The sequence below is a fragment of the Trifolium pratense genome, linkage group LG2 (assembly GCF_020283565.1).
Source record: "Trifolium pratense cultivar HEN17-A07 linkage group LG2, ARS_RC_1.1, whole genome shotgun sequence".
Lineage (NCBI taxonomy): Eukaryota > Viridiplantae > Streptophyta > Magnoliopsida > Fabales > Fabaceae > Trifolium > Trifolium pratense.
This window is the reverse complement of record NC_060060.1, coordinates 70,661,547-70,763,442: the sequence shown is the minus strand read 5'-3', so window position 1 is coordinate 70,763,442 and position 101,896 is coordinate 70,661,547. Positions and strand designations below refer to the sequence as shown.

Genomic DNA, 101,896 nt, shown 5'->3' with positions numbered 1-101,896 from the left:
ACTCATCTTACTATTCATGTGTCCTTTGAAGGACAAGTGAACAGTGGCTACTCTATGCCTTTGATGAAGAGTTTACAGCTGGTTGACAACTTGCAACAACTTGCAACAGCTATATTTTCGTTGGACCTTATCCACACCATCTCAGAGAATGGTCTCCAACGTCCTGGAGAATGATCTCCCAGTTTCTGCACTTAGGTGGCAATCTTATCCAAATGAATTCAAATCTTATTTTCCCACATGGGAAATACATTTGCAACGGATATACACTCAGAGACAACCCATTTACAGTTGGCCAAAGAATATTTCTGACCAACAAGTACAAGTGACTGTCAGAGACCATGAGAAGAACGATCTCCTGAAGCATCTGAAGGACAGAATCACATGGGCTGTTTTGTTTGTCTCTCAACGGCTATTTCTTCACTCACAACGGATATGTGTGATGTCCAAGCAACAAAGGAGCATCTCCATCTATAAATAGCACGTTGGTTTAATTGGAAGAGCAAGAACTTGAAGCATAAAAAGCAATCTAAATACATTCCATCTCAAGCAATCAAGCTCTTCTTTTCACTCATACTCTAAAGCTCTCTAGAAATCTAGGATCATATTTTGTAAGAGTACTTTGAGTGTATCAATTTGTAAGCTTCACATCCGGTTAGGTGTATAAGCTTAGATCCAAAAGAATCATTGTTAAATCTTTAGGATTCTCTCAAGTCAATTGGGTATAATTGATTGAGGTTACCTTGTAAAGGTAGATCAGCTGAATATAGCTGGATACTTTGTGATCTGGATTTAGGTCATAAAGGGTTCTTTGATCTGGGCTTAGATCAAAGGGAAGTTTCTGTAATCTTGGTCTAGATTATAGTGGATAATCTCACGCAAGTGGGGACTGGAGTAGCCCATACTATTAAGGGGTGAACCAGGATAAATTCTTTGTGTGATTCTCTTCTCCCTTACTCTTTTATTTTATGCAAACACTATACACACTAATCACTTGATTATTTGCACTTACATTTTAAGGAGAACGTTCTCCAGTTGATCTAACCATCAAGCTTTTGTAGGCTGTTATTGTCTAACTTTATTTTGCAGTAGAAAATTTTAAAGGGTCACAATTCAAACCCCCCTTCCTTGTGACAAACCTTGTTACTTCACTTATCAATATAAGAAGATGCCTTATAAGAGTACTAACCTTCAAGGACCCAAAAAATTATGGGTACCTAAGAATTTATTAAATTCAAATACAGGAATGTCATCTAGCAATGAAGAAAAAGCCTTGGTACTTGGATAGTGGTTGCTCAAGACATATGACAGGAGATAGACAAAGCTTTCTTTCATTTGACAAGAAGGAAGGAGGAACAGTTACCTTTGGAAATAATGAAAAAGCAAGTATAAAAGGTAAAGGTACTATTGGTAAGAATAATTCTGCAAAAATTGAAAATGTTCACTATGTAGAAGGACTTAAACATAACTTAATTAGCATTAGTCAATTATGTGACAATGGTCTTGAAGTTATTTTTAGATCTCATACATGTGAAATAAAACAATCTGACAAAACTCTCTTCTATGGATCAAGAATAAAGAATGTATATGTCATATACTTAGATGAACTGCCTACTGAATCCTGCTTTGTTTCTCTTGAAAAAGACAAATGGATTTGGCATAAAAGGGCTGGACATATAAGTATGAAGACTATGTCAAAACTCTCTAAACTTGATCTAGTTAGAGGCTTACCTGATATTAGTTTTGACCTAGATAAAGTGTGTGAATCTTGTGCAAAAGGTAAACAAGTTAAAAGTAGTTTTAAACCAAAAGATTTTGTTTCAACAAAAAGACCTCTTGAACTACTTCACATAGATTTATTTGGACCTGTCAAAACTACTAGTCTTGGTGGTAAAAATTATGGTTTTGTCATAGTTGATGACTTTTCAAGGTTCACTTGGGTGTTATTTTTAAAACATAAAGATGAATCTTTTGAAGCTTTTAAAACATTCTGTTTACAAGTTCAAAATGAGAAAGGTACCAATATTGTCTCTATAAGAAGTGATCATGGAGGAGAATTTGAAAACTCTCACTTTGAATCATTCCTAAACAATAATGGTATATCTCATAATTTTTCTTGTCCAAGAACTCCTCAACAAAATGGAGTTGTTGAAAGGAAAAATAGAACTTTACAAGAGATGGCAAGAACTTTGATAAATGAATCAAATGTTGAAAAATATTTTTGGGCTGAAGCCATCAATACGTCTTGCTACATCTTGAACAGGGTTACCATAAGAAAAATTTTGAATAAGACACCCTATGAACTTTGGAAAGGAATTAAACCAAATATTTCCTACTTTCATATTTTTGGATGTTATTGTTACATTTTGAATATCAGAGACAACTTAGGTAAGTTTGATTCCAAATCAGATAAGGGAATATTCTTAGGTTACTCTCTAACCTCAAAAGCTTATAGAATATACAATTTGAAAACACAAGCTCTAGAAGAAAGCATGCATGTCAAGTTCGATGAATATGAAGATATATCATATACCAACACCTTTAATGATGAAGAAGAAGTAAGAAATGAACAAAATAATGATGAGAATCAAGAACCTACAGCTCAAGGACCTCCAAAGACTTGGAGAACTGTTGGTTATCATCCACCAGAACAAATTATAGGAAATACTGAAGATGGTGTAAGAACTAGAAGGGCTTTACTAAACAAGGAGAATAATCTGGCAATGATCTCTCAGATAGAACCAAGATCAATAAATGAAGCTATCACTGATGAATCTTGGACTGAAGCCATGAAAGAAGAACTCCTACAATTTGAAAAGAATGAGGTTTGGAATCTAGTACCACTTCCACAAAATCACTCAATCATTGGAACAAGGTGGGTCTTCAGAAACAAACTTGATGAAAATGGTAAGGTAATAAGAAATAAAGCAAGACTTGTAGCTCAAGGATATAATCAACAAGAAGGTATTGATTATGATGAGACTTTTGCTCCAGTGGCTAGATTAGAAGCCATTAGAATTTTACTTGCATATGCTTCACATAAATGTTTTAAACTTTTTCAAATGGATGTGAAAAGTGCTTTTCTAAATGGTTTTTTAAATGAAGAAGTTTATGTACATCAACCTCCTGGGTTTATTGATCAACATAAACCTAATCATGTTTTTAAATTAACCAAAGCTCTTTATGGACTAAAACAAGCCCCAAGAGCTTGGTATGAAAGATTAAGCTCATTTTTACTTGAAAATGGTTTTTCTAGAGGAAAAATTGATACTACACTTTTTAAAAAAATTGATAAACATGATTTACTTATTGTACAAGTATATGTTGATGATATTATATTTGGTGCTACTAATGAAAAGTTATGTGAAGAATTTTCTGAACTAATGCAAAGTGAATTTGAGATGAGCATGATGGGAGAGCTTAGTTTCTTTCTTGGCTTGCAAATCAAGCAACATGAAGATGGAATTTTCATCCGTCAAGAAAAATACATAAAAGATCTTCTCAAGAAATACAAGATGAATGAGGCCAAGATAATGTCAACTCCAATGCATCCATCAACAAGTTTAGACAAAGATGAAAAAGGGAAAGATGTATCTGAAAAAAAATATAGGGGAAAGATTGGATCACTCCTATATTTAACTGCAAGTAGACCAGACATTGTCTTCTCAGTAGGTCTATGTGCTAGATTTCAAACATCACCAAAGGAATCTCACTTAACTGCAGTAAAAAGGATTTTTAGATATCTAGTTGGTACACCAGATGTTGGTCTTTGGTACCAAAAGAAATCACATTTTGAGTTAAGAGCATTTTGTGATGCTGATTATGCTGGTGACAAAGTTGAGAGGAAAAGCACAAGTGGAGCATGTCAATTTCTTGGGGAAGCTCTTGTAAGTTGGTGTTGCAGAAAACAAAATACCATAGCACTTTCAACAACTGAAGCAGAATATGTATCTGCAGCAACTTGTTGCTCTCAAGTAATATGGATCAAAAATCAACTTGAAGACTTCTCATTAAGGTACACAAAAATCAAAATTTTATGTGATAACACTAGTGCTATTAATCTGTCAAAAAACCCCATTCAACATTCTAGATCAAAACACATTGAAATTAAACATCACTTTATTCGTGATCATGTTAACAAAAATGATGTTGAATTAGTTTTTATTGATACTGAAAACCAGTTAGCTGATATTTTTACTAAGCCTTTAGTTGAGGAACGATTCAATTTTATCAAGGAAAAGTTAAAAATCATCAGAAATCCAAGCCAAACTTGAAATATTAAATTACTTAGCCTTTTTGCAACCTTCTGAGAACGTTCTCAGATCTGCTTTTGAGTAAATTTTTGAATTTACACTCAAACGGCTTTTTCCTTGGTTTTTGCTTTTTAAATTTATGATAAGCATTAAAGAAAGATATGTTCTCCTTCTCCTCATTGGCTTACCACGACCAGTTTCTCTTTCTCCTCTTTTCTTTTCTAAAATCAAGTACAATAACTCACTATTCATCTCTACCATCAAGTACACCTAGCCTACTACACTCTTCCTCCTTCCCAAGCTTCCACCTCTTTTTATACTCACCTAAACTCATCATTTCATCACATCATCTTCAATCAATTATCTTTTCTTCTTTCTTCAAAAATGGCACGAACTAAGAATCCAGGAAGAAGAAGTACACGAGCTTCATTTCCACCTCTACCTTCATCCTCATCAAACTCTTCATCTTCATCAGAAACTTCTGACTCCTCAAACCCTCAAACCTTTGATCAATCCAATTTCTATGATCCAAATGAACCCTTAGATCTGCAACCTCTTTCTCAGATTTTTCCACCCAAATTAATTGAACCTCCTTCACAATCAAATGTTAAACCTCCTGCAGAACAAGCTGATGAACCTTCTGAGAACGATCCCTCAGAAGAAGAAACCATCCAACTTACCCAGAAACCTAACCCTAAAACTGATGGTACCACCACTCCTAAACCTACCATTGTTGTACCAAGTCAAGCTGAAACTCCACCAATCATTTTCAAATCTAAGAAAGCCAAATCTTATGATTCTTCAAAAATCAGAAGATCATCTCGTATTATGTCTGGAATTGGTACAGGAAAGAAACCTGTTGTTGACAACACTGTACACACCATTCATGATTCAGATTCTGACAAAACCATCTCAGATTCTGAACTTGAAAAAATTGTGCTTGAACCTCTCACCTCATCAAAATCTGTACCTGCAAAACATTTGTAACGACCCATTTTTCGTATTCGTATATTTTATTAAATGATATTTTATTTATTAATTGGCTTTTATTATTTTAGTGAGCGACGAATAATTATTTAGCCGAACGTAAGTTATTAGGCGCGAGAACCTTTGTTTTGGGCTTATTAGGCGTGTGAGGCATTGGGCCTAAGCCAATTGGGCTTGGTCCATGACTTTAGGGAATGGTATAAGTAGCAATATCAACCTTGAATAGTATCACAACTTCTTTTTCCTTGAGTGAGCAAGAGCAAGAGAGCCAAATGAGCTAGGGTTTTGGCTTAGGGATTCACGAGAAAGAGAGAAGAGGAAAGGCTAGGAATCATCACCAAACTTAAGGTAAGAGATTAGAATTCATGATTCTTGAGTGATAAGGAGAGGGGAGATTGTCTATGTCTCCGTTCCCGAACTCTCCCACTCAATTTCTTTTAGATTTTTGACTAAGCTTTTGTATGTGAGTGTGATGTTCTTCATCATCACTTTGTATGTGTTAATCACTAGTTTGATTCCATGAAAAATATGTATGTGTTTGGATCATGTTGGAAAAATTATGAAGATTGCTTAGGATCTAAGAAATTGACATGATTTTGATTGTTTGAGGTATTTGGATGTTTGAAAGGGATGATTAATGTTCCTTAATATCATATATGCTTGGAATGGCTGTTTTTAAGAATTTATGACATGTTTGAATGAATTTTTGAGCTGATTTCATGTTAAACCGCCTTAGAAAACTCAAGAACAGATCTGCTTTTCTGGTGTAGTTCGCTGAGCGAACCGGAGTTCGCTGCAAGCGAACGTGTTCGCCACAAGCTCGCCAATGCTCGCCATGAGCAAGCGAAGGCCTCTGTGACAGCAATTATTGTTGATGTTTGTAAGTGTAATTAGGCACTTGTAACATGGTTTAAGGGTATCCTTACATGATTATTGATACATGTTGATACTGTTAATGCTTATTGTTAATCGTTATATGATTGATAAACGTGCATGCAATAAGTTGTAGCTTAAAGTGAGCAATGTGATGTTTAAGCATTAACTTGCAATGTTAAGGAAATGATGTGTGTTTTATGACATAAGTGTAAATGAAACTTTATGTGTATAAAAATGGTTATGCAGATAATTATCATGTGAATAATTATGATTTGAGTGATAGGATATTGTGTTATCCTAATGTGTTAGATGTTGGAATTGTGTTTCCGCATCAGTGAATGAATAGCTTCGAGCTAGATAGCGTCATGTATTTGATGTGTTTAAAAGTAATCATGCATTCATGAATAATTGTGTTATGGGAATCATGTGAATTCCAATAATTGATGAAAATGGACTATGTTTATGAAAAGTGACCGAAGATGGGATTATGCTATCCGAGATCTGGAGCCCATATCCAAACATGATATAAAACTGTGTGACTCCTCTTTATGGGAGAGATGGTTGATGATAACCATATCCTACATGATATAAAACTGTTATTGAGCTTATCCAAGGGAGATAAGGTGGTTCGGTAAGTTCCGACGCATCCAACATGATGTAAAACTGTTAGTTCATCTTAAATGGGGTGACGAGCATCCTGCATGATGTAAAACTGACAGCATCCTGCATGATGTAAAACTGATGTAGAGTCCGTGCATGACTATAATCTGAACAGTCCGTACATGACTATAATCTGAACAGTCCGTACATGACTGAAAACTGAACAGTCCGTCATGACTGAAATCTGAACAATGTAAATTGGTACCACATGCATTAGTCGTGTCTAGGGATGACATGACATTGGATAATTGGCATTAGATGCTGAATTTCCTGGCACACAGTGGACAGGTGTTGCTCAAGGTGTAGCAACACTTGTCTGTTGTAGACAGATGTTGTTACCGGTGCGCCAACACTTGTCTATAAACAGAGCAAATAACATACAACAATACAAACAGTAAAGTAAATAACACACAAGAGTTGTTAACCCAGTTCAGCCTAAAGCCTACTCTGGGGGATACCAATCCAGGAATGAAGTCCACTATCAGCAGTATTACTTCGAAGCTAAACTCACCCGTTTACAACTTCTCACTTAATCACTACCCAATGACACTTCTACCTAGGAACTCCTAGATATGAGACCCCGTCCCAATTCCCACCTTAGCAACACAGACAGCGCTGCTATTCAATTCCACAAACACAACAGGTGGAGACACACTCCTAAGAAACTAGGATTCACTCTTGCTTAAAAGCTTGCGAGTAAACCACACAACACAATAGAACAATCTCCGTACTTCAAAGCTTAGGAGAAGTTCACACTTACAACTCAATAACACTCAGGTCCTAAGCTTGCATCAATGAGACACAAGATAGGCTCACAATTAACACTCTAAAATCCTAAAACACACGCTTTGTAAGACTCGATTTTAGATGCTTGAAACCATATGCTTGCCTTCGTATTTATAGTAGTAGAACGACTTGGGCTTCAAGAAAAATTAGGGCTTCTAGAATTACGGCAGCTGTGATATATTTCTGAAAATAATAGTTATATTTTTGAAACCGCAAAAATATATTTTCCAAAAATATAATTCCTTTGGAAAATAAAACTAGGGTTTAGCTGCCTCATGAAACACATTAAACACGTGCGCCTTCCTTTGTAAGAAACCTTGACATAATTCTTCAAACAGATCTTCAAAAGATTGAGTAGAAAATAATAACATCCAGCTGGCGCGCGCAGAACAGAGTCAGGTGTTGTTCCAAAGTGTCACAACATTTGTCACAACACTTGGGGTCAGCACACTTGTCTCAACACTTGGCTAAAATATGTTTTTGCAAAATGTAGCCAATATACAAAAACCCAACAATCTCCCCCTTTGGCAAATTTTGGCTAAAACAATATTAGACCAGTATATAGAGAGATACAGTATTACCTTTCCTTCGAGTCAACATGATCACACAACTAGGAAAGAAAGTAACACACAATAAACAAAACTTCCATGATAGTCAAGTAGCATCAGAGGCAATGCAACAGCGGAATAAAAACAACTAGCCTCATGGAACAACACAAGGGAGAAATAAACTCCCAATAGTAGATGCTTAGTAGTAGGAGAAATAAACTCCTAATAGTTTAAGGCGCATTTCATCAACATAAGAACAACAGGGAAAAATAAATTCCCATAAACATCTGAGAAAAATAAATTCTCAGTCATAATAGATAGTGGACTCAATAGTCAGGTGCCATAACACTTGGCACAACATTTGTCGTCAAATACATTCAGGCGATCAAGAGATAATTTCACTCACACTCCCCCTGAATTCATGCATACACACACCAGATAGAGAAAGAATATTCACTACTATATTCACTACTCCCCCTCAGTACATGCATATTACTCACACTTCCCCTCAAAACGAGCATACGAACAAAACTCATCAGTCACCAGATGTGAGAACATCTGACCATACACTCGTCACACACACACACACTACTCCCCCTTTTTAGCCACAATTTAGACAAACATCAGGAATAGGAAATCATAGTGTACCAGAGCATAGAGAATATCAGTGTGCAGTTATTACAGACCATAGAGCACACACAGGTGCTAGAAATTCAGGGCCTTGCCCAAAAAGGAACAACAAAAGAAACACCAAAAGTACATCAGAGACAAAATCATAAGCAAAACATCAGAGATCAGATTGAAGAACTTTCATCAGAGTCCTCCATCACATCCTCAGAACCATCCTCAGACTCACTAGCCTCTTTTCCTTCTTGTCCATCTAGCTCACCCTCAGCCATATCAGCAGCTTCCTCAGCCTTAAGTGCATCAATCACACGATCTATTTTCAGCTTCCTGGCCTCAAGAGCTCTGCTGGTCTCAGTCAAGTCTGCAATCATCTGCTTCCTAGAGAATACACCAGTCTGGACAGATGTGCCAACACCTGCTGCAGCATTTGTCCCATCCAGCAGCCTCTGCTCAATCACCAACACCCCTTTCCTTTTACAAGGAACATCAGAACTTCTCAAAATATCTGGGTGTTGTTCAAGTATAATATTACATAGCAGAGTGGGAAAAGCAACTGGTTTCTCAACAGCATATGTTAAAGCATGACTCAAAGTTTCTTGAAAGACATAAGCTCCATAGTAAAAATTGGCCTTGGTACCCACAGCATAAATGAACTTGCCCAATCCTCTTGCAATATCACCTGAGTGAGTAGTTGGTACCCAATTATGGGCAGCAATCCTATTTAAAACAGCATAGAATGGTGAGAGGGAAGTTGCAGCTTTGCCTTGCTTGGCCACACTTTAATTTTTCCACCAGTGAGGACCTTGCAGATTTCATTATCTGTGGCTTTTAGAGGAGCCACTTCATCAGAACTTCTTTGGAGATATTGGTTTATCACAATTGGTGAGAAATTCACACACTTTCCACGTACAAACACTTGCCTGTACTCAGGACTTGCTGGGTCATTACAGTTTACAGCTACATTAATCAAAAATTCCTTGACAAGCCTGTCATAGCACTTGTCCAAACCAACCACTGTTTTCATCAAACCTGCATACTCAAGAGCTTCAACAACAAGAGGACATTCAAGAATATCATTCTTCAAATTCCTTTCTAGAGCCAGCCTCCTGTGATACACAAATTTCCATCTTGCAGAACCATTTTCCAGATGAAATGATATATTGTCTAAAGGAGCATAGGGAACAGTTTGAGGAACCTTCTTCCTTCCTATACTCTTTCTAGATGTGCTGCCAGATGCAGCAACATCTGTCTCAGGTTCAAAATCAGAATCACTTGTTGGAGGAGCTTTTCTTTTCTTGGTCTCTGACCTAGGGACCACTTTACTGACAGGTTTTGGAGGTCCATACACAGGCTTTTTACCAGTAGCCTTTCCAGCCTTAGAGGGTTTGGGTGTTTGGACAGGTGTACTAGCAGTCTCTACACCTTTATTAACCCTACTTCTAGTCCTCCTAGCCACACTAGCTTCAGAATGTGCAGGAATAGCCTTATCACTAACAGTAGTTTCATTTTCATTAACGATTATCACCTCAGGAGTTTCATTCACAACTTTATCAGGAACAGCCTTTGGTGGGGGACTCTCATCAGATTCAGAATAGTCCACAAGGTTTTCTTGTGCCAAAGATGTGGTAACATCTGGCACCACATTTGGCGTAGCGCCATGTGTTGCAACACTTGGCGCAACATGAGTCTCAGGAGCAGTTTTCTTAATGGACTCATCAGCAACATCATTATTGGTCTCAGTAGAAGCACCAATATTATCATCAACAGCAACAGGGGAGTTAGGAACACTTTTCCCAAAATTTTCAGACACAGTAGGTTTCTCTAAACCTAGGTTTTCAACAGAATTTGGAACATCAGAGTTTTGATTAAGTGAGTTCTTACCAGATGTGTCAACATCGTCCTCTGTAGTATCAACGACAGGAGTAGGAACATCTTTTGATGGCAGAGGATCAACATGCAGTTCAGACATTGTAAACGACCTTCTCGATTCAGTTCGCGATTTCTTGCTCTTCTTCTTCGTTTTCTTAATTGAAGAGGAGGGAGATGAAGGATTTATGCTCGTTCGTGATGATTTTTCCTTCTTCGCAACTGATTTTCTCCTCATAGTTGGACTTATGGAAGGTATGGTGGTGAGAGGAACAGCATCGATTACCACCTTTTGTAGTGATGGAGTAGCATCTGACTTTGTTGGTGAAGATTTGGCGGAGTTAGACATGATTTGGATTTGAGATTTTCTGAGAAGAGGAGAAGTCAGAGAAATGTTGATGAGGAAGATAGAGAGTTTTTGAGCGTGAGAGAGAGAATAGATGAAAAGTAATGATTGTGGTTGATGGAGGTTGTGGGAAGTTGAATAAGAACTTCCTTGATTAGCGTGTAACTTAAAGTGATGAGAGGTGGTTACACGCATTGCATGCTGTAACTGCTATTTGTCTTCAAAAAGGCAAATTCCAAGTTTGCCTCTTAAATTTTCAAATTGACTTGCATCCAACGCTTTAGTAAAAATGTCTGCTAATTGTTCTTCCGATGCAATGTGCTCAAGTGTAACAATTTTTTCTTCTACAAGCTCTCTTATAAAATGATGACGTATGTCAATGTGCTTAGTCCTACTATGTTGAATAGGATTTTTAGAAATGTTTATAGCACTAAGATTGTCACAGTAAAGTGTCATCACATCTTGCTCCACACTATACTCTTTCAACATTTGTCTCATCCATAACAATTGAGAGCAACTACTCCCAGCTGCTATATATTCTGCCTCAGCTGTTGATAGAGACACGCTATTTTGCTTCTTACTAAACCAAGATACTAGATTGTTTCCCAAGAAGAAACATGCACCAGAGGTGCTCTTTCTATCATCAGCACTTCCAGCCCAATCTGCATCACAATATCCAATTAAGGTAGAATCATTACCATGAGAGTATAGAATTCCATAGCCACATGTGCCATTGACATATTTGAAGATCCTCTTTACTTGAGTCAGATGACTCATCTTGGGTTCAGATTGGTATCTAGCACAAACTCCAACTGCAAACATGATATCAGGCCTGCTAGCTGTGAGATATAGTAAGCTCCCAATCATACTTCTATAGAGACTTTGATCCACATCAACCCCTTTCTCATCTTTGGTAAGCTTCAAGTGTGTAGGTGCAGGTGTCCTTTTGTGACTACCACCTTCCATACCAAATTTCTTCACAATGTTTCTTGCATATTTTTCTTGAGAGATAAATATGGTGTCTTCCATTTGTTTGACCTGAAGACCTAAAAAATAAGTTAGCTCACCTACAAGACTCATTTCAAATTCAGATTGCATTTGATGCACAAAGTGTTCCACCATTTGTCGCGACATTCCACCAAATACAATATCATCCACATATATCTGAGCTATCATTAGCTTCCCTTTCTCTTCTCTTACAAACAAGGTTTTATCATTTCCACCCTTCTTGTATCCATGGCTGACAAGAAATTCAGTCAATCTTTCATACCATGCTCTAGGGGCTTGTTTCAATCCATAAAGTGCTTTCTTTAGTTTGTAAACATGGTTAGGAAAGCTTGGATCTACAAACCCTTTTGGTTGCTCAACATATACCTCTTCATTTAGATATCCATTTAGGAATGCACTTTTTACATCCATTTGATATAGCTTGAATTTCAAAATGCATGCCACAGCCAAGAGTAATCTTATGGACTCCAAGCGAGCAACTGGAGCAAAAGTCTCATCAAAATCTACTCCTTCTATCTGGGTGTATCCTTGTGCTACAAGTCTGGCTTTATTTCTAGTAATATCACCATTTTCATCAGTTTTGTTCTTGTACACCCACTTTGTACCAATAACATTTATACCATCTGGTCTAGGTACTAGATCCCATACCTCACTTCTTTTGAACTGAGTTAGTTCCTCCTGCATAGCATTGATCCAGTATTCATCAGTCAAAGCTTCTTTAACATTCTTTGGTTCAATCTTTGATATGAAACATGAATTGGAAATTGCTTCTTTTGATCTTCTTGTTGCAATTCCTTGATTTGGATTTCCAATGACAAGTTCCAGAGGATGATTCTTCTGTGTTCTAGTAGATGGTCCCTTGTTTGGTCTAGAAACCTCTGTAGTAGACTCAGAATGTTGATCAGGTTCAGGTTCAGTTTGATCATCATCAGGTGTTGGGACAGGTGTTATGACATCTGTCTCTTCAGCTGGATCTGCACTTGTTGTATCACTGTCATCAACAACAACATTAATTGATTCCATCATAGTTCTTGTTCTGGAGTTAAAAACCCTGTACGCTCTGCTGTTGGTTGAGTAACCTAAAAATATCCCCTCATCACTTTTGGGATCCAATTTTCTCCTAGGTTCTCTATCTGCTAAAATATAACATTTTGACCCAAACACATGGAAGTACTTCACAGTAGGCTTCCTATTCTTCCAAAGTTCATACAATGTTGTAGCAGTACCTTTCCTTAATGTTACTCTATTGTGAATGTAACATGCTGTATTCATGGCTTCAGCCCAGAACTTGTAAGGAACATTTTTGGCATGCAACATTACTCTAGCAGATTCCTGTAAGGTTCTATTCTTTCTTTCAACCACACCATTTTGTTGAGGTGTAATTGGTGAAGAGAATTCATGAATTATTCCTTCAGCAGCACAAAAATCAGCAAATTTAGAGTTTTCAAATTCCTTACCATGGTCACTTCTGATTCTTACAATACCACAGTCTTTCTCTTTTTGAAGTTGTACACAAAGATTTTTGAATTCTTCAAAAGTCTCAGATTTTTCCCTAATGAAATTCACCCAAGTATACCTAGAAAAGTCATCAACAATAACAAGAACATATTTCTTACCTCCAAGACTCTCAACTTGTATGGGCCCCATCAGATCTATATGTAGTAACTCAAGAACTCTAGAGGTGGACAAGTGTTGCAACTTTTGGTGCGACACTTTGGTTTGCTTCCCAATCTGACATTCACCACAGATATTGCCTTCCTGTATCTGTAAGATTGGTAGTCCTCTGACAGCTTCTTCTGATATGACTCTCTTCATGCTCTTTAGGTTAAGGTGTCCTAATTTTTGATGCCACAGCTTAACCTCTTCATTTTTAGTTAAGAGACATGTAGATACATTACCTTCTTCAAAAGGGATCCACAAGTAGCAGTTGTCTTTTGATCTAACACCCCTCATAAGGATGTCTCCTTCATTGTTGCTGACCAGACATTCATTTTTTGTAAAGTTGACTTTCATGCCTTGATCACATAGTTGGCTTATACTGATTAGATTGGCAGTTAGTCCTTTTACAAGGAGAATATTTTCAAGTTTTGGTAGACCATGGTCAATAAGTCTTCCAATACCTTTGATTTCCCCCTTTGCTCCATCTCCAAATGTCACAAAACTTGTGGCATAAGATTTTACTTCCTTTAAATATTTTTCAACACCAGTCATGTGTCTGGAACAGCCACTATCAAAGTACCAATCTTCTTTTGATGATGCTCTGAGAGATGTATGGGCAATCAGACTTTTCCCACTGCTTTCAGCTGTATACTCCTTGGTATTGGTTGCATCATCTTTTTGCTTCCATTCCATCTTTGTTTTAGTGATGGATTGATCAGGTTCTTGTGGAATTTCACTTGGATAACCATATAGTTTGTAGCAATAAGGCCTTATGTGCCCCTTCCTTCCACAGTGATGACATCTCCATGAATGGTACCTGCTTCTTGGTCTAGGTATAAACCTAGGTCTCTGCCATCTTTGCTGATGTGGTGCCACATGTGGCAACACTTGTCTCTGCTGTCTAGGGGACAGGTGTGACGACATCCTGTCATGCATTTTTGGAGACGATTGTTTACTTATCTCAGGCATAAATTTCCCTTCTTTGTTGTAATCCATAATCCTATTAACATTTTTGTATTCATACCCAATGCCTGTTTTGGATCTACTAGGGGCAGGCAAAGTTTCCAGGATTTCATCTAGATCACTTCCTTTGAATAGCCTAAGAACATGCTTCTTTAAATTCTCAAGATGAGAGTTTAATTCAGTTACCTCTTCATTCAGATGGGCTATCTCAGTCAGTTGTTTGATCTTGTCAGCTTCTAAGTTGATGATGGTTCCCTTCTGTTCCTCAATGATCTTTAAGCTATCTTCCCATTTAGTACTAAATTCAGAGATTCTTGACAAATTGGCAGCTTTCTCAGTTTGCAACTTAGTGATTGTCTCTTTTTGCTCTTCAGAGACTCTGCAGACTTCTGCACTCTTCAGACACAGCTTTTTATATGACTCAGCAAGCTCATCAAAGGTTAGTTCTTCTTCACATGATTCAGTGTCAGATGTGCAAACACTTGTCAATACATGTATAGCTTTTGCAGTATCGGCTTCTCCTTCAGAATCTTCATCTGACCAAGTTACAGTTAACCCCTTCTTTTGTTTCTTCAGAAAGGTTCCACATTCACTTCTGATGTGACCAAACCCCTCACATTCATGGCATTGAACACCTTTATTTGGAGCTGATTTCTCATCTGTTACAGGTTTTCTGAAATTCCTGTAAGTGTTGCGACCAATGTCAGCTGCACCTGTCTTAGAGCGTTTGTCCATTCTTTTTAGCACCTTATTAAATTGTTTTCCCAGAAGAACCATTGCATCAGAGATGCTTTGTTCAGATTCTGTGTCACTCAGTTGATCTTCTTCTTCAGCATTTGAAACAAAAGCAATACTTTTGTTTTTCTTATCCATCTTTTCATTTGTGGCTACCTCATAAGTTTGTAGTGAACCAACTAGTTCATCTAGCTTCATATCTGTGATATCCTTTGCTTCTTCTATAGCTGTGACTTTCATGTCAAACTTCTTAGGTAGAGACCTGAGCATTTTTCTTACCAGCTTTTCTTCAGGTATCTTTTCACCCAAGGCATCAAATTGATTGTCAAAATCAAGTATGGTCATGTGAAAATCCTGAATGGTTTCATCATCATTCATTCTTAGATTCTCAAACTTAGTTGTTAGGAGTTGTAGCTTAGACATCTTCACTTTAGAGGTACCTTCATGAACAGTCTCAAGAATTGTCCAAGCTTCCTTAGCACAGACACACTTTTTGATGAGTCTGAATATGTGCTTGTCAACACCATTATATAGCGCATATAATGCTTTTGAGTTTGCAAGAGCAAGCTCATCTTCTTCTTTGGACCATTCTTCAGCAGATTTCAACTCAAGAGTTGGTTTACCATCTTTATCCATCTTCACGGGTGGAGTCCATCCTCTCAGAATTGCCTTCCATGTCTTGCTATCAATTTGTTTTAGGAAGGCCATCATGCGGGACTTCCAATAGTCATAGTTTGAAGCGCCAACCAAGAGAGGTGGTCTGGTAACAAAACCTCCTTCTTTGTCCATCCTTGCCAGAAACGATTTCCCTGGAGCTCACCCTAAAATTCAGAACAGGGTGCCTGCTCTGATACCAATTGAATTTCCTGGCACACAGTGGACAGGTGTTGCTCAAGGTGTAGCAACACTTGTCTGTTGTAGACAGATGTTGTTACCGGTGCGCCAACACTTGTCTATAAACAGAGCAAATAACATACAACAATACAAACAGTAAAGTAAATAACACACAAGAGTTGTTAACCCAGTTCAGCCTAAAGCCTACTCTGGGGGATACCAATCCAGGAATGAAGTCCACTATCAGCAGTATTACTTCGAAGCTAAACTCACCCGTTTACAACTTCTCACTTAATCACTACCCAATGACACTTCTACCTAGGAACTCCTAGATATGAGACCCCGTCCCAATTCCCACCTTAGCAACACAGACAGCGCTGCTATTCAATTCCACAAACACAACAGGTGGAGACACACTCCTAAGAAACTAGGATTCACTCTTGCTTAAAAGCTTGCGAGTAAACCACACAACACAATAGAACAATCTCCGTACTTCAAAGCTTAGGAGAAGTTCACACTTACAACTCAATAACACTCAGGTCCTAAGCTTGCATCAATGAGACACAAGATAGGCTCACAATTAACACTCTAAAATCCTAAAACACACGCTTTGTAAGACTCGATTTTAGATGCTTGAAACCATATGCTTGCCTTCGTATTTATAGTAGTAGAACGACTTGGGCTTCAAGAAAAATTAGGGCTTCTAGAATTACGGCAGCTGTGATATATTTCTGAAAATAATAGTTATATTTTTGAAACCGCAAAAATATATTTTCCAAAAATATAATTCCTTTGGAAAATAAAACTAGGGTTTAGCTGCCTCATGAAACACATTAAACACGTGCGCCTTCCTTTGTAAGAAACCTTGACATAATTCTTCAAACAGATCTTCAAAAGATTGAGTAGAAAATAATAACATCCAGCTGGCGCGCGCAGAACAGAGTCAGGTGTTGTTCCAAAGTGTCACAACATTTGTCACAACACTTGGGGTCAGCACACTTGTCTCAACACTTGGCTAAAATATGTTTTTGCAAAATGTAGCCAATATACAAAAACCCAACAGATGCATTAGGGTAAATGCACATGTATTTGATAATTGTTATGTGACAATATCTGATTGGATTGGAATGTGTTTTCCGTATGTGTTAAGCTTTGGTATTTACTAATTGTTTAATACTGTGATTGTTGCCATGACTTGGTATGTGAGTAGAGTCCGTCATGACTATAAAATGAACAAGTGTAGAGTCCGTCATGACTATAAAATGAACACTTTGGTAGTGTCCGAGAAGACGTGAAACTATATGATTGGTGTGTTTGTAAATGAATGATTAATTGGTAGTCGTATTTGACGATGTATGTGCGTGAGTTAGAAATGTATGATAGCGTGTGAAGTGTGTAGTATACTACTCACACTTATATTTATGTTTATGTTTTCTAACTCTCTGCTATGTGTAATTGCTGGACCTTTGGGGGTCCAGGTTGACAGGTTATGTGTTAGCCTCGTCCGAGTGCAATGGTGAAGCTCTGCTCTGATTGAGACACGGGAAAAAGGGGTTTTTATATGTATATGCATGTAGTCCTCTTAGTATACTCTGTTGGTCTTAAGCTTTCATTTGAAAAGTATCCGTTTTGTATAACTAATAACGCATCGTTCGATGCGAGGTTTTGTTTTTAGTTCATTCGAATATTTTACTAGATAAATGTATTAGTATTATCTTTGAATGAAGTTTGTGATATTCAAACCAGCGCTTTATAAATCAGATTTTCAATTTTCCGCTGCGTATTTTCGAAAAAGATTTTATTAAGACAGAGTTAATTAAATAACGGGTTTGGGTGTTACAACATTCACCTGTTTCAATCAGAAAGGGTTCTGCTACTGCTGTCAAAGTTCCAAAGAAGATGAGCTTACCTAAAAGGAAAAGACCTCAAGGAGAGCTGCTTGAAGTTCCACTCATTCATCCTGAAGAAGAAGCTAAGTTTGATCAATATTGGAAAACCAAACCTGTTGCTTCTGGAAGAATTTATGATTTTGAAGAAATTGCTAAGGGGGGAGTAGACTTGCTAAAGTTTGTGGAACCACAAGGATGGACAAAATTTTTCCAGATGAAAGATACCACAATGCCTCTGTTGGTACAAGCATTCTATTTCAATGCCAAGGTGCATCCTGACAAAGACTTGATCATCTCCAACATCAAAGGAGTCGAAATCCATGTTACAGCAGACTCAATTAGTAAGCTACTTGAAGTGAAGAGAAATGGAGAAACTCTGTATGGAAAAGACTGGTATGCAGCTCAAAACATAAGCAAAGATGCTCTGATTGTTGAAATGTTTACTGATGAAGGAGCTCATAGGGAACAACCACCATCATCTCTGCTTAAGAAGGAGTTTAAAATCTTCCACAACATGTGTCAACATTCCTTCTTTCCTAGGACAGGAAGCAAAGATAAGGTAACTGATAATGATCTACTAGTCATGTATCATCTATCTAAAGGTATTCCACTTGATTTACCTTATTTGATTCTTCAACACATGATAACAATTGCAAATTCTGGAATCAAAAAGATAGCCTTACCTTATGGAATGTTACTCACTAGGATTTTTAGAGATAACCATGTAGATGAGTCTAAACAACTCATTGATAATCAATGGTTTACTTTTGGAACAAAAAATCTGAGTCACATGAAAAAGGAAATCACTCCTGGAAACACCTCTACTGATATTGGAAACAAAAGGAAGAGAATTGATCCTGATAACAACTTGGATATGCTTGCTAAAGCATCTGGAGAACAATCTGAGAATGTTCTCCCAACTGGTGAAAATGTGGATATTCACACCACCATCTCTGATACACAGCCAATCAATTTGAATACATCTTTGAATTTAGGACCAACTTTCTCTAATGAAGTAGAAACTTCATCTCAACAAGCTGGGAAGATTCTCCAAGGGTTTCATTCTATAACTGCTCCATTCAACACCTCTGTGTTTTCACCACTTATGTCATCATCTCATGGAAGCCTGCAATCCATGTTTAGCACTGATTTTGTAAGGAATCTAATGACTTCCAACAGCCCTGATCCATCACAAATACCTGTTCCCATTTTTTCTGCTGGTACACTACCATCTTTACCAAACTCTTTTGCAACTTTGGACTCTTTTTGCTCCTCTGCAAATGCTGCTGCTGCTGCTACTTGGTCTATGCCTGCTGGTTTTGAAGGAAATTTTCAACATGAGGCTGGTACTTCCACTGATCCCAGGCCTCCCAAACGTACCAAGATTGAAAAGAGAGTGTCACAGATGAGAAAGGATTTAACTCAGCTAATGAGAGGAATGTCAATGCAAAATGACATGCTTATGTACATTATGCTTGAGTTTCAGATCATGCGAAATTGGCTAAATGAATGTGTCTGCACTCCTCTTCAGATTGTTCCACCACCTCCCAATCCACCACCACCTGTTGAGCCATTCCCACAACCTGAAAACTCCACATCCTCTGATGATTCCAGCCCCACCATTCCTGAATAACTTCTGCTGCAACCCTCTTTTTTCTACCCTTTTCAATGATGACAAAGGGGGAGAATGATTTGAGAAAATGAGGGGGAGATTGAACTTGTCTTTTAGAATGCTTAATCATGTTTTAATTTACCTGTTTAGAGGATTAGATATTTTGGGAAGTTCCTTTTGCTGCTATAAGAACTTCTCCTATGTTGTTATTTTCTAAACTAGGATTTGTGTTTTAACTTTTGCTTGAATCATTATGTGTTAATCATGAACTAGAAATCATGTTGGATTCTCACTTTGTGAGCTTGATGATTAATGAAATCTATTTTGATTCATATTATGTGTTTTTTGCTCAATTCTTTATGCTTAAAAAATTATGAAAATTAGATGCTTGAATTGAGGGGGAGCTTGAAAATTAAAACACTAAACAATTTATTTGTGTTTACTAAATTGATTATATCAGAATCCCATTTTTAAAACATAATTCAAGAAGTTTGTCATCATCAAAAAGGGGGAGATTGTTGAGGCAAAATGCAAAATCCCAATTTGATGTTTTAAAGATAACAAACATCTTAATTATATTTTAAATGTAATTCTGATCTCATTGTTATCTAACAAGTGCTCTTGAGTGTTTTAATTAGTCAGGAACAATTAAGCTTCTAATATTCATTATGTTTTGGCAAAAAGAGAAGCTTCAGGATCAGTCTGAGAATGATCTCTGGTTTAAGTGCAACATTCTCCTCATGAACAAGAATAAATGCAAAAGCACTTATTTCATTAAGTCAACCATATACAAGACAAAGAAGCACTTTATCTTGGTTTTAACTCACAAGATCACAACAGTTCATGAACATTTAAGGCAAGGAATAAGTTGGAAAGAAAGTGACTTTCCTCTTTGGACAAAGTTAATGATCAAGCATGTGCAACATGATAATTTCTCAAGGCATCATCTAATCAGGTGTATCAAGAGTGTTTGGACAAGAATTACATAGACCAATAAGGATGAGACAACACACATTCAACTCATAGTTGTCATGTACCTTCAATGTCATTATTTAATGAACATTCTCCAAGAGATTAATTCTTAATCAAGAAAAGGAAGTACATGGAAAGGACAAGTGAATAGTTATGCAAGGACATCACAGCTGCATTCCCTTCACACTACAGCTGGCCACAGGTCTGCATCATTCTCCATTTGAAGATCAAGTGTAAAATTCGCCCAGATTGGAGAACGATCTCAGAATGATGCTGAGAATGACTGTCCTTTGCTTTTGAAGTTGCAAGCTCATCTACAGCTAGCCAAAACGTGCCTAAATGGTCTATAACGGTTATACTTGGTGAGGAAGCAATGAACAACTATCTACAGCCCATTGCAAGCTGTCATTTTGGCCCTTTTAAGTGAAAATATGAAGAACAGCAGGGAGAACGTTCTGAGAAAGATCAGTTTGAGCTTATCCACTCAACAATTCAGCATGAGCTGTCTATTTTGAATCAACTAGCCGTTGGAGAACTTCCTTTGGGACCAAGGAACTGAAGACTCAAGGTTCAACTATAAAAGGAAGGCTTTGGCGACATTGAAGAGCAAGAGTTCAATTTACAACAATCAATCTACTTGTCTTTGTGACACAAGTTTTTAAGCTCTTCTTTAAAGATCTCTTTCACTCCATATTTTGTAATTATCATACTAGGATCAGTATCCATTTTGAGTGAACAAAGAGAGATTTTATTGTAACTAGCTTTTCAACTTAGTTTAAGTGAGAAAGCTTTAGATCCAAACCATCATCAAAATTGTAAAGATTGGCTCAATTCAATACGTAACTATTGATTGAGTGACACCTCATAAAGTCTAGGAAAGACTTAGGTAGATCAAGCAAGTGAAGCTTGGAAGATTGTGATCTTGGATTAGATCAAAGAAGAAGTGTATCTTGAGATCGGTAGAATCTCTTAGTGGACAATCTCACAGGAGCGTGGGGACTGGAGTAGCCCATACTATTAAGGGGTGAACCAGGATAAAATTATTGTGTCTCTTCTCTCCCTTAAACTCATATTAATTTTATGCAAACACAAACACACACAAATCACTTATTGTTTTGTTTGCAGCTCAGAGATCGTTCTAAGATCATTCTCCTAACTTATACTATTTATTCTGAGATCATTCTAACGTATGTTTTGATATCTAATTTTTAAAAGGACAATTTTTAAAAGGTTCACAATTCAAACCCCCCTTTCTTGTGAAAAACTTTGCTACTTCAGGTACAACCAATCGAACACACTCCGAAAAGACGTGAAATACTCCACAAATCCTTATAAATCTTTGATTCCCTCATGAGTCACTTAACCGTGTTACATCACTTATTCATATCAGATCTTATTCCAAACATATCACTCGATAATTCAATTCCAACAATCACTTGATGACCAACATTCTCAAATCTTCCTCGACACATCCTAGAAATTATCGTTTCTAACCGTCAAATTCCTTTTCTCACATATCTTCAATCATTGAGTCGAATCCCAACACGACTATTCCGTTCCCAAGTAATCTCTCAACCAACATTTGCATTCCTTAACGCAACATTTTCCAATACCACTTCTCTTTAATCCCTTAGTAATTCGCTACTTCCAAATTAGACCACTGCCTAAAATTGGTTCTCCAAACAATCATAAGTTATATTTCGTTGATTCCAAAACGACATCTTCAATTCACCCATAATCCATCTATCGATATTATCACATAATCAATCATCCACAAAATACACCAAACATATAGTTTCACGTCGTCTCGGACAATACCAAAACATCAACAAATATCACATAACTCAATTACAAATAGGAATATACATAAAGTTCCTAATGTAATCTAACACCACAAATACATTGTTCAGATTATGGTCATGACGGACCTTGCGTTGTTCATTTTATAGTCATGACGGACTCTGCTCCTCACATACGGATTAACAATCAACATTTACCAAGTACGTGTCAAACATCATTTATCATAAAATGCACACATAATCCCTAATGCAATCTAATGCTTCACATTCATGTTATGTCCTCTAGACACCTCTAATGCATGTGGTACCATCTTCTTTATTAGAGTATCTCACCTCTAATATCCTTCTTTATCGGATAAATATAATCCGATATCCTTCTTTATTGGAATATCCAATATCACATATATTCATGAATGCATGTATATGTTTTCATGAATTCACTCACAATCATTTTAATTAGCATTAAGCTCTTCTTTTACTAATGTGGAACACTATCCAACATTACTTCTTTATTAAGATAACACTATACCTTAATATACGTCTTTATTAGAATAACATAATTCTAATATCCTTCTTTATTAAGTTGATTAACACATTAATATACTTCTTTGATATTTAAACAAACATCATCAACAATCAACAACAATTATAATTCACAAATATAATCAACAATTCATCAACACATCATTCTTCATCAACAAGCAATCAATCATGTAAGAATATCATTATCATGAAGAATAAGACACTGATTTGAAACTACATGCTAAGGAAGATATCAGATGAAAATTTGTGAAATCTGCAGTATTTTCGCCTGGGGCGAAACATTTTCGCCTGGGGCGAAATATTTTCGCCTGGGGCGGAAAAATTCCTGAAGTAACTGGTTTGCTCTCTGTTCTGCCGTTTCAGGCGAAATTCTGGCGCCTGGGGCGAAATACTTGCGTTTTCTACACCAAATCGCCCAAAAATCCCATTTTTCATGTTATAAATCCCAAAAGAGTTTGTATTCAAGCATAACAAACATGGATAAACACAAAAGGACAGTTCATTTCTCAGATCTACATCATAAACATCGAAAAAGTAAAGATTGAACACTTTTTCATCAAAACTCTCAAGAACACAAAGTTCTTGAGTTTAATCTTTCATAAACTCATTTTTTAATCATTAAATCCGTTCATTAATCATGTTAAAAGCATGTTAAACATATTAAGAACCTTAGGAACGATTTCCATCAAGAAAATCCGATCTAAGCTAAAACGAAAATAGGGTGGAGGAAGTTCGGGTGAGGAGAAATCGACATTCTCCCCTTCCTCGAGTCACCCACGAATATGAAAATCTACTCTCTTACCTTAGATCGACGAACTCACGAAGATTGCTCATCGAATCTCTCCTCCAAGCTTGCCCTAGCTCTCCTCTTCTCTTCCTTCTCTCTAGCTCTCTCCAAGAACAACCAAAAAGTGAGACTTTCTCTCTCTAATGGGCTATAAGTAGCGCCCCCCACTCATGAGACAAGGCCCATTAGGCCTCAAGCCCACTAACTTGGTCCAACTCGCGTTAACTCTCACTAACTCGCGCGTTAACTAAAACTCTCGATAAATAACTTAAAGTTACTATCTTACTTAAAAACCACATCACCAAATAATTAAACACTTAAATAGTGAATAATAAATTTGGGTCGTTACATTCGGGATGATGGGTAAAACATGGAGTGTTGTTATCCAGTGTCTCGAAGATAAAAAGTTAATGGAAATGGTGAAGAAGACGGTCGGCCTGGAGAGGCGATGGTAATAATACTCGGGTTACTTCTGAAACAACAACTTTATTATGAGGATGCGGAGGTGCTAGTGGAAGTTTGGAACCGGTGGAGTATTGAGTCATTAACTTTGGATGCTCCTATCACATGTGTTCAAAGAATGAATACTTTGAGACTTTAGAGTTAGTTGAAGGTGGGGTTGTTCATCTTGAAAATGGGCAAGCTTGAAGATTCAAGGTATGGGTTCAGTTTGTCTTACGAAGTTTGTCAATCGTGAGTTTCTTTACATGATGTGAGGTATGTTTCTGAACTTAGATGCAAAGATAGTTGGTCATGCATCTATAACTAGTGGTGATTCTCATAATGTGGTTGAGTTGTGGGACTTCGGGTGGACCTGTTAGTGACATATGTTTAGTTGGACTAGTGAACAAGGTTTACTAGGTGTTGAACTGAACTGGAATTGTTGGAGACTAACAATAGCTTGAAGTATGTTTCAGAGGAGTTAGAGAGGTTTTGCGTGTTACAAGGTGGAGATCATGGTGGATATACTTTGGTGGAAACTCAGTTTGAGGTGGAGTCTTCCAATAGTGGTAGACAATCAACATTAGCTCTTGGCTATCTAATCGGAGATAGGGAGGAGAGTGGTATTGTTGAACCAAAGGGGATTACCATGGAGACCTTTTGGATTATGTTTCAATTGTGGTTGAACAAGTGCAAGACCTTGAGAGGATCTTCAGGGAGGTAATTGAAAGCAACAGGTGATCAGACTTGGTAACTTGTGAGACTGCTGGAGGTAGTTGGATACAAGGAGAGTTTGATGTTGCAGCTTGTGGAACCACCTAAAATTCCAAGGTTGGTTTGGAGCCAACCAAAACTTCGAGAGTACGGAAGGCATTCCGGGGTCGAAGAGTGGTGGAGGCTTGTAGGGCTATCGCAAAAATCCATGAATAGTCATAGGCAAGCGATTCTTCAGGAGGAAGAAAAAGGCACAATCCGGGGGCTGAAGAGGGATGGTAGAGCTTGTTGAGCTATCTAAAATGCTGATGGTAGTGGGGAACAAGCGTTTCTTCAAGGAGGTACGAAGTTGACCACTTCGGAGTCTGAAGAGGGTGTGGTGAATCTTGTGGGGCTACCTAAAATCCTATGGTAGTGGGATGCGAGATCTTCATGAGAGCGGAAGGCATTCCGAGGATGAAGATGGAGGTACAAGATGGAGAGAGCAGCACGGTGGTTGATGGGATCACCATCGATTTAAAGGCAAGGTGGAGAATTGTTGAATATGCCTTGAAATCTCAGTTACAAGAAGTCAGAAAAATCTTTGTTGAATCTTTTTGCATCTTTGATGTTTTGAAGATTTTTTGGGAAAAAAATATATTTTCTTGGAAGATACTCTGACTTTGATTTGTTTTATTTTAAAACAGATTTGTTACTAATTTTTTGGCATATATTTTTCTATAAATAGGGAGTGCTTTATTCATAGAAAAATTGAGAGAAAGAGAGCAACTCAAGAGAGCAACAATGTAGGGTTTTCAATTAGGATTTGCCGCCGACACAAGGCTAGAGTTTTAGAGAGAAACAAGAGGGGTTGTCTCTTGGTATAACTCTAGGGTTGGGCAAAGGGGATTGATTACACCTTGGAAAACACTTATCAAATTGAGTCTCCTGGCCACGGGAAGAGATTCGGGTTTTGGGTAGAATTAGGATTAATTCTTGTAACTCAATTGAAACTCTTTATAAAGTTACTCGTTTGATATAGTGGAACGGAGAGGCTGCTCTCTCCCCCAGACTAGGTCATTATTGGACCGAACTGGGTAAACAAATATTGTCTTCTTTCTTCTCCTTTATCTCGTTTATCGGTTATTATTATTATTACTATTATTGCTTATTCCGCTTAATTATTTGGTTGTCGTTCTATTGCTCCACACATCAAGTTATTCATTGGTGTGATTTTAAGACGAATTCACAACACCCATTAAACCCGAAAAATTTCCAAAACTCAGATACATTGATTCCTATGTTTATTTCTCATTAAACCTAACTCTAACATACTCAAATTTACAACAAACAACAATCAATTAAAGAAAAATTCATACTTTCAATTTACTCAAAAACAACAACATCAACAATTCAAGCATAGATTTTTTTATAACAATCAACATGGATTATGAATGAGAGGGCATAAAGACATAATCTCTGCACAAGGGTTTTCTCAAAAACCCTCTACTAAGGAGAATCATAGAATACTTGGGAAAGAGAAGTTTGGCTACTCCTTTATTTTATAACTCAATCCTACTTAATACATAAACTTCTCATACACCTTGACAAAATGGAGAAATAATTCTTCAAGTTCTAAGCTCTTCCTCTCCTCTTCATTCTTCCTTCTCTAAATCCTCTTCTTTGCCTCTTATCTTCGTTTACTCCCCAAAACTCATAAACCCTCACCCACACTTCCTTATATAACCATCCAATTAGGTTTGTGTCAAATTCCCAAAACATCCAACATTTTTAGTGGCTTTCACTACTCATACATAGGGTGCGCAAAAAATCCAAGTATCCTTAACCACATCATTAACCAAATCATATCCAAAATTAATAACCAAATTCATTTAGAAAAAAACCACACTAATCCAATACAAAAAAACCAATTATAAACCATATTCATTTTTTTATAATTGGTTTAAAATTGGTTTCTAAATTGAGGCCCAATAAGAAAAAGGCACAATAGTTTTTTGTTTAAAAAAAACAAATTTTCCAAATTCAATTAATTATATAATTTAATAAATAAATAATTAATAAGGTGGTGGAGGGAATTGGTCAACGCGGCGGTCAACGCCGGACCACCGGCGGCCGGCGCGGCTCCGGTGGATACGGCGGCGGACAGTGATTTTCCGGCAACCGACATCGGACTGCCGATGATTGGCGCAAGGGTTGGCGGTGGCGCTCCGGTGGCCGGCCACCGTCAACCACCCTTTAATATTTAATTATTTTTTTATTTAACAAAATTTATTTATTTTTAAAATAATTATAAAAAACAGATTTTTTATGGTTTTATTCTTAAAAAAAATCTGTATTTTAATTATTTTGGGCTTAGTTTGAAATATATTTGGGCTTAGAAAAAAAAAACTTTTATGGGTTAATTATAAACCAATAATTCATAAAATTAAAGAAAAATTATATTTTTTTAATAAACAATAATTATTAAATATGTTCTTTTAATCAATTAAAAAAAAATTGGCTTAATTATTGTAAAAAAAAAGTTTAAATATATATGAATTAAAGGTTATAATAATGCATTTTTAAAAAAAATAAATTTTAAGATAAATCAGTTATAAATGAGTAACCTAATTTTTATTATAAACCGGTTATAAATTAGTTCCGAACTGGTTATGAACCACGTCCAAATTAGTTTTGCAAAATAACCAATTTTTCATTAAAATGGTTTTGGATCTAAACCAAAATTATAAATATGGTTTGGTGTGGTGTGGTTTTTAAACCATGCACACCCCTACTCATACATGCTTAAGATGTTTTCTCTTCCGACACTGTGTTTCTTTTATACTCCTGAATTTTTAAAAATTGAATTTTTTTCCTTGAAAAAAAAGTATCTTTTGATGGTTTATTATTTTTTGCTCAACTTGTAACTTTTTCATTTGTTTTACTCTTTTCAAAAAAAGGAGTTTACCTCTTTTTTAGAGCACTCCAAAAGTAAATTTAAGAAAATAGCCGAGGTTAATGTGAGACGGTAATAAGTGAAATGTTGAAATGAGTAAGGGGGAAAGATAGTTATATGATTTGGTCTAAAAAAAAGAGTCATAGTAAAATTATGATGATAGAGAAAAAAACGAAGGACGAAAGTACGACTGATGTGATAAGACTAGACAATTGATGTAACAAGACTAGATGCATTAACAGGTTTGACAATTGGTGGATTGTGGACTGATAGGTCGATCAGATAAAAAATTAAACGTCTAAACCTTAACTGACTTGACGCTTGGAGGCCTGTGGACTTATATAGGTCGATCGGATAAAGAATTAAACGTTTACACCTTAACTTACTTGACGCTTGCGGGACGGTAGGTCGACCGGATAAAGAACTAAATGTCTACACCTTAATAAGTTTGACGCTTGGTGGACTGTGGACTGATATGAAGACCATGTCATAGAATAATATTATAGTTTGACCATTCAGGTCATCATGAGCTCCACTCCTACAAGCCCACCTAAACTACACCATGAGCTTTACTCCTATAGGCATAGCTCAACCACGTCATGAGTTCAACTCCTAAAGGCCTAGCAAAACTATATCATGAGCTATGCCTTCACATGTTTCCACCTCCACGTGATCTGCACGGACAAATGATGTGAGCTAGGTGTGTTCCACCTCCACGTGATCTACACGGACAAGTGGCGTGAGCCACACGTGCTATAACTCTATGTGTCATGTACGAACGAGCTGCTTATGGGTCTCAATGTCATACTTGTTGGGCCTGGATACCTCAACCCATAACAAGGCCAATCATGTCAAAGAATATTGGACTATAAAAGGAGATAATTAGGAGGAAAATAGGGGATTCATTCTAGGTCAAAAACAATATATTGTAATAGTCATTCTCTCAAGTACTCTAGAATTCTCTAGGGAAGCTCACCATTTGTACTAAACTATGTGAACATTAACTTTCTTGTACTCTTTTCCCTTTCTCACAATGTTCCTCTCTTTTCACAACTTTTCCCTCAGCCTGTGCTCTAAAAAGCACGTCCATTTGAAGTTGTGGTTTCTCTGATAACTTCTTTCGCAACTGTTGAATCTCTTCGGTCAAGGAATATTAGACTATTAAAGGAGACACTTAGGAGGAAAATAGGGGATTCGTTCTAGTTCAAAAATAGTATATTGTAATAGTCATTTTCTTGAGTGCTCTAGAACTCTCTAGGGCAGCTCACCATTTGTATTAGACCATCTACAATGGTTTAAACACTCAACACCCACTTTTTCAACTCCCAACACTCAACATCATTTTCTCTTTCTTCCACCTAATAATTCAACACTCATTCTACATTTACCCTCTCCAATAGTTTTTCATTCAATACTCTACCCCACCACTTTTTATTTCATATTCTTATTTAAATTTATATTTTGTTTTTATGATTACATAAAATTACAATTATCGATTAAAATTAAATTAAAATAATAAACACTTAACAATTTATTTTTTAGTTTTTAGTTTTTTTAATAAAAACAAAATTTATTTAAATAATTTATATGATACAAATCAAGGAGACAAATAATTTAAAATGCATGCAATGTGTAACACTCAAACCCCTTAACGAGAATTTATTAAATATAAATAAATAAAACACTTAAGAAAATTCAGGCGTCACATGTTATAATACGAAATCATAGCATAAACGCGTCATGCTAGCATAGCGAAAATTAAAAACAAATAATTAAACATAGTGCATATCATACAATCAACATAATTGTTCAGATAATATCCCTAGGCTCTAGGCCATATCAACAACAAGGATATTATGTTTACAACAAAAGATAGGATTAGCAAAGTTAAAGATGCCATCACGGGCTTAATACAATTCAATCGAATAACCCGACCCGGTAAATACCTAATCAGAGCAATTCTATACAACCAGTCAAAAAGATATAAAAAATATATCTAAGGAGTAGTCTAAGCTAAACTCCTCACCAAAAAGCGCACTACCACGAGCACGAGCAATCCTCTAACTCTGATCGGGATCCTCAACCTGAGAATCTGAACCCCCAACGGTCCAGCACATAACACAAAGCATGAGAGTTAGATCACATAATCAAAATATAAGTGTAAGTAAAACGGTACTTAAACACTTCTCAATATTCATGCATATATCATACATCTATACATATTCATCAACATCTATCATTCCATTATAAGTACATAAACACATATAATTGAATACTCACACAATCAATTATCAATTATCAAATACCACAATTAGCCAAACATGTGTCACATATCATTTATCATAAAATGCACACATAGCCTAATGCGACTCTAATGCTTCAACTTCATGAATGTCACCCTAGACATTTCTAATGCATGTGGTACCATCTTCTTTATTAGAGTATCTCACCTCTAATATCCTTCTTTATCGGATAAATATAATCTGATATACTTCTTTATTGGAATATCCAATATCCTATTTAATTCATGAATGCATGTATATGTTTTTCATGAATTCACTCACAATTATATAGCATAAAGCTCTTCATTTACTATGTGGAACACTATCCAACATACTTCATCATTAAGATTTAACAAAACCTTAATATTCTTCATTTATACTTCATACATGATTAACAATCAATTAACGATTAGCAATGAACATTATAAGCATCAACATGCATCAACAATCATGTAAGAATACCATTAAACCATGTTACAAGTGCCTAATTACACTTACAATCATCAACGAAAATTGCAGGTCCAGTACTGTTCGCTAAGCGAAAGGTAGCGAGCATCAGCGAACGCTACCAGAGAAATGCTGACTCATAGCGAGCATCAGCGAACTATTCGTTGAGCGAAGGCTTAGCGAGCCTAAGCGAACAACGCCAGGAAGACACCTGCTCGTGGCGAGCTGCAGCGAGCTGTGGCGAGCTGTTCGCCACACGTTCGCTGAGCGAAGGCCTAGCGAGTGCCTCCTGTCAGGACAGTTCAAAACTTGCGTTTTCTACACCAAATCACCCAAAAATCCCATTTTTCATGTTATAAATCCCAAAAGAGTTTGTATTCAAGCATAACAAACATGGATAAACACAAAAGGACAGTTCATTTCTCAGATCTACATCATAAACATCGAAAAAGTAAAGATTGAACACTTTTTCATCAAAACTCTCAAGAACACAAAGTTCTTGAGTTTAATCTTTCATAAAACTCATTTTTAACCATTATTTTCGTTCATTAATCACGTTAAAAGCATGTTAAACATATTAAGAACCTTAGGAACGATTTCCATCAAGAAAATCCGTTCTAAGCTAAAACGAAAATGGGGTGGAGGAAGTTCGGGTGAGGAGAAATCGACATTCTCCCCTTCCTCGGGTCACCCACGATTATGGAACCTACTCTCATACCTGGATTCGAAGAAAACACGACGAAGATCTTGAATCCCTCCCTTTTCCTCTTGCCTTAGCTCCACTTGAGCTCTCCTTCTCCTCTCAAGAACTCACAAGAACAAAAGAGAATAATGAATTTCTCTTCCTCACTATGCCCATATGGGCGCCCTTCACACACACTCAAGGCCCATTGGGCCTCAAGCCCAATTGACTTGGCCCAATAACATGTTAACCCACTCTACTCGCTTAATAACTAAAGTACTCGATAAATAACTCAAGTTATTAACTTAATTAAAATTCTACGTTAATAAAATATTTTAACACATAAAAATTAATAATTTGAAAATTGGGTCGTTACACAATGCAACACACAAGCAAGATAATTAGTACGATACAAATAATTTAAAATGTAATGCAAAACACAAACAAGGTAATTAGTATGATACAAATAATTTGAAATGATTAGTGTGATCCATTTCACTAAAAAAAGACTAAAACTTCAAAATAAACGCTAATAGAAAGATAATAATAAGATTAAAATAGTGAAAAACTTGATTATTTTTTCTGTGTCCAAATCAAATGAACAAAGTCTCTATCTATAGACAAAAAAAAATCATGAATTTTGGTAAAAAAAATTTAAAATTAATTTACAAGAAATAATTGAGTTCAAAGTATTAATGTGATAAAAATCCAGCCAGCCAATCAAAACGCCACACGTGTCAGGATCATATTTCTCTCTCCGCCCCTGAACAAAGCTAACGTGCCCTGTCTGCGCGTGTTCCGCACGCGCCAGGATGGACGAACAGGAACGCGTCGCGTGTCCATGCTTTCAACATTCAACTATGTTGAACCCTTTCAACACTTCTCTCCTCCACATCATCTTTCAACACCCCCTCCAATGATTTTCAACTTTCAACATCCATTCAACACCAACTTCAACTCTCATTGTATATGGTCTTAATCTTGTATTTATGTATGTGAATAGGTCCAATTCTTAAAACATTGCATAAATTTCAATGACACACATCTTATGAAAATGAAAATGATACTTTAAAATAAGGGAAATGCTAACGATTGTTCGCAGAGTACTATTTAAATATTTTAAATAGTAAGTTTTTATGAAATGTGTAAAGTCAACTTTTTTTTTTAACGGTAATGAGGTGTGTAAAATCAACACATTTAGAATTGAAATATTTAACTTTTTAAATAACTAAAGTGTTTTTATGAAAATGTGTAAATTTGGAATTGAAATGTTTAACTTTTTAAATAAATATATATTTTTAAAATGGAATGCTTTATAAGTGCCACGAGACCTTTAATTTGTTAGCAAAACCCTTAACAGAAGATGTCTAATTAGTTGCTAGCTACTAATAAAAAACATTATTGGAGTGACCGAATTTAAATCTTGATTCTCACTTCACTACATTGAGTACAATGCTACTAGGAAAAATAAAAAAATAAAATGGAAGATTTATCGCAAAACTTCCGCATGATTTATTTATTTATTTTTTATGAATAAACCATCTAATTGGTCTCTCTACAGTCTTGTTACCTTCCACTGAATTCGCAGGAAGCCCCAATAGCCTATCCTCTTTATAGCTTGAGGATGTATGTAAAAGTCGTTCTTGTCCGGCGTCATTTCATTCTCGTAACGGGAGTGAGTGCACCGCAAGATCAGACAAGTGACTCCCTCGCAGAGGTGGCATCTGTCTTTTAAGTTCAGTCATTTCCTAAGACGGCTCGGCTGGTATACCACCATAATTAAACTGCCTTTTATTTTTTTAATTCGGATAGGATTTATGTTGGCTTCGTCGGGAGGCTCGCGTAGTTTGTTACGTCAGCTCCAAAAGGATAAGTTGTGTTGGAATCGAGAAAGTTCCGTGTAGCTCACTCTCAAATAGATCTCCTACTCTTTTAACATATTAAAATAGTCCATGTCTATGTCAAATGTTTTTCAATTTGGTCTATCCGGTAAACCTTTTCATATTTGGTCCTTGTATATCTCAAATTATTATCCCTCCGTCAAATAAGTCATTGTCTTCATCCACTTTCTATCGATGGTGGTGGTGGTAACCTTTCTAGGAACATATACGTAAAAAAAAAAGAACATAGAGTTTTTCTATCGTAAGATTTTTTTTTAAATATTTGGATTCCCAAAAGATATAAATTCTTTTATTAAAATTTATTGATTTTTTTAAAATTTTTCTAATATATAAAGTATTATAAAATCTTAATTGTAAAAAATCTTTTGAAAAAAATCTCTCAAAGTCCATTCAAGTCATGTGTTAAAAATCTTGATCGTAAAAAAATCTTTAAAATCTCACAAAATCAATATAGTCCAACAAAATCTAATACAATTATCAAGACTTTACCAAAATTGTCTTATAAAATTTGAATCCATTACACCCCTTATAATACTATTAGATATCAGAAAAGTCAAGCAGACGGGACTAATTTGGTAGTTTACGATTTATTTTATTTTATTTTATTTTTTATTTTATCAAAGTGAGCCATTTATGTAATTAAGCTGAAATATCTTTCCCCTAAAAAAATACAAAGAAATTTAGCAGGTTACACCGCAGAGGTAGCAAGATCAGTGGTGTTGAGAGTGAGAAAGAAGAAGATGACAGAGGTGGCAAGATCAGTGGTTCATGAGGTTTTAGGAGACGGAATCATCGACGTCGATGAACCAATAGTCAGTTACATAGTCAACGTCCTCGCCGACGAGGATTTCGACTTCGGACTTGACGGCGAAGGCGCTTTCGATGCTCTCGGAGATCTCCTCGTCGCCGCCGGCTGTGTCCCTGATTTCCCCGAGTGTCGCTCCGTTCGTTCATCTTCATCTCTCTTTCCTTTTATCAATTCATCAATCAATCACTCACAGCACCGCCACTAACTCGCAATGATTCGTTTCGTTTTAGGTATGCAGCAAACTTTCCGACAAGTTTGGGAAGCACGGTTTGGTGAAGGCGAAGCCAACGGTACGAAGCCTTGCGGCGCCGTTTCGTATGAATGAGGGATTAGATGATGGTGAAGCTCCGAAGAAGAAACCTGAGCCAGTAGATGGTCCTCTCTTATCGGAACGTGATAAATTGAAGATTGAAAGGAGAAAGAGGAAAGATGAACGCCAGAGAGAGGTTCTAAATTTTAATCCATTCGGGTCAAAAAGTGTTTTTTCTTTGTTAGTATTGAATGTAGTTTTTCAAAGATTGAGTTTTGCCGTCCGAAAAGGTTTAGCGGGGCAGCTTGTTGCCCGTCTACCTTTGTTCATGTGTAATTATTTTTTATATATAATTCTAATTAGTCCTAAAAAAAGTATTGAATTGAAAGTGATTATTGAACAGGCGAAGTACCAATTGCATTTGGCGGAGATGGAAGCGGTGCGAGCAGGGATGCCTGTTGCATGTGTGAAGCATGAGGCTGGTGGTGGACACACTGTGAAGGATATTCATATGGATAATTTCACTATTTCTGTTGGTGGTCATGATCTCATTGTTGATGGTTCTGTTACGCTCTCTTTTGGAAGGCATTATGGTGAAGTTTTACTTCTTATTTATCTCTTTACTTTGTAGTGTGAACTTGGACTTGAATGGAACAATACAAAATGAGTTGCTTGCTGTGTGTGATTTGAAGCAGAGTTTTGGGGATAAAACTCATAAACTCACACAATTAGGCACTGTTGGGAGTTTGGAGGGGAGGGGAGGGGAGTAGAGGAAAAAATAGAGAATTTTTTCACATTACTTGAGGGTGTTTTTGTAGAGAATGATAAATGAATGCTTGTGATTAATATAAACTATTAGTATTACTGTAGGGATATTATGTTGAAGTAGAGTGTTAGGGATAGAACTCATTAGTGTGAACTTGAATGGAATAATGCAAAAATGAATTGCTTGCTGTTTTGTTTGTTGTGTGTGATGTTGAAGTAGAGTGTTAGGATAAAACTCATACACTCACGCACTTTAGGGTCTGTTTGGGAATTTGGAGGGGAGGAAAAAATAGAGAATGTTTTCACATTTCGAGTGTGTGTTTTTGTAGAGAATGATAAATGAATGTTTGTGATTAATATATTTTTAATTGAGAGTATTATAACAACATAGATTGAGTTCGAAAAATTTATCTAAGTCCTGCAAATCCATCCTCCAATACAACTTTTTAGTTCCCATTTTGGAAGGATAAACCTCCGCCTCAAGTTGGGGGACTATCCTTTTATGCTCCCCTTGTAAACTCCCAAACAAACCCTCATTGAATTAGAGAGAAAACGGGTGCATAATGATATTCAACTGGAGAATTTTTTTTATTCATATTACTATGTTTAGACATAAGTTCCTTTGTAGCGCTTCACTTGATTAGTTAATTTGTAACTAATCCTCACTAACTATATTAACAACAAGTCTAACCAACAAAACTAAATCAGTTTGAATTATCTCAACACAGGGCTTGTTGGTAGAAATGGGACGGGTAAAACAACTTTCCTAAGGCACATGGCCATGCATGCCATAGATGGAATTCCCAGGAATTGTCAGATTTTACACGTCGAGCAAGAAGTTGTTGGTGATGATACATCCGCCTTGCAGTGTGTTCTTAATACTGATATTGAGAGAGCTCAGCTTCTGGAGGAAGAAGCTCAACTAATAGCCAAACAGGTTCCATATGTTGTTTTTTAAAGCGTGGTGTGAGGACTTAGTATGGATGAAGTGTGGGGCTGTAATATTAGATCATTGTTTTAGATTGTGCATGAAATACATGCATATGTATGTATAACAAATTATAAGTTGTTAACAACTAACAATGTTCTTGTGGTTGTCTTATAGAGGGAAACTGAGGACAGTACCGAAAAGGGAAGTGATGCAAATGGAGTTGTTAAAGTAGATGCTATTTCACAAAGGCTTGAGCAAATATACAAGAGGCTTGAGTTAATTGATGCTGATGCTGCTGAGTCACGAGCAGCATCCATACTTGCGGTAGATTTCTTAGTGATTTGTTGTATCACAGTTTATTAAAGCTTCTTAGTCGAAGGCCTTCGCAAAATATTTATCTTACTGATCAAGGTTGTTTTCAGGGTCTGAGTTTCTCTCCTGAGATGCAGAAGAAGGCAACAAAAACATTTTCTGGAGGGTGGAGGATGCGGATAGCTCTTGCTCGTGCACTGTTTATAGAGCCTGATATGTTGCTTCTTGATGAGCCTACGGTAACTCATCATTATAAATTTCTTTCATATGTATGATTTATTCAATGTTGTCAAATAACGGCTATTGCTGCGCTATAGTACAACAAAACTTTAACAAACCGTTATTGTTTTGCAATACACAATTTAGTACTGAGTGTTGTCAAATAGTTGCTATAGCATTGTAGCGTGGTGGAATTTGAACAAACTACTATTTTCTGCGATCCACAATTGACATCACTGGATTCATTTATCCCTTAATTTACAGATTTTTGGAACATCACTCTATTTTATTTTGTTGCAGAATCATCTTGATCTTCACGCTGTCTTATGGCTTGAATCGTACTTGGTTAAATGGCCGAAAACATTTATTGTCGTTTCTCATGCTAGAGAATTTTTAAACACGGTAGGTAATATACTGGTTGTTCTTGCTTTGTTTAGGTGTTATGTCGATTAAGTGCACTGTCTAAATGGGTTCCCAACATATTCTTTTCTTAATTATTTCTTAATTATTCTTGTCAACTATATCTCCAGGTGGTTACTGATATAATTCACTTACAAAACCAAAAGCTAACTACTTATAAAGGGAATTATGATACTTTTGAAAGGACTCGGGAAGAACAGATTAAAAACCAACAAAAAGCAGTAGAGGCACATGAGCGTTCAAGAGCTCATATGCAGGTATTACTTTTTGCCGTAAAGTTATCATTTTAATATAGATATTTTTGTGTCTTTCTACCTAATTCTAAACTTTGTTTTCCCATTGTATTATATTACTAAGTAAGTATGGTCACTTCCATTTTGGTTGGAGCTTATATTCTTAGTTTTATCATAATTATTGTGTTTAGCCCATTGTATTTGACTGACTTCTCTTTAGGTTATCGTGCTACTATAGGAGCTATGGGTCAGTAATATTAGCGTACTGGCTTGCAATTTAGAACATTGTACATTAATTTGTGAATCTACACAACAAGAACCACCAAATTATCCCACTAATCGGGGTAAATTTGTCTATATTTTTATATTCACTAATTAGGCCAGTTTGTGCTCTGGCAGTAAACTAACATGGAAGACTAATTACTGCATTGATGGCATGATGTGTGGAACTTGGCTTTCAAAATGTGCTTTTTGATACTAGTTATAAATATATTTTGCAATAAACAAACACTATGATGTAGACCCCTAAACTGGTGAAATTTTCAAATTGTATTTGTATTTGATACTCATACGGCCATATCACACGCCTACATTCATTAGTTTGGCACGTCTTTTTATTTTTTTTGGATATCAGCTACCCTCAAATACTTGCCGCCGACCTCTAAATTATTACACAAGGAGTTAGGAAAGGGAGGACACCTTGAAATGGGAAGAGATAATCACATATAGATAAAAGATAAATTTCATTTTATTTATTTACAAATATAAACATACTCAAATTTGTACCAATGCAGCATTCGTAAAACAAGATTTTGATGTGCGATATACGAGTCAAGAATACTATGAACATTCTGGTTAAGGCTGAATGTGTGTCTAGACTGTCCACTTAAGGTCTTTATGTGTATTAGTGTTAGTACTTAGTATTAATGGCAAAGATGCAATCCTAGTTATGTGCATATACAATCCTAAATTTGTTTTGAAGACTGCTTCTAATTGATTCCATCATATAAACATGATATGTTACCTCAAATGTCTAGGATATTTTAACTCCTCTCTTCAAGTCACCTCAAATATCACACACGTACCACCATGTTGTTACATATCTAGTTGACTCGGTGACCTCTAAGGGACTTGGTGAAAATGATTGCAAAGTGGTCATTAGAGTTCACAAATGCTGTGGCGATCCCAGACTGAATTTTCTCTCAACCAAAATAGCAATAATTTTCAACGTGCTTAGCAAGGTAGTTAAAATCGGGATTTTACGTAAAATCGGAAAGGGGAATTATAATCGTAAATCGTACAATCGTAACATTAATCGTAAGATTATACAAAACTCATATAACTCAAATATATGCATATAAATTCATATATGTGCAGATAAAATTGCATAAGAGAAGGAAAACCTTAAATCACATTTGAATACTATGTAATATTAAACTTATTAGCATGAGAGTTTGAAGCCATTTGGAAATGAAACAGAAGAAGGACAAGGGAGAAGATTTGTTTTGAGCCAGACGCAAGCATAATCGCTAAATTGCTAGAAGATTTATGTGTGTATGTATAATCGTTGAGGCTAAAAGTAATCGCATAATCGTAAGATTTTACTATTCAAATTGGGATTCCACCTGATTCCACAAGAATAGGATTATAGGTGTAATCATAATCGCTGAGGGCAAACATAATCGTAAAATCGTAAGATTTTAGGATTAAAATCGGGATTTTAACTACCATGGTGCTTAGTTCTATAATTCTTTAATGAAATACAAGCCTTGAAGAAATATGTAATACAGCATGACATCAACTTCCCCGACTCTGCTACCATCAGAGAATTTCTAGGTTTTGCAATTTGTAGAACATGTGGTGCATGTGTATCATTATATTCAAGGTTCAATTTGACGTCTGACTCTGACATGTGATGTTTTTCTTTTCTGTCAGACCTTCATTGACAAGTTTCGCTATAATGCCAAGAGGGCATCACTTGTTCAATCTAGAATCAAGGTACTTGTTATTGCTACTTTACCTTCTCATAAATCAAAATGCCCAAAATGTTGTGTGCATGTTATATCATGCTTTCATTGTATTGTCTATTTGCTCACTCATTTGATTATTTTTCATCTTGTGTTTTAATCATTGGAGTAAATATATTTCATGTCCGTAACCTTTTTTTTTTTCTTGAAAAATGTTTCAGGCTCTGGATCGATTGGGCCATGTAGATGCAATTATTAACGATCCCGAGTATGAACTGCTATTTTTTTAATCTTTTATTGCATCAAAAGTTCGGAATGTGTTTATCTATGTTCAAGTGTTTAACTATGTTTTTATGGTGGAGTGTAGCTACAAGTTTGAATTCCCCACTCCAGATGATAGACCAGGTGCACCAATAATAAGTTTCAGGTAGAACATTTCTCTCATAATTGACTTGCTTTGTGAACGATATAGGTTTATAAATACCAATGAATACAAAAATATAATGTTTGTCATACACTAGTTCGGCCTTATCGCTTATCTCATTTGGAAATGTTTTATTGTGTGTGTAGTGATGCATCATTTGGTTATCCTGGAGGGCCCATTCTATTTAGGAATTTGAACTTTGGGATTGATCTTGACAGCCGTATTGCAAGTAAGAATGTTTTTCCTAGTCCTAAGAATGATTTTTCTCTCTTACCTTTTGGTTCAAATTTTATTAGCATTTTCTAGTATTCACTTTATGATGTCACGGTCTTGTTTCTCAACATGTGGTGGGCATGTCATTCCTAGGTTGCATCTTTCGGCAAACTAGTATTAAACCTATGCATATGGGGGATACTGTTGTTAAATTTATGACATGACCCTGCCATATTGATGTGCTTAAAATTTTATCCTCTATGTTTGCAGTGGTTGGACCAAATGGTATCGGTAAATCTACTATACTTAAGTTAATTGCCGGTGAACTACAGCCAAGTTCTGGGACTGTCTTCCGTTCTGCCAAGGTAATCAATCTATATTACAGCAGTAAAATTGTCCTACAACTTTACTGATACAAGCTACTTTTTTTTTTCACCTCCACTATCACATAGGTTTCAATGTTTTCTACTTTATTTTCTGCTTCCTTCCTACATGACTTTGCAATTAATTTTTTGAATGTGTTTATTTTCTTCTAATCCATGACAAGGTCAATAGGTGAAGTCTTAGTCTTTGTATTGTCTTTTGCCATTTATGTGTAATTTGAAATGGTGGTGCTTTATTCAAGAGCTAGAAATTAGCAGAATGGAGACTTGTTCTTTCTTGAAGATATCTTTTTATGCTTTGATATTATTTTGAATCATTGCTCACACATCATCACTGTTTACAGGTTCGTATAGCGGTGTTCAGTCAGCACCATGTTGATGGACTTGACTTATCCTCAAATCCTCTTCTGTATATGATGCGCTGCTATCCTGTGAGTTCCTGTGCTTATAGATAATTAACCATTTTTCTGAGGAGTTATCTTCAATTGAAATTTCTTGGTTGACTATAATTGGAATTTCCTTCATTATAATCACCGATAACCTTTATAGAAAAACTGTAGTTTCAAATTGTGTTTGTTGACTCAGTCATGTTGTAAACCAATGCTGTCTGAAATTGACTGCTAAGGCAGTTATGTCCGACTGGTATGACCTAGTCCTACATATCACGTTTGCATGATGTGATGCAGACTGCAATTAGAAACCTTAGAAAGAATGCAAAGATGAACTGAATACTAGTTACAATTGTGAAAATTTATGATTTTCCCCCCTCTTTTCATTGAAAAATGAACAAGTTCGTGTTTTTGTTGCATATGTTAAGATTTTTGTTTCCAAAGTGATAATTTACGTTTTCTAATGGGAGGAATAAGATCAAAACTGTGGATGTTAGGCTGTAACATTGTGTTTTTTAGAACTTCAGTAACATGTTCATGCAATTATCATTGACTTTGGTTTTTGGAATTTTCTGCAGGGAGTTCCAGAACAGAAACTTCGAGGTCACTTAGGTTCTTTTGGTGTAACTGGAAATCTTGCACTTCAACCTATGTATACTTTGTCAGGTATAGTATTTGTAGTGCATGTTGTGAGTTGTGTGTGTGTGTATACTGACTTTTCTAAATGCTTTACTAGGTGGTCAGAAAAGTAGAGTTGCCTTTGCAAAGATAACTTTTAAGAAGCCACACATAATATTGCTTGATGAACCATCCAATCATCTGGTAGGCTGTCCAGTCTCGAACACTGTTTATCACTTCTTACTGGTTGTTTGCTATCATATTTTGTTGCAGGGAAAGTATGCTGAATCTATCGAGTTTGTGTTTTTTTGCATCATGTTTATTCTTATCTCTTCTCATCTGAAAATGGTATCTGAACTCACGTTCGAGTAAATTGCAAATTGCAATCGATGTATTTATTTATCTCCTAAAATGATGAGCTCAGGTGAAAGCTACAGTGAGAAGATTGAAATCCTGATAGGTCCAGAGCATTTTGATAACTGTTCCTTTTCGGGAAAGGGGTGGGGGGATGTAAAACCAAGTCTTTTGTAAACAAATTGGGTGCAGGTAGAAAATTGAAATTCTACCTAGTTCTAGGGCCGTGGATGCAAATAGGGATGTTGACTGTGTGGCGGTGAGTAGTACTCCCAGATCCTCATCCTCCATACTACCCCTTGTCCCCGTCTCTGACACCCATGGGGAGTTTCTCTCCCTAGTTTCCATCCATGTGAAGACTCTGTAATTCATAAAAAAGTTGAAAATAATCTAAAATCCAATAAAATTAAAAAATTAATAAATCTTGCAAGGATGGAAATTGAATAGTAAAAAAATCACTTTTGTCCATTTTATATGGATGGAAATCATATTTAAACCAATAACTGGTATTATATTGCATTCATTGCGATGGTATGACAACACAGCTGATGACAGTGACACGATAAAATCCTTTCAGATAAAGTGAATTAGTCTCCTGTGGTGATCGAAGTTGATCCTTTTAGTTTGGCTGTTGCAATACATGTACAGTGTCTTGATCTAGTGATTTAAATATAAACCCAAAATTGACTGAGATCGTAATGTTGTAGGATTTGGATGCTGTTGAGGCGCTGATTCAAGGTCTTGTGCTGTTCCAAGGAGGCATTCTCATGGTACGCTGAATACTCAGTTCTGCTGACACTACATTCTTTTAATATTATTTGATCAGAATGCTCATAACAAATTTATGTCTAAATTGACCTCTACTATGTGGCAGGTGAGTCACGATGAGCATCTTATCTCTGGAAGCGTGGAGGAGCTATGGATTGTATCAGAGGGAAGAGTGGCACCATTCCATGGCAGCTTCGGAGAGTATAAGAAGATACTACACTCATCTTAGGAAAGCGAGTCTTGGAGAGTACCCTACCTTCTGTTGCTCATCTTAGCCAAGATGGGAACATCCAGTTTTGCAATTTATCAAAACTATGTATAACTAATATCATTTGAATGATTTTTTTTATTTATTTATTTTTTATCTTTTGACACGGTAGAAGTGGTTAAGGGGCTTGCCTCCCTTCCCCCCCCCCCCAAAAAAAAAGAAAGAAAAAGAGAGTAGATGTGGTTAAATAGTTTGATGAGTTATGTGGTACTGTAGTAACTTAAAGATATATTCTTTAACAGGTTGAAATGTATTAAGACTGTGTATTAATTATTAAGTATACTTTCTGTCAAAAAAAGTTAGTATATACTTAAAAAGAGATTGGATGGTGCAAGACTCTGCAAGTATTATTGGTGTCCGATAAAAATGTAAAGAAAATTCTTTTTTTTTTTTTTTTGAATAAATGAAAATTCATCTTCATCAATACCAGTAACTTCATCTTGATTTTTAGGGATCAAATTATATACACATAAATTACTCCTTTTACCTCATTCTTGCTTGTGTTTTAAACAAGTTCAACCAAAAAATCAAACTTGATACTAAAGATAAGAAATTCAAATTTGATCTCAGCAATATATATCATTATTTTGGCATATACACAAAATGACAATAGTCATTGAAATTTCTTCATATATGAATTAGTTGACTTTTGAACTCCGGTCTTTCACCTAATAATTTCAGTATTTTCTCCGATTAAACTAGAATTTGTGGACTGCTAAAATATCATTTTTCCAACACCATGTGGAACAATTAACAAATAATTAAGTCTCATGAGCATGCAATTATGAGTTTGATTTCTAGTTGGTGCATACGAAAATTCACTTATTTTCGGTCTCTTAAATGAATATTTGTACCTTAAAGGGTTAGTGCATGACTTTTGGTCGTGGCAACCAAAAACTAAATTAAAACAAAATAATAGGAGAACAATAAAAAATAGAAAAAAAATTTCCAATGAAGGGATAGTTTAGAAAAAACCTAAAAACTAAAATAAAATGCTAAGGGTATGTTTGAATTTGATTTATTTTTGAGCTTATGAAAATAGCTTATGCAAATAAATAAAGTTTTATGTTAATTCATAAGTTTTCACCAATAAAAATCAAATCTTTATATGTTTTTTCTCATAAAAATCAAAACTTACGAATTTTTTTAACACTTTTTTTTTATTGTTTAACAAGTGCACTTTATTTTATATTTTAAAGTGAATACGTGAGTGTACGAGGGTTCGATACATGTTAAGAGTCCCACATCAGTGGAGAGATGGCCTGACTAAGTGTTTATATACTAGAGGCAATCCTCACCTTACAAGCCGGTTTTGTAAGGTTGAGTTAGGCCCAATACTCATTTCTAAGATGGTATCAGAGCCTCTCCACGGCCACCTGTTATCAGGTTTCCGCTATCGGGCCACCCACCGTTTATATCCACGCACCAAGCCCAATAGTGCTGGGCGTGAGGGGGTGTGTCAAGAGTCGCACATCAGTGGAGAGATGGCCTGACTAAGTGTTTATATACTAGAGGCAATCCTCACCTTACAAGCCGATTTTGTAAGGTTGAGTTAGGCCCAATACTCATTTCTAAGAATACACGAACAAGTTGATTTTATTTTGTTATTTGTTTTACAAACAAGAGTGGATCATATTTTGACGTAGTTTATGATAAAAGAACTTAAAAATAAATGCACTTTACATTTTTGTACACATTTTTTTTATAAGAAAAATTTAGGGTGAGAGGATGATGCTCCAGTTCAAGGTAAGGAAGGTCTTACATGTCAAAGAACGCTTATAAAGATAATTACATTTACCTCCATCTAAAGACACTAGAGCTCAAATCTGAGACTCTCGAATTAAAGACCTATTATTTTACCACTAGACCAGAGTCTGTTTGGTTCGAAGTTGAAGGAGGGAAGGGGAGGTGATGGGTAATCTTTTTTTGAAAAAACAAAATTTTTTAAAATGTTCCCTCACAATTTAAAATGTTCTATGAATTTAAAATATTCTCTTTATCAATTTAAAAGGTTTTTTTTTTTAACCAATCAAATCTCTCTAATAATTGAGACTTTTTGTTTTTGTTTTTAAATTATTTTTTTCAAGAATAAAAAACTTTTTTTAAAAAAAAGATTTAATAAAAAGAAACTTTCTTGGTCAAGATTACCCCCTCACCTCACCTCATCTCCCATCCATCTACTTCGAACCAAATAGTTACATTTTAAATTTTTTTGGGTACATCGTACATTGATTTGATTAGATGCATTGTACTATAGTTCTACAAATTAATATTTTTTTTTAAAATAGTTCTACAAATTAAATTAATTCTATATTATTGTCTTTTTTTATGTGAAGTATTTATTTTTTTTAAACAATGTGTGTTAAGAGTTCCACATCGGTTGAGAGATGGTCTGACTAAGTGTTTATATACTAGAGGCAATCCTCACCTTACAAGCCGGTCTTGTAAGGATGAGTTAGACCCGATACTCATTTCTAAGATGATATCAGAGTCTCTCCACGATCCGTTGGGCCACCTGTTATCAGGTTTCCGCTATCGGGTCACTTACAGTTTATATCCACGCACCAAGCCCAATAGTGCTGGGCGTGAGGGGGTGTGTTAAGAGTCCCGCATCGGTTGAGAGATGGTCTGACTAAGTGTTTATATACTAGAGGCAATCCTCATCTTACAAGCCGGTTTTGTAATGATGAGTTAGACTCAATACTCATTTCTAAGAATATGAAGTGTTATTATGTAGTCAAAAGAAAAATGTGAAGTACTATGTGTCTAAAACAAATGTGAAGTAGTATTATTATCTTTAATTAATTAATATTATAAAAAGTATTATTTTTTTTGAAAACTTGGTATCCGGTCTTAGGACGACTAATCCAAGACCAATCCCACCGCCCATTTGTGGGGGTCTCATTTAAAGTCAAAGTTTTTTTGCTCTGTATGGACTTAGCCCACCGAAATTGACACTAGGGGATCGAACTCGAGACCTTAAGAAGAACATTTTCCTAATTTTTTTTATTATTTCAAGTTTTTTTTTTCCTCTCAAAAATAGTATTATTATCTTTTGTATTATAAAAAAAAAAGTATTACTATTATTAAGTTTGTTGCTTTGTTTTATTTTTTGAGGTTATCTTATACTAGTAACTAGTAAGTTTGTTTTTCCGTTCGTGAAAAAAAAAAAAGTTTGTTTTTCGGTCAAAAAAATGTTTGAGGTTATCATATATTGAAGTTTGTTATTCACATCACAGTCAAAATAAATCGCCGCCTATAGAATTGAATTTTCATCTATAAAAAGAAAATTAAATACAAAGTAGAGTTTATTCATTTATTTACGTACCAGCTTGTTCCCGTACCAACCGTTTTCGTAGAACAACAAATTCAGTTCTTATCACACCTAAACCCAAACAAGACTCAAACTCACCACAACTATTCATTCATTCATTCCCAATTTTCATTCAACCTTTTCACTTTCGATTATTAGGGTTAGAGTTAGAATTAGGGTTAGGGTTTTCATTCTCTAGAAGATGCAGATAAAGGAAATATGGAATTCCGTTCGTTTCAATTGTCCTTGAACATTCCAATAAAGTTACGTCGTTCCTTTCATAACCCTAATTTCATCATGCAATTTCAATCCTCCGATATGTCTTCCGTCGGATGCCGATTCCGATTCCGTTTTCGTTCGGCATTTGATCCTTATTCCGCAGCTTCCGAAGCTTTTTCTGAACACTGCCGTCTCTTTCTTTCTCTTCGTCTTCTCACTCTCTAATAACCTAAATAATCGTTCAATTCCTCCTCTTTTTTTTTTTTTGATTTTTTGGGAGGGCTTTTTCTTGTTTTTTGGTGTTGCGATGGATTGTGATTTTGATGATGTTGGTATTGTGGAGAAAGATCCAACTTTACGTTACGCACGGGTATGTTATATTTTTTTTTTTTGAATTTTAGTTCATTTTTATTGATTCTGAATTTCGGTTGATTTTTATTGATTGTGAATTTTGGTTAATTTTTATTGATTTTGAATTGAGTTCGATTTTTATTGATGTTGAATTTTGGTTGATTTATTCATGTTTATTTTTATGATTGATTTTCGTTTTTTTTTGTTTTACAGTATGATGAACTGTTAGGGAAAGGAGCATTCAAGTCTGTGTATGGTTTCCTCTTTATCAACTGCAATATTTTAATTTTTTTATGTATTTATTTATTGATTTATGGCATTTAGGTTATTTATTTGGTTCATTGATTACGTTATTATAGATATAAAGCTTTTGATGAAGTAGATGGAATCGAAGTTGCTTGGAACCGAATTTGTATAGAGGATGTTATGCAATCACCCCAAAATTTGGAGAAGTTGTATTCTGAGGTTCATCTCCTCAAGTCACTGAAACACGAAAATATCATTAAGTTCTATAGCTCTTGGGTGGATGAAAAGACCAGGACTATCAATATGATAACTGAATTGTTCACGTCTGGGAGTTTGAGGCAGTAAGATTTGTTGAATTGAGTTTGATTTGTGATTTATACTTTTGTTTTGAGTGATGGATTGTTTATGATGATCTTGCTTTGTATTGTAGGTATCGTAAGAAGCATAAGAATGTGGATATGAAGGCAATCAAGAACTGGGCGAGGCAGATTCTTCGTGGCTTGTGCTTTCTGCACAGTCACAATCCTCCTGTTATTCATAGGGATCTAAAATGTGATAACATTTTTGTTAATGGGAATAATGGACAAGTTAAGATTGGAGATCTCGGATTGGCAATTGTCATGCAGCAGCCTACTGCCCGGAGTGTTATTGGTATTATACTTGAGCTTTTATGTAGCTTACCACTTTGGTTAAACCTTTCAAATTAAATATAAATAATTTTTTAAACTTGCTTGGTTCAGGTACTCCGGAATTCATGGCCCCAGAGCTTTATGAAGAAGAATACAATGAACTTGTTGACATATATTCCTTTGGCATGTGTATCTTGGAAATGATCACCTGTGAGTACCCGTATAGTGAATGCAAAAATCCGGCACAGATATATAAGAAAGTTACCTCTGTAAGTTTTGCAGGCATTAGAGTTCATTGAATTTTTCACGTTGTTTATGTTTTCTTCCTCTATTGAAGTTGCTTATTTATTCTGAATTTATGTTGTTCTTAGCTTTTGCTCACAAGTTTTTTGCTTCAGGGTATAAAGCCTGCTTCTCTTGCTAAAGTGAATGATCCTGAAGTGAAGCAATTTATAGAGAAGTGTTTAGTTCCAGCATCTATGAGATTGCCTGCATCTGAACTGCTGAAAGACCCATTCCTCGCAACTGGAAATGCGAAGGAGATCTATCATGATCCCCTGCTGCTGCCTAATTCCCCGACTAAATCAATGAATTCACCAACTTGTGAGCCCCATCCCATGGAGATAGATTCAAACCTCAGGCATACATCACATGGCTCCTCTGTGGAAAGAATTAAAGAAACTTCTCAAGTTTCAATTCTTGATCTCATGAGGAAGACAGAGAACAATGAATTTAGGTTAAGAGGGGAGAAGAATGCTGAACGTACAATTTCACTTACACTGCGAATTGCTGATGCTAATGGTGAGTATGATTCATGTTTTTTTAAAATTTTACTTGGTGCTAATTGCTATTAATTTATGTTTTTGTAGGTGGAGCTAGGAATATCCATTTTCCATTCTATATTGATTCCGACACAACAATTTCAATTGCTGAGGAGATGGTGGAACATCTTGAGCTCAAGGATGAGGATGTAGCTGTCATTGCTGAGCTAATACACAACATGATTTTTGAGCTTGTGCCTAACTGGAAACCCTTGTGCGAGAACTTCTCATCTGGAGCAGATAATTTGTACAGTCCTTCAGAAGCTCAGAATGGTGAACAGTTAAACTGCCATTGGTCATTGGGATCAAATAACTTTGATATGAAGGCAATGTATGAGGATTTAGGTCAGTCACAGCTTGACGGGGAAGAGCAGGACAAACAAGAATCTGTTTCATCAGATATTTCAGCTGAGTATGGGATTGCAGTTGCCACTGATTCTAAAGGTGTAGAGCCTGATTGTTTTATTCTTCATGAATGTTGCAAGGGATCCCATGGCTTAAATTCCAATGTAAACAATAATCAATCAGAGAACTCAGCAGTCTCATGGTCCAGTCCATCCATAAACTTTGACATGTCAAGCAAATGCTTTCTTACTCAACAGGAAAAAGATCATTTAAACGAGCTACAGTTGGAGCTTGAAGCAATTGATATCCAGTATCAGCAAAGTTTTCGCGAGCTTGTGAAGATGAGGGAGGAAGCCATAGAAAATGTCAAAAAGAGATGGACTTCAAAGAAGTTATCAGTTATAGGATGATGACTCAGGATGGTTTTCTTATATTTTTGGTTGATTTTTTGTTAGTGGTTTCATTAAATTGATTTCTTGCTGCTTTATACTTTGCTTTGCAATTCTCTTGATGGATTTTGTTTTTGGTTGCAATTGGCCTTGTGATTTTCACATACATTATTTTATACAGATGATGACGAAGAATTTTTATTTTTACATATTTTGGTGTGAATTTTTCATGAGTTTTTGGTCCAATTCCGTTTTTATTTGTATGATCTTATCCATTGTTGCGCAATCCTCGAGTCCCTTTTGGCACAAAGAAACTCTCTTGCAGATCGCCTGGCATATCATGCTCTTAGTGTCCGTTTGACCTAGCTTTTTATGCTATTTTATAAGTTCACATTAGTGAAAATTGTAATTTTATAAGCTATTTTATCATAAAATACTTTGACAAACTTATAATAATATATAAAAATTGCATAAATTGTTTGCATAAGCTTTAAAAAAACGGGGCCTTATTTTAGATATAGGGAGCAGAATGTTTGATTGTGCTCCATCTTACATTCTTGTCTCTCTTATGTTTTGATAGTTACTTTGTTGTTTATCTCCTAATTCTTGATTATTTTCTTTGGGCTTTTTTACACTTTTTTTCTTACTAAAAATATCACCAAATCTTAGCATTGTTGCAAAATATAACTCTTTCTTTTCATTTATACCAGTGTAACAGTGTTGTCAATAGTGCCCTGATTGCGCGCTACAACAGTTTTGCAGAGTAGTTTAGTGTCCACTGCGACGCGATTTCAGTCATCCAATAATAGTAGCAAAAGTGACTGCTAATTGTAGAAAAAATTCGTACAGAAGTTGTTTTGCAGCCGCATGTGTGTTAGGGTTTGCAATACCTTGTTTGCCTTTGTTTTGTTATATTAAACTCTACTACTCTTCTCACTCTCATTCAAGTCTGAACACAACCTTTGTTCCGCCTCTTAGTAGGCAATGACACACCAAGTTCATTCTCATTCAAGTCCGAGCACAAACTTTTGCAACAACAACAGTTGTCTTTTGCATTTTCAACATTCTATGTTTTTTTGTTACCCGTTCACTTTCAACATCTGCGACATTCTGTTGGGTATATTTTGCCCGCTCTTCTGCTTTGAAGCCATCTTTTGTAGTTTTCTAATTTTGTCAAGCTCATTGTTCTTATATCTTCTAATTTCCTTTCATCTATTCTTTAATTGGTATAGATGTGATGAGTCTGTCATGGTTTCAACTTACAACACGCCAAAGGATGTTATTATGGATATTTGTGTCGCTATGAAGATAAATATGTAACTGGAAATTTTGCAATGTTGGCGTGGGTGTTATGGAATAATAGAAATAATTGTGTTTGGCATAATGCGCAAGAACAGGGACAACAACAAGGTGTTAAGGCGATATGTATGTGGAATGGATGGGACACAATTTAATGTGTGTGACAACAACATTCAGTCCAAACATGAGCAACAACATGAACGGTGGCAAAAAATCGGTATTTAGTTGGTACAACTGTACAAGTATAATGTTGGCGTGGGATTCCACAATGTGCTAGGCAAGACGAGTGCATGTAGGTGTGTTAGAGACTACATGAGGAAATTCATGATAGTTGGTACCTCTTGGATTCAAGGGAAGTGTTCAATAATTGAAGGGGAAGCAATTGCCTTGCCACATGTCACAATTATATTGGGTGACATATGATATTAAGAATTGAAAAAAACAAATCAATTTTTGAAATTGCAAGGGACTCGCACTAAACAAAAGAACGTACATGAATTAGTCACCTAAAAAAACGAAGAAAATCCCCTATTTTTATTTACTGATCCCCATTTTAAAATCACTAAATTTTGGCCCGTCCCTAAAAACTTCAATTTAATGATATTACACTTTTTTTAAGTTAAGAAATCACATTTAGATAATTCCCTATTTTTTTTACTCAAAAATAGTAACGTGATATATGTTAAATGATATAACATGCAACCTGATGATGTGAAATGATGAATACCCATAAAATTGGCTGGCTTAATTAATAAAACGGTCCCTTAAAGACATTTTTGGTTTCAGACTGGTCCCTTAAAGAAAAAAAGGCCCAAATAGGTCCCTTAAAGAAAAAAAAGTCTGAATAGGTCCCTTAAAGACATCTCCGTTAACCAGTTTGGTCCCTAAAAAGAGGTCTAAATAGGACCAAACTGATTAACGGATATGTCTTTAAGGGACCTATTCGGACCTTTTTTTCTTTAAGGGACCTATTTAGACCTTTTTTTCTTTAAGGGACCAAAATGAAACCAAAAATGTCTTTAAGGGACCATTTTATTAATTAAGCCCATAAAATTTTAAAAATTCCTAAAATTTTCAATTTTAATGAGATGTCACCATTTTTAAGTTAAAAAAAATATGAGCTACCCACTCCACCTTTTAAACTTAGATATGTTTGTGACAAATAAAATTAAAAGCCAAATCTAGTAATTAGTTTGTTTTCTCCTTTGTGAATGTTTGAACCCTATAAATCCTTTTTTTTTTTTTTTTTAATTCTTAGCTCAAATTAGTTGTGCTACTCATCCCATCTCTTTATCACAATTTTTTTAAAAATGATTTTTAAAGTATTTTATCTTTTTGTTATAACCTTTTTAATTAAGCTTCAAATGAGAAAAAATTTAAATAATTTTTCACTAAAAATTATTTTATATCTTTTTGCTACGAATTTTTTGGGTGATACAATCTCTTTTTGCAAGCCCAACATTCAGATATGTGGCAGTGACAACTTGATTCGGTTCAAGGTTACCGTGTTCATGGTGAATACTAGTTGTTGACTTCTCAGCAGCATGTCACTTTGGATGCAGCAGAAAAACTTATTTGGTACAAACATGTCCCTTGAAAGTGTCTATTTTGGCCTGGAGACTCTTGCGTGACAGATTGCCAACAAAAACAAACTTGGTAACTCAAAGCATCATCACTCCAAGCGCTCACCTTTGCGTCTCCGATTGCGGCGGTGTTGAATCAGCTGAGCACTTATTCCTCTCGTGCAATACTTTTGGTTCCCTTTGGTCGATAGTTAGATCGTGGATTGGTTTTTCGTCGACAGACTCTCCAAATCTATTAGATCGTTTACTTATTTTTCCAGCGGTCTTTGAGCACGACGTTCTTTTTTGCAACTCATTTGCCTCCTATGTGTCTGGATTGTGTGGAACGAAAGAAATCAGAAACTATTCAGAAACTCAGAGTCGCCCCTACCTCAATTGTTGAACAAGGTCAAACTCTATTATATTGGTGGTTGAAGACAACAAGCATTGATCTAGTTTCAAATTACCATAGGTGATAGTCAATCCCGTTTATATGTTTGGGCATGAAATAATTTTTCTTGTTATTACTTCGTTTCTGACGCTTTGTAATCTTTTGTAGCCTTTTCGGCATACCTTATGCTGAGGAGTTTAGTTGGTTAATATTTCATTTTTATCTGTTATAAAAAATTAAACATAATCTTGTTATATTAAAATCTATTTGGAGTAGTTGTTTTTAAAAAAATAATATTGTTATGCCTAATACAAGATATAATATTGTTGTGCTGCTCACCGACCAAAAGAAAACAAAAATCACAAACAACTGTGAACATTAATTAATACTCGATTAAAAAAATCCTCTTAATAATATGCGTACAGCATAATTGGAATGAAGCCTTTGAATACATATATTTTCTCTTGTTTTCTAACCAAAATATATTCAAATGAATCAATGGAAAATATTTTGCGGACCAATTATTACAACCTTTTCAAAGGAAAAAAACGAGTTTGGGAAAGTCAATCATTTTTTTTTTGGTATAAAATGATTGTTTTGAATGAAAATGAACGTCCATGAAAATATCTTGTCTCATAAAAACAAGTTTGGGAAATATATTTATATCGAAAATGTACTTTATAAGACTGCATAATTGGAAAGTTATATAATACTGATTTGTTTTTGGTACAAAGACTACTGATTTATACGAAAAGAAAAAGTTACTTAAGGTTACCCATTGGTACAATGATGCTGGATTTGATAGGAAAGATGATGGTTCGATTCATCGCAATTGTGATCGAAAGAGGCTTAAACCACTTAATGTCGGAATTGATACATAATTTATTTTTGGTACAGAGACTGGTTTATACAGAAAGAAAAAGTTACTTAAGGTTACCCATCATTGCTACAATGGTAATTGACGCTGGATTTTATATGAAAGATTACGATTCGATCCATCGCAATTGCGACGGAAGAGGCTGAAATCACTTAATATCAAAATTCACCTCAAAACTAGATTAAGCGGTCCAGTGAGCCGAATACTGAAATGAAAAAAAAAATTACTTCAGGCTGCAAATTTGCTTCATATTTAAAGCCAATTTATGTGTGGTCGTAACCTCTAAGAAAACCTTATGAGAATCTATATACTAAACAAAAGTTAATCTAGATAATAAGAAAGAGAAAGGAATATGCCCTATAAAATAATTTTACATTTTCAACTAATATTTTTTTTGTCATATCACCTCACATTATCCCACTTTTTTGATATGACATGACAAAATGATAGTTTTTTATTGGACGATCGTATAAAACTATTTTATACCATCGGTGCATATTCATTAAATTCAATAAAAAATAATAATAAATTTATCATCTACCAAAAAAATAATAACAATAAATTTATCAACAATGTTAGTTTTTCTAAATTGCCTCTTATAATAATAAAAATAATGATAATAATAGCAAGGGAGGCGATCTTCTATGGTGAGTTGGTGACAGGAGAGTGGAGTAAAATCTCAACCATTCATTTGAGTCAATTAGACATATCCAATTTTTTTTTTTGACTTTCATCGTCAGTTTATCTGATTTATAGGTCGGTTTTAGTATCAAGTGGTTTCATCCACCTTTCGATTGCAATTGCGAAAGATCAAACAATGATTCTCTCCACAAAACTCAATATCAATCAACATTGTACCAACTAATTAACTATTAATGACATATCAAATTACGGTAGTACTCATTTTTATTGGACTCTATAAGAAATAACTTTTTTATCATTCACATTATGCAAATTTACACAACTAGACAAACTTAAAATAACTAAAAAATTAGAGAGAAAATTTGATTATTAAATTTGATGTGCTTAGGGGCATATAATTTTAATGACAAAATTTATTTTATTTTTCATCTCTAATTAAATTTCAAATTCAAGGGAGAGCTTTGCCTTACATTGTGCGGGTCATATTTGGTTCGAGGTATTATTTCCTAAAATTGTAGAACCAGATAATACCGGCCTACAATTTGCACAAAATAAATAATATCAAGAATTTGAACCAAAAAAAAAAATCAAGAATTAAATGTATTATCTTGACCAAAAAAAAAAGTGTTATAATATGGTAGGAGTAAAAATCATTTATTGTACCAAAACACATTGTATAGTGCCAACTAATTCCGTTTCGTATTTAAATATGTATTAAGGTCAAAGATTATATAACTTCCTAGTTTATGTCTAATAATAAAAAGTAATAAAACATATAAAAGGGAAAATTGATTGGGTTAGATGCAAATCAAAGATTTATCAATATATATACTCATGTAAATTTCCACTCCTGGAACAACAAAAGCAGAAGCAATCTTCCTTCTTCTCCTCTTCCCTATTTCATCTTCGCAATACCATTTCTTTACACCATGTTAAAGAAAAAGTCTAGTTTGGGTCGTCAAAAAATCCCTATTGAAAAAATACCTAAAAAAAGTCATTTACAAGTTACTTTTTCTAAGCGTCGTTCAGGACTTTTCAAAAAGGCCAGTGAGCTTTGCACACTATGTGGAGTGGAGATTGGAATTGTCGTTTTCTCTCCGGCTGATAAGGCATTCTCTTTTGGACATCCAGAAGTTGAATCCATCATTGATCGTTATTTGAGCCGAAACCCTCCACAAGAATCCAGTTCTAACCAAATTGTTGAGGCTCATAGAAATTCTAATGTCCGCGATCTCAACATGCAACTAACTCAACTTCTTAGCCATCTCGAGATTGAGAAAAAACAAGGGGAGGAGATAGATCATGTGAGGAAAGCTAGGCAAATGCAATTTTGGTGGGAAGGCCCTATTGATGAACTTGGCTTGAATGAATTGCTCCAACTAAAGGTTTCTATTGAGGACCTAAAGAAGAATCTTGGAAAAATTGCTAGCAAATGCATGATGGAACAATCGAACATGTCTTCACCAAATATTGGGGTTAATGGATTTGGACGTTATGATGACTTTGAGAACAAACCAGGTGTTGGGATTAATATTACTTCAACCTTTCCTAATCCCTACAATCTTGGTTTTCGACATGGATATCTTGAACACCAATTTTTTAATACGTATTTGGGTTAACGGTGAGATTGATAGAATTATAATGAACTATCGTAATTTTGGAAAAAAAATATTCTTTGAAGTTTCAATATAATTACGATATCATCGTACTTTTTCTAATAATTCACCATTCATCCAAACATAGGTTATTGTCAAAAAACAAGCAAACTTTTATGGTTTGGTTTTGGATCACATACTATTACATCACTAGTTATGTATTTATTTCCGATTTATTTGTTTTTGTAATTCTTTTGCATTTGGCAAAGAAGTTCGTTTGTGTATTCATGTTGTGTGGTATGCTAGTTGCTGGATCATTAGGAAAAAAATAAATAATAGAAATTTTGCTCACAATGAAGTATTGGTCGAGGTGTTTCTTGAAAAGGTGAAAACTATATCTTGATGACGGTTTAAGTCTCGCAAAAAAGACTTTAGTCACGATTTACATGGGTGGTGGTTTAACCATTTGTCTTGTGTAAGTAGCAGTTTTGATTAAAGGAGTTTGGCTTCTTAAATAAAAAAAAACATGGTTGGAAATAATTGGTCCTTTATAGATCATACAACTTTCTTTGTAAATTTTTCCAAGATCATATATTGCAACTTTCTTTGTGTTGGTTGATGATACTGAGGAATTAGGTCTACTTAATGGTAAAATAAACCAATTAGTGAGGAAGATATGATTTTGGGGAAGGTACTTATTGAAGTTGTCAATTTAGTCTCTAAAATTTACAACTCATAAGCAAATACAGGCAAATTAAAGTAGTGATCACACATATTGACAATCTTGATACATACATTTTTTTTTTGTATAAAGTAATTAAATACCAAGATATAGATCATACAACTCCAAGTGTATCTATATCTATATCTATTCTATACTATATATAAAGAGAATACATGAGTTTTGGTATGAACTTTTCATAATACCAGTAATACCCTTAATTTCATTTTAGTAGCAACAAAAATCTTTTATTAACAAACTCACCATAACATAAGACACATCTTTTATTAACAAACCGACCATAACATAAACATTTTTTTTTTTTGGACATAAGTTAGACACAGCCTGGCCTGCTAGTTAAAATAAAATGGATAAGTCGTTAATAAGTACCAATTACATAAATTATCGAAATGGATCAAAAAGAGGCATAAAATATTAGATAAAACAGTGTTTAGTGTTTACCCTTGCGATATTAGTGATTTTTGGTTTGCCTCTTTGTAGTATTTATTGTTCGATTATCCTCTTGTAATGTTAAGATTTTGTCATTTTAGTCCTTAAATGAATTTGCTGGCTTAAGATTTCTCATAAACGATGACGTTGCAATCTTAGCGAGGGGGTAAACCAAAATTCACTAACATTACAAGGGGTAAAATGACATAATCTTAAGTTAACATGTTTAATAAGGGGCTAAACGGACAAAATCTTGACATTGCAGGAGATAATTGGGAGAAAATATTACAGGTTGTAAACCAAAATTCGCTAACATTACCAGTGGTAAACACTATTTAACCCCAAAATATTTAATAAGTCCAAATTACATCAACATAAATTTAGATTAAAAATAGACCATTAAGTTAAAAAATATCCTTCAAAATGCTTCATTTTGCAAGTCTTCATTCCTCATATGCTTACTCGTTAAAATTTTGAGGTGGCATCTTTGAATTAGGAATTAATTGTGTGATATATGATTTATTTGTCCCTGAATCTGACTTAGGTATGGAACCCTGATGAGTGTTGGTCCTCTTAAAGATGGGATAGGTTATGGTTCTCTCATGCGTGATGTTTTGTGAAGAGAGGGGAGAATAAGAAAAAGAAAGACAAAAGAGGTGGATATATATTAACAAAAGAAAAACAAGATCCTAATTTTTATAGATAACTTATACTTAAACATCAACAACAAATATTTTAGAAATATTTAACAAATTGAAATTTTGAGATACCATGCTTTTTGAGGCCCTGGGCGAAGGGCTGTGTTGCACTTGCTCATGACCGTCCTTGCTTTTTATTTTTTTTATTTACAAATTTTCTTTCTCAAAGAATAAATTTGTAAAAACAACATTAACTATCAATAAATTTATTATTATTATTACTATGAAGTTTCTCACTTCCTGTGATTTGGTCAATAGAATCCTAGGAATGAAGATTAGTAATTAAGAATAGGGAGAGTATAAAATTACTTAAGAACATTTATGAACAGAAAAAATATCATACCCATTATTTAAGAACATATATTTATTGGTACAGTTTAGAGACAAGTTTTTTTTCTTCATCTCATGCATTAAAAATAATTAACCTTAAATTAATTTTGAAGAGACAAGATAATATTAGCATCTGGTAACGAATTTTTGTTCAACCTCAATCCTCATTATTGCTAAATTAATTAAAGAAATCAATATACCAAAGGAATCTTTAACTTGTCTACAGAATACAGACAGTAACATAAATAATGCACCCAATAATTCAGATCCTTACCATTTTCTTTCCAATTTTTCTTTTCTTTTTTGGTTTTAACAGCTGGTTCAGGACGAGATCTGACATGTAGTGGTTCCAGTCCCCTCCCAAATGCAGTTGCGGAGATCGAATCGTGGCCCTCCCTACCAAGTCCAGCATCAATCACCACTGAACCAACTAACATTTGATATTCTTTCCATTTTTTTCATTACTAAGGTTTTTAAATGTTTTGGAGTGTATATAAAATATATTTGGACTCACTTAATGTCATACTTTTGCATTTATATTCTCAAAACTATATAATAATGAAGGAAATGGAAAAAATTATAAATGAAGAGGATCCTAACTACTTTCGATTGAATGCATCCATTTTAGTAGAGAATTGGATTGAATGTCGTTGGACTGCATACAGTCAATATGAGTACACTTTCTTTTCTTATTTTTTTAATGCCAATGTTAGTAATTAGTTGCTAAGAATTTTAGTTTTAAAGTTGAGTACACAATAACATTTCTATAGGTTTAATTTTTCAACTTCTTAGAAAATATTAAAATTATAATGTTATATACATATAAACCTAGTTGTGACATATTTAAAACCACTTTTTTCTAAAAAAAAAAAAATCATAAACATGCCTTGATAATATAAGTATTTCAAATCCAGCCATGACTGTCATTAGGATCAAATACAAGGGAGAGCTTTTCCTTTTATTGTGGGTCGTATTTGGTTCAAGGTAAAATTGTAGTACTCAGATAATACCCGACCTACAATTTGCAAAAAATAAATAATATCGAGAATTAAATATTGTGTTATAATATAAGTATATAAGCCTCTAGGTTTGGTCTAGTAGTGAGGGGTTTGGGTAGTATGTTATAGGTTCTGGGTTCGATTTTCATCTTGTAACAAAAAAAAGTGTTATAATATTTTAGGAGTAAAAATCATTTATTGTACCCTTGACAAAAAAATCATTTATTGTACCAAAAAACATTGTATAATGCCAACTATTCCCGTTTTATATTTAAATTAAATAGCGTATTAAGGTCAAAAGATTATATAACTTCCTAGTTTATGTCTAATAATAAAAAGTAATAAAACATATAAAAGGGAAAATTAATTGGGTTAGATGTATATCAAAGATTTAGCAATATATATACTCATGTAAAATTTCCACTCCTGGAACAACAAAAGCAGAAGCAATCTTCCTTCTTCTCCTCTTCCCTATTTCATCTTTGCATTACCATTTCTTCACACAATGTTAAAGAAAAAGTCTAGTTTGGGTCGTCAAAAAATTCCTATTGAAAAAATACCTAAAAAAAGTCATTTACAAGTTACATTTTCTAAGCGCCGTTCAGGACTTTTCAAAAAGGCTAGTGAACTTTGCACACTTTGTGGGGTGGATATTGGAATTGTCGTTTTCTCTCCGGCTAATAAGGCATTCTCTTTTGGACATCCAGAAGTTGAGTCTATCATTGATCGTTATTTGAGCCGAAACCCTCCACAAGAGTCCAGTTCTAACCAAATTGTTCAGGCTCATAGAAATTCTAATGTCCGCGATCTCAACATGCAACTAACTCAACTTCTTAGCCATCTCGAGATTGAGAAAAAACAAGGGGAGGAGATAGATCATGTGAGGAAAGCTAGGCAAATGCAATTTTGGTGGGAAGGCCCTATTGATGAACTTGGCTTGAATGAATTGCTCCAACTAAAGGTTTCTATTGAGGACCTAAAGAAGAATCTTGGAAAAATTGCTAGCAAATGCATGATGGAACAATCGAACATGTCTTCACCAAATATTGGGGTTAATCGATTTGGACGTTATGGTGCCTAGCTTTGAGAACAAACCAGGTGTTGGGATTAATATTACTTCAACCTTTCCTAATCCCTACAATCTTGGTTTTCGACATGGATATCTTGAACACCAATTTTTTAATACGTATTTGGGTTAACGGTGAGATTGATAGAATTATAATGAACTATCGTAATTTTGGAAAAAAATATTCTTTGAAGTTTCAATATAATTACGATATCATCGTACTTTTTCTAATAATTCACCATTCATCCAAACATAGGTTATTGTCAAAAAACAAGCAAACTTTTATGGTTTGGTTTTGGATCACATACTATTACATCACTAGTTATGTATTTATTTCCGATTTATTTGTTTTTGTAATTCTTTTGCATTTGGCAAAGAAGTTCGTTTGTGTATTCATGTTGTGTGGTATGCTAGTTGCTGGATCATTAGGAAAAAAATAAATAATAGAAATTTTGCTCACAATGAAGTATTGGTCGAGGTGTTTCTTGAAAAGGTGAAAACTATATCTTGATGACAGTTTAAGTCTCGCAAAAAAGAGTTTAGTTACGATTTACATGGGTGGTGGTTTAACCATTTGTCTTGTGTAAGTAGCAGTTTTGATTAAAGGAGTTTGGCTTCTTAAATAAAAAAAACATGGTTGGAAATAATTGGTCCTTTATAGATCGTACAACTTTCTTTGTAAATTTTTCCAAGATCATATATTGCAACTTTCTTTGTGTTGGTTGATGATACTGAGGAATTAGGTCTACTTAATGGTAAAATAAACCAATTAGTGAGGAAGATATGATTTTGGGGAAGGTACTTATTGAAGTTGTCAATTTAGTCTCTAAAATTTACAACTCATAAGCAAATACAGGCAAATTAAAGTAGTCACACATATTGACAATCTTGATACATACTTTTTTTTTTTGTATAAAGTAATTAAATACCAAGATATAGATCATACAACTCCAAGTGTATCTATATCTATATCTATTCTATACTAGATATAAAGAGAATACATGAGTTTTGGTATGAACTTTTCATAATACCAGTAATACCCTTAATTTCATTTTAGTAGCAACAAAAATCTTTTATTAACAAACTCACCATAACATAAGACACATCTTTTATTAACAATCCGACCATAACATAAGCATATTTTTTTTTTTTGGACATAAGTTAGACACAGCCTGGCCTGCTAGTTAAAATAAAATGGATAAGTCGTTAATAAGTACCAATTACATAAATTATCGAAATGGATCAAAAAGAGGCATAAAATATTAGATAAAACAGTGTTTAGTATTTACCCTTGCGATATTAGTGATTTTTGGTTTGCCTCTTTGTAGTATTTATTGTTCGATTATCCTCTTGTAATGTTAAGATTTTGTCATTTTAGTCCTTCAATGAATTTGTTGGCTTAAGATTTCTCATAAACGATGACATTGCTATCTTAGCGAGGGGGTAAACCAAAATTCACTAACATTACAAGGGGTAAAATGACATAATCTTAAGTTAACATGTTTAATAAGGGGCTAAACGGACAAAATCTTGACATTGCAGGAGATAATTGGGAGAAAATATTACAAGTTGTAAACCAAAATTCGCTAACATTACCAGTGGTAAACACTATTTAACCCCAAAATATTTAATAAGTCCAAATTACATCAACATAAATTTAGATTAAAAATAGACCATTAAGTTAAAAAATATCCTTCAAAATGCTTCATTTTGCAAGTCTTCATTCCTCATATGCTTACTCGTTAAAATTTTGAGGTGGCATCTTTGAATTAGGAATTAATTGTGTGATATATGATTCATTTGTCCCTGAATCTGACTTAGGTATGGAACCCTGATGAGTGTTGGTCCTCTTAAAGATGGGATAGGTTATGGTTCTCTCATGGGTGGTGTTTTGTGAAGAGAGGGGAGAATAAGAAAAAGAAAGACAAAAGAGGTGGATATATATTGACAAAAGAAAAACAAGATCCTAATTTCTATAGATAACTTATACTTAAACATCAACAACAAATATTTTAGAAATATTTAACAAATTGAAATTTTGAGATACCATGCTTTTTGAGGCCCTGGGCGAAGGGCTGTGTTGCACTTGCTCATGACCGTCCTTGCTTTTTATTTTTTTTATTTACAAATTTTCTTTCTCAAAGAATAAATTTGTAAAAACAACATTAACTATCAATAAATTTATTATTATTATTACTATGAAGTTTCTCACTTCCTGTGATTTGGTCAATAGAATCCTAGGAATGAAGATTAGTAATTAAGAATAGGGAGAGTATAAAATTACTTAAGAACATTTATGAACAGAAAAAAATATCATACCCATTATTTAAGAACATATATTTACTGGTACAGTTTAGAGACAAGTTTTTTTTCTTCATCTGATGCATTAAAAATAATTAACCTTAAATTAATTTTGAAGAGACAAGATAATATTAGCATCTGGTAACGAATTTTTGTTCAACCTCAATCCTCATTATTGCTAAATTAATTAAAGAAATCAATATACCAAAGGAATCTTTAACTTGTCTACAGAATACAGACAGTAACATAAATAATGCACCCAATAATTGAGATCCTTACCATTTTCTTTCCATTTTTTCTTTTCTTTTTTGGTTTTAACAGCTGGTTCAGGACGAGTTCTGACATGTAGTGGTTCCAGTCCCCTCCCAAATGCAGTTGCGGAGATCGAACCGTGGCCCTCCCTACCAAGTCCAGCATCAATCACCACTGAACCAACTAACATTTGATATTCTTTCCATTTTTTTCATTACTAAGGTTTTTAAATGTTTTGGAGTGTATATAAAATATATTTGGACTCACTTAATGTCACACTTTTGCATTTATATTCTCAAAACTATATAATAATGAAGGAAATGGAAAAAATTATAAATGAAGAGGATCCTAACTACTTTCGATTGAATGCATCCATTTTAGTAGAGAATTGGATTGAATGTCGTTGGACTGCATACAGTCAATATGAGTACACTTTCTTTTCTTATTTTTTTAATGCCAATGTTAGTAATTAGTTGCTAAGAATTTTAGTTTTAAAGTTGAGTACACAATAACATTTCTATAGGTTTAATTTTTCAACTTCTTAGAAAATAGTAAAATTATAATGTTATATACATATAAACCTAGTTGTGACATATTTAAAACCACTTTTTTCTAAAAAAAAAAAAAATCATAAACATGCCTTGATAATATAAGTATTTCAAATCCAGCCATGACTGTCATTAGGATCAAATACAAGGGAGAGCTTTTCCTTTTATTGTGGGTCATATTTGGTTCAAGGTAAAATTGTAGTACTCAGATAATACCCGACCTACAATTTGCAAAAAATAAATAATATCGAGAATTAAATATTGTGTTATAATATAAGTATATAAGCCTCTAGGTTTGGTCTAGTAGTGAGGGGTTTGGGTAGTATGTTATAGGTTCTGGGTTCGATTTTCATCTTGTAACAAAAAAAAGTGTTATAATATTTTAGGAGTAAAAATCATTTATTGTACCCTTGACAAAAAAAATCATTTATTGTACCAAAAAACATTGTATAATGCCAACTATTCCCGTTTTATATTTAAATTAAATAGCGTATTAAGGTCAAAAGATTATATAACTTCCTAGTTTATGTCTAATAATAAAAAGTAATAAAACATATAAAAGGGAAAATTAATTGGGTTAGATGTATATCAAAGATTTAGCAATATATATACTCATGTAAAATTTCCACTCCTGGAACAACAAAAGCAGAAGCAATCTTCCTTCTTCTCCTCTTCCCTATTTCATCTTTGCATTACCATTTCTTCACACAATGTTAAAGAAAAAGTCTAGTTTGGGTCGTCAAAAAATTCCTATTGAAAAAATACCTAAAAAAAGTCATTTACAAGTTACATTTTCTAAGCGCCGTTCAGGACTTTTCAAAAAGGCTAGTGAACTTTGCACACTTTGTGGGGTGGATATTGGAATTGTCGTTTTCTCTCCGGCTAATAAGGCATTCTCTTTTGGACATCCAGAAGTTGAGTCTATCATTGATCGTTATTTGAGCCGAAACCCTCCACAAGAGTCCAGTTCTAACCAAATTGTTGAGGCTCATAGAAATTCTAATGTCCGCGATCTCAACATGCAACTAACTCAACTTCTTAGCCATCTCGAGATTGAGAAAAAACAAGGGGAGGAGATAGATCATGTGAGGAAAGCTAGGCAAATGCAATTTTGGTGGGAAGGCCCTATTGATGAACTTGGCTTGAATGAATTGCTCCAACTAAAGGTTTCTATTGAGGACCTAAAGAAGAATCTTGGAAAAATTGCTAGCAAATGCATGATGGAAAAATCGAACATGTCTTCACCAAATATTGGGGTTAATCGATTTGGACGTTATGGTGCCTAGCTTTGAGAACAAACCAGGTGTTGGGATTAATATTACTTCAACCTTTCCTAATCCCTACAATCTTGGTTTTCGACATGGATATCTTGAACACCAATTTTTTAATATGTATTTGGGTTAACGGTGAGATCGATAGAATTATAATGAACTATCGTAATTTTGGAAAAAAATATTCTTTGAAGTTTCAATATAATTACGGTACCATTGTACTTTTAATACGTATTTGGGTTAACTGTAAGATTGATAGAATTATAATGAACTACCCTAATTTTGGAAAAAATTATTCATTGAAGTTTCAATATAATTATGGTACCATTGTACTTTTTCTAATAATTCATCATTCATCCAAACATACATTTATGGTTATTGTCAACAAAAAAAAAGTTATGGTTTGGTTTTGGATCACATACTATTACTAGTACATCTCTATTATGTATTTATTTCCGATTTATTTGTTTTGGTAATTCTTTTGCATTTGGCAAAGAAGTTCGTTCGTGTATTCATGTTGTGTGGTTGACAATTGCTGGATCATTTGGAAAGAAATAAATAATAGAGATTTTGCTCACAAGGAAGTATTGGTTGAGGTGTTTCTTGAAACGGTGAAAACTATATCTTGATGGTGGTTTAAGTCTCGCAAAAACAAAAACTTTAGTTACTATTTAAACGTGTGGTGGTTTAAGCATTTGCCTTGTCTATGTAATCGTTTTGGTTAAAGAGGTTTGATTGTTCGCCTTATTTTGCGCTTTGTATGTTTTTTTTATCTTTTTGTTGTAAACTTCTTGTATTATTTGTTAGGCACATCTTGTGCGTAACCTATTCTTAATATAATTGTTTGGCTTCTTAAATAAAAAAACATGGTTGGAAATAATTGTTCCTTTATAGATCATACAACTTTCTTTGTAAATTTTTCCAAGATCATAATATTGCAACTTTCTTTGTGTGGGTTGATGATGCTGAGGAATTTGGTCTACTTAATGGTAAAATAAACCAAGATGTGAGGAAGACATGTTTTTGGGGAAGGTGGACTACTTATTGATGTTGTCAATTTAGTCTCTAAAATTTACAACTCATAAGTAAATTTGGTTCTCGTACGATATAAATTTCTAGGCGCCATGTTTTTTTTTTGGAAAATGATGGATGGTACGACAAAATTTGTCGTCCATATTGCACGACTCCGTGATTTTTCAAATTAAATTTTTCTTCTTATTTTATTTGACTCTAAATCAGTGGCTGCATTTTTTATGAATTACTAGTAAATAACAAACATCTCTCTAGTAGTGGTACTCCAAATCAATCCTATAAATTATTTTATCGGGTCCATTTTATAAGAACACTTTGAAAAAATCATACAGATTAATGAAACATATTTTTCTAGTTATTAATTCTAAAATTTTCTGGACTAAAAAAAATTATTTTAGTAAAAAAAAATCTAAAATTTTATGTTTTTTTCCAAAAACTAACCTTGGACTAACATGATAAATAGATCTCTCTAATTAACGCACTTGTTATGAATATTATTAGTAGAATTCCACATAGGTCATTGACCCATGTAATTGGCTCATTATGTTTACTATACTAGTATATAGATGATATGTATCATTGGAATGTAACCCTAATCTTAGTAGTGAATAATATACACTATTATTTCTCTCTTTTCTCTCTTATTTTATTTTATTTTATTTAATAAGGGGAGAAATGGAATTGTATATTAAATTTATACCTATATATAAGAGGATACAAAATTATTTATCTTATTTATACTAGTGTAACTCTTGTAAAGAGCATGGTGTTATGTTACTTTGCCATTTTTTGTTTCTGTATTGGTTTAATTTACTTTTGAAAAAAACAAGGTAGCATGAAATGAAAAAATTCAATGGTCGTGCAATTCGACGACATACGGTGTCGTGCTATATAGCACGGCTCTTTTTTTTTACACCTTATAAAGTCATAATAAATACTAAGATAAATATAAACAAACTAGAACATCGACCCGTGCGGTGCACGGGTCTGATTAGCGGTAAGATATATAATGATTAAATAAAATATGATAATTCAAATAATGTAAGGAATATGAAAAAATTTGAGTAACATTAAACGATATTTCAACAATAATTTTGGATAAATATTTATACAAAGAAAATTATGTTATATTACGGAAGACTTCCTTATAGACCACATTTGAAGTTTTAGTCGTATCTTCACCATCGTCATCGATGATCAATATTTTTAATCCTTTTCTACAAGTAACTCTTGAAATTGCAACATACAACTGACCATGTGAAAACACTGGCGACGGAAGATATATCCCAACATGCTTTAAAGATTGTCTCTGGCTCTTATTAATAGTCATCGTAAAAGAAATCATTATAAGAAATTGTCTCCGTTGAAATTTAAAAGGAATTCTCACGTCAGATGGTGTTAGAGAAAATCTAGGTATGAAAACCTGATCACCAATATTACTTCCTGAAATAAATTTTCCTTCAAGAGCACGTTTTCCCAATCTCGTAATAATAAGTCTTGTTCCAGTGCATAATCCTAATTTTTTATTCAAATTCCTTAATAGCATAACTGGAACTCAAACTTTAAGTCTCAACTTGTGATTTGGAAGTCTCGACGTAGAAATCGTGTTAAAAAATTCGGGAGTATGAACATCATCCACTGTTTGACCGTCTACATTTAGTGAGTGGAGTATCATAACTCAATATGTTTTTTCTTCACCAGGAATTAAAGCCAACATATAATCATTTATTGTGTCGACTGTTGAATTTTTAGGAGCTAGTATAGTTCTATTTTATAAAAGTTGGGGATAGGTGCTTTCAACGATAGAAGCAAGAGGATTACCTGAATTTGGAATCAATAAATCTGTTGGAATGTCAAGTTCTAAATCATATTTGTTCAACGTCTGCACTCGAAGCACCACCGAGAAGCCTCGTATTTTTACTCAATGTTAAAACTTCACAAAAATTCCAAAGAACCGAAGAATTAATAGTAGCATGAACAACTTCTGGCCTTGTACCTTTGGGTATTACCGGTAGAATTTGTCTAAAATCTCTGCCAAACACAACAACTTTTCCACTGAATGAAATGTGTTTATTTTTTTCATCAACAGACTTGAGAATATCTTTTAAAGTTCAATCAACAGCTTTGAAACAGTGTTTGTGCATCGTTGGTGTTTCATCCCATATAATGAGCTTTGCTTTTTGTATTAATAGCGCCAAAGGGCTTTTAGGAACTATGGTACATGTCGAAAACTCGTCAACATTTAGAGGAATATACAAAACCTTGAATGTGTTGTTATACCGCCAGATATAAGCAATGCAGCGATCCCATTTGAGACAACTGTTAAAACTATCTCACCTTTTAAGCGTAATGCGGCTGACATGGCCCTCCAGATAAATGTCTTCCCTGTACCGCCATAACCATAAAGAAAAAATACACCAGGTTTGTTTTCGTTAAATCTTGTCATGATTGTGTCATATACTTTACGTTGCTCTGAAGTCATAGTTGACATCAATCTAACATGTTCCTCATCTAATGATTGTTTGTTATAATTCAATTCGTCGTGTATTAAACTATTTTGTATATCAGAAACTAATGAAGTGATTAGTGACATGACTATGATTGTGTTTGGTTGTATTGCAAAAAAAATTGATTTAGCAGAATTGAGTTTGATAGATTTGATTTTGGTTAAAAGTGAGTTAAACAGAATTGATTTATGTTTGGATACATTAACGTAAAAATAAAGGGTATTTATAAAAATATTGATTCTTTTTCCATTATTTTTTTTTTGACAAAATTCTTTTTCCAATTTTGAAAAACTACAATTTAATAAACTGCATAATAAATAATTTAAAAAATGATATAAGTAAGGTTACATGAGACATTGAAATGTGAAAGATGCTTTTTTTTAATAGACTTTAATATTGTTGAAGGTGTTAAAGTATGAGAATATATATATATATATATATATATATATATATATATATATATATATATATATATATATATATATATATATATATATATATATATATATATGGGTTTTCTAACTTAGACCCTAGTTAGGTCTAAGTTAGCAAGGTGCACCTTTTCAATTGGACCAAAATACCCATTCTTTTTAATTAATTAACCAAAATACCCATTAATAGACGCGGATCCAGTGTCGCGCGCGTACCGAAGTACCATTATTACAGACCGTTGATTTCCATCAGACAGCCAAGATCTGATCACATCAAGACTGTCTGATCAATCCGACAGCCCAGATCATCCTGATCCATCAGATTCCAGCGCGTGCGCCACACTGGATTACAACCTGGAGAGAGAAAAATTTGCTTTTTAAAAGTTGGACACGTGTCACACAATGTTGGCTGGACGTGATTTTTGTTCATTTAATACTTTGAACTCAATTATTTCGTTGTAAATTAATTTTTTTTTTTTTTATACCAAAATTCATAATTTTTTTTTTCTACAAATAGAGACTTGGTTCGTATGATTTGGACACCGAAAAAAAAATGCAATTTTTCACTACCTTAATCTCATTTTTTGTCTACTAAATACGTTACTTGTGTGTTGTAATTTAACACGCACCACTCAACCAACTCACTGAAACCATTATACCAGGAAAATAGTAGATAATATTCTGGAACTTTTGGTATATTTTATGAAATTTTTAGAGACCTGAAACTATTTTTAGTTAATTAAATGAGATAAAACGGTAATTAAAAACTAATGTTTGCTTCTGAAACCATTTTACTGGTAGAATGGTTGCACATAGTTGTATTCTGAAACCATTTTACTGGTAGAATGGTTTCAATGAGTAATTTATTAATTGTGTTTGCTTCTGAAACCATTTATCTGGTACAATGGTTTCAGAGAGTTGTAATCTGAAACCATTTTGCTGGTAGAATGGTTTCAGTAAGTTGATTATTAGTTATTTGCTTCTGAAACCATTTAGCTTGTAGAATGGTTGCACATAGTTGTACTCTGAAACTATTTTACTGGTAGAATGGTTTCAGTGAGTAATTTATTAATTGTGTTTGCTTCTGAAACCATTTAGCTGGTAGAATGGTTTCAGAGATTTGTACTCTGAAACCATTTTCCTGGTAGAATGGTTTCAGTGAGTTGATGTAAGGTAGTGAAAAATGAGATTAAGGTAGTGAAAAATTGGGTTTTTTTTTTCTGTGTCCAAATCAAACGAACCAAGTCTCTATTTGTAGAGAAAAAAAAATTATGAATTTTGGTATAAAAAATAAAAATAAAAAATTAATTTACAACGAAATAATTGAGTTCAAAGTATTAAATGGAAAAAAATCACGCCCAGCCAATCAGACAGCGACACGTGTCCTGCTTTTAAAAAGTAGATTCTTCTCTCCAGGGTGTAATCCAGTGTGGTGCACGCGCTGGAATCTGATGGATTCGGATGATCTGGACTGTCTGATTGATCAGACAGTCTTGATGAGATCAGATCTTGGCTGTCTGATGGAAATCAACGGCCTGTAACCATGGTCCTGCGGTACGCGCGCGACACTGGATCCGCGTCCATTGATGGTAATTTGATTAATTAATTAAAAAGAATGAGTATTTTGGTCCAACTGAAAAGGTGCACTTTGCTAATTTAGACCCAACTGGATCTAAATTAGTAGCCCCCATATATATATATATATATATATATATAACTTTCTAAATAACACGTGATAATAACTTTCCAAATCTCCCATGATAATTATTCTCTAAATTTATGATCCGGTAGAAAAAAATCAATGATCATGAAAGACATAAAAATATTTCGTGATGAATAATATAGTCAACAATAATTTTGATATGATATACTTTTAAAATTGATGGTGCTTATCAATTATTGCACATAATTTTAATCTCAATTGGTATACTTGCCATAGTGGTTGGAAATATTGCCTTGTACTGAAGGGTTGCAGGTTCGAATCCTAGTCAAGACAAAATTGTATTATTTTTTAATAAAAATTGCATGATAAAATGGAGGGAAAACATGGAAACAAATTAGGGTTTAGAGTTTGCTTATGTATACAAACTTATAATATAAAATATTTTCTTTTTTAAAGGATAAATTTGTAAAAACAACATTAACTATTGTAACAAAAAAAACAACATTAATTATCAATAAATTTATTATTACTTTGAAGTTTATTACTTCCTGTGATTTTGTCAACAGAATCCTAGGAATGAAGATAGTAATTAAGAATAGGGAGAGTATAAAATTACTTAAGAACATTTATGAACTGAAAAAAATCTCATACCCATTATTTAAGAACATATATTTACTTTAGTCAAAAAAAAAAAAAAAAAAAAAAAGAACATATATTTACTGGTACAGTTTAGAGACAAGTTTTTTTTCCATCTGACGCATTAAAAATAAGGGTCTTGTTAACATGTGCATATAGGGCACATGATAACGTATCTTAATATAGAAATTTAACATTTAATGATACAAGACATTTAATGCTTGAAAAGTTAAAATGCACAATTACCACCGAACGAACTAACTATTGGTAAAATAATCTTTTACTTGCCTACATAGTAACATATATAATGCACCCAATAATTCACATTGACTTTCGATTAAAAATCTTCTTTAATAATGCATCCGTTTTATTAGGGAATTAGATCGAACGCGGTCGGACTGCATACAATTAGTAACTCAGAATCGTCTGATTGAGAGTAGACGGTTCATATCTTAAGACAGTTTTTATTTTTATTTAATATAAAATTCTGGAATGACATTTAGACCGCTCAATCAAGATCAAACAATCTAAAATCTATTGATTGCATGACTGCAACACTATCCGTTTATTAGTAATATAACAAGAGTACATTAATACAGTACTAGTTTCAAATTTTAAAGTATTTATATCTTTTCTCTTAAATAAAAAAAAGTGTTATAGGTGTTTACCCTTTTTGTAATATTAGCGAATTTTAATTCTGTAAAAAAAAAATTGGATTCCCCACGTAATGTGAATATTTTCTCATTTTAGCCCCTCAGTGGACAATTTGACAGTTGACCACGTCAATTTGCTTAGGTGGCACATTAAGTTGGCTTTTAATTTTTTTTATTAATTTATTTGATGACACGTAGATAAACGATTCCACCTAGTTATTATATTTTTTTTAAAAAAAATAATTAATTAAAAATTCTTCATCTTCTTTAAACTCCCACATGGCTATCACATTTGGCCACATGTATGACTAGCAATGACCCGAGCCAACTCGTGAATAGTTCAAAGCTTGATTCGATAATGTGCTCGTGAACTTGGTTCATGAACCAAATGAGTTGAACTTGAGTTAAAAATTAAGTTATACATATATAGTTCGATAGGTTTGACTCACGAACTAGCTCGGTTATATATATATATATATATAACTAAAAAACTCACTTGGGTTGATGCATTGGTATTGACTTGGGACCTGAGAGTGTGCTCCTCTTGAGGTCTGAGGTTTGATTCTCTCTGGTGCCATCAATAAACTTTTCAATTCCCTATGTACGACTATTATCCATTCTCCCTTTACCAAAAAAAACAATTTTACTCGTTGAAACTCTCTTTCTCAAAAGGATTTTCATTATACACCTGGGATGACTTTTATTTTAATTTAATTTAATATTTGCTTAATAGTTTAAAAGGTTAAAGAATGTGATTTGACTTAACGAGTTGAACCTAAACGAGCCGAACTCGAGCTGAAAAAAGAGTTTGTGTCAAACTTGAGTCAAGTTTTGAGCTGAACCATTTCTTATCGAGTCGAGCTCAGACGAGTTCGACACAGTTTGAAACTTTCACTGCATGGGAGACAAAAAATTTACTGCCGACAGGTTCGCTATGTGGCATGCGAATGATGTTTTTCCAGTTTTTTTCCATTTTGTAGCAAGAGGGTAAAATTGGAACAACAGGGGTTTATGAGAGTCAATAGAGGCGCAAAAAGAAATACTCTTATCAATAAAATAAGAAGCCCAAGCCCTTATATATATATATATATATATAGAGTCAGGATCCGTTGACACCAACTAGTTTGACACCAAATGTTACACCTCTCAATAACGTTTTAACCGATATAAATTTTATAAAATCCACCGTTGGATTGAAAGTTTACATCATATAGATCATTTGTGTAAAATTTCAAATAAATCCAAAATCATTTGATATGTTATTGAGATACATCAAAATTAACGGTTTTTGTATTTTTTTAAATGCCGTTAATCTTTATGTGTCTTAATAGCATATCAAATGATTTTGGATTTGTCTGAAATTTTACACAAATGATCTATATGATGTAAACTTTCAATCCAACGGTGGATTTTATAAAATTTATATCGGTTAAAACGTTATTGAGAGGTGTAATATTTGGTGTCAAACTAGTTGGTGTCAACGGATCCTGACTCATATATATATATATATATATATGGGATTTGCTATAACACACCCACCTATTTTTATGAAGGTGTGCATTAGCAACGTACACCTTAGGGTGTATTTAATCACTTTTTAGTTATTAGTTGCTAAAACACACCTTCTAAAAAATTAGTGGGTGTATTCTAGCAAATGCTTATAGGAGTTGCTAACGTACACCCACTTATTTTTTAGAAGGAGTGTTTTAGCAACATGCACCTCAAGGTGTATGTTACCACTTTTTAGTTATGACTTGCTAATACACACCTTCCAAAAAACAAGTGGGTGTACGTTAGCAAAACCCTATATATATATATATATATATATATATATATATATATATATATATGAGTTAGAATCCGTGTCAAATTTTACTTTAAAACAAAATCTAATCCGTTATTAGGTTAGGTCATTTAAAAAGGGCATGTACTCACGTGACCACCCTAATTTCTTTTCCCACCAAATCCCTAATTCCGTCTTTCTTGTTCCGGGAGTACCTACACTTCTTCCTAACTTGATCCTCATAAAGGAGTGATTTTAAGAAATTTTGGACGAAGAACAATTTAATAGGTCTTGGATAAGGTCAATTTCTTTCTCTTCTTATTACTGCCACTGGTTTCGCCTCTTCTGATTTAGCTAAAAAAGGTATATCATCATCATCATCATCAGATTATACTATTAAACTGTGTTTTTCTTTTCATTATCACTTCATCCTCTTTAAGATTCTTTGCTGGCGAGCTTCTTATAGCCTTCATCTCTTTGGTAGTAGATCAATGACCAGATAATTAACGCCATTAGCATGCAATACCATTATTCTCACCTTAAATTGATCTTCACCCTCAGCATGCAATACCATTAGTAGTAGATCAATTTAAGTGATGAATTTAAATCCTTAATTTATTCTTCTATACGAACATTATTTCACAAAATTTATTCTTTTTAATATATTGTTTTGTTCTTAAGTGCTTGTTTGGATACACGTCTGGAAGCTCTTTACGTGCGTTTACCGAGTAAAACGTGATTTGAGTCAAAAGTATGATGTTTGGTTTCAATAGTGGAGAATTGATTCAAGCCTCCAAACTCACGTTTTCTTAAAGCTAGTATTTCAAGCTTCCACGTCCAGCCAAACTCAATTCTGAAGATTTACTTTTGCAGGGGTAGAAAAAATTGAATTTATGTTTTTGTTTTCTATTGTAAGTTAATTATATGCTGAACGTGTTAAGTTTTACAGTAATAATTTTATTTTTATTGTTTTTCTAAGTTAATTATATGTGTATTTCTTTTTTTAGTCTAGTATTCTAATGGCTAAAAATTCAACCTTAGAAGTAAATAAGTGAAGTGTCCAATTTTAAAATTTGGTTCCTACATAATATATGTGATGTCCTACCAATTGATTTAAACTCACAGAGACATTGTATTTTTTAGGTTTAATTGTATATTTAGTCCCTTATGTTTATTTTACGTTTCAATTTGGTCTCTTATGTTTAAAAAGTTTCAAGTTGGTCTCTTATGTTATTGATGTCAACATAAATTTGTTATTTTTGTTAAATTTTGAGTTAATATTTTTTAATTTTTCGTTGAAATTTGAGTTAATTTCTCTTAAAACTTTCACATAGTACCCTCCTAAGTTATTTGCATACGCAAATATGTTAGCTACGAAGATGATTTAAATATTAAATACAGTATAAATTATAAGGGTATCTTGGTCTCTCACTAGCTATATCGTTCTCTCAGCTTCCGCCGGAGTTGAACGACTTCTTAAAACCAGCCAGGGGTTGGAAGTCAAAAACCCTACCTACCGACGTTCCTTGCGCCGCCGTTCTCGAACAAGGTATGTTTTATTTCATTGCATTTGCGATCATACACAAAACTCATGATGTTGTTGATGATGATAATAATCTATTTGCTTTAGTTTAAATGTTGGAGTTTGCTTCTTTTGATGATCCTTTACCATTATTCTTACTTCAAAGATGTGAATGCTAAAGTTCCGTTCCTTTTTTGTAATGACCTAACTTTGTCTTTTTTAGTGCTGTCATATTGTGAATTATGAAATTGGGGTATTTTTTAGTTTCATAATTTGGGATATTTTTCTTGTGTTAGTGTATATGTGATATGTGATAATGACAGTTATATTCCGTGCCTTCCATTTTTCTGTCTCTTTCTTTACTTCTCTACAGTGAGTTTTTGAATTATGATTTGTTGTTTTGTGGGTGTGATTGATTGAGTTAAAATTGTGCCACAATCTGACTTACATGCTGATTATTTGGTAAATAATGAAAATAATGTGGACCTAGTTTTGTGGGATTGCATTGACAGCACTAGTTAGAAGTATGGTTTTGATATTTTTTTATTTTTTTTTGTTTGGGTTTGATATTTGATAAATTCAGGTTTTCTTGTACTGTCTCTCTATCTTGGTCCCTGTGGTTTATGGCCTACACTGATTTCGTGACTTTGTTTTTCGCCATCGTTGTTTGGTGTGCTGCTTACATCACTGTTGCAGTTGTAGCTTCTTTTCGGGCTGTCCATTATCTTTGCATTTTCTGAACTTTGGAGGGAAGCTGATTGCAATTTCACAAAGCTACAATGGGTTATGCACAACTTGTTATAGGTCCTGCTGGTAGTGGCAAGGTAATTCATTGTTTTTGCTCTGTTAAACTACTAAATATTCTGTACTTGGGACCGATTTGGATCCTCAGCAGCGGCAACCTCTGCTGCGGTGCCTGCTGCTGGATCCTGACCCTTCAATTGATCCACCTTTAAATTCCATAGTAATCCATATTAATATTTAAAGTATGTAATTAAACCTATTAGGAAGCAAACAGGAATATGTGCACCGCAAAGTTTTACTCACGCCGCTTTCTTTATTTTCTGGTTCCTGGGATAATAGAACGCATACAGAGAAAGCAACAAACATGCTCTGTTCCAATCTCTGGGCACCGATTTCTTTTATGCTACGATAATTGGTTTTGCGCGATTTGAAATTTTAATCCTCACTAATTTGTCCATCTAATTTATATTTGAAACTTGTTGAGAATGATGCTGGTCTCACAGCCAATGCTTCCTTCACCGCAAAGAACTAACTTTGAAATTGTGTTCTTTCTCTTTTATACTCCTTGGTGATGAATGGGCATTGGTAGATTTTTTTGCATGATTTTTCTTCTTTTTACGGTTTAATTCTGGGTCTGATTTTGATTTATGTTTGAAAGAAAGCATACACTTAATATTGTAATCACTAAGAAAAATATGTAAACAGGTAATTGAAGGTAAGAAAATGGATATATAAAAGATAAGATGGAAATTAAAGAGGATTTGTTAAGCATGTGAAGTTAAAGAGGAACAGCAGAGGTTTGATATCGTGCTTTATGAATTAATTTGAAACTTAAAGGTGGATCAATTGAAGGGTCAGGATCCAGCAGCAGGCACTGCAGCAGAGGTTGCCGCTGCTGAGGATCCAAATCGACTCGGGACCTGTTTCAATTAACATTTTTGAGCTTATTTATTTAATGGCATAAACATCTGTTTGTGGGAACTTATGGATTGGAACCAACTTCGAACTCATCCCCATAAGCTATTTTCAGCTTATTTCCATAAGCTTCTCCAAGATAGCTTATGAGAACACCTTATAGCTTATATGAAAATAATTTGAATTTATTTTATATTTTGCCTAATAAATAGTTTATACATAAGCACTTATATGATAAGCATTTATGCTAAAAGTCCTTAATTAAGATGTTTATTCAAACTGGGTCTTGATGTATTCACAATACTATTCCCTTTCATTGATTAAATGTTGAGATAATTATTAACATGTGTTTCTCTTTGTTGATTAGTCTACATATTGCTCGAGTTTGTACAAACACTGTGAAACTGTACGACGGGCAATACATATTGTGAACCTTGATCCAGCTGCTGAAAATTTTGACTATCCTGTTGCGATGGGTAAACAGAATGTGTTGTGTGGCTTCTTCTTTTGTGACTTCGGGTTTCTTGTTTCATATGGATCTTTACTATTTTGGGCTTAAATGTTTGCAGATGTAAGGGAACTCATTTCCCTGGATGATGTTATGGAAGAGCTTGGGTTAGGTCCTAATGGTGGCCTTGTATACTGCATGGAGTATCCTTTTCATTTGTTCTCTTAAAATGTACGCTCTGTGTCTTTAATGAAATTAACGACAACATTATGTACTTTCTTTTGCTGTTGAGATTTTGTCGCCTTAATTATTATACTTAGACACCTTGAAGATAACCTAAACGATTGGCTTGATGAGGAGCTGGACAATTATTTGGATGACGAGTACTTGGTTTTTGATTGCCCTGGTATTAATGCCCATTTCTCTAGTTATTTGTCGTTTATATTTTTATGCACTGGTATCAAAATATTACAATTATGAGAATTGTGGGATTGTGAGGTGATAATGTTGTATCAATTGCAGTTGCATAGCATGCAAGCTACAGAAACAGAATTGGTAGTATAATGCAACTACTGCTTATTCTAATATTTGCCCTTTTAATATTTACATGACCAGTTTGTGTAGCCTAAAGTTAATTGTATTAAAATTGATTATTAAGTTTTTTTGGTTGCAATTGGTTTGACAAAATATGATCAATTAAACCATCCTTGTAATGTTTTGCAGGTCAGATAGAACTTTATTCACATGTGCCAGTGTTTCGGAATTTTGTTGAACATTTGAAAAGGAGAAATTTTAATGTATGTGTTGTGTACTTACTTGATTCACAGGTTAGTGATAGTTTTGCAATTTTAGCTTAAATCATGCTTTCTTTTAAGCTTTTGACTCACTCACGTTCCGTTAGACTTCCCATTATTTGTTTTCTTCTTAATTTTATTGGATAATGATTTTGAAATATTCCAGTTCATGGTAGATGTGACCAAATTTATCAGTGGATGCATGGCTTCCCTTTCTGCAATGGTTCAACTTGAACTACCTCATGTCAATATCCTCTCAAAAATGGACCTTGTGACTAACAAAAAGGATCTTGAAGAGTAATTACTGTCATTTTCTTTCACTAATTTGTTTCCGCTGTTTTTGTTTTTTGTTATTTGTTTCCGCTGCTTTATTTGTTCAAATTCTAATTCTAATTTATGTATTTTTTATGCTCTTAGATTCTTGGATCCAGAACCTACCTTTTTACTGTCTGAATTGAACAAACGGATGGCTCCTCAGTATGCAAAGTTGAATAAAGCTTTGATTGAACTGGTGTGTAACCTATGACTATTTTAAGAATGTATCCCCCATCAGTAATATTGTAAAGTATGTATTCATTCATTTTCTTGGTTTTCATTGGCAAACCATTGACTAGCAATTAGCAGTTTTGTCGTACAGGTGCTGAGATTTTGTAGAATGTAAGATACTAGGAAACTTAGATAACAACTTCATTAGAATTATTTTTGACTTAATTAAAGTTGATTTTAATAGATTATGGTCTATATTAAGTATTTGAATTGATTCTTATTTTGAAAAAGCAATACAATACTTGGTTGATGTCTAGTAAGCATGAATGTTGATTGCATTCCAGGCAAGATTCCGAGTGTGGTTTAGTTTTCGTCTTTTGGTATGATATTTTGGCTGTGTGCATACCTAACCATAACCATGATTTTCACATAGCTGTACTGCGCCAATTTCTTTAAATAATAAAATAGAGTAATTTGCGATGGCCAATATGTTTTTCCCTTTTTAGACTGAAACAGCAAGTCATGTATCCAATCTACCACGCTGACCTTGTTGCATTATCATGTCCTAGAATCTTCCTGCTATAATTACGTTAGTTTGTCTTGCGGGTTTTATATTTCTGCTATTTTTCTCTTCTAATCCCATTTTTTGTGGAAATGGTGAATGGACCTCATTTGTTCATTCCAAGTCTTGGAAAGGATTGAAAGTTCCGTTTCAACTCATTTGCATAATACTCTAATTATGGAACGACATTTCTGATTATTCTCTTACTGCTGAAGCTTCCTAGATATCAATTAAGTTATGCAATGATTGTTTTCAATCCCATCAGCTTATTTATTTAGTTAATAGTTAATTTATTCATTCATTCCTTTGTCAACAGGTAAGTAGTTATAGCATGGTGAGTTTTATACCACTAGACTTGAGGAAAGAAAAAAGGTACACACTTCTATCTTTTTACTGCTTACCTTTCTTCCTGTTCATTTTGTAAATGGTGTTATATTGTTGTTATATAAAGTATATGGTGCTCTTTCTCTAGTAAACTGTTCATCGTATATCGAATAAATACTGTTGATGATGTTGAAATAGTAAAGTTGAAAGTTATAAGCTGTTGTAAATTGTTTTCATGAAATAACATTGCATACATTAAGTTGAATTCAAGTTATGGTTGTTGTACATTAAGTTGAACTCAAATTATAAACTGTTGAACTCAAATAACATGGCATACATTAACTATGAGTTGTGTTTTCAAAGCCTAAGAAAGTATGACTTATTTGATTGTCTTTGTCACCATTATTTCAAAATATTTGATTGACTTATTTGATTGACTTATTTTATAACTGGCTTAGCCAATTCTATCTTACAAGCTGGTTTTGTAGGGTTGAGTTAGGCTGTAAGTTCAAATTCTAAGAGTGTGCAACAGACTTGGTTTTTATTATATGAACACGGTTTGGGTATATTGTTTTGATGGTAGCATTCTTAACTATTTGTTCAACCATGAATGGAGCTTCCTCATTTCGAGGAATGCACTTGTTCTTGATTTATTTTCACTATGCTGTAGAGCGGTTTATGTTCATTTATTTGTTTGAAACTTAGGAATTTCAACTAATTTTGATTAATAAAGTCCAGCTCTTAAAAAGCCAAAAATGATATTTCGGTAAACTACCGAAATGAACCACTTTACCGCTCGTGTTAAAACCCCATGGTTAGTCTCTTATCTATTTTGCATTTTGGATGTTCTGCCATTCTTTTTATGACCTCTGTTTCTGTAGTGCTTCCCTACCCCCCAAAATAAACCGATTTTTGTTTTGTACTTACTGTTGGATTCTTCCCATTTACAGCATACAATATGTATTGGCTCAAATTGACAACTGCATTCAATATGGAGAAGATGCCGATGTGAAGGTTAAGGATTTTGATCAAGACGATGATGAGTAGCTGACTCTCTTCTGCAGCAATGCTTGGTATGATACAAAGTACTGTGTTCACAATGACTTAATGGTTATCAAGCTCAAATTGTTAATACAATAGTTTTTAGTTATGTTTAGTGTGAATTGGGGACCTTGACGATTTATAAAAATTTAGCCACCTGATGGGGAGAGAAGTTGGGGATGGTGCTTAATCAAATACTTTGTTGTTACTGCTTGTTTGGTTACACCAACATAAACTTATTCAGACCTCATTATTTTGGTTACTAATGCTGATAGCGTTCTATCTTTGAACATGAGATTGAAAATTTATTGAAGTAGGTAGACATTGGTTTTTAGAATACTGTGGTTCATAATACTGATACGTAAAATTTACGATATGCGCACGGGGACAAAAAGTTTTGAACAAAAATTCAATTATTATACTTTAAGATATGAATAGTTGTGTACTGTATTTTAAAAATTAATTAATACTACAATGTGTGACGATATAATTAAATGTATGTGTTAATTAAGCTACTCTTTTTTTTTTTTTGAAAAACATGTAATGATTATTATTAAATGCATATGTGAATTAAGCTACTTAGTTTTGACTAAGCAATTAATATTGTTTCATTTCTAATCAAATAATTAGATTTCATGGTTCTTGGATTCTATTCAATATACAACAAACATGTATAATGTATTTGATTATATAAAATGGAAACGAACAAAGCTAGAAATACTTCAAAAACTAAATGTGACACCATACTCAATGAATTTGATTTTCTAATGTTCGTTCAAAATTTTGATCTAAGAGTTATCGTTATCCTAAATACTCTATCCGATGAAGAGCATGATCTCGATCATGAAGAAGGCCTCTATCATGACAACACGAGTATGAGCACCGTGACAAAGGACATGATCATGTGGCTGAAATAGTTGTCTTGTTGGATGATCTTAACCTCACATAAACCATTTTTTCTTCTTCCTTCATCTTCAAATCTTCAACCTCACCACTCATGGGTTGTTCTTCATCCATCAATGTGCCTTGGTGACCACTACCCAACTCCAATTTCATCTTCATCTTTGTTAATTCCTCATTCATTGTTTCTTCCTTTCATTGTTTCATCTTCATCATTGAGGGCTCAACACTATAAAATCATTGTTCAAAATTGTTTCTCCATCCATTGTCCTCAAAACACAAATGGAGCAAATTTGCAAGGGGATTAATTAGGGTTTAATATTGCAAGGGATTTAGTGAGCAATTTCACAAGAGATTAACGGTTGAATTTTGCAAACCATTTTCACCCTTTGTTCAAAACACAAATGTTCCTCCATGTTCTTCAAAACTCATACGCAACTTCACTTTTGTTTTTGGTTTACGATGAGTAGAGTATTGAACCAAAAATCTCTAATATACTATCTAAATTCATCACCAATAGACCAAACTTAGTGACTTACTTCAGTTTTGTATTTTGATTTTCTTTTTGTTTTATTTCCGAATTAAATAATAATAATAATAATAATAATATAAATACAAATATAAATATAAAGTAAAAGTAAATGAGACTTTTTCATTAAAAAAAATCTTCTGATGAACCAGCATATGACACAAGTGGTAGATACTTGGGTCCTTTAACCATTTGGTCCCGAGTTCGATTCCCGGACGGTGCATATGGAGAAACATTTGTTGGTTGGGGGAGTTCAACCCCTTAAATGAATCTCAGTTACCTTCAGGAGATTAATCTCCGCAGTTGCACGCAGAAGATACTTTTAGTTTACCAAGAAAGAAAAAAAAATCTCCCGATGACATATGAAGTGGGACTTTACTCTGTCATGTGGTGTAATGTGAGTGGGCCATGTGGCACACCTTTACTTTTCATAATTTTTTTTAAAGTCACATTAGGGATAGGGATTAAAAATAGCGGGACTAAACCAAAATATGGCACAATCACAAGACCATATTTTAAAAAAAAAAATTATTAAATTTTTATCTCAAATATTTTATGTCATGATTTTTGGTCTTTTTCAGTTAGTCCGTGTATATTATTTTAAATTTTAATTTTTTTTCTGTGGTCGTGTATTTTTTTTGGTTTACAATGACCGGGAATGAAACCAATGATCTATAGTGTATTACTACTGTCCAAACCCATTTTTTTAATTTTTGCGGAAGAGATTTTTATAATATTATAAACATGAATAAAAAAAATTCATTCAAGAATTTAAAAGTACACACGAGTTAATTAAAAGTAGGGGCTATATAAATTGTGACAAAAAATATTTAAGAACCAAAAATTATGAATATTTTTTAGAAAAATTAAAAAGAAAATTCAAAATATTTATAAGACCAAAAATTTATTTAACACCATACTATTTTAATTAGTTGATGAAAAATACTCCTAGGGTCAGGCAGAACTACGTGTACGAGGTCGTTGTGAGTTTTTTTTTTTTTTTAATAATTTTTTTATGTTATTATAATAGCGTTATGAATTTGCTCTAAAAGAAAACTACAAAAATTTTATCGCATAATGATTAATTTTCGTCAAAAAATATATAGGACCACACGAGAGATTCTACTCTGTCAACCAATTTATTGTCGGTGTTATTTTTTAATTTATTTTGTCTTTTAACACCAGTTTAATCTAGTTTGGGAGTGACATCAAGTAGTTTCAGTCTCCTCGTAATCACATTTGTTGGAAATCGAACTATGATCCTCAATATCAAATTTAGTGTCAATCACTACTAAACCAACTAATCTTACATTGAGTTATTTTTAAGTAAACGTTACTATTCAATGTTGATGACACAATAAATATATCGAATGGTTATAAAAGGTAGGCTCACTTGAACGTAGACATATCTGTGATACCAATTCATATCATTTGTCCAGTAACTAACATAATGTGTAATCAATTGCCAGTGTGAAAAGTCAAAAGTCTCCATTAACGTTATTAAGCTCTACTGCGGTGACCCAAAATCAATTCTTCAAAGGTTGTTTACTTTACGGCTTCATTGTTCAGTTTATTCCTTCATTGCCCTTGTTCACTGTCATCAATTATTCTTACAAGAATTTATTGATCAACACTGTACTAACCCAGATCCACAACTCTCACTCATTGCATCTAAAATCCACAATTTCTTGCATGTTGTTTCTTCCATCTAAAATCCACAACAACGCCAATTTGTCTCCTTCATAATGCGTGGGTTTTTTTTTTTTTTTGTGTGTTACATGATGATGGGGTTTATGTGTTGAGAGAAAAAGAAAAAGCATGGTTGTTGGATGAGAGAAGAATATTGAAAGATGGGAGGAAGGAGAAAGAAGAAACAGTAGAAAAGGGAAAAGCATGGTCGTGGTATGCTTGTTATATACGGCGGCGAATCGGTGATGGGTGGTGCTCAATTTGTTTGACAACAATGATAGAGATCTAGACATTATTTTGTTTTTATTTTTTTGGTACAAAGATCTGGGGCTTGTGTAATTAGTGTTGGAATAACTTGTAAATTATCCCTTTCTTTTACAGCACATAAGTTTTTTTTTTTTACTAAATTTAAAAATTATTATTATCAATTAAATACTATTTAAAATGAATGTGTGAACATTAAAATCCATATTATAATTTTAGATAAAATGAACGTGTGCTCATTCCATATTTATCTTGATATTGTATATTAATATATTATACCCTTTTGGTAATTTCCACATTTAAAAGCAATTTTAACTCCAAATTACCAAACAACATTAAAGGTTGAGAATCACTTTTAGATAATCTATCCAAACATAAATTAATTCTGGCCAATTCACTTTTAACTAAAATCAATTCTGTCAAACTCAATTCTACCAAACTCAATTTTAGGAGCCGCTAAACCAAACACACACATCAAACTTTGGAATCCATATTCTTTTGGATGGTGAATGTCCATAGTTGTTCCCCGGAGAGAGGGATTAAACGAGATAACGATCCCAGATTTTGATAGAAGAGGTGGCGACCAAACATAAAATTAGCGATTTGGGGATAAAAAAAAATAGAGTGCTCACACAGTCCCATGATTTTTTTATAAACCCTTCGATTAGAAAGAATCAACGGATTAGATTTGATGTTAAAGTAAATTATATATATATATTTAATTTAATTTTGTCTATTGCTCGAACCAGTGGCGAGTATACCGCCGGGCACGTCGTGCCTGGGCTGCCCTTCTTATATATATATATATATATTTTTTTTTTTTAAATGAAAACAAAAACAGAAAAAGGAAGAGTTAGAATTTGCTTTCTCTTTCTCGATCCCTCTCTCTCAAAATCGCTGTTCCTCTCTCACCCACCGCCACCGGCCGCCGCTCTCAATCCCTCTCTCACTGCTCTCAATCTCTCTCCCTCACCTCGCCGTAACGCCGTTCAATCTTCCGCCGCAGCCGCACCACTGCTCAGCTCACCGCGCCGCACCGCACTCACTCTTTCTCTTCGTCTCGTTTCAGGTAAGCAAACTAACATACTGCAATTAATTTTTAACAACCTAACCTTCTCAATCTAGAATCTTTGTTTGATGATTTGGTGTTGTTTTGAATTTTAAATTTATTAAGCTGTTTTGATTGTTAAGTGATTATATAAATAAGCTGTTTTGGTTATATAAATAAGTAGTTTTGGTTGGTTCTGCAATAGTGTTTTTGTTCTAAAATAGTGAGAATGAAGGGTTTTTGTTCTAAAAACTATTTGATTTCATGATGCCTCTTGTTGTAAACTAACTTGGTGATTTTCTACTTTGTGATATTATTGTCATCGTAACTGCAACTAAAACTTTGTTTAATTGTGGACATTTGTGTTGTGTTCACTTTGATGGATCAAAATCACCTTTGTTGATGAAGCACTTTCTTTCTTTTATAAGCTGATGACAAACCTTGTATTCTTGATCAGTTTGATCTTATACACAAAATTAAATAAGAATAAGATAGTCTTGTGATATTTGTATTCAGTTTGAAATGTAGTCTCGTTGATCAGATATCAGTTTCTTTCTCACAGTTGTTTGTTATGGATTTCTTTCATTAGGGGAAATTACATTATATTATGTTGATTTCATAATTGACCAAGCCTTACAATAGGCATACTACAAGTGTATATTGTGAAGAATATTTTCTTTTGCATAAAAAGAGAAGTACTAATGTAATTTAAATATGTTTTTGAATTGCAGAAACAACTTTGTCTTTTAAATATTATTGTATCTAGAAATTTGGTTGATAAAATTCCCTCCAAAATTTTGCCTAGGCTCTCTAATATTACTGGAATCGCCACTGGCTCGAACCCTTTCCCTAACCTTATGCTATATATTGCTCTCGTTTCCCAGCAAAATTTCAAAGTAACATAACACATTAGAAACAGAGGCAAGAGTGAGAGAAGACACAACAACTGAAAATATGACAGAGAGGAGCAAAGAGCTTCTTCAATTGGAGGAGCAGAACCCCACGCCCTTAGGTCTCACTTTTTCTTCTTTCTCCTCCAATTCAATTATTTATTTATTTATTCATTTATTTTTCTAATGATTTGATGAAGTAATTTTTGTTTTAATTTGCAGAAACCACTCTTCTTGTTTGTGATAATAATTATAATAATAAGAAGAAGAAAAAAGAATCAAACACTCAAACTAAGAGATTCCCCACTGCTCCACTTCCTCCTAGCCAACGTACTCTTTCTTTTCTTTTTTTTATTGTTCCTTATTATTAATTATTTTTATTGTTTATATATTGTGTTCGTGTTCAATTATGATGTTATTAGCTGGTATATTTGTGTGCGTTGGAGAGGTGAGGGTTGAATTGTTTGCAATGAGTACATAGTTAGATGCGATATATTGTCTACAAATTGTCACGCTTTTCTTGGATGAATTCGTGACTACTACTCTGGCTGTATGTTAGAGGCAATAACCGATACTTATAAGTGTGCATTTTATCTGCTAAAAAGTTAAGGATTTGATAGGACAATTCCGGTTGTTTTGTGTTTGATTTTAAAACTGTTTCTGGGATAAGAAGAGACCGAACAACAAAAGCTGAAATTCTTGTCCTTCATTAAACCACTAGACAACTTTTTTTTTCGTGAGTACAAGTTGGGTAAAATACCAAAATAACCTTTTGTTCACAAAACATTGTACAAGACAATATGTTGTGCAGTAACTTAAAAGTTTGCCTATGTTGTTGTGTTTTGTGTATTACCTTAAAAGTTTGTTGAGTACTTGCCTTTTACAAATCAAACAAACCCTAAGTGAAATACTCCCTCTGGTCCTTTTTATAAGAGACAATTCAACTTTTAGATTCATTGAATAACTGATGTATCTGGTCTATCAATTATTGAATGAATCTAAAAAGTCATATGTATCCTATAAAAAGGACTAGATGGAGTAGTTGAAACCGTAAAATCAAGGTTCAAGATTTTCTATCATTGTTTGAATATAGTTATGTAAAGCCAATAAAGACAGTTAAAAGTGTGAACTACAATTTTTATAGACTGACAATACTATGTTTTTGATGCAGTTTTAGGGAAAGTTAAAGACTTCCTAGGAGTTATGTCAGAAGCAAATAAGCGGCTGGAGAATGATGCTAAGGTTAAAACTTGATTTCTAATTGAAATAACTATTTTTTCTTAAGAGGCTGGCAAATAACCAAATTTCCCCCTATTTTCTTATATCTCCGGTTCAAATATATGCAGGACCATCCAGAGGAATATGATATTGAAGAGCTAACAGGAAATGAATCTGAAGTTATTGAAATGGTCAGTCAATGTTTTATCTCTCTTTGTAAATCAATAATCCTTCTACATACATGTCTATAGTCATTAGTGACTTGTAAATAGTGGATTATTAAAATATTTTTTGCCGGTTTCGATTTCTGCCAGGATTTGATGCTTGGTGTTGCTGATCTTCATACACCTGAGGCTGTGGCTGCTGCGGAGTCAGCTATTTCAGGTTGTCAGCCCGTGATTTCATTGCCTGCTGATGGTAGTGAAATAGACTCGGAAGAAGAAAGTAGTGTTGATGAAGATGATGAAATTGATGGCAATGTTGATGATTGTGATTATGAAAACACTGGTAAAAAGCCTTCGTCGCTTGATCAAAAACATACTTCTGATAAAGATTGTGACCATGAAAAAAAGAAGGGAAATCGCCGTTCGAAAAAGCGTCCGGCTATAGTTGAGCTATCATGAGGCCAACGGGGTTATGAGAATTAAATGTTTGTCTTGTATGAAATCATTATGACATCAATATACTGAGATGAATGTACTGGATTTGCCCCCCACCTGGCTTGGAGTCCCTCATTTTGGGAGATAAGCTTGGAACTTAGCTTATGCTTATTTCTTTTTTGTTTTCCTTTTTTTTCCTTGTTATTTTGTAACACCACCAAAAGAAATACTGAGATGAATGTGGCCAAAATCACTCAATATTTATACATTGGGGTTCAAATTTACTATATGACTTTAGCTATGATGATTATACAACTAGTTAAGCATGGCCTCTTGAATTGAATATCTCTTGATAGAATTCTTAGATAACAATTTGACTGCAATGTCTGGTTCATCAAATTTCAGCCCTATAATATCATGCAATTGTGTTTTATGCATCTAAACAGTCTAGTCTTAAGAATATGTTTAATTTTAACAAAGCTATATTTATTGTTGACTTGTCCAAATCCACTTTGTTCAAGAGACAAAGTTTAAGAAACCATAAAGGTGCTGTAATTGTTATGTCTAAAACAAACTTAACTATTTATTCCGACCACACAACAATGAAAAAGAGCAATAAAAAAGAACCCATCAAATCAAGTACTTATGTGCCAATCAATAAGGTGCTGCTTGAAGAAAGGTTGAGGTTAAGCATCAATGTTTGGGAGAATACTATGATATGAGTAGCTTGTGAGAAGTTAGTATAGCTGTGGGTGGTTCATGAGGACATTCTTGCGGCCGGTGCGGTGACAATTGTAACTCCAGAGTTAATTCATCCATAGTAGACATTATAGAAGCTAGTATTCTGGTTTCAAAAGTTTACAAGCTAGTTTAACAAAAGCAGAATCTGACTTTCTATGACAATATTTTTACATTTCTTATCAGAAAGAAATTGTTGCTTTCTGCCAGAGTCACATCTAGTGAGGACCGAACAACAACATATAAAGTTCAACCTCAAACATCAGTTGTAGCCTTTCGTGGATCATGATGCACTGGTGTTACAAAATCTCACAGTTACATGCAGTAGTAGATCTCAGCCATTCATTCCAAAATGGTCGGTTTATATTGAATCTTAACAAAACCAGTACAGAACAATCTTAACCATTAATTTTATATCGGATGGTTCTGATTTATAACTGTGTCAAGTTTTATATCAGGAAATCATGTTTCGCCTTTCCTTCTGTTAACTTACGATGACAATGTGAGAACAAATTTATGAGTACATAATGTTAGACGTATGACTAACGACTTATAGGGGAGATGAATAAGTCATAGTTTCAACTTCGAAAGTTTTTCAAAAAAGAGAGTAACGCGAGATAATCGAAAACCGTGAATTCATTTATAAAAGTGTAACTAAAGTGTTCAATCGAGTAATCAATTACTTCAATTGAATATACAAACTTTGATAAACTAGTTTGGTAAATTAATCGAAAAAATTGTGTGCAAGGTTCGTTAGTTTGATCAAATATCAATGAATATTCATAACAAGTGTTTTTTACTTTTTACAAACATTTGGTGTGCAATCAACAAGGTTTTCTTTGAAAACAATTTCAAAATACACCACAAGTGTTTTATCAAACAATTGGTATGGAAGTTACAAAGGAACTTTCGCACACAAATTTATCAATCAATTTCCAACACAATTAACGACAAGATTAAAGCAATAAAGGAAATTAAAATGAACACAAGGATTTGTTTAAGGAGTTCCCGGATTTCTCGTACTCGCTTGTCCGGCACGTCTCCCCCCAATCACGAAAAAGAGAAACAAGTATTTCAGAGATTTCATATTGTCAACAAATTTTACTTTTCCAAATGGGAATAAGGGTGCTTCGTTAATGCTTTTCATATGTTGAGGTATATTAGAGTACATACTCAATTTAATCATTAAAATTGTACGACTGTATTAACCTAATCTTCTAAGTTAATAATATTTTAAAATGATCTCTAAAATTAGAACATGTTAATGAGATTCGTCTCTATTGGTATTTATCGAGACTTTTATAATATTAAGTTTGTAATATTTAGAATACATTTGAAACTAAATGAATAATGTGATAATTGCATGTGCACTATTTTGCCAACATTGAGATCCTATTGAAAATTTTGCTTAGGTTCTGAGTACATTCCCTCCTAATGAACAACTGACCCAGATGAAACCGCGACTAATAACTTGTTTTCTGTGATACAACAGAAATTAGCAGGGGAAATCCCCTCTCAGCATACCTAAAACCACTATGCTAGAGGTTTTGGATGAGCAGAGCACATCGATAAAATCATTTTGCCTCCAAACTGCTGTCTCATGAATGGCACATTCTTCAGTTGCTGCAATGATGGTAGTTCTTGTTCATTTAGCAAAATTTTCATTCCTTCAATCGTTTGCTAGATACAGGCTGAGGCGTTCTGAAATCACAACTAAGAAAACTAAGCACAAAGATCTATTATATGGAATACAACACTCACTCCTACAACTAAAGCTAGTGGTTTCAAAAATCTTCGTGTTTAACTAAAGGGGAAAACTAAAGAATGATTTTAAAATATAGATCAAGATTTAGGGAAATATAAAATTTTAAAGTCGTGCGACCTACAACATGAAGAAAATAACCAAGGAATATATAGAGGAAAAGCTTGAGACCAAAAATAGGGACAAAAAGCACAGTCATAGATAGATCAAACCTAACTTACAAGCAAATGTACCCCCCCACCCCCACCCCCACCTATTCCCCTATACATGTAAGAAAGAAAACTCTTTTTCCTTGAACAAAACAATGGTAGCTTAAGTTACCTTGGGAAGCTACGTTTTTCGTTTTGCTGATTTACAGGATTGGATTTTAATGGCCGGGTCTCAGCATCTGAAGCCTGAAAATCAGTAAATTGTCACAAGATAGATCAACTTTTTACCAAAGGTAAAATATACAGCAAACCACATAATGAAATATTCCAAAAACGACCGATTTAAGTTAATCTTGCAGTACCAATTATTTGATTCTGTAAAAATTCCATGACTAGACCCCTCCCTCAAACCACCGTTATGAGAATAATTAAACCCACACAGCATAAACTCATTAAAAATCATTGATTCCTTCTTGTATTCCCAAATGAATTTGAAAGCAACAATAAATAAGAAGCATGCAATAGCATTATGGCTGAAAATTGAAATGACTACAAGGGAGTACTTGGATAATGGGCAAATACCAGGACTGACACCAATCCATTACCTTTTAAGTAGGAATTTAAGAAGCTTGTCTAAGAAAGCAGTAGCAGACATGAAGCCAGTTCACTCCACATTCAGTGATTTAGTCTTCACATTGATGCTACACATTTCCATAAACAATCTGGAATATCCAGTCCACATTACCCCTTATCCAAGCATCACCTAGTTTCTTAATCAAAACAGGTTAAATCAACTATCAAAAGCACAAAATATCCCCACCTCTGAAGCACTTTCTCTTTGTAATCCATCTTCTGTCTGCAGTTCACTGGATTCCGGATTGACCTCATCCCACAAGAAACCATTTTCGTGTTCAAGAGAAAGATCGTCCAATTCTCTATTAACAGCTTTACATAGAGGCTCCATATTTGTTACATACTTCTCTGCAATTATATACACCAAAAATGCTCTTAGCAGTTTAATATATGGTTCAGTAAAGAAGAGGCTAAAAAGAAAATCAATGTAGCAAAATAAATTAGATGAAAACAAACTAATTTCATGAAACAACCAACATGCACATAGCCACTAGTCATCAGAACCATGTAGAGAAATATTTCCTCAAGAATGTATGCTAATTTCTACCTTCACATACTCACAGAGAAAGATTTAGTGCACAAATAACTAACAAACTGAAATACAGTTACCAAAGCTATTCTTCAATTTGAACTCACTGTAAAGTATTAATCATGTATTTTTTATAAGCTTAAAATGCTTCAATGGGTAAAATTTCACAAATCACCAACAAAGAAACTAGGGAACTGTTCTACATGCATAGATGGTGCTGCAAGGGCATATTAGAACGCTTGAACAAGCACCATGGAAATGCTATCACCATAAAGGTAAAAGAAAGTTCTCTATACAATGCATAGATTATAAAGAGCAACGAATAATGTCCCACCACCAAATGTAATGACAGTTAATAATAAATAAACACATAATTGTTTGACAAAACTATAAATATAGATCCCTATGTTCCATTAATTTTCTTTTCATCGCTATAAAAGAATATCACAAACACAATATTGAAATAGCTTGGATAAACTTCTCATACCTGCTAAGCTGCGAAGGGCATTCTCGGCAGCTAGTTGTTGAGCATCCCTCCTTGTCCTACCCATACCAAAGCCTATTTTCTCATCAGTGTATAGTACCTAAACCAAGGCATCAGACAATTTCAAACACATGTTATGAGTAATATAAAACAGAAAACACGGTAACATGTGACAACTTTGCCAACAAAGGTTAAAACACGGTAACTTGCAAATATGAGGAGCAATGGCAACCAAAAGTGGCAATGCATACTATTAGGCCACAATGACATTTTTACAGGAAATTTAGTGCAAAGCAAATAACATTTAAGATGATGATAGAAGACTGGGAAATGACATTGGGCACTCAAGCAGTTCAAGATAAATTTTTTATTTTGGTTACATTAGAGTCATGAACCTAAGACCGCATACATACTACTCAAACCCCTCACCAGTAGACCAAACATAGTGTCTTGGTTAATGATAAATTGCTTCAAGTACAAAACCAAGAAAGCATCTAAAGTAAATTATGAGATAAAGCCAAATGGAAAACAGATCATCTAATCTGACCACTATCATGCAGGTCAATAAATATTAGATCTTGATAATCATTAATCTACAAAATACCACATAAAAAAATTCTTACAGATCAAATACCACTAATCAGCTAATCCATCTTATATAATATAACAAATACTAAATGGGGCCAAGTAAATAACGACGTCGACCACATGTAAAAACTACACTAGTATATAATCGTTAAAAAATAAAACAGAATTTTCACATACCTCCACTGAAAATTGCAAGTCTTTGCTGGTGCTTACAACTGACCTAAATTCAACCTATTAAAAGGAATACATAAAAATACATTTCATAAAAAAAAAAATATAGGAAAGAAATGCTCACTTGAGTGCAAAAATCATGCATACCTTTTTGGACAACCGCCTCCCAATTTCTAGCAGCATTCTAATAGATAGAGATGGTATAAAGTTCAATTTTCCAACTTCATTTTGTAAATCTCTGCCATTAGAAGACGCGTGATTCGGAGATATTGCATCCTCTGCAAATAGTTTGGTCCATAACAAAACATCAATGATTATAAACAGCAGAAGAAAATATAGTGCTAATGAGAATTTTAAAAACAAGCTTGTACAAATTATCTGCACTTCACCAGCTCTTGAAATCAGATAGAGAAAAGATTGGAAAATTCAGTAAGATGAACTAAAATTTTAAAACTGCATGAAATTAAGAATGGGACCATGGGAGCGGGGGAAGCTGTCATATAAATGCACAAAATTCAACACTCCTCAAACAATCGACCATATACATCAACATCAATATGTGCAAAAACATATGGAATCTATTCATTTAACAGAACTTTGAAGCACAGTATTGCTTAAGCCCAGATCAATCTTTCAGTATTTGATTGGCGGACAAAATGGAACTCAATGGTTTGTTTTCCTTGGTTTCACCCCCTTTAGTGGAATTAACATGTACCATTTTCTTAAACTGACATCCAGTTTTGTTCTATTTTTTAAAAGCACCAGACTGTGAAACAAAACTATACTTATGTTCTGTCCTATTTTTGAAAAGCACCAGACTGTGAAACCCAGTTAGCAAATGGTGCCTCTAAGGTCTCAACCTCATTAAAAAAGGGTGTATACCAGTCAGGTGACTACACAGTATACTGGAACGGGTGGCCTCAATATCAGAGGAGGTTCAGCTGAACTTTGACATCTTATATCATGCCTCATAGTCAATAGTCCTTTTTTCATGTCATATTCACGATCAATAAAATTGCCACAATGTTTGACTGGAGGTCCCAGCAGACTAGGTTCTGAGACAAGGTTGGGAAAGATAATATTAAAAGATAGCATAAATTTTGAAAACCACAATATAGAAACCCAAACAACATAAAAAAATGTCCAATACTCTGAGAAGGAATTATGGGCCTTGAAGATCTGTGGCCTGTGACATTTGGAATCATGCCAGCAGTTGGCTGAGAGTTTTCATGTCTGAAATCAGCACTGTTTGCCATGGGTCGACTGACTAAATCAGCAGAAACCTTATCATCCTGAAAAGAATAACATATAAAAAATACCAAGATTATTGTACTATCTACAAAAGTTCAGTGCACATATAAAGTACTACAGGCCTGAAAACTCATCACATACACACTATAAGAAATACCCCACCAAGATTTGCAAGAAAGTTTGAGAAAATGTTGCTATAACAGAGATTGCAAGTAACACTTTAAGAAACATGGAAACTTAAGAGTATGTTTGAATGAAAGTTTACAAACTTAAGCTTGATTACACCACATTTTGCAAAAAGCGTCTTTGCAATGGCATGATTTATGTATGGGTACCTTTTTAAAAATGTACTTTTGACAAAATTTGTTTGGATATTACAAACAAAAGTACTTTTGAATGTGTAATTATGGAAAAGGTAGTTTTATAATATCGTATAAAGGTTACAGAGTAAAACTGCATGTGAAATCTCTTAGACGGAAAAAGCAACAGCCCTATTACTTCCATGTTAACCAATGTTTGAGGCCAAACCTAATTAGCTAAAAAAAACTCAAATAAACCAAAGAAAATTTCAAATTCCATTTAGAGTGGAAACATAATTTTTCCTGTGAATGTCCATTGTCAACGTTGAAACAAACATGTACTTACAGGTTGGTTTAACCTCCGTTCAAACTCTGTGCCGCCCATTCCTTCACTGACGGGGACATAAGCATTACCATTACCATTCGGCGCCTCCTGTCATCCAGTAGATTAGCCAATATTAAACCAACAGATAAACAAGCATCTACAATGTCAAAATGATAATACATATTCACAGGTGACAAATAATCATCAATGAATTAAGAATCACATCTATTCCAATCCAATACCTCAGACATCAAGTAGCTGCTCACAACCGGAGGGTGAGGTAAATTTACAACCTCATCTTCAAAGAAGATTTCAGCAATTCTTTGTATAAAGTTCTCATCAAATTCTCTAGGCACAGGGACAATAAATTAAAGGCATAGAGTGAAGGATATTTGAGCTAATAAAATACTTTTGATGATATAACTTACTTGAAAAAACAACCTCTGACATTGCATGCAACATTTCTCGCTACGCATAGAACTGGGACGGCATTGGCTGTCTAATGGAAAAAAACAAAAATACTGAATGCTCAATTAAGAATGTTAGAGGAGAATTTTTTTTTTATAATAATATACATAAGCCAGTACCTCTGCTTGAGGAGCATAGTAAGGACTAAATGCAGGGACAACATGAACCCTGGGCTGGTCCTTGTCCTCCCAAACCTTTGAACGGTCATCAATCACCATTGCCATTTTTGGATGGCACATACCATCGTGAAAAACATTTAGTAAAGATTTTCTGGAGCCTGCAAATTACTCCATAAGGACACAAACAACAGCAAAAATAAATTAACCATTATAAGAATAACAACACTACATAATAAAACATGGTAGCTAGAAGCCTAGAACAACAAACTTGCACAACTTGTATTTGCTACAAGAATCAACAAAACCCCATAGAAAAAATTGTATTCAAAATGTTGATAAGGTTTCAATACAAGCTCAACTCCAAATGCTTGTTAAAAAAAAAAGCTCAACTCCAAATCATCTAAAAAGCATTGAGGAAGGTACACACACTAAAGACACAATATGAGTCGTACCTGATTTAACACAAATAACACGATCAAATACTTGCTTTGAACCTATAAGATGTGCCCCTGGGTCAAGAAGCCTCCACATTTCCAAAGCATAATCTCTTTCAGCCATAGTACAAACATACACTTCAAACCGCTTTCGTCCTTTTGCAGTTAAATAGCATCTTAAATCTTCCCAAGCAGGCCGTAACTTCACTAGTACACTAGTATCCCGAATCTATTTGAAGTAGTAATAATTGAGAATCAATCATAGGCATACCAAAATGATGCCAAACACAGCTACACCAATTAAATGCAATTACAATGCATATAAACAAATTCATAGAAAATTGTCGGTTTTACATTTAAATCTATTAACTCTCAAGAGGAGGAGGAAGAAATATGCTAAATTACTGGAAAATTAAACAAAATGAATTAGATTTGAAAAATGGCCACCCAAGTAAATTGTAAGCATATAAATTCATTAAGACTTAATGCCTCAGATCCCCACCCACAAACATAACACTAACATATACTAGCAAACTAGCCCTCATCATTCAACAATGGCACTTATAAATTATACTTTGAACACATATGAAGCTGCTACAGGCCAAAAAGTCGTACAAGCAAAAATTAAAATAAACAAACAAAAATCAAATTTGAAACAACATATATAACCCCAAAACCCTTAAATGACCAATCGCCCTAAATACAAAATGCCAGAAAAACAAGTTATTCCTAAGTTTCACTTTTGCATTGGTAACAATGCATTTCTTATACGGCCAAAAGTAACAGCATAAAATACTTGTCTTATGATCCAAAGCTTTGAAAAGTAAACCCAAATATCTGAGTAAAAGCAGGAATGAATAAGTCAAAAACAACATGTGCCCCAAGGAATTATGCAAGACACAAAGGTCAAAGATGTTTATTTAGGAAAGTGGAGAGTGGAGACCCATTTGACCCTATACTGATACAGATCATAAACATAAAAAATTTGCCCCATTCGACCCGAAAACAAGTGCAAGAGGGGCATGAAAAAAAAATAACAGTTATTTCTTTTGTTTGAGGATAAGGGAAGCACTCAGTCTCACATCTGAAATCTGGCCATTTGTGCTAGATATAAGCAACTATAAATATGAATTGACATGAAAGAAAGGTGTTCTTTGCAAAAGATTCATTATATATAAGTCCATTCGTGTACCTAGATCTACTTTCATTCTTATCATTAAGCATTATCTATGTACTACCCCACTTCAGATCGAATAAATCCACTATGTACCTAGTTCTACTTTCATTCCTTGTCATTAAGCATTATCTATGTGGTGCCAAAACTTACTTCATATTGAAGTGTGTCTAGTGTCTGAAACCAATACAACATCGCCGCATGTGTGTGGTTACAATAAATTACTTTCATTTTCTCAAATTAATAAAGAAGACATGTTAGTATCAGTGTTGTGTCCGGTGTTAGTGTGCTTCACAAAACAATATCAATTCCTAAGTCCTAACCATCTACTATCAAACGAATCGCAGCAAGCTTTTGTCAATTTATTGAATCTGGATCTTAAATCATTAACAAGCACTCTCAAGTTACCATCAATCACACTCCATCCATAAATCAAAAACAATTAACCACAAATCATATTAAACAAAACTCACACTCACACACAAATAGACAAATATAATATTCAATTGAGAGACTAGAAATATAAACCTCAGGATTGATTCGAGTAAGAACAATATTCCTATCTTGCAACCGAACAACAGGGCGAAGAACTTTCTGTTCAGACAAAGACGGAACTTCCTCCATCTGAACCTGATACAACTTCCCATTGCTATCAACCACAGAATCCATCTCAATAAACTGCTTCAACAACAACCTATCCTCCAAATAACGCTTCAGCTCACCAGACATACCTTGCACCCTCAACGGATCACTCTCCCTCAAAAGCCAACACCTCAACGCCTCAATCCTATCCTCAAACGACTTCATGGTGTTCGCAACAATCAAAGTCTCATCCAAATCAAACACAATTGAAAGACACCTCAAATTCAACATCCCCATACAGGCATCATAAAGTCCCACAGGAACAGCATAACACCAAAAACACGGAAACTTCTTCCTCTTACTCGGCATGGCCACCAGATGAAGCTCCTCATCCCCAACCACAGCCACCGCAGTCTAAAACGCACAATTTCAAATCAAATTTCCAAAATCAGAACAATTCAAGTAAAAATCATAATAATAATAACCAATAATGAATAATCAAATTCGAAATGAAGATTTTCAGTTTGTTATCATCATTCTTCACCTTCATTTCATGAAAACAAGAAGCGTGAAGGTTGATTAAAAGCGGTTGTTCAACGGAAAGTGAGGAATCGAGTTTACATCGAACATTGAAAGCGGAAATCGATTGAAGAATGGAAAGAGGAGGACAACGTTCACTACGGTAAGTTCTATGGTGGATGCGAATCTCGTTGTTCGGAAATCGGAAGTTCTGAAAAGCGGTTACAGGAAAATAATCAAGTTCGCCTAAACGCACGTCGCCTTCAAACACTTCAGTTTTGAACCCTAAACGATTCATAGTGTCGTCGGAGAAGAAAATGACGTAACAAAAAAGGGAAAAAAAACGCGGTGATGATTTTTTTTTTTAAACTGTTCAATTGTTTAGATTTTGCAGTGTCTTTTTTTTTTTTTTTTAGCTTTTCAAGTTTTCGCCATTTACACTGACACAATCACTAGCTAATGTAGTTATGTAGTCTCTTCTCATAGCTCTTTCTGCCCCTCTCTTTCTTGCATTTTCTCGGGAATTTTCTCTCCCTGAGTCTGTGATTTTTGAAAATGCTATTACAGGGGTTTGGTATTTATAGGGTGAAATGTGGGTTTGGTTGAACGGCCAACGTGGATAGTGTTGCGATTACTATTTTGCCCCCGAAAGTGTTAATCAGGATTCAGGGAGATGTTAAGGTTACATGGTAGTGAGATTAAATGTGAAGAGGCAGAGAGAGATATATAGAGGGGAGTGAGTGAGATTCCGTCCTTTTGAGAAGATTGTTATCTATTTTGAATTTTTATTTTTATTTGATTCAAATTAAAAATAGTAATGTGTAGACTTGAAGTTGCATGAATATCGCAATGAAGTTTCATTTCGTATCGGGAGATATTTACTTTTATGTTAATTGAGATTTGGAAATACACGTGTTACTGAAATGTAATTTACCGACTCAATATTTTGATATTATAAAGTGATACTTTAGTTCAACTTTTTTACTCATAATATGTAATATTTTTGTAATTTCTTAATAAGCTTTTAATATTTTTTTTTTTTTTTTTAGATATATTTCAATCAACTATTGAGAGAGATATATCTTTCGACAATCAAGCGTCAACAAAAAATATCTACAACTAGCATATGCAAATTTCTCATGAATAATCAAGAGATTTTGTCTATATACTCAAGTGAGAGTCGATATCATGTTCTTTTAGATGTGTACATACAAATGCATGTGAATTAGATTATATTCCTTATAATGAAATGTGTTTAAGCGGTGATGGTTAGGGGGTTACGTGCTTCGTTGTGGAGGTAGAACAACTTTACCTACTACAAGTCATTTGTTAACTCATATAATTGCTGAAATTTTAAATGTGTGATTAGGGATTCAAATGGAGAAATCATTGCTATTGCATGTTGGACAAAGCGATATATCACAAATTCTCGTCACAGAAGGAACGACAACACATCCTGGGTTTGTGGCATATCAATAATTTAGCAGAGTAATAACACATCAGTAGTGAACGGCCTCGTGAAGAAGTTCACATGCCTTCTCAATATGTGCATTGTGTCAACAATACAATCAATGTGAAAAGAGAAGTACAAAGGAACAAAAGACCCGGGTTTGATAATATTAAAATGAATTAGCATTACTCACAAAACAATAGTTACAAGAGAATATATAGAAAATCATAGTGGACTAGACTATACTAACTTGGAAAACCCTAATGGACTAGACTATACTAACTTAGAAATATAAAAGCCCGATATCAGAAGCCCAATATTATCTAATATCTCCCATCAAACTCACAATGCATTAACAAAGAAGTATCGAGATTTTGTCAAACAAAAAACAAAACAAAAAAACATATTCAATAATCTAAACTCAAAATACTACTCTAAGCTAAAACTTACTAAGCTTTAGTTCTCGGGGAAATGGGCCAATTAATTTAAAGTTCGGCCGTGAAGTAAATAAAGTCTGGCCAAAAATTATTCTCACGTACTAAATATGACTTTTCTTTTCTTTCGCATCTTGTCTTGATAATAAAAATGCTTAGTCTAAATCATAGTTTTGTACAAGTTTCTTTATATTATTCACCCAATTTGAAAAATTAAAAGGCAAGAACCACACATCACGTTTTTAGATTTCTCGTTCATGAACGACTCTTTTGTTGTCGTGAACTACAGGGAGAGCTCCCTCTGGGGAAGGAGGTTGATTGAACCTCCCATACATTCCTGATTGAACTAAAAAAATTTCAACTATACTGTCATAAAAACTTCTTAACAAGGGGCTAACACAAAGATCAATGTCAAACTACAAAAATTGTGCAGTTTATATTAATAATAAACTAGTAGTATATACTAGTATATTTTATCGTTGAAATATATAAATTATGATTTGTACTTTCTTTCTTTTTTTTACAAGAAATTATGATTTGTACTTAGTTATAGGAGTATCACTGAATTGGATCGACACATAGAAATTTAAAGAGGAAATAAAAAAAAAATAGATCCAAGAGGAAATTTAAGTCACTATTCCAATATAAAAAAGAAAAAGAAAACATTCGAGACAACAAATATTATATCCAAGAGAAAATTAGATCTTTATCAGCTTACATCTTTATAACTATCTCTACAAATAGACATGACAATAAAACTCATATCTGCGGGTACCAGCCCAAACCATAACCGCTTTGACGGGAAAAACACAAGTTGACTGGGTTTGGGTTCGGGTTTGGGTTCGGGTTTCAAAATATGGGGTTGGGGCGGGTAATGTGTACATTGATACTCACCCCGAACCCGTCCCCGAAACCGCCCCGCTTATACTAAAAATTATATTTCATCTCTTTTAAATTAGAATCGCTTAAACAATCTCTTAAATTACATATATGTTTATTTTTTATTTTTAATTTGAGTATTAAACAAATCATTTTCTCTATTTCTTTCTTTATTTAAAAAAATATTGTTGAGAGAAAATAATTTTGGACATTTAACTCTTTTTTTAATAAACAAAATATACTAAAATACAATATAAGTTCATGTGGAAAGAGGCGTAACGGGGATACCCGAAACCCGTTGGGGATACCCAATCCCCGTTGGGTATGGGTTTGGGGTTATGCTTTTCATTCCCGCTCGAATTTGGGATGAGTTTGGGGAAACCCGAACTTTATGGGTTTGAGTTTGGGGAGGGTAAACCCATCCCCGCCCCGCCCCATTGTCATGCCTATCTACAAGGAGTCCATATATCATCATCAAATGTAGAACAAAAACATTAACTTGTTCTATTAATTGCCAAGACGCATCACTAACTATGAAATCTTAATTATACTTTCAAAGAATGTGATTGAGCTAATTAAGAAGATTTGGTTTGGATCCCCGAAATCAAAAGATCTTTGAAGATAAACAAATCTCAATTCAACAATCAATTAAAAATGCTATTTTTTACCTTCAGGAGTATCAAAGAGGATTGAAAACCTCAAAGGATGGTAAATCCCCCATTTCGTCGCAAAATCCAAACAGCCATAATGCAACCATGATAGCTTCATCGATCTTAACCTTGAAACCGTCTCCCATCAACATTTACAAAGTCAATGTCGACGCCGCTATAAATTTCGACTTCATTTGGAGCTTTAAATGTGTGATTAGGGATTCAAATGGAGAAATCATCGCTATTGCATGTTGGACAAAGTGATATATCACAAATTCTCGTCACAGAAGGAACGACAACACATCCTCAGGTTGTGGCATATCAATAATTTTGGAGAGTGATAACACATCAGTAGTGAACGGTCTCGTGAAGAAGTCCACATGCCTTCTCGATATGTGCAATGTGTTAACAATACAATCAATCGAAGCGAAGAGAGAAATCCAAAGGAACAAAAGACTAGGGTTTGATAAAATTACAATGGAATTAGCATTACTCAAAGAACAATAGTTACAAGAGAATATATAGAAAACCCTAATGGACTAGACTATAATAACTTAGAAATATAAAAGCCCGATATCTTAAGCCCAATATATTACTATCTAACACCTCCCCTCAAACTCACAATGCATCAACAAAGAAGGATCGAAAGTTTGTCAAACAAAAAAAAACATATTCAATAATATAAACTCAAAATACTACTCTTTAAGCTAAAACTTACTAAGCTTTAATTAAGCTTGTTACAAAATTAACCTCTAGCAAATAAACTAAACCAACTAATAGCACTGTCCACGAAGAAGAGCAACCTAAGATGACGCAACAGCTGAAGTGAGGAACTATCAAAACAAAGAACTAAAGCAAACCAATCAAATTAAATCCAAACTATGCAACCGAAACCAGATAAATTGAACCGAACAAAACCAAACGAAACCAAACAGTCAAATCGTGAACATTATTTTTACTCACCAAACAACCAAAAGAAGCACCTAAACACGGTGCTTCACAAACAGATTGCAAGCATTCGCTATCCAAACATACAAATTATTAGTACTATCATGACTCACGAAGTATCCAAAAGAAACATAATAACATGGTGCTTCACTTGTGTCAAAAAAAAAATGGTGCTTCACAAACAAATTGTGAGCACTATCACACCAAACAAACCAATTCAAATAAATCCAAATGGAATCAAACAAAGACAAATCGAAACAAACATAACCAAAGTGGAGCAAACCGAACCAAATCAAATAAAACCAAACGAGACGGATCCAATCCAACAAAGAGAGAAGAACTGATCCCCAAAAGCTGAACTTGTTCCTCTTTCTCCCAAAATCTCAAGTTCTAATTTAATAAAGTAAACAAGTTCCTCTTTTAAAATTTTGTCCCCGTAACGGAGATTGAAGGTGACTCATCAGCTGAAACTTTCAATGGGTTTGCACCTAAGTAGTAAACAAAGATATAAATAAGGGCGGAGAGTTTGGCCCACAAGTCCCACTTGTTTTTTGATTACTACCACCTACCAGTTTAGTAGGATAAGACACTCCAATATCCAACTTGGTGGCAATCATTTCAATTAGTCATATTATTCTCAATTAGGACACAAAAAGTCCATCGTCGATTACCATGTCGCTCCCAATCATGGTGACTAAACAACGCCAATAAAAGCGATATGAGTAACCGACGACTGACTATAATGCCACGAAACTAACTAAAATAAAAACAACAATAAAAATAATTTTTTTAAAAGAAGGCTTAACTACATATTTGGTCCCTTACGTTTATTTTAGGTTTCAATTTG

At 34.1% G+C, this 101,896-nt stretch overlaps 8 protein-coding genes across 21 annotated transcripts; 7 read left to right on the top strand and 1 right to left on the bottom strand.

Moving 5' to 3' along the window:
* Positions 1-33,704: 33,704 nt before the first annotated feature.
* Positions 33,705-42,807, top strand: LOC123911166 (ABC transporter F family member 3). The gene is made up of 18 exons (XM_045962534.1): positions 33,705-34,093; positions 34,188-34,403; positions 34,611-34,800; positions 35,701-35,909; positions 36,078-36,227; positions 36,326-36,454; positions 36,735-36,836; positions 36,965-37,111; positions 39,023-39,085; positions 39,276-39,322; positions 39,422-39,481; positions 39,625-39,707; positions 39,962-40,056; positions 40,419-40,505; positions 41,042-41,129; positions 41,200-41,285; positions 42,143-42,205; positions 42,310-42,807. The coding sequence occupies exons 1-18, from the start codon at positions 33,890-33,892 to the stop codon at positions 42,430-42,432; spliced, it is 2,142 nt and encodes a 713-aa protein (XP_045818490.1). The 5' UTR covers positions 33,705-33,889; the 3' UTR covers positions 42,433-42,807.
* Positions 42,808-45,750: 2,943 nt separating this feature from the next.
* On the top strand, positions 45,751-48,993 carry LOC123911165 (serine/threonine-protein kinase WNK8-like). Its single transcript, XM_045962533.1, has 7 exons — positions 45,751-46,373; positions 46,568-46,605; positions 46,714-46,941; positions 47,031-47,251; positions 47,341-47,498; positions 47,628-48,030; positions 48,099-48,993. The coding sequence occupies exons 1-7, from the start codon at positions 46,311-46,313 to the stop codon at positions 48,803-48,805; spliced, it is 1,818 nt and encodes a 605-aa protein (XP_045818489.1). The 5' UTR covers positions 45,751-46,310; the 3' UTR covers positions 48,806-48,993.
* Positions 48,994-54,484: 5,491 nt separating this feature from the next.
* Positions 54,485-55,174, top strand: LOC123905350 (agamous-like MADS-box protein AGL61). Its single transcript, XM_045954956.1, has one exon. The coding sequence runs from the start codon at positions 54,485-54,487 to the stop codon at positions 55,172-55,174; it is 690 nt and encodes a 229-aa protein (XP_045810912.1).
* A 3,678-nt stretch (positions 55,175-58,852) lies between these two features.
* On the top strand, positions 58,853-59,428 carry LOC123905349 (agamous-like MADS-box protein AGL61). The gene has a single exon (XM_045954955.1). The coding sequence runs from the start codon at positions 58,853-58,855 to the stop codon at positions 59,426-59,428; it is 576 nt and encodes a 191-aa protein (XP_045810911.1).
* Positions 59,429-63,224: 3,796 nt separating this feature from the next.
* On the top strand, positions 63,225-63,800 carry LOC123905348 (agamous-like MADS-box protein AGL61). Its single transcript, XM_045954954.1, has one exon. The coding sequence runs from the start codon at positions 63,225-63,227 to the stop codon at positions 63,798-63,800; it is 576 nt and encodes a 191-aa protein (XP_045810910.1).
* An 8,820-nt stretch (positions 63,801-72,620) lies between these two features.
* On the top strand, positions 72,621-79,592 carry LOC123911164 (GPN-loop GTPase 3-like). 7 transcript variants are annotated; one of them, XM_045962528.1, is made up of 11 exons: positions 72,621-72,853; positions 73,943-74,039; positions 74,596-74,836; positions 76,039-76,147; positions 76,241-76,322; positions 76,440-76,525; positions 76,843-76,946; positions 77,080-77,210; positions 77,331-77,424; positions 78,278-78,333; positions 79,236-79,592. In XM_045962528.1, the coding sequence occupies exons 3-11, from the start codon at positions 74,792-74,794 to the stop codon at positions 79,330-79,332; spliced, it is 804 nt and encodes a 267-aa protein (XP_045818484.1). In that variant the 5' UTR covers positions 72,621-72,853; positions 73,943-74,039; positions 74,596-74,791; the 3' UTR covers positions 79,333-79,592. The 7 variants fall into 7 exon arrangements, with proteins under 7 accessions (XP_045818484.1, XP_045818486.1, XP_045818488.1 ...); XM_045962530.1 differs by having other exon boundaries at positions 72,656-72,790; positions 74,709-74,836; XM_045962532.1 differs by having other exon boundaries at positions 72,656-72,790.
* A 3,922-nt stretch (positions 79,593-83,514) lies between these two features.
* On the top strand, positions 83,515-86,752 carry LOC123911163 (myb-like protein V). 3 transcript variants are annotated; one of them, XM_045962522.1, is made up of 7 exons: positions 83,515-83,777; positions 84,562-84,590; positions 84,693-84,768; positions 84,869-84,976; positions 85,818-85,888; positions 85,993-86,055; positions 86,179-86,752. In XM_045962522.1, exons 1-7 carry the CDS (start codon positions 83,534-83,536, stop codon positions 86,485-86,487), a joined length of 900 nt encoding a protein of 299 aa, XP_045818478.1. In that variant the 5' UTR covers positions 83,515-83,533; the 3' UTR covers positions 86,488-86,752. The 3 variants fall into 3 exon arrangements, with proteins under 3 accessions (XP_045818478.1, XP_045818479.1, XP_045818480.1); XM_045962524.1 differs by having other exon boundaries at positions 83,649-83,777; positions 84,488-84,590; XM_045962523.1 differs by lacking the exon at positions 84,562-84,590 and having other exon boundaries at positions 83,642-83,777; positions 84,641-84,768.
* A 1,733-nt stretch (positions 86,753-88,485) lies between these two features.
* LOC123911161 (RNA polymerase II C-terminal domain phosphatase-like 2) lies at positions 88,486-97,382 on the bottom strand. 6 transcript variants are annotated; one of them, XR_006810385.1, is made up of 15 exons: positions 96,714-97,318; positions 96,116-96,583; positions 94,432-94,642; positions 93,980-94,137; positions 93,821-93,891; positions 93,635-93,740; positions 93,414-93,500; positions 92,668-92,809; positions 91,665-91,795; positions 91,524-91,577; positions 90,762-90,858; positions 89,933-90,093; positions 89,718-89,834; positions 89,285-89,358; positions 88,486-88,902 (listed from the first exon to the last, which is right to left on the bottom strand). XR_006810385.1 is itself a non-coding variant. In XM_045962518.1 (14 exons), the coding sequence occupies exons 1-14, from the start codon at positions 96,984-96,986 to the stop codon at positions 88,863-88,865; spliced, it is 2,073 nt and encodes a 690-aa protein (XP_045818474.1). In that variant the 5' UTR covers positions 96,987-97,382; the 3' UTR covers positions 88,486-88,862. The 6 variants fall into 6 exon arrangements, 4 of the variants coding, with proteins under 4 accessions (XP_045818474.1, XP_045818476.1, XP_045818477.1 ...); XR_006810384.1 differs by having other exon boundaries at positions 89,718-90,093; XM_045962518.1 differs by lacking the exon at positions 89,718-89,834 and having other exon boundaries at positions 96,714-97,382.
* Positions 97,383-101,896: the final 4,514 nt, after the last annotated feature.

Excerpts from the sequence above, each read along its gene's own strand:
- LOC123911166 (XM_045962534.1), top strand. The coding sequence starts at position 33,890 with ATGACAGAGGTGGCAAGATCAGTGGTTCATGAGGTTTTAGGAGACGGA. Across the intron at positions 39,482-39,624 it reads GCACCAATAATAAGTTTCAG|TGATGCATCATTTGGTTATC; the intron begins GTAGAACATTTC and ends TTGTGTGTGTAG. Across the intron at positions 40,057-40,418 it reads CTGTCTTCCGTTCTGCCAAG|GTTCGTATAGCGGTGTTCAG; the intron begins GTAATCAATCTA and ends CACTGTTTACAG.
- LOC123911165 (XM_045962533.1), top strand. The coding sequence starts at position 46,311 with ATGGATTGTGATTTTGATGATGTTGGTATTGTGGAGAAAGATCCAACT. Across the intron at positions 47,499-47,627 it reads TATATAAGAAAGTTACCTCT|GGTATAAAGCCTGCTTCTCT; the intron begins GTAAGTTTTGCA and ends TTTTTGCTTCAG. Across the intron at positions 48,031-48,098 it reads GCGAATTGCTGATGCTAATG|GTGGAGCTAGGAATATCCAT; the intron begins GTGAGTATGATT and ends ATGTTTTTGTAG.
- LOC123905350 (XM_045954956.1), top strand. The coding sequence starts at position 54,485 with ATGTTAAAGAAAAAGTCTAGTTTGGGTCGTCAAAAAATCCCTATTGAA.
- LOC123905349 (XM_045954955.1), top strand. The coding sequence starts at position 58,853 with ATGTTAAAGAAAAAGTCTAGTTTGGGTCGTCAAAAAATTCCTATTGAA.
- LOC123905348 (XM_045954954.1), top strand. The coding sequence starts at position 63,225 with ATGTTAAAGAAAAAGTCTAGTTTGGGTCGTCAAAAAATTCCTATTGAA.
- LOC123911164 (XM_045962528.1), top strand. The coding sequence starts at position 74,792 with ATGGGTTATGCACAACTTGTTATAGGTCCTGCTGGTAGTGGCAAG. Across the intron at positions 76,323-76,439 it reads GGCCTTGTATACTGCATGGA|ACACCTTGAAGATAACCTAA; the intron begins GTATCCTTTTCA and ends TATTATACTTAG. Across the intron at positions 77,425-78,277 it reads ATAAAGCTTTGATTGAACTG|GTAAGTAGTTATAGCATGGT; the intron begins GTGTGTAACCTA and ends CTTTGTCAACAG.
- LOC123911163 (XM_045962522.1), top strand. The coding sequence starts at position 83,534 with ATGAAAACAAAAACAGAAAAAGGAAGAGTTAGAATTTGCTTTCTCTTT. Across the intron at positions 84,591-84,692 it reads TATTACTGGAATCGCCACTG|GACACAACAACTGAAAATAT; the intron begins GCTCGAACCCTT and ends AGAGTGAGAGAA. Across the intron at positions 84,977-85,817 it reads TCCACTTCCTCCTAGCCAAC|TTTTAGGGAAAGTTAAAGAC; the intron begins GTACTCTTTCTT and ends TTTTTGATGCAG.
- LOC123911161 (XM_045962518.1), bottom strand. The coding sequence starts at position 96,986 with ATGAATCGTTTAGGGTTCAAAACTGAAGTGTTTGAAGGCGACGTGCGT. Across the intron at positions 93,892-93,979 it reads ACTATGCTCCTCAAGCAGAG|ACAGCCAATGCCGTCCCAGT; the intron begins GTACTGGCTTAT and ends TTTTTCCATTAG. Across the intron at positions 91,796-92,667 it reads GCCCATAATTCCTTCTCAGA|AGGATGCAATATCTCCGAAT; the intron begins GTATTGGACATT and ends AACTATTTGCAG.